This window comes from Strix uralensis, chromosome 3 (assembly GCF_047716275.1).
Source record: "Strix uralensis isolate ZFMK-TIS-50842 chromosome 3, bStrUra1, whole genome shotgun sequence".
Taxonomy (NCBI): domain Eukaryota; kingdom Metazoa; phylum Chordata; class Aves; order Strigiformes; family Strigidae; genus Strix; species Strix uralensis.
This window is the reverse complement of record NC_133974.1, coordinates 129410201-129554379: the sequence shown is the minus strand read 5'-3', so window position 1 is coordinate 129554379 and position 144179 is coordinate 129410201. Positions and strand designations below refer to the sequence as shown.

The window sequence follows — 144179 nt, the reverse complement described above, 5'->3', positions numbered from 1 at the left end:
AAATGTATCCTACAGGTCAGTGTTAGGCCAGCAGTGCTAAGACATCCTGCTCGGACAGAAGCAGGAGACGTGTTTTGATTTGTTCGGTCTTTTTTGGTGGTGTTGCTGGATGGCACAGTTCATTCTCTCTTAACTTGTTTGTAAAGCTCTTTGCCCTTGCGCTTTCTTGCACCCATTTTGCATCCACAGTTAAAGTACATGAAGCTGATACTTCCTTCAGTGTGCTGATTTGATCTTTATGGAGCCCATCGAATGAGCACACTGAAACCCAGCAATTTGAGTCGAGCTACTGTCCTGTACAAAAGACTAGCACTGAAGTAAATCATTGATGTGAGATCTGAAACCAAAAGAAAGTAAAAATCCCAAGGCCTTTTTTGCATAGCCTGGTTAATTTTGCAGTTACATAAGACCTGTGAGTATCGTGTAAACACTCTTCTCACCTTGAAAAGAAGTTTGCACCTGTTTCTCCTCATCTTGCAATTCATTTGGGTTTTTTCCCACCTTCTGCTTCTTTCCTCAACTGAGCACTTTTTCCTTTTCTTTGACACAGCATCTCTCCAGGCTTTTCTTCACATATAAAAAAAAAAAAATCTACAGAAATATAACAAAAAATATGAAAACCATCTGACTTGAAGATAGAGGCACCCAAAAACTTCATGCCAAGTTCCAGCTTTTTCAAGACAAATTACAAAAATGCTAAAAGCTTAGTAACTATAGCAGCACAAACAACACCACTACAATATGCCGCAACAGATTGTTCATATGTCACTATTTTTCCAAAGTTCCTTGGCAAACATTTCCATCAGTAAACAAGTCAAGTGAGAGAATTGTAAAACGGCCAGCAAAAAGCCTCAGTCTTCTCGGGCTAATGAAATCAAATTCTGGTACTTATCACTATTATTCTGTTGTTCAGCTCCTCTTCTTTCACCTGTGCTGACAGACTACAGTTGTCTCTGTTTCTGCCTTCACAACGAAGCTTTTGCCTGTTATGCCACCATCCTCTTTATGTTGTAAGTTTATCAAAGCAATGTCATGTCTAAATGTTGGGTCAGATTCTCACCTGGGGGGAAAACTTCCATAGATTCATTAACTTTGTCAGAAAGAAGACAAATTACATGAACTGGTACTGCATGTTACTTGCAACATGGTCCCCATCAATGGTACTGAAAAAACCGTTGATAATGCCAGTCCACTAACAGTTAGAGACAGATTGATAGTTCATTTTTTTCTCTATTGTCTATTCTGCTTTGCTGCTCAAAATGTCGGTAGTGTCAGAATTTATTGTTGAATGAAGTGTCTGGGGAATAGGCCAATTCATGCTATATATTAATGATGGGCAAATGCTAAAAGTTTTGGCATTCTTACTTGATTATTACTGAAATAATCTCTTGAATCTGCAAAATACATATTCCTACTGTACCAGCACCTATAGAATTGGAAAGTTGCTCTCTTGATGGAAAAAAGAACGTGATTGACTAACCTTTGAAACAGTCCTTCTGGGTGAAAAAGTGAGGGGGTTTCACCTGATGTTTATAATTACCTGTAATTTGAATGTTCCCAAAAGTTAAGTAAAATTAAGGGAGATTGAATTGCAACATTTGTCTCTTCATATATTGTAATAACTGGGAAAAGTTTCACCTTTACTGAAGCCAGTGGAAGCTTTGCCATGAGCTTCAGTATGGAATGAATTTAACTCACAACTCTTAATGCTTTCACTTTGTGCAAGAAAGGATGTCCTGGCTGTGCTTTGGCTTTGGTATTGGCTGCAGTTCCAAGCTGTAGGGATGGATGAAAAAAATAGTATGAGGAAAAGAAGTATTGAATCAAACACCCAATCTGATGAAAACAATAGAGATAACTGTAAATGTATCTTTTACTAATGAAAAAAAAAAAAAGGAGATATAACTGGCCACAGACCTAAAATGTTGTGTATGTATCCATAGCATGTATCTTTAATAATTAAAAAAATGTAATTAAAAACAAATTTCAAGATGATGGGGATCATACAGAAGAAAGGAAGGAGGAATGTTTTTTTCTGGGCAATTCAGAAGGTGAGCAAAGTCCTAGCAAATCAACTATGTTCAATTAAAATGCATAAGCAAGGTTTAGGACGGGGACTGGAGCACAATACCCCTTGCTCCCTCTTTCTGGCTTCATCAGTGCTGAATTCTTCTTTCATAGGAGAGGTGTAGCTGCTTGGGGAGGGGCAGTGAGCACCTGCAGAGCTGACTGCCAGGTGAGAAAGGCTTTTGGATTGGGGAGGGTTGCATCCCTCTTTCTCCCCATCCCAAGGAGAGCATTGAGTTTGTGTTCTGTTCCTTGGGCAAGTGCTGTAGTCTTATGTTTATACTGCAGTGTTAAAGAAATGGGCGGTGTTGCTGAGAAGCAGATCTCATTGTAAAGCCCAGCTTTAGTTTTTAAAGGGCATGGGGAATTGGATGTGCTCATGAACCATAATGTATATCAAGTCATATGTTAAAATGTATTTTATTCCCTTTCCTTAAAAATAACATTCCTTACTCTGGAGTTCACTTCAGCTGTGTCCCTTCCTTTGACTGCATTGCAGCTGGATTAAAAAAGGGAGGAGATTGCAGCATTTATTCTGTTGTTCCCACATGGCCTGCCACAGTCTTATATTGTAGCAGTAGCATAATCAAAAGAAATAATTAGGTCAAAGTCCTAGGCTGTCCCCTTGTTCCACTTTTTAGCATTTTAACACATTGATCACTTGCTTTTATGCCACCCATCTTTGACTTACCAAACATGATGGACTGCACAGCCAGGCCTTTTTATCAGAGCTTTCAGAAAGCTACATCCATACATCACCATCCCTGTTTATTTGTCTAAGTGCCCTTTCACAGTGCTCATTTCTCTCCATGCAGCATAGCAATGGCTATGGTGGATAAGTTTAACTATAGCTTACTTAACTGGTATCATGAATTAAGACTCCTGCCATCGCTAGCCTGAGTTAATTATGACAATATGAGCAACAGGATTTAAGTTTTATTTGAGGAGCCTACATGATTCACACACAAATCACTTAATGAAATAGTGTTAAACAGCATGGTTGGCCTTCTTTCCACCATTTATTCCTGTATAGCAAAGCAGTGAGTTCCCAACAGGCTTAAAAAGGCAAGCATACAATACAAACCCATTTGTGACCTTCCTGTTTATTTATTCTCAACAGTCAACAGGTGCCTCGTAGAGAATTCAGACTAATAAATGCAGAAAGACAAAACCAACAGCCTTACAATGGAATATGTCAGGGACAACTTCTAATCCTCTCTGTTTTCATAGCACTGCTTGTGTTGAAAAGATGAGAGGAAATAAAGAAAGGAAAAAAGGTGGGGGGATGGCAGGGAAACAAAGAGGTAAATCCTGAAAGAGTTAGTGCCCCAGAGAGCTGCATAATGATTAACGATTCTTTTTTCAAATACTAAACATTTCCTTCTCAGTACTGTATGACAATAGAATCATAACTTCATCAAAATTACTTTGAATAGTCTCATTAATGTCATATGGACTTGGTTTGTCCCTGCCACAAAGTTCGATAATATTTTCATACCCACTATTGAATGTGTGTTTAGCTTTGTCCTCCTCACTTGTACAACACATTCATACATATCAGATCATCTGCTTTTGTACTTGGATGTTCAACAATTCAATAAAAGGTTAACAATAAAGGGAGGTAAAAGGGAGGGGAAGCATAAGCTGAAAGTTTATTTTCAGTACAAGCTAACTAAACAATGGGAAGGAAAGGGTATTATATCATCTGTAGAAAGTAGCCTACTCCATCCAATTCTGGGCACAAAGGATATTTAGAAAGCACAGGCCTTAAATAAGACTTATTGAAGTACAATCTTGCCTTTGTTGTATAGAGTAGAGGCATTTTCTTCTAAAATAGCTGATTAACAGAAGCAGCTCCCTTAAGAATGACTGCACGGAGTATTCCTGTCAAGCCTCTACCTTGTACAAATATTTTTAATTAATAGATGCCTTCATCAAATAGAAGAAAAAATTAAGCGTTAATGCTCACCAGAGACCCTGCTATTAGAGTGATTATCTTAGGTTTAATTTCATTTGCAGATGCCGTTAATTTATTTTTAATAGATCTCTAATTTAGTTTTATCTATTTCTTGTTCACTTTTTGCAGATATTAGCAGGCTGCGCTTCCTTCAAAGCTCACCAGCTTTCCCCTCCCACCTCCTTCAGGCTCTCTACTCTCCACAGAATATGTTTGTGTTTAAATTAGCTGGACCACTGCAGGCTAAGATACCGATTAATCTTCAAATGTGGCACAAGATAGAAGTTAACGGCCTAGCTGAGGGACTTAAAGCAGGAAACAGTGTTACCGCTGCAAGTCATCTATTCTGTTTGGCAAAGCAGTAGTTGTGTCACACAGGAGCAGGCTGCCCTTGAAGTATCTTGCCTTCGAGTGAGTGGCAGTGGGTATTGTTGCACAGTATATAAACCTCCTTTTGTAAGCTTGCATTAACCACAGAATTGACTTGTACAACATTTGTACTTGGAGAGAGAGATGAACAGTGTCCTGTCTTTAACAAAGGATGCGTCAGTGCTGCAGCACAGAGGGGAGATACCAGAGTTGGTTTGTTGGAAAACTACATCAGCATGTTCAAAGTTTTCTGCTGCCGCAGCTCAGCTGCTTCTGCTTCATAGGGGTTTAAATTTCTGTGCAACTGTACTGAATGTGATGGCTCCCAGAGCAACATGTCTGATAGCTGCCCCATTAGCCTGAGCTCAGAAATCCCTCTCTCATGAGTCTTAGGCATGTGCCCATGCAGTTCAGTGCTTACAAGAGCACTCCATTATTACGCCCTGTTCCTACAAATATGGTGGTCAGGAAGGTAGGAGGTGGGGATAAATCTTCTTTATCCCATTTAGACCAAGACAAGAAGTCAAGGAATGGAAGGCTGCTTTGCTCTGTTTTTGATCTGGCAGCTCTGACACAGAGAGGTGGCATAACTTTTTTTCAGTCACACAGAAACTTTAAGGTAGAGCTAGGAGATGAATCTAAGTCTTCTGTGTCCTAGTCCAGGTCTGAGCTATGAACCTATCCATTGTTGTTTTATTATGTATGAGTGGTGTTTGCTAAAGAGCATTGCTATAGTCCAGTCAGCTCTGCTCCATTTTAGTCAATACGTACTTTATCACTGACTTTAGGAGTACACACTCAACCATCAGAAGCCAAGAAACTGCTAATTTTGTATTGATCTAGAGAATAACCTTCTCCAGCAGTGTCTCAGCTTCTAGCTGGGGATATCTCTAGATTTAATTTTAATCAGATCTCTTCTAAAAGGGATTAAAGGGTGCCAGTTGTGATGAGGAGCATGGCATTTCTACCTCCTGGAAAGATTTTTTTTTTTTTTTACCTCAGCAAGTTCATTTAACATGAACAATGCTTCTACAGGGATCATTTTGACTCTTACCATTCTTAGGCTGAATATGAACTAGCACCTCATAGATTCAAGGACCTGTGTCTCCTTGTCAGCCTCCTGACATAGTCAGGAAGCTGAGAATGTTCATTCATAAACTTTTCCAGTAAGTGGCTGGATGGAAAAAGATATTCATAGTAGTTTTTTAAAGACAGTTGCTGTTCTTTATTTCTATGATTGTTGTCTTTTGTCCATATCTTGACCTTAGCAACAAAATCCAAGGTCGTCAGTAGGGAAGATCAAATTATTTTAATAACACAGTGCTACCATCCCTCATTGTGTTTTATTGTCTAGCTTAATAACAAAGTTGTCAACAAACCTAAAACTATCCTAGTCCCTAGTCTGAAACTAGTCTGAAGATTATTTTATCAAGTTAAACTTGATAAAAATCGTAACAGGCCTCAGAATAAGGAGATTCTATGTTTGCAGGAGCAAAGTCCATGAGAGAACATGTCTTACATGAGAGAATATTTTTAGACATTGATCAGTGTATGTGGAAGTGAACTGAATGGTAGAAGAGCAGGATCCCATCTGATCAGCTCTGTTACATGCATGCTCTGTTAGAAGACTGGGAATAATTAATGTTTGTAGTGAATCTGTCATAGCCGTGAAGCATGTACTCCTCAAATCACAATTTCTTACTGCTCACAGTCTTAAATGAAAGAATTTCTAGTGAGGTTTTAATAATCACTTCACCTACCCGTTTATGAGACAATCCTCAAAGAAGGGGATGGCCCACATGCTCTTCATATGTACTGTTCAAATTGGAGGGTTAGGAAGCGCATGATAGCAAAAAAACCCCAAATATTAATGTAAAGCAAGGAGGAAATTATGATTATTGCCACCAACCTTGACATAATTGTAAAATTTTTTTGTCGTTTGTGTGATTTTTTTTTTCTTCCATACCGTTTTTCTTCCTTTTTTTTTGTTTCCAGTGTGTGAAAGTTGTTTTTATACCAACATCATTCTATAAGTTATGACTTGTTTAAAGATTTTTTAATGAACATACTTCAGTTAGAAAAATAGGATGTCATATCCAGCTGTATTTACAGTTGCTAATTCTGTTGTCCAGTGGTTCCTTTAGGGTAAATCTTTTTCTCTCCAGAAGAGTAGGAAAGCAGAGATCCAGAATGGTTCCCCTGTTTAAGGAAGGATAAGTGTTTTATGAAGCTAACCTAACCGGGTGTAGATCTGTGTGATCTTCCTGCACCTCTACAGACAGAGGGATAAACTGCAGATAAACTACTTTCCTGTGACAACAGTTACTAGAAGACATCTCTTTCACACAGACCCTCTTTGCTACCCAATTTCTGAAATAACCCATACAGTCTTCACCCATTTAGTATTGCTGAAGACCTACTGGGTTGTGGGCACCGTAAGACTCTTCCAAGACCATATTGTACCTAGGAACCGGATTCCTGTGATTTGCCAGTTAATCTGAAATAGCCAAGCGTTAAGTACATTTAAAGTAGAGAAAAATCTATTCATAGCAACCTAATATTATTGACACTCTTAAAATGAGCATAGAGGTAAGTGTGCATATATGTAGGCAAATCATAATTGCTTCTCTTGTACCTTTTAAATCACTTCCAGTGACAATGATCTGCTGAAGCTGCTACATCCTGACGAGGAGGTGAAGGAATGCAGTCTGCATATCATCCCCAACATCAAAAACTGTGAAGAATTTCCTAATAAGAAAGCTGATTCCTGGGCAGGGCTGTGAATGACTACAGAAACTCAAGAGCTGTGGAAGCGAGGAGCACTCTCATGAAGACTGTGCTATAGCATGAGAAGTTCTGTCCATATCTAGAAATACAGTGCTAGTCTGTTCACCTGGCAGATCAGCACGTCTCACTAGCTTCAACTCAGAAACATAGAAAGTAAAAATATTCTGAAGCAGGAGGGCATTTGGTAGAAGGGATGGAGACTTCAGGGAAAAATCGCAACAATGAAAGGTTTGATAGCTCCATTGTGAATGCATTAGCTGTAAATATGAAATGCAGTCTGCTTAGATGGAGCTATTGATAATGTCCACCAAAACTGTAATGAATAAGTACTCATATTGATAGCGGGCCTGGCATCATCACATGGTGCCGCTCTCGGTAGTGCACTTACAGGCAAGACTTGCAAAATGTCACTCTGCTCCACAGCCAAAGCCAGAAGTTATTTTTGACTGCTAGGGATTTTAAGTTTCATCTAGATGCCAAGGTAACCTTGGAGTGTGTTAAGGAGACCCGACTGTGATCATTCATCTGTGGGTGATAGCCTGCTTGTGATGAGACTGACTATCAATCACTGTATGAGCCAGATATGGAGATGGGTGTTAAGAGGTCGTGCAGCTTCAGTAGAACCCAGCAGTCTCGACAATTCCCAACATCTTGGCACTAGAAAACAGTCTTCTGTTCAAATAAAAAAAAAAAAAAAAAACAACCAACCAAGCCAAACAATAAAGTCATACAAGAAAGAAGCCTGCTGTAAGCAAGATAATGAGACCATGGATTTTAAGAGTTGTTGAGACTCGGAAAGGAGATCGGTTCTCAGCAAAGATTGTGTTGGTATTTTCTTTGTGAGTCCCCACTGTGCAAGGACTTATGTAAACCATAAAACTTTCCCTTAGACTATGAGCTGTGTCAACTACTGGACCAGGAACAATTTACCTGTGGCTGTTTCACTTCACAAATGTACTGTCTTTTAATATATTCTGCTGTCATAGAAATGTGGGCTAGATGTTTTTCCAGTAAAAACTTGGCCATTGATTTCTTTTTAGTGCTACACAAGAGTATTTGGCCATTGATTATTGCAGATGAAAAACCTGCTGTGCAGTATATGCTTTCAAAAAATACACACAGGCATCACAGTAAAGGCAAAATCATCTTCTCTCCATTTGCAGTAGAAATGTGAGTTCCATTTAGGGGAGCATAAGATTACAAAAATAGCTATGCTGGCTCAACCCAGGGGCTCATTTTCACTCTCCTGTTTCTAAATGTTGTTGCAGGATGAAGTGTCAGGGTGCATGGAATGAAGGGACCTCAGGAATATCATTACTGCAATTAGCGGCACATCACTGGTCTTCTGCCTGTTCTTGTTCACCAGCATGTGAATGTACTGCAAACATCAGACTACTTCTGAGTGACTGACCATCCTGGTGGGCTGTTGAGGTCCATATTCTTCACCATCGGCCCCACAATCTTTGGCAACTTGGGAAAATTGGACTCTGGTGAAAGACACCAGGCAAAGACATTTGGCAAAATCATCACCTGCCTCTTCCTCTCCTATTCTGGCCTCATCCACTGGCCTCATGTTCATGTTTGGCCTCTACAATATCAGAAAAGATCCCCTACCGAGAGAGAGGGGAAAAGGCAAGATGAGGAACTGATACCATGTGAACTCTCCCCAAAGTAAGTAACTAGATATTTTTTCCTGTTATGACAGAAAAAAAATGAAGCCTTTTACGTACTGCTTTATCATCATCATTCTCTTTCATCTGATAGCACAGTTTTTTAAGCCCAGCAACTGCATACTGAAGAATAGTGTGTTATGGTAAGTAACAGCAGAAATTTAATTTTCCTTTCTCTTTTGAAATTAGCAGTGTTTTTTCTTCCAAATGTATTTGTTGTTTAGAATGATTACCTGTAACATTGAGCTATGAATTCCTTTGGACATCTGTTCAGAGGAGGTAATAGTTTATTTGATTTGACATGCTAGTCATATGATAGTGTTTCTCTTCTCTTAAGGGCGGAGCCATAAAAATTTTAATCAGGATTCTAGTTTTTATCCTAGAATAGTGAATTTGAAACTATTTTTCTCTGGGGATTGGTTGTATTGTTTTCCACCAGAAATAATTATTTAAAAAAGAATGGTAATCTAAACAATCTCCTCTCTGAGAAAGACTAATTTGTGTAAAACATCATAAATAATTGAAAATGGGATTACAATCCCTAGCTGTTTTTCAGCTTTGGTCAAATAATCTGGACAAAACTATAAGCATTTTAATGACAAAATGCTACCATATTGTCCTATGTCCTTATTTTCCTCCCTGGGTTCTCTTCATAATGTTTGTGTTTCATATTGCATTATGTGTATTTCCTAAGGGGTTGAAAGCATGCTATTTTTTGACCCCAGCATATAAAGGAGTGCAAATTCTGTGAAGCTCCAAGAATGTGCTTCAAATCCAAAATATTGTTGCTTTTGGCTAAAGCATTTAGAATGGGGCAGGGAGGATTCTTCCACAAAGTTTCCTGTGGGCAGAGGGTGATGAAGAAGAAATGTTGGTATGTTTTCAAGTGACCACTACAGAAATATTTGTTGGTATGTGTCAGACATGCATGTTCTCTGTGGAACATCAACTACAAATGTGAATACAGGTAAAATTGAATTAAAACTCGTGCCCATGCAAATATCTGTAAGCAGTATGTTTCAGTTTGTCTTTGGCTCTTCTGTCCACTAGTCTGAACTAAATACTCTTTCAGATTGTGTTTATTATGTCTGTTGAACAATGGAGTTGTCCAGAATGCAGTCTAATTGATTTTAAATCCTAAAGAATAGGGGAGATTTTTATCTGACAATGGTGATTAATTGTAAATCTTTAAGTCCATTATGGACTAGAAGTGTTAAAAATTATTCTTGATGAACTATTGAACTGATTAATCTTTTCTTCCTTTTGTTCTGTTCCTGAACTGATTAGGTTTTCTATGAATGTGTTAATTGCTCAAAAATTCTTCCACCTCTTGTCAATAAAAAAAAGAATATTACAAACGTTTTTTATGAAATATCCCCTGCTACTATTTCTTTAAGAATCAGATATTTTTTCAGGCATTTGATTTGTCTGCTTAGGCAAGTCTTCCATTTCTACACTATGGTTAGATAATTTAGTCTGTTAAAATGAGAAAATAACCAAAAACATCTACCCCATAATGACTTGCAATATTCCTTTTCAGCATGGATAATTATTCACTGACTATTTGTGAAGTATTTAGGATTCATAAACATCTTCAGGGCTAAAAACATTTGTCATGCAGATACACATATGCAGTTAATAATAATAAGCCACAGATAATAACTGAATGAGCCGACAGTGCTTATGACAAAATTATTCACCATTTTTTGTGGTATTTAGCCAACTCTGCTTAGGATCTATAAATAACTGCTGACTTACAGATTCTAAAGGCCAGGTAGAACTGTTAGATCTTTTTTCTGATTTCCTAGGTAATGTAGATCAAGTACTCTTACTTAGTTATGCTGGACAATGATTATATCTGTGTGCACATTTATTGTTTTAATTCTTCTGAGTGTAGATAGATTGAAAAACTTGAAATAAAACTAGAAAAAAATCTGGTATAGTAAAAGATGAGGCCTAATGAGAAAAAAAAAAAAGATGTTTAGTATAGCAGTCTCATATTTAAACAGTGCAGTGGTCTTGTCACAGTTAAAATTTCCTCCATATACAAGGTGGAAGGGTTTAGGGAATTTCTTATTCCTTGCTTTTGCAAAATCGTGTAGAACCATGGTGGGAAATAGATTCCAGAGAGCAGTGACAGTTGTTTCTCTATAGCAAATGTGATTGTTAATGGAAAGAAATGCAAGACAGCCATCTGTTGGATTGCACAGCAACATGCTTGGTTTTCAGGTCCCAGTGTGGGCTGCCGGTCACCCAGAGAGGAACAAGTACAGTGCTCATTGCAAGGGCAGATGGTGTTTGTGGACAGTTTAAATTCAGGCTGAGCATAAGTCCACTAAAAAAGAAATGTACGCACATGAAAATGGGTCCTGGGAGTGCTGCAGACATCTGGGATGCAGGCAAGGCTTTGTCGTCAGCATGTTAGTGGTTGTACAGAGGATTTCTGCATCTTTTCACAAGTAACAATTCTGTACTGCAGGACCATGTGGCCAGCTGCCATCAAATATGATGGATTCAGCACTGATCCACTGCTTGGGGAGAGTAAACACACAGCTGATCTCAACATGCATGTCAGTGTAGAACAGAAGACTAGCTTGTCCCTGGACTTGTATGACACCTTCAGGTATATATTGCAAAGAAGGTACTAGTGAAGATCACAATCATATTTATCTTTAAAAAGTTGGGTTTAGTGTAAGGTTTGGATTAGATATCTTGGATTCTTATATTTTGTATATTATGATTGGCTTTTATTAAAAATCTTTTCCATCATATTGATCATTAAGTGATACAGTCAATAATTGGGTCTTTAGTTGTCCCAGATCTACTGATCCAGATTTATGATTTGATAAACTAGCCTAGTTGCGTGTCATTACCATTCATGCTGAGGGTCTGAGTCAGTATATTTTCTTTTCCATCTGAGATACTCGGCCAGGCTTCTTTTTTGAACTGATTTTGTACCTTGGATCTGGGGCCATTTAGGTAGGCTTAGTTCCCAATACTAAGGAGCCAACTTTAACACTCTGCTGTCGGTCTCCAGACCTTTTTAGTAGATAGAGACAAAATAGTGGATATACTGGCTCTCCCTCTTACCACAGTCTTCAGCGTAATGCTTGAGCACGTTTTCTGTCTTCCAGGTGACAATAACACAAAGGAGGACTCTTGATATGGTACCACAGTGCTGGGTGTTTGGACAGGGATTTTGTAAGCCTCTTGCACACTGCTGTTGACAGTAGCCATTACAGCTGCATGCTGATACTCAGGACTAAGCTCTGAATCACAGGGAATTCAATGGAAATGTTATCAGTGTTTTTATCTGGCACAAACTGTGCAATTTTCAAGAGCGCCCTGACTTGCTTTTTTTTTTTTTTTTTGTCCCTGCTGAGGCCAATTACGCTTAAAGGTAGAAAAAAATGAGCCAGTGTTGCAAAATCACACCCTACATGTTCCTCTGAGTACAAATAGATTGAATTTCAATTAAAAATTAGAGTGAAGTAAAAGGTCACTTGTTAATTCTAATGTGATTTAAAATGGGTCTAAATTAATTCTGTTTCTTTTGCTGTCTTTATGTTCTGTCACATGTTCTTTTGTAGGTCAGTGAAATCACAAGAATGGATAGCAGCAAGTGGTGGTAAAGGGGAGAGGGGCAAGGGTGTCTGAACCATAAGAAAGGTATCCAAATAACTGATTATCCTAAATAACGGAGCAGAAGGCCATACTGGTTGATCTGCACTAATGATTTGTTTGCTGCATTTTGTGGCAGACATCCATTGTGAATATTTGACACATGTGATTGCTTTGGTGGAGATATTCAAATTGTTTGCAAACACCGAGGATTTGACCGCTGCATTCCATGCGATAATCGTAAGTCTCTTTCTGAATTCCTGTGCTGGTTTTCTTTCTTTTCCTAGTAATTTGGCTTAGACTGTGACAGCTTCTGATTGTGTTGCGTTTACCCCATATGTTATCAGCAGCAGATTAATATTATGTTCTAAATAAGGTTCTGCTGATACCAAACTGATACAGCTGGAAGGACAAGCGTACCAGCAGGGGTAGGCCAGCTTGTTAACATCCCTACAGGTCTTAATGTGAGCCAAATACCTGCCACTCAGGTTGTAACTTTCTGAGAGTTTTAAAATTACATAGGCAGAATTTATTAAATACAAATTCTATACCTGCACACAGAGGATCAGAATTGCTCTTTGATATGACCATATACCCTTGACACGCAAAAATGTTCACAAAATGTATAGGAGGTAAATCTTGTGGTGTCAGTTCAAACTCAATGAATAATTCAATTGGAAAGACATTCCAGTCTCCGTACATGCAACTATTAGAATAGGGGTAATCCTCATGTCCCACTTGCTAATAAAGAGTCTTACCTGGACACAAGGCCCCTGAAAGGAGAGAAGAAAAAGGTTGTACAGTTTCAGGGGAGATGCCTGACAGATTGTGTGCTGTTTTTAAGAGAAGCTGGCCTTTCTGCTATGTAAGGTTTTATTCTTGCTTAGTCAGCAAATTGTAACAAAAAAGGTCTAGTCTCGTTCTGATTTTATGTTGTATTTAATATGAATTTCATTACTTTACCTCCGTTTTAATCTATAGAGTCTGGATTTTTCCCTTTAATTTAAATGACCCCATTTTGAAATTGCTGACTGCCGCTGTTTTGGGGGTTATTCACTTTCAGAAGCTCCTGGGGAAGGTGGACTGATCCCTAACCTCAGAGGAAGGTACATGTTTTATCCTGCATAAATAACTTACTTCTCAAATGCAATCTGGGGTTGGGATATGGGAATTGATGTATCAGTTTGTGTTGAAGGCAAGGGAAAGGTAAAGCAGCTTCAACAGAATAAGATCATAGCTACATCATATTTACTGAAAGCAAAAGAAAAACCCTCAGAAATTTGGGAGCAAAAACAAGCCATTTTTTTTTACTAGAACAGAATGGTTTCCCAGCAATTCTGAACATGTTTGATTCTGTTAATAATCTCCAAGCTCTGCCTTTGACCCCAAAACCAAAACAGAAGAAGGTGTTGCCTTCCTTGCTCAAGAGAAATGAGTTTGTTAGAGCAAGATAACAAATGTGGATTATGTCACTACAAATACCAAAGGGGAAGGTGACACTTGAGGTGCTTGCCTCTGGCTAAGTATGTAAGGCCAGTGCTATATTCTTACCTAGGCACAACCTTTCTGCTTACCTTACAGTAAATTAAAGTGACTACTTGTCTTCGCTATGGCTGAAGCAGCTCTTTTTTTTCTTTTTCTTTTTTTTTCATTTTAACCTGAGGGTAACTAATACACCTTAACTTTCCTGAGGTAAAACATAGCGAAGGCAAGACACTTCAGTTTACAAGATCAGTGCTATACATCTGCCTAAGGTTGACTTAGCTAAATTTATCTCACAGTAAAACTGAAGTACTCTGACATTGCTGTCTTTTTTTGTCTTTTTTTTTAAAAAAAAAACCTTACACAACCTTGTGTGTGCTAATTACCCTGCCTAAATCACAGTGCAGCTTGAGCAATGAATTAATTGTTTTAACTGCAGCATTCCTAGGTTATGCTAGTATGGAGATCACAATGCTGATTGTACAATACTTATCTTGAAAGTAATTTATGTTTTCCCATAGGCAAGGAATCTTCCTCCTTCTCCTGGTTCATTAGTCAATTGTGTATTTCAAATTGATTTACTCGTGTGTGGCATTCTGCTGTTCTCCTTACCAGATGTACCTGCTCAGATTTAGGTACTTCTAAAGTGCTTATCCAGCTGTGGGCTTCCTGTGCTGCTGTCACCTGCTCTCTGTCACTAAAGCAGGTGTAATTAATATAGGAACAGTATTTGATATCTCTGCACAATTTATCCTTCCACCTCAGAGTGACAGCCTGAGATTTTCTGACTTTGTTGCACTTAAATAGACAAACTCAATTTCCCATGATTCTTATTTAATTGTTTCTATTATCTGTTAAATACAAGTTAATAGGTCAGGATCCTGACTCTGTTCCTGTGCCACTCAACTTCTTCATTTCACTGTACAATGGCAAAAAGTCTGTATATCATCGTAAAAAAAACAAACAAACAAACAAACAAACTTTTTTCCATTCTCACTGCACCCAGAATTTCCTGACTATACTGTTAAAGAAATTATACTGGGTTATTTTAGGTGCTAACACTCTCAGTGTATTGTGCTTCCCTAACTTGAAAACATCTCTCACCTATTTTCCTAAAAGCTCATTTGTGTACCCGTTTCTCTCTTGACCTATCTCCTGACAACCCACATTCCAGTTAAGTTGCATTGAGTGTCCTGAAATGAGAGCCATAGTATTATAAAGAACTTTCTAGCTCATAGTCTCAGCTTATAATAGCACAAAGGTTGACCATAATTTTGAGATCAACAAAGTGCATGAAGCATTTCAGCTCATATACTCTTTTGTATTTCTAGAAATATATTTACCAACAAGATTCTTCTATCTCCTAAAGAGAGTGAAGAAGTTGATGTGTCCAATCCTTTCCAATATAGATTAGAAAAGCCGACTGCCTCACCAATCTGAAAAATCTTCTACTAAGTGTGAATTTAGTTTTACTTCCCCCACTTAATTGTAAAACTAACTTTATCTTCTTTTTTCAAAAAGTTTTAGGCATAGATTTGATCAGAGCCACTCTTGCAATGGCATTAATCTGTGCTAACAGTGGCGGTTTAGAAACCAAAATTCAAATGAGTGGAAGCTGGATTTAGCATAATGCTCTCAAACATAATCAAATTTTTGATAAATGGACCAATTTTCCTGCTAATTGTGTGATTATCCTAGGAAATGAACTGTGAATCGTACGTTCTGTAATATATTTGTGACACTTTGCTGTAAAGGTCATTCGATCAAGCAATTATTTAACCCACGATGTTTATTAATTTTTTAGATGGTACAAATTATTCTCAGTATTAAGGACACTCCAGTAATTGAAGACATATGCTTGAATTTCTAGTCTTAAATCACAATGCTTAACATTAACCCATCATCCAACTGGCACGATTCAAGCCAGAGCAGAAATTAAAACCAACAGAGATGATGTGTGTGTGTGTGTGTGTACGCTGTCTTTTAATGTCAAAGCATCTAGACATATATATGTTACCCACTGTATTCTTGGGACTCTTTAGTGTGCCGTTATTATTAAAGTAAGAAATGAAATGGATAGAATTTTGGATGTTGAAATGTCTTTATGTGAGAGCAGGCTATCGTTCAAAGGCTTACTAGCCACCAATGCTTGCTGCCTGTGCAGCAGCAGGTCTGCAGGTGCCACTCAGTCACCACTTTTCAGCAGTTCTCTGGCAAAAGGAATTGTGACTTGAGTCACTCGCGATATTCTTTTTATTCACTTGCAAATGAGTACTTTTCCTGTTGATTTTAGACTTCACCCTAGTGCTGTGCTGTACTAAGTCAGCTGTATTTTCTCACTCAATTTATAGCACATAATATGACCTGCCTCTCAAAAAAATCTAAATAGTGTAAGCTAAGAGCGTGTTCTTTCATAACCACTTTATACTTTCTTACATAAATTCACACCTGCTTGTATTTAAAGCTCACAAGTAGTGATATTTCAGCATGCTACAAAAGTCTCCAATACATCAGAGAAGCAAGGTTCTTGATTTTGCCAAAGCCCACTTCTCTGGAAGCGTAAAAAGCCTTGAAGAAAGTGGAAATAGGTGCAGAGAGGATGCTGTGACTTTGCTGGGAGTTTTTCCTTCAATGGCTGGGTTTTTTCTCAGTGACCACTTTAGGCTTAAAGTGCTTTTGAGTAGAAGTGCTTTATTCAGTATCAGGTTGCAGCTAGCTGTGACTGGCAAGAGCTTTTCAGAAGGATTCAGATGTTGTCTGGCAAGTTCAACCTTTCAAGTCCCTGTCTTCATATACAGTCAGATTGTGCAGTAATGAGGCTCCTCTAATTTAAACCAAAAACTGAAACAGTCTCTCAATGGCTTTGTGTTATCAACGAGAAGTTGGCATAAAACCCTCCTTATCCCTTCCCTGCAGAGGAGCTGAACTTCTGTAATTCAGGAAGGCTTTTGGCAATGTGTAGGATATCAGGGTTGCTGTGCCAAGACTGCTGCCTTTATATTTTCTTTGGAAAAATGTAGTTTCATCAAAATAATAATTTTTTGCAGGACTATTTCCATCCCAACTATACCATTGAAAGATATGTTTGTAAATGTTTCAAAAAAATCAATGAATTTATTTTGTTTGCATTTTCTTACTTTTGTCTTTATTCCCTTTATTTTGACAGATTATTCTGCTGTATTTTTAGGTTTAATATCAAATTATCAAAGGCATTTCAGAATTGCCAGTCTGTTTAGTATTTCAATTATGAATTTTTCTCCAAAGTAGGACAAAATAAAATTGTGAAAAGTCGGACTATCCAACACGATGGAAGTTCTGTAGCTGGTTTCATGTTCCCATCTGGGCTTTTGTACTCCAAGGACCTGATTCAGTGCCCACCAAAAGAAATGGGAATCTTTCTCTTGAATTGGATGACTTCGGGCTCAACTTTAAGATCAAAGAATTTTCAAACTTATGATAGAGGCCAAGAGGGTTTTTTTCTTTCTCTTTTAATTTTAAATATTCCTGGTGTTATCTTCTATGAAAATCCGACTGGCAGGAGGAAACGTGCACTGAACATCCCCATTTAACTCAAAAGGAGAAAGTGAGAGAGCTCCCAGTTTCTACACTGAATCCCATCTATGCCAGAGGATTAGTTTAGTGGAATCGGCTATGAACCATTACTTGGCTCCAATGCCTTATTACTGGATCTCTGCAAACAGTGTGATGTTGAATGTTCAAGAACAATGTTTTATAAATATTGGAGACTTTGGTGTAGATCGCTTTTTTTTTAAGGGATTGAACAGATTTCCTGAGACAGCCAGTATGTATTGGGGTGTTGAATATGGAGTTGAGATGGGGCGCAGAAGTGACACTGGTCACACGTCAGTATTCAAGTATGCTGCTTCAAGTGGTTCACTATTGGTCCTGAGCACTCTAACAAGTTTTTGATGCCACCAGAAGTACTTCAGGACAAGAGGCCAGCTCACCTCCTCTGTTACACTTGCGTGAACCTCTCTGCCTATTCAAGGTAACACAGGTAGCAGTGATAAGAGATTATCATATATGAAATGCTTCTCCCATCACACCCTCCTTATGCCCCATCCTGTGCTGTAATGGGCGCCTGCTGTTTCCTCAGCTCTGCCTTGCTCTGTGCAACACAGTGACCCAAGAGCAAATAAAGCCTCTCACTTCTCAGCCATTCAAGCTAAGCAAAGAGAATCAAGCCTCACTTTTAAATTCATATCTCATGTCACCCATGTCAGCAAATATGACTGGACATATAGAGGGAGCAGCTGGCACCTTCACAGAGCTGAAAGGAACTGTAAGCTGCTGACCAGCTGATTTTCTTGAAAACTTAGTGGTACACTGTTAAATGCAAAAGAAATTTCGATGATACACACTGTGTTCCACTTCTGCCATTGCACTTTTGTGAGATGTGATTCGTTTGGACTGACTCAAAATGCAGGTGGTTTCTTTTCTACAGCCTTTGGCAGATACTCAAGTTAGATGTTTGGTTTGCAGCTTCTTTCTGCAGACAGGGAAGCTAGGCACTTGCTCCTTTCATTCTCAAAGCTCTTTAATCAGGCTTTTGGGGCTAGTTTAGGCTATCTTCACAAGACCTGTGTGTTGGGTTTTTTTGTTCTTTTGTTGATTTTTTTTTTTTCTTTTTTTTTTTTTTACTAAAGCATGATCTTTCCATTTAAGAGGCTTAAAGTTATTGCTAATAAGACTCCTGGATAAAGCTCTAGAAATTCTCAGAGTTTGCCTCAGGGACAAACCCTTGGGAGAAAATCATGCCAGAATGAAGGTAGCTTCTGCCCCTGCCCCACCAACATTTTTGGTGGCCCAGGTGGGCCTATTCTGAAGATCAAAAGACAGTTTCTACCATATTGACAGTTATTTAAGTTCTTGTGCTTCTCCTAAATTAGCGGTGCTAGGAATCCGGTCTTATGTAGTGTATTGTGAATTCAGCAGCCATGAAAATTTTGACAGTAGTTTTTTCATGCTTCATGTGTTTTCTGCCCTATGATCAGAAACTCAGTTATAAAGAAAGAATAAGGTGGACAAGTGTTTTAGTAAAACCTTCTTGTGAAATTTCCAAAAAGCTGAAAGATAGAAAAACAGATATTCCATTGGGAATAACTTTTTTTTGCAAACACTGGGCTTGTATATATTTTCACCATGCTTTCAAAAGAAAATGATGATGCAAAGCAAAAATAATCCCAGGGCTCCCTTATAAATCATTTGGTTTCCATCTCAAAAGAGCTTTTTTTCTTGTCATGTCAATGTTATTTTAATTAAACACTGGAGCTCCTAAGGAAGCACAAATAATTGCAGGACTGTGTTTCATACACATTCACAGCCATCAGAGGTCAGTACAAGTTCATTCATCTGAGCAGTTTTAAGGTCCTTTATTCCTCCAGTTTTACATAAGAAGTTTTTGGTAAATATGAAAATGAGCCTTCATGTTTCTGACATCTTACTAGATAAGAATATTCTTCAGAACTGTAAAAAGCCAATGAACACAAAATATATGCTTACGCTAATATCTTGATGCCATATAGTGTGCCAGGAAAAGCTCCACTTCATGTTTGTTCTAGTTTTGGGAGTATAACTCGGCAATTGCTAAAGTGCTGGAATGAGTGGAATAACTATACTAGGTGCTCTTCCAGATTTTGGTTAATGCTTGTGCCTCGCTGAAATCTGTTTGACATTAATCCTACTCGTTATGAAGATTAAACTGCTAAGAGTAGGCACCAGGACAGCTACAGCAAAGAGCCTAGACCTTGCAATGTATTATTTCAGTGGCTCACTTAAGCCAAATATTAAAGGGCAACAGTGAAGAGCCCTCTAAAAAAAAAATCTAAATAGTCTTCAGTTAAAGAGAATGAAGTTTTGAGGGCTACATTCTGTGAATTTATAACTGATTTTACAATATATGATATTTATTTCAAAAAAACATTCTATAAACTGCTAAAAATGGAAAGTATAACAAAACTCTGAGGAATAGAAGGTTCAGGAAGTTCTGAACTTATTTTCCCAAACCAATACTTACTTCTGTATCCTTCTGCATCTGTTTCACTGAAAAATTTTCCTTAGAGGAAAATGAATAAAATTTTATTTGGCTGTAGTGTGGGAGAGTGAAAGACAGACAGTGAATCTAGTGGTTTAAGTCCCTGCTGCAGAAAAGGACTGAGAATCTCTGTTATGAATCTGGCAGAGAATGAATTTGAACTTCTGTCTCCCACTATAAAAATGGTCTATCAGTTATGGGATCTTCTTCCTCTGGAGACAAATTCAAAAGGTAAAAAAAAAAAAAGGTGACTAAAATGGGTTTAAGTGTTTAGGAAAAACTTTCAAAACAATTTTGGTTTTGACCCAAAACAAATATTGAAACATAGAAAAATTCTATGAAATATGATTTTAGTTCCCTGGACAGCAGAAATAGTAATGTGAACTGCTTCTTATCTGTAACTAAGCTATGAAAATAAAATTCAAGTGTAGAAGGTCAGTTGAAAATTAAAAATGCAATTTATTAACTTGGTTTTATTGGAAGAAACACTGAAACTCAGTCTCAGAGGATAATAAATATTACAAAATGCTGCATAACCAGAATTGCCAAGGCTTCAGGTTCAACATGGTTCTCACTATATTGGTTGTTTATCTTGAAGCCTAGTTCCCACAGCCATTTATCATCTGAAAATCTCAGCTTTCATTAAGATGCCATGTTGTTGCCTTTGTGCCTGTAGAGGAACACATGAAAATATAAAAAGCACTAACTCAAGTGTTCCTCTACTGTCACTAAAAAAAATAAATTTAAAAAAAGTATAAAGTTAATCTCAAAGTCCCATTGCTCCAGAAGCTAGGGCTACAGGAGAAAACATTAAATGCTGTTAGACTATTGATGAAACCGTGACATTGGGCAATGCTGAGTGTGGGAAGAGAATCCTCTCACAGTATTTAGCTCAAATGCAAGTACAGTAAATACATATCAGGAGTATCAGCTTTGAACTGACTAGGAAACGATCATAGTCCTGGTGAATGACTTAGAAAATCCCAGTATCTGATAAAAAGTACACCCTCCATCGGGATCAAACATCATCACGTATATTCTGAGGGGTCAAAGACTAAACAAGGCAGTAACCGGACTTCTGTTGCCACATCAGCTAGTGTTAACCCAAAAGTGTTTGCTTTTTACTGATGTTAGCTCAGTAATAATTAGCTATCTTGTACTATTCCAAGATAGCAAAGCAACTTGGATTTTATTGAAGATTCACATGGAGGGACAGAGGTACACAGTGAGGTCTTAGGAAGGCCATGACAACCCTGGAAAGAAGACTCACTAGAATCCAAACTGTAACCACATCGAATAATCATGATTTAAGAAATGTTATGAGAATGGTCAAGAATTCTGCTGTATCTTATAAACATTTATTCTCAGCCTTACCTTCACACTGGGAACAACTGTATTGATTTGATTGGAAATATTCAAAGTGTGTATGTAACTGTAGGAAGGCAGGGATGTTTGCAAGAAAAGCTTTGTCTGGTATTCTGAGAGAGACTAGTTAGATAAAAAGGCTTAATTCAAAGGTGTTCTGTGTTATCAAAAGGTCATGACAGGAAACAATGGTTTGAGTTCTTGTAAAGTCCACTGACAATGGACTGGAAAAGAGGAAATATGTGGATGATTTGCTTACTCTTCTATACTACCTGAAATCTGGGATTAATCTTTATCTTTAATTATGCTGCTTCCTGACATTAATTAAAGTATTGCCCTAAATGTCATGTGGAAGGTGGGTTTGGTCTGAAACTTGCCATGCTTGATGTCAGGGAGGATATCTAACTTTCTTATCAAGTTTCAGTAAGACACAGTGAATTAAGCTAGCAAGAATACAAACAATCTTAAACTAAGCCTGGCTAGACTCTGGTCTGAGTCTATCTGGTTGTAAATCTGAATCTAGACAGAGTGCCTAGAGTCAAGGGAGCTCTGTAGAGGCACATGTGTCTCTGAACATGAGCCAACGGTGTCTGAACATGAGCCAGCAGTGTGCCCAGGTGGCCAAGAAGGCCAATTGTATCCTGGCTTGCATCAGCAATAGCGTGGCCAGCAGGGACATGGAAGGGATCTTACCCCTGTACTCGGCACTGGTGAGGCCGCACCTCGATGACTGTGTTCAGTTTTGGGCCCCTCACTACAAAAAGGACATTGAATGACTCAAGTGTGTCCAGAGAAGGGCAACGAAGCTGGTGCAGGGTCTGGAGCACAGGTCTGATGGGGAGCGGCTGAGGGAACTGGGGGGGGGTTTAGTCTGGAGAAGAGGAGGCTGAGGGGAGACCTCATTGCCCTCTACAACTACCTGAAAGGAGGGTGCAGAGAGCTGGGGATGAGTCTCTTTAACCAACTAACAAGCAATAAGACAAGAGGGAATGGCCTCAAAGTTGGGCCAGGGAAGGTTTAGACTGGATATTAGGAAGTATTTCTTTACAGAACTGGTGGTTAGGCGTTGGAATGGGCTGCCCAGGGAGGTGGTGGTGTCCCCATCCCTGGAGGGGTTTAAGAGTCGGGTCGACATAGCGCTTAGGGACATGGTGTAGTTGGGAACTGTCAATGTTAGGTTAATGGTTGGACTGGATGATCTTCAAGGTCTTTTCCAACTTAGACGATTCTGTGTCATTTTAGGGAGAGGGCCATGACTCATCACAGGATTTTTTTTTCCCCCTCTAGATTTTGTTTTTACATAGAACCACTGATCTTGAGTGTGCATCTGTGTCTTTGTCTTAAACATCAACATCTGGACCGGGATAATCCTGAACATGTTGCTAAAGTATTACATTTTCCATTATTGAGGAATTCTGGTTAAATTAGAGAATTTTCTTGAGATATCCTTTGGTCAAACCCAGATCACTAATAGAGCACCAGGATATGGACTAGGAGAGCACCAAAGTGAGTAAAATTGTACATTAGATTCAAGATTAGTGGTGTCTCCTGTCCTCAGAGATCTAATGATAAAGATGTCACACTGTTTTAAAAGGGTTAAAATCAGTATCCGAATTTTAAAATTCTTACATCACAAGGAGTAGCGCATACTCTACTAATGCTGTTGATGTAAGTCAGTTGGTTCATAGCTCGATAGAAAATGGCCTCCAAAAAACAAGTGCTTCTGCCAGATCTGTTTAATGACTGCATAATAAGTATAATATATTATAAAAGAGTATATAAGTATAATATAAGTATAATATAAAAGAGGCAGACAGCTAGGGCAGCTGGCAGCTAGGGCAATAAAATGGCCATGTCTTAGTTGTCCCCATTACCAGAGCTAGAAATCTTAGGAGCTAAATTGGCTGGTAGAGCTGACAAGGGAAAGGTTGGAGTTTGAAGCGTGGCAGTTGCTGTGGGAGGGAAAGGAGGAGTGAGGCCTTCTTCCTCATATTTCTTTCGCAGAAGTACGATAGCAAACCTCAGTCTCCAGAATTTCTCCCAACAGTTCTCAGTCCCTGCCCCACCCCTTTTCTCTATACACCTGCTTTCAATTAAAATAGTCTATTAAACTTCCCTCCACCCTCAGTTCTCTCCTTCCCTATTGAGTATTCAGTTTTTGCCTATCTCAGAAGTCTTGAGTCACCTCCGTTCTATTTTTAGCTCACTTTCCTTCAGCAAAGAAAAGGAAGAGAAGGAAACCATATGCAAAGAAACTGCATTTAATGCTGCAGCAAATCTATGACATCAGCTGCTCTTTGCCAGCATAGTGAATAGCAGGTGAGGGAAAGATCTACTGAAGGTAAAAGACTTTAGCTAAGGTGAAAGTGCTGGAACTGAAGGACACGCACTAGTCTCAGAGCAAATTGTAGCTGGTCACTTAATAGCTTGAAATTTTAGCAATACTGAAAAAGCAGCACAAGACCTCTATCCTGGGGTACAGTCTCATGTATAGGAAAGGTTGCTCTGAAATCCACTGCAAGCAGTAGACTGCTAAATATAGCTGGAACAGCCACCTCCCAGGCTGAGGGATGAATGCACGTAGCTGGAGAGTGGAAAGAGGCCTGCCTAAAAGTACTCCAAGGCCTGACTTGCCTAGCCTTCTCCAGTGATATAAAATATGCTGCTTTGTTTGACACAGGAATTTGTTTCAAAAGAGAACTATAGAGACTGGAAAAAAGCAACACTTGATTCCATTTTTTTACTGAGGTCTGTCAAACTTATCTTGTGTAATATTAAAACTAGAGATTACATGGAATATAAAAACAAACGAACACCGTAGGAAAGAAGCTTTAGTTTTTCGGTGTCTTGGCATGACAGTTAAAGACTCCAATCATAAAATAGCTTCCTGTAAGAATATGAGTGTGTTTAACAAAAATCCTGTGACTGAAACGAATATATTGAAAAATAACCTGCTGGGTAACCTTCAGACCTTTCTGGGAAAAGTTCAGATGAATTTATTCTCTAATACGTGTACCAGCTTTGAGCTGAACTCTTGGAGTCCTAACTCCTGAAACATGGCAGTGTTTTTGGAATACCAGAGTGTGTTCCTAAAGCTTCTGTACCAAATGCAGGGTGTTTCAAACTTGTATACAAAATCTTAAATACAAATAATGCCAAGTAAGGTACAACAACATTTTATTTTGTTGACAAAATTATATAGTGCGATTAAATATAAGGCTTAAACCAACTTCAAAAAACTTCTGTCTCAGAACTTTGTGGATTTTAAAAATTCTTGGGATAACTTTGTAATGTTGCCCTTCCTGTGTTTGGGACCAATTTCTAGGATGAATTCTCACTCACCATTTCATCCTCCCATCTGAGCCTTGGTACCTCTTCAGAGCTCCATTGACTTCAGCGAGGCATGAAATTGAGAAAGAGTTGCAGCTAAATCTGCTTAAAACAGAATTGCAACTAAGCCTGCAGAGCCAGAAATGGAAAAAAACCTCTCAAAAGTCAAAAGAAATTCTGCACAAGTAAAAACAGAAGAAAATGGATCTGGAAAACCTTCTGAAAATTACAGTAAGTAGGTAAAGTGAGCAATAATTTGGTTTCTTCCATCTGTTTGACAGTGTAGGGTAAAAAAAGAAATAATGTCAACCATAATAAAGTATCATGAGGCAACTGAATGAAAAGATTTTAGTTTTTATGACAACCTAGCTACAAGCTCTTTACCATAATAACTGGTAATAAACATAGATATTTATTTTTTCTCTCTCTTGACCTGTATTTCCCTAAGACATAGGATGAACAGAACTGAAATGATGAATAACAAAACTATAGACAGTGACAACAGGAAATGAGACTACAGAGAGCCCATGTATGGAGTCACATTTAACACAGTAATCTAATTCTGTGTCACGTCTTGAAATGATTTGTTCACTGGCAATGGGGAAGGCAAATAATCTACTATATCGTGTCACTAAGTTTAGTAATGCTAATAAAAAGGTGTTGAAGCATAACTAATACTTGGATGAGTAGGGCTATTGACCTCACATAAAGTGCCTCATTGAATGAGTAGGAATTGCAAAATGGAGCCACATGTTAGATTAAAAAAAAGATTTTGGGTATTTTGCAATGCTTTTTTTTTTTTTTTACCTGGGTAGCATTGCTAGTTCTCAGCTGGACCTGTATAAATCTCATGCTTCCGGAAGAACCAAACCATTACATTACAAGAACAATGAGCAATAACCTTTAAGCTTTGTGTGAAATCACTTCTTAATTTCCTGTTCACAGACTGAAATTCCATCATTAAACATAGGTTAAACCTATGTCTTTTGGTTCAGTTTTATTAGTAATACTAAGGAGATTTGTCTTCCTGGTTAAGTATCATTTGTCTTAATGTTCCAGATGTTTGTAGCTAAGAATGACTTGTCTGGATTGATGTGGTGATGACACAGAGAAGGAACAGATGGCACAGAGCTGTCCTTGCTCTATTCATCACATCAACGACTGAAAACAATGACAATACCACACTGGCTCGTTCCAAATTGTGGAGCCCATCAAACAAATTAGCCTGAATGGCAGGAGGTCTCGGAAAAGTAAACTGAAACTTGCCTTGGACAGCTATAGAGGTTACATGGCTGTGGATCACACTGCTGGTGAAAGAGGTCAGTAGAAAAATGTCCAAAGAAAGAGATTTTGCTTCTACCTGGTGCTTGTAAAGTTCTTTCAGGCTTTCGCTTGGGTGAGTAGTTCTGTTGACTTCACTGGGTCTAGCTACATGAAGAAGTTTTTCATTTGAGGTGTAACAATTGCAGATTCAAGTTTATAATCAAATACTAGGTAAGACTGTAGTAATGACATTATACTTGTAAGTGGAAGAAGCTAGAGCAGAAGGGTATACTAGGCTTCCTTGTGCTTACTGCTGTATTTTTGCAGCAGGCTCTTAGTTACTGTACTGTTATTCTTTTTGTCTGGGTCCGACTTTCTGTATTACTGTTGGTTTTCTCTGACCATGACATTCCAGTCAGGTATTTTTTATTTTTGTATTGTAAATAGATAGGGACAGAACCATATCAACTGTGCAATTTGTAAGGTCTTAATCCTTGCAAGGAGATTAAAGTGTCAGGTGTCGCAAGCATCCTGGGGTTGGGTACAGATTCCTAACGAGATATGTGTACCATATATCAAAAATCCCAACAATTCCATTCCTAATGTTATACTTACAGCTGATTGACATCTGGATACACACAGAGAACAAGTTCTGGTAATATTGTTTAAGAAACCAGGGGACAGTATTATATGCTTATGGCTTGCAGCCCTTTTACCTGTTGTCTTATCATACATCATGAAAGAACAAGGAGATGCAGGATTTGTAACTGAAGAAAAGCAGATTTTGTTGTTCCATAAAAAAGGAAACTTGGGCTTTTTCTACCCAGGCCTGTGATACCGGTTGTTATAGAACACCAAATACAAGTTTTTGGTATAAGATATTTATTGGTGTGAGTCTTTATGAAGTTTCTTCTGTGCCTTGGTGGACACATTGTTTTTGTGAGGGGCATACTTATCATTTTGAAGGAATAGGAGTATTCATAGCAGTGTACTTAAAAAAAAAATAGTAAAATTACTTGCTTGCTAAATATAAAGTGAATAAAATTAACTGTTTTATCCGGATTGGAAAGTGAGATGTGGATAAAATCCAGTTGCCTCCTTTGCAAGTGATAAACTGTTTACCTGTTTTACTCTTGACTGCTCTAGCAGTGTTGAGGTTGTCTGGCAGACTATTTTGTACAGTGAGTGGAAAAAGGTGAACTTGTAGTTCTTGTGCTAAGGGTGTGAATAGTTCCCCAAATATGTAAGTTTGGGGATTTGAACCCAAGGTAATTTTTCATACCTTTTCCCTACAAGCAGAGTAGCTTGTTCTGTGCTTTCTTTTATTACCTAATGTGAGTTCCATATGTCCATCTGAAAAGATCTTGGAAAAATGTTTGCATCAGGTTCTTGTACACAAGAGTTAGCAGAATTCTTTGAAATGAAAAAGTCAGAAAAATTCCCTCTCCGCTGCAAAGCCTACAATAACACTTTGAGATTATTGCAGCAAAGCCTATGTTTCTAACTATGGTGATTTCAGGCTGTTAGAAATTAACTTTCTGTCAGAAGAGATTCCCAGCTTTCAATAGCAACAAAAGATTTTGCATTAGTACTTGAAAATATGACTCAAATGCATCTAAAAGTTTTGGAAAGGAGGATGTCTCAAATCATTATTATTTTAAACTTGTTTTATGATATTTCAATACCTGATATTCACTGTGCCCAGTAAATCATGAAAACAATGATAAAATGATTTTGTCATCTATATAATGACCAAAAATGGTAAAGCTAAGTAGGTATTTTGAGAGGAAAATGCAAATGTCACTGAATTTCCAGTAGATCAGTTATGATAATGGCAGACTGTTAATACAGAGTACATGTGGTCTGAGGATTTAAGTTTTATGGTAGAATAAACAAAAGGGAAAGAAAGAAGAATTTAGAAGCCTCATTTCTCAAGAGAAATGGACAAAATCAGAGGTTATATGCAAACTTCTTAGACCATGCAATAATATTATAATTTAATTTTCAGTTTATAGACACTAAAAAAACAAAGGGACTACAAATATAATGATAGTGACAGCAAAACAGCAGAGGACCTTAGTCTAAGTTTTAATAGGTCTAAATGGTCCAGACAAACACAGCTCTACAATATTAATTGACATTCAAAAATATCAGCAAGAATCACATGCCAAGAAGACACCCCAAACTACCAATCACGGTAACTGAGTTATCCTGAACCATCATGCTTTTCCTTCATAACATAATACATCTGATTAACCAGTAGAAACTTGGCTACCTGGAAGTCTAGTGTTGGTTTTTTTTCTACTCAAAACTTACAGCCTCCTTTGTTTCTATAACTGAGCTAATGCAGACTTAAGATTTTTAAGATGCGTACCACTGATTATAACCAGGAAAAAAAACAGAGACTATCTTATTAATTTTATCTAATCCTGGCCTGAATAGTAGATTTCATCACTAATGGCTCTGGAATATAAACTGAAGATTTGAAACGTGTGGTTTCCTTTTATAGTTCCAGAGTAACATCCAAAGTGATGTGTACATGCTGATACGTGAAGCTTTAGGTCTGGTTATAATATGCCAGTCTGTCATCTTTTACTAGTCTATAATTAATGATCCATGGATTTAATAATCTGAAGTGTTCTTCAGCAGTCCACGAAAACTTTGCTAGTTGCTGACACACTGTTGACAAAAGTTAGGATGAAAAAATCATTAGAAATTGAAGATGTCTGCTACAGCCAGTAACTTATTCATACTGCTGTTACTCCACTGACATATATTGACTTAAGTAATGTATTACTGTAGTGCAAGAGTAGAATGAGACTTCAGCTGTATTAGAGAAGGGAATGGCATCTGTGGATAGCAAGAAATATGTTGTATTTGTCTTTTTAACACCTACATATTAAAGTGGTAAAAGCAAAAATGACAGAAACAAAACACTTAAAGATCTTGCTGTCCAACAATCAGACGATCTGGCTTTCAGGCATATAATACTGTCCTGCATAACTCAAATTAGTAAAACAGTTGTGCTTGGTTCATGCATCTCCTCTTAGCCACTGTTTTTGCTCAGAGAAATGTACGTTACGGTTTCAGTACATTTCCCTGAACCACTGGAACACTAAGTGCATCCAGGGAGGGTTTAATAGAATTCAGTATTAAAATCAGAAATGTTATGCATACTGTGTTTAATTTGGGGTTTTTAGATGTACAGTGTGATTGAGGGTACTTGGGTTATCTGTGATGGTCTGGCAATTCCTGCGGTCCTGTCTGCTTTGATTTAATTTCATTAGTGCACACAACTAGTCCTGGTTGCACTGATACCAAACAGCAAAATTCTCTCTGTAGTTTATTCTGTTTTTCAAGAAAAGATAATTTCTTTCCAGTGTCATATAAGCACTTGGAGGTGTGATTGGAGCTTCATTACATTCCATGTGTAAAATGAGAGCCTTGTTCTGAAGAGCCTACAACAAATTTGAAACAAAAGACATAGAGCTGGTGGGAAGCCAAATTCAGAATATGTCTGAGCCAGGGGTGTGCAAGCAGCATAAATAGAGCATCTGCTCTAGTCAACAATGTTTGAGCTTCCCTTTGAAAACATGTATTTTCACGTAGGTGTGAGGAAGCTTTCTCTCCTTTCTCCTCAAAGTAAACAATTGGTAGAAATGTACCTACATTTAAATTAGTAGCACTTCATCCCTCTCTCAGCTGTGGTTTTACCAAAACTTCTTTTCTTTCACTGGCACTTCTCTTCACTCCCTTCAGTCAACAGTTTCTGAGATAAGAAGGGTCATTTGGTTTTAAAACAGTTTCTGATCCCTTCATGAACATAGTGTAATCAAGTTGTGAAACTGAATTCACCCCTGTCTTCATAGGAGTTATAAGCCTGAAGGAAAGTTTTTGGAAGTGTATGGAACTGCCAGCCTGGGTGGTCTAAGAAGTGTTCATACAGGGCACCTAGTTCTCCACATCTTTTTGATGGGTGTATTGATTTATGCCTGTGTCCTGTAGATTTCATGCTCTGAGCAGTTCAGTGACTTTACTCACATCAAAGTAAACCTTTGATTCCCATTAAATACTCATGTATAACACTGCTTTGCTGCTAGCCTGTGATCATAACTGGAAATCTCCTCCCTTCCTTATACCCATGCAAACATTTTTTATTAGTGCCATGCAATATGAATTCTCAAAATTTTCAGTGGCTACTCTGTGTTTGTTTGTGGTTTTTGTTTTTGTTTTTTTTTTTTTCTGAAGCCCACTGATGATTTTGTGGGCAAGAAGGATGGATGAAGGCCAAAAGCTCTTTGTGCATTACTGAGAGCCTATCCACAAAAATCTGTTGAAAGGAAGGAAAGAGCAAAACAATGGATTGTGATGATAAAGCAATACAGATGAAATTCAGATGGAAAATGTAAAAGATCAAGTCTCTGCCTGCTTCATGCTGTTTCCCAAGAGCTTCCCTTGGGCCATCCATCAAAGAAAGAACTGGAGAGGATTAATGAGGTGTGTCACATTTCAAAGGTGACACCTGTTCTGGACTGCCCAGAGCTGGATTTTGGGGGGCTTATAGACTTTTTTCCCCCCTTCTAGAGACATGGGATCAGATGTGGGGGAGGGGTAGAAAATGCCAACTGCTTGAAAAAATGTGGAATTTCGTATTTTCCTTGTGGAAGTGCTTTCTTCATGTACCTGTGTACATATGACTTCCCACAGAATCATGCTGTTGTGCCACTCCTTGATGTATGAGCCTGAAAGTAGGTTAGTAATGTCCCACCTCTGTGATTAAAAATCAACAAATCCATCGGGGCTGTGCTAAATAACAACCAATTTTCAAGGCCCATTTGGGGGGGGAAAAAAAAAACAAACAGTTTTTCGATGGAGTGTTGTAGCTTCATAGTGTACCAAATGAAATTTTCAATCTTTTGTAGACCCCTCAAATGTGTGAATCCATGTGTAAAGACTGCAAGTTTGCACAGTAGGCTTTCTTTCCTTAGGTACCTATATCCATGATTCCTAAGAAGTTCTTGCACCCTGGTAGTTCCTTGTGAACTACCAGAGTAAATTTTCCAAAAATATCTCTTAGGGAAAACCAATGCAGTTCAGAAGCCTGGAATAACATTTTGAGCTATGAAGCAACACTAACCCTTAAAGAGACCGCCACCTCTTTTAAGTTTTAGTTGCAGTCTGAGGTGTGGAGGAGGGACCTCTGCCAGCAGAATGTCAACTTCCATGTCCCTTAGGACAGGAGCCATGTTGAGGAAAACTCATCAAGACTTGATATGCACTTGTAGAGCAAAAGGTAAAGAAGTTTACATAAGTAAGGAAAAAAAGTTGCTTCCTAGCACACAGTAGTCATTTGTACATGCTGACAGGATAAAATTGCTAAACTGGTATTCTTGCTTCACCCAGAAAGGTTTCTATAACGAGCAATCAAATGACTGTATAAGGCTAATCTGTCTGTTCAACAGTTGGGTCCAACAACAGGCTGCAATGCAGGACTGTAAGCATGTCAGACTGCACCCTCCAAGTCCTTGCCTGCTCCCCTGGCTCTTGTTTCCTAGGGCTAGCTCAGCTTTCACAGCTGGACATGGCTTCTTGCACCTGTGCCAACACCTCTGGCTGTGCTTTTCCTGCCAGAGTGTGAGCATTTTACAGTGAATTTAAGGAAATTTGAAGTAGTACAAGACTACCTTGTTGGCAGGACCTTCCTGTTCTGGAGATCTCACAGCCTCTCTTCTAGAATTTCATATAACCCAACAAAGCTGTAAAACGTGCAAATTTTCCTTGGGATTGATCTTCCCAGCCACTGATATCTAATGTAACTCAGATTATATACCCTCCTCTACCTCACTGCTGGGGAGCGTGTTTGTGCCCTTCTCTCCTCTCCAGCCCCTGGACTCTGCAGATGATGCATGGACCTGCCAGAGTTGTACCTTGTCCTCTCTGTTGCAATGCTGGTTGCGTGCATCCGCCTATGCCATGGGTCTTGGTTCTGAGACACTCTAGGATTATTTCCCAACCAATTTCAAAGCATTTTGTATATCCTTCAAGGGACGGTTGTGCAAGGGGACTTGAGGGAACCCATCAGCACTTCTGTGCAGTTTTATGCCCAGGTATAGAGTCATATCCCTACTCATTCCCACATATTTATTGGCCAGATAGGGTTTAAAGAGCAAACATGGATTAAGGGTTTTTCCATGTGAACGTTTAGGAGTTTTAGCCTACAGCGAGTACTGATGAAGTCTAGATGAATCTGGAAAGACACCCAGGGAGATCACTGGCCAGCTGATAGCCTGGTACTTGCTGTTTCTTATGTTGCTTTGTTGTTATGGTGTCTCCCTATTTGTTCATTTATATTAGCCTCACTGGTGCTGCTATATCATAAGTCATTTACATACCTGAGACAGAAATTCTGTTAGCTATGTGTCCACTGGGATCCAAACATACTGGGATCCTAATCAGAGAATAAGTCATCAATGGTACACAGAGTTTATAAGGTGGACTTCCATTGTAAGAGAAGTGATTGGGAGAGCAAAATGCTTTTTAACTGTGTATTCCATTACCGGGGCATGCTCTGCAGCTATTTTTAAAATATTATTAGAACCATGACTTTTAACAAATAGAGTTAGGCTCCCAGTTTTTTCAGCTTCTGTTTGACACTAGTGTCTCTCCAGTGAAAATAAGCATGAAGTTAGTAGATGTCTTGGTGTAGATCCTTATTGTTTCATGTGGCATGTAAATTTGCATGTCATGAACTGAAATTATCAAGATCTTGCAACTAGATTGCAATACCATTTCACAACTATGCCGCAACTAACTGTTCTCTGGGATGAGCAGGAATCCTGTGGAAATCCTTCTGGCTTATGACATTACACTTTTCTGGGGATCAGCTCTCATGCTTTCTTGCACCATGTACTCTTTTTATTGGTAGGTAATCCAGTAGTGCTATTATAAATGGGGACCCTGTGGCCACTCTCATGACACTAAATGGTCTGACTGGGCCAAAAATCTCATAGAAGGTTAGATGGTTTTGCCCCCATTTCTTGAATGTGTCGGCCGAGGTCAACCTTTTAACCTATCCTGTGTAACAATGGTAGTGCATAGCAGAAAAGTTATTTTCCTCAAGAACTGAGAAACTGCTTAGACAAACCCCTACCCCTCCCTTTTCTCTCTGCTCTGTTGTTAAATCTCGGCTAATTAACTGTATATATTTTACTTCACTTTTGCTGTTCTTCAGCAATTTGTCTCAAAGCATCTACAAAGGTTTTAAACACTTTTATCCTAATTTCAAGAAGTGAGTCAGCAAACACCCAGTGGTGTTACCATGCTAATGGCATGTTAAAAAGGGACCCTGGGAATTTATTGGTGTCTCTTCTACAGATTTATAATAATTCTAGTGACATCTTACAAACTTTACCAGCATCTATGTAGAATAGTGTGTGTGGTCTGGTAGTAATCTTAGAAATTAACTATCTTCTTGCTAATATACGAAGAGCAACTTTGTCACTTCTGACCAGTACCTAAGCCACTAAAGAGAAGCACACATATAATCAAAGTAGGACTGGGGTCCGCTGCAGTTACATACACACAGTTCTTGTACAGTCAACATAACAATTTTTTTTCCTCTCACTTCCCAGAATGGTAAAAAGACAGGGTACTGCTGGTAGTGGTTTTGGTGTTGCAAAGTACACAATTATTGGGTCCTTCCTCCGGTGTCCAGGCAGCATAGACACTCATATTTTTGAGTACTAGATTTAGATGAAGCTAATTGGTAGCATGATAGATATGGATATAGAAGCCTGAGGAACAGATGGCTTTGAGATGGAGTTCTGAAGGTCACAATTCAACATTTTTTTTTACTGCAGGAGAAATACTTCATCCTGTTTACAGATCATCTGTGTGTATTTGGCCAGACTCATCTCTTCTATAAATCACTTGCTCTGAATGGAATCAGGGCAAGAATTATACTCAGCCCCTAATGGTGTTTGTTTTGTGAGCTCTGGCTTTCAGAGCATGGTTTAAAGAAATCTGAAAGGACACCTGTTCTCTGAGGTTTTTAAAATTGCTCAGTTAAATTCATATCTAAATGTAGTCTCTTTTTTTAAGTGCTGCTTGTTTGTGTTCTTAAATGTTAGAGATGTTGAAAACTAAAGTTAATATAGCATATTTAATTCACTATTTTATTCATATAAGGGCACTGGTATTTCATGGGCCTTGAAATAGGTAAGTGTAGACTTACACCTTGGGACCAGAGACAGAATTTGTATCATCTGAACTGTTACCTAATCAGAGATTCCAATCCCCCATAAACCTAACTGAAAAAAAAAATAAGACACATATGAGATGTTAATTATATCACTTTGTGCCCTGGAAGGTGCTCAGTCTGTTGGGAAGCATACCTGGCAGAGGTGCTAGCTGAGACACTGGAAGCTGTTAAGGGGAAGAACGCTACTATGGTAAGTTTTCTTGTCTTGTGTTTATCCCAACAGGGTCAAGATGATCAGCAACTGAGTGAGCAGACAGGATGTTGTACAGATGTTTGATTTGCTGTGACAATCAAGGAAACAATTCCCAAATGAAGAATGCTTCTTGGTGGGAGGGGGATGCCAGGTGCAGAGAGCATGCTCTACATTATTTTGTACTATTTATCATGGTACCATAGGTGATAGATATGCAGGGAATTATTACTGACCGTTCTTTCTGCCTATTTCTGGCTTGTCCTCATCTTAGTCTTTTTCTTGCAAATATGAACTCCTAGCCACTTATCATGACCAATAATTTATCACTACATATTCACAATTAATCTGTAATTGAGTTATCCTTACAAATGCCTTAATGAAGACTGAAAAATACTTTCATACAGAAATGCCTAGGAAAAACACCAAAAAGGTGAAACCTAGGAAATTTGAGTTCTGATGGTGAATCTGGTGTAACAGAAGCAAACATTTTGGTGGTTTACTGCTCTGTGTCATTTTAGTCAGTTAAGGGGATATCTTCTTGACCAAAACTACTACTGTCTTATTAATTGGAATATGTAAGTAAAAGGCTTCTTTCCAAGGATATAAAATCAAACCTAGAGATGGACTGCTTTTTCAGTTGTGCTACACTATAGTGTATCATGGAGGTTTTCTACAGATCTCAGTAGAAGTCTCTGCAGGCCACTGGGTGGTATGAAACGAGGTGAAATGCAGAAGGAAAGATACACAGATATTTCTTTTAAACACAGTTCAGTTTAAGTCTCTCCTGGGTAGGAACCAAAAGTTTTCCAACACATCGAAGATATCCCACTTTGCAGATCACTTCAAAGGAGAAAATACATTTTAGCAATTCAGTACATGTCTAAGACAAGTTTCCAAAACCAAGGCAATGTGTTTCCTTGTATATTTTCGCAGTGGTTCATTTAAGATTTAATCTTCTGCATTCCACATACTCAAGTTGTAGGCTGCTTTTTCTGTATATTGCATTTCATTGCCAAGATGACATAGTAATTTTTTCTAATTAAAAATCTCCAAATATTTTTATTCTCCGAGACTTTCATCCTTACTGTTTTCCAAAATAGATACTATAATACAGCTTTCCTTTAATCTGTCTCCATGCTAATTTTAATTATTTTGGGAGGAATTCTCTCAAATGCTGCCAGAGATGCTTATACTTCTATGTTTTGCCACTAAAATCTGAAACAGGAGAATTTGGTTCAGCAAAAGCAATATATGTATTTCCACAATCAATAAACTCTTGTCTTAAAAGCAAGGATGTATTTTAGTCCTGCTTAGTAGTTTCACATGTGATTAAAGCCTGACTTCTTTTAAAACTAAATTAATCAACTTTATAAAAGTCCATTTCCGATTAATTATAATAGCATGCCATTTATTCCATTACTGGCCAAACTGAGTTTAAAGGGACAGTTCACTCTAGTAAACACCTGTGCACGCATCTGTAGGATAGGGCCAAATATATTGTTTCTAGCTCTAGATAAAATTTCGTTTTAATACTAAAATGTTTTCCATTTCCTTGCAGCATTAATGGTGTGTCTATCATGTTACCTATATAAGAAGACATTAAAAACGAAAGAAAAAAAGTTGTTGTGTTCTACTCAGCGAAATACTACTTTTTGCCAGCCAATGTGCTCTTAGCAAGATGAACCATGTAATTGTAAAGATTACTCTGTTTAAATTTTCAAAACATTTTGTTACTCTACTCTAAATGGAGTGACGTAGCTCTATGTTGAGTGTAATCAGGAGAAAGAAACGTAATGTTCCTCACTGGGAGATATTTAAGAGGTAATATATCTTTAAGTGTCTCCGCCTCTGAATCCACCCACTCCTTGATAGCTGCAGCAGTCTTGTTGACTCATAGAAGCTGTGTTCATACAATAGCCAGCAATGAGCAGTATTTTTCAGAGATTTTAAGAGCACACCTTCTGCTATGTATTTCGCGTTCTAGCTTGCTGGGGCTGAAGGTGTATGAAAGAAACAGTTTTAAGTTTCTAAGATATTGCAAAAGATAGTTCCTCCTCTCATCCCGGAAAATCCTGACAGACCAGTTGGATACCTTTCAGGCCTTAACCAAGAACTTTATCTGCTCGTCCCACTGTCTTTTTACAGTAGAAAGACCTGAGACACCCTTAAGAACTGAGAATCTGACTAATTTAAACAGATGGCTAATCCCAGTGCTGTCTGCAATGGACATCTACATCATCATCATCATCAGAAACAGAATAACCTCTTAAAAAGTGGAATGTATAAGAAAAATGGAATTACTAAAGGAATGAAGGTAAGGTTCAATTGTTTACCCTAATTGCCTCAATATTGAAAACAAATAGGTAGTTGCAACATTACTTATTAAGCTAGATTTATGGCAGTCTTAGTCTTCATTGAACAGGTTGTATGGATTAGGCTTGTGTGTTAAATTTGATAGTCTTGGGACCAGAAGCTGCTTTTTTTCTGCCATCCTGAACTGCAGTGAGAGTTGTGAATGCTCATGCAACATACTGTTGGTCCCGTGGACTAACTAGGGTCTAGTTCATATCAAACACAACGAACACATGCACTCTGAAATGTAGTAGTTTCCTTCTAAAGCTTAACCGATGGTGGAATTGACTTTGCGATGTATTAATCACTAGTGGAAAGCTGTTTTATCACCTTAAAGTGTGTGTGGAGTGGTCTTTAAAGTGTGATTTATTGCTGTACAAGTATAACCAAAAAAATGTAGGCAGGAGAAGCAGTCTTTTCTTAATGTTTACATTACTGCAAGGTTGGTTTAACTGATGCCTGCACTTTACTGATGCCTGCTCTCCAGCCTTGTACTCCTTAAAATCCGAGTCAGTTTACTATTTTCTCAAGCTGTTCTTTTTGAAACTAGTGCTTCTCATTTATGTGAATGTTCTGTAGCACAGTCGGCATGTAACATCCTAAAGAATGAACCACAAAACCAAAGGTATGCTTTTGCCAAAAAAGCCCAAATCTTAAATATTGTCTGTCTGCAGTACCTGTTCTGACTGGGAACATACTGTCTTGAAACGTCATAACTCTGGATCTTGATGTGATAATTAGTAGAAAGTCTTGTATTGACTAGAAAAAGGCTGGCTTTACAGCGTGGTGTGACGGTGAGAGGGGGATGGAGAAGGTTGCTTTTGGAGCCTGAGAACTCACCTGACCATTCCTGTCGAAAGCTTTAGACAACAACTGTGGCGAGGTCTCCTCCGTTTTACAAATAAACTGCTATCTTATATCTTTCTCTAAATGGCGCTCTCACACGCCTAGCACACTAATGAAGGCACGCCCAGTGTCATGCTTAATGATTGTCTGGCTTTAGGTGTCTCCCTTGGTATGGGTGTTTCCCAATCCTTGGCTTGTGTAGGATGAGGAAAGCAAAAAAGCTTGTGCAATGATTGAAAAGGCCTTTCTCGGGATTTGCTTCCAGAAAGATAATCTAGCATCCTTTTATCTATCACATATATCTCCTCATCATTTTATGTGTTAGCTATTTGACACAACAATGCCTGAAATCTTTGCCTTCGGTTTGAGTGACAAATTCCAAGGACTAAGCCTTGCCATTCATTTATTGTTAACCTGCTGCAAACGACTGGTTTTTAAAGCAGTAGACTCCCAGGAGGGGATTAATTAGGATTTCCTCCTTAATAGGAAAGATATGGCTAGAGAAGTAAAGTAGAATATTACTGAGGGTGAGCAAAAAGGAAATAAAGATTGGCCTGAAAGGGGTGGCAAAGAGATGAAGGAAATGTTAGTAGATGTACCTGCTAGATTAGTGAAGTCTTACAAGAACCATATGGTTGGAGGAGAAGGGGTTTTACCCTGCCATGTGACATATGAAAGAAGCACTGCACCACTGGTAAATACCTTCCATGGCTGAGGAAGTGGTAAGGAAGTGAAACCTTAGAAAGTTCAGGAGGCTTATCAAAAGCACATTTGGTAAGTCGAGGTCTAGTGCTGTGTTCCGAATTACATGCCATTTCCCCTCTCTTCCTGCTTCAAACACGGATTGGGAAAGAAGGAAACAATAACAGACAAGAGTCTGTATGAACCAGGAATCTCATTCCTGGTAGGAATCTCCCCATTCCTGTCTGGTCTGTTTCCCCGCCCCAGCTGCCTCACCCTGTTCGGTACTTACGCTTTATCCTATTTTACAGGAACAGATACTGCTCCTTCCTACCTGATCTGTTTACATGACTTACTGCTGTAGGTGTGCGACTTCACGCAGTCTTCCAGTGTGTTTATATTTGCAACACCTCGCTGAGGTGTGCTTCCCACTTTACAGCTGGGATCTGAGGAGCAGGGAATATGGCAGCTGGGTGCACAAGGAAGCCTGTGCAGGAACCAGACCCAGGTTTGTCATGATTCCAGTCATCCTCCTCTTTTTCTCTTTCTCCACTTTGCCCCAATTTCCCCTAACACACACACGTATATGTACTTTACTGCCTATTCAGTAAATCAATTCACCATTAAACAACTTACATAGGAGGGGAAATACAGCGCTAGGATATTCAGAGGACGTGACTAATGATGCTGGTTCTAGCACTTGAGACTTGTGGCAGTTCTTGGGGTTAGTTACAGCTGTGTTACTTTGTAAGGAGGGAAGGAGGAGTGTTCTCGTCTGAGAGAGGCAACTGATGGTACAGAAGCTGCAGCAAGGGCATGGCACAGTGAAGGCTTCTAAACCGGGAATATGTAGCAATAGTTGCACACAATTGACTGACTGGAACGTCAGGCTTTGCAGAAATTAGCTCCATAAACCCTTTTTTTTCTAGGGAGCCCACAGGAAGCATTGGCTTCAGGAAATGCTGGCTTTGGAAACACTGCTTTTGAAAACAGTGGCTCAGCAACAATGTGTTTTGCATCTTAATGATTTAAGAACATTCTGCGTGTCTGTGTGTGCATGACAGAAATAGAGAAGCAATTCTGATACAGCAAAACCCCCAGGTTTCCAAAGAAAGGATTTTGTTCAATGCGTTGGGGGAGGTAATTAGGGATGATCAAATGTGGGGGAGTAGGGAGGCTCTCTTTGCTTCTAGCAATCTGTGGCATACCAAGGACGGGAAGGGAGGTAGCCAAGTGACAAAGCCACAGTGAAGCACCCTACCAGAAGAGAAGCTGTTGCTGCTTTGGGGTGGGACTGCTTGTTTGAATAGCTTCTGGGATTATTTTAAGTCTGAGTCGCTCAATTCTAGCTGATAGCACAGACTCCTGGACACCAGGCCTAACCACGTCCCCACAACCATGCTGCATCCTTGCATTCATTGGAAGTTGAGCCACAGTAAGACCTAAGCTTTGGGAGGTGGGTCATGGGCCATGTCTTCCACTTCATTAGTGCTTATAACACAGGCAGATGCTTTGTGTTCTTCCAGAACCTGTAGCATGGACTTGCCTTTATCCAAAGCACAATTCAATAGCTAACCTATTTGTTTATGTAACTGTAGTAGCCAGGAGAAGGTGTTTTCCTAGCAGTGGTTTCTTTTGCTGTTATATTGCTGTTGATTAGGTGTCAAATGTAGGGGACATTGGAATTTTAAAACAATAAATATGTTTGTCCAGTGGAAACTTCTTTTTTTCTAAAGTACACATGCAACATTTTATTTCTTTGATAGATCCCCTTGGATGCCTTAGAGAGCTTCCAAGACACTATAAAGCTGTTTGCAAATTCTTTTTTTTTTCTGTTCTGCACTGAGAATGGCAGTAGCTTGGAAGAAACTTGCAATGAACAAGACTACAGCCTTTTCCAGGGCTTTCAATCTCCTTTCTGAAAGCAAAAAAGAGCCCGGGATGAGATCAAACTCAGTAACATCTGCCCCACTTACTTGATAGCCCGAAAATATTATAGTCTCTGGCATTTAAGGGCTCTAAAATTTGGAAGCTGATTATATTTACCCTCTTCCCCGTGACATCTGGACCTCCTCCGAACTGTTCTACTCTGCTACTGATTCAGTACTTCAGCAGTTAGTTTCAGTCCCTTCCATGCTTTTGTCTCCTTTGCTTTTCTTCCTCTCGTTTCTACACTATAATGTCACTTACTCCCCAGTGAAGATCTTAAAGAAAACATTGATTGTTCAAAAAGAGAGTCATGCCGTGCAACTGGGAATTATTTTCTTGTATGTTGTAAATGCACCCTGTAATTTCTTTGTGCTTTGTCCTCTCACATATATAGATCACACTTACTTCATGTGCTTCTGCAGTAGTTCGTGTAACTGGGGCATTCTGGATGCAAACTCAATATAAATGTTAATAAGTCCCTCGGGGGAAAAAAAGTAAGCTAATTCCCACAATTAGAGTCATGAGATAAGGCGTATTAATAAGAGAAAGGAGGGAGCATTAAGGCTGATCCCATTATAGCCTTTTCAGGTGTTTGCAGCCTCAGCTGTACAACCAGAATCATTTTTTTTCCTGAAATACCTTCATTTTTTTGTGTTACTTTGGGTGAAAACAAACTGAAAGGGGACATCATTGGCCCCAGCTTGTTTCACTTGCAGCACCTAAGCCTTTTGGACTTGTTCCATTGTGTATGTATTAGTGGAAAGTGCAATCCCCATAAGCCCTCTGGATTTCATAGCTGTAGTGACAACAGGAAAATACTGAGAATGGGTTTCCAGTCAGAGTTCTCTACCAATCACTACACCTGTTGCTTCACCTGCACCACAGACATGACCTCCTCATCCTCAGTTCCTGGCTTCTCTTCTCCTTGGTTTCGAGCCCCAGAAATTTGTTGCTTTGTACCAGCACTCTTGGCTAATAATCACAGGCCTTGGATCCACACCCTTGTTTCTGTCATCTACCCTGCTATGTGATGAGCTCAATGCACTGGAAGCAGGAAATGTTGAAGACGTCTTTCTGCAAACTGAGATGCGACCAGTGTGTAGGCAGATGTAACAGTCAATGACTCTTGTAACAATGCTTTAAGTGTGTTGCATGAGACTTTACATGCAGGGCTAGAGATTTTTCACATAGCCCAATAAGTAAGTTTCCAGTAGGGCTGGAGTCACTACCCTGTTAACACCTGGAAATCTCTAAATTCGGGAAATTAAATTTTGGAAGTTTAAGCCCTGAGCATGTATTTATTTGCTTTGACTTGAAAGACCTAGTATGTCAGGTCTTTAAGGACAACCTCCTCTTAGCACAAGAACAGCTCATCCTTGTACTCATGAAAACAAGTAAATGTATCAGGAGGCTAGTTTAGCTAACCAGATAACCTATGATGGAGCTCCAGTGCAAAAAAGTGGTATCCAAGAGGTAGAAGTAGGAATGGGCTACAAAAGAAGAATTTTGGAGCGTTGCAGGGGCAAGTAGGGATGGTATTAGGAAAGCCAAAGCTCACCTGGAGTTGAATTTGCAAGGGACATCAAGGGAAGCAAGAAGAGCTTTTACTGCTACATTAGTAGTAAATAAATAAATGGGGAAAATGTGGCCCATTTCTGGATGGGGTGGGTGACTTAGTGACTGCAGATACAGGTAAGGCTGAGGTACTCCATGCTTTCTTTGCCTCATTTTTCCCCAACAAAGTCTTCCAAGCCTCTGTGTCGTCAAACTACCAGTAGTGGAAGAAGACTGAGTCATAGATCTCTTGAGAAATCTCAACCCAGGGTGCTGGCTGATGTCATAGTGCTATCACACACTATCATCTTTGAAAGGTCATGGATATCAAAGAAGATATTTGGTAACTTAAGAAAGGCAAATATTTCACAGGTAGATTTCTAGCGAAGGTTGTTTCTGCAAGCATAGAGAGGAAGGTGATTTGGAATAGCAGGCATGGATGTACAAAAGATAAAGGATGTTTGACTGACTGATTGTCTTTTATGATGAAGTAGCTAGATTTGTGAATGAGGGGAGAGTGATGAATGACATCTACCTTGACTTTAGCAATACTGTCCTCATAAGCTACTTGGGATATTACGGTCTCGATGGGTAGACTACTATATGGGTTAATAACTAGCTGGATCATTGGGCTCAAAGGGTAGTGGTTAATGGTTCATACTTTGCCTGGAGGCTAGAGAGGTTTCATATATGGGAAAAAAAAAAAATAAGGTGTAGATAACAGCACTGGGACATGTTGCTCTGGAGCCTCTATCATGGAGGCTTTAAGGATGCAGCTGGGCAAAACCCCTAGCACCCTGCTGGGAATTTGGTGTTGACCTGCCTTTGAACACAAGGATGAACCAGAGACCAGCTGAGGGCTGATTCAGTCTAAATGAGTCTGTGACCTTTTAGTGTAAGGAGGCAGCATTTCTCTGGTAAGAGTCAGCTGCAGTGATCTAAAAATGGACATAACTGATGTAGAACCCCAGTGGGGCTTCTGTGGGTAATTAGCTGGCAAGCAGCTTATTCTTGCTCAGTAGAGGTAATTAGTAAAAGAAAGCCATGAAGTGGCTAGTCCCATTGCCTGCCTACTTACATCCCTTCAGCATGGGAATTAATTACCTTTGCAAGCTGTAAGTGGAGTCTAGCTTTCAGAAACAAGTAAGGTAATGCGCGTTTCCTACTTGCTATGTCAGCAAGGGATGTAGCTGGCTGTGTTCCATTGCAGAAGCAAGTTCATTAATATAATGGGCAGAATGATAAGATAATGGCTGCTTTGGAACTGTCTAGGTCTCTGTGTGAGCTGGCACTGGCAGGATACAGGAACAACCACAAAGCCTACAGATGAAATGCAAAAAGTAAATTTATTTTCATTACCTCACCAACCAGGGGATCCCTGAAGCAGCACCCGGGCAGAGGCACACAAGCGGGGACACAGGTACCGCAGAGCTCAGTCCATGCTAGAGGGTCACCAAACCTGCTCTTTTCACCTGTATTTCAGGGATTTGCGCAGGTGTAGTTTACCACTGTGCTTTGCTCTTTCCCACAGCAGGGGAGGAATCTCAAGCATGTTCGATAGGGTGTCTCTAAGTCTCTCACAGGCCAATGTTATCAAAAGACAGATGTTGTACTTGTCCAACACACAAGGCTAGACAACAATTAATATGATATATGTGTTTTTCTACACCTCAGCTGTAGGTGACTTGAGCGTGTTTATAATCCTTCTTGTCAGTCTCCCCTTATTTTCCCACATTCCACCCCCTCGCTCAAGCGACCACTTCTGCTGGGGCTGGCAAAGCTGGAGGTGTCCATTTGGGCTTGCGGGGTTTAGGGCAGGGTAATTTAGAGGCACATAATAAACACATATAGAAAAAGGAATAAACACATCTCTATAGTAATGCTTTGAATCAGGTGTTCCACTCATCCTGTCAGGGAATTAAACCATTCAGCCAGCCAGGTACAACCAGTAGATTGTTTCATTTGATGCATTAAGTTGAATGTCGTCCGATTCATCAGTTATGTTAAAGCAACACATGCCGTCAAAATCGGAGCAGTGTTTATGGTGTCAAAGAAGGGGATGGTCCACCGCCAATCGATTTTGTAATGTTCCTTGGTGTACAGCCATTACCTACTTGGAAATAATAAGAATGAGGAACATTAATATCAAAAGTACTTAGCATAGCATAGTTCTGCAATACAGCTACTGGGGTTGGCACGCCAATGAAACACGTTGTCAAAAGATCTGCAGCTGTTAATCCTCTCTTAATACAAAAGGCAGATGAGTTAGTTAGAGACCAACCAAATCCGAGTATTTGTAAGTTGATCTTAGAAATGTATCCAGGGCATGTGTGTCTAGTACAAGACTACAAAGCACGACAAGCCAGCCTGTGATAAGGGAGGAAAAGAGGAGTGTCATCTCCTTCCAGTAATACATATGCTGTTGCTCCAGCTCCTTCAGCTAATATCACTCTGGGTTTGATAACCTCATGTGAGGTAATAGCCTTCACAGATTGAAGAGCTATGGCTTGCACTTTTTCAGATTGAACTTCAATTCAGCGTTGGGTTCATGACACCTATAACACTGTTCCTCTAGGTTAGGCACAGGTATTCACTGGAAATACCTGAAATACAAGAACTCAAGAATCTGATATCAACAGAGGATGTAAAATAAGAGAAGTTGGGATACAGAACCATATGGCGTTCTCAGGGGTTATTATATGAATCTTCATGTTTAGACTAATAGGTTGCGGTCCCACCACACAATCCGTCAGTGTAAACAATTCCATTTCCCCTGTAGTAAATGTTTTGGGAGAGATACCATCTGGAAGAATTTCAATCCTCACCATGTTTTGTAATGCGATCACAGGGTGTTTGATTATGATTATTTTGGCTATTTAACCAAAAACCTGCTTTAGTAAGATGTGATCTCCAGCATTGTAAAGTTTTAGTACTGGTTAGCTTTTTTAATTGTTCCTTCAACATCCCATTCATTCTTTCAATCAAGTTATTAGCTTGGGGATGGTAGGCAGTGTGGAATATCCAATCCATCCCTAATCCTTGAGCCCAATCTTGGACATTATGTCCAATAAAGTGTGTTCCTTTGGTCACATTGCATTTGGTGAGGAGGTCTGTATTGGTGAGTTGTTCTAATGCTTCAATTGTGTTATGTTGATTAGCATATTCAGTGGGTTTAGCAAAAAACAGTCCTGACACTGTATCCACAGTAGAGGATACATATCGCCACCCCCTTGACAGGGGCAGGGAGCCCCTGTAATCGACCTGCCAGGTATTCAAGGCCCACTGACCCTGTTTTATCTTTCCCTATGGCCTACATAATGCCCTTAAATATAGCTGCATACGAATAGTACAATTATGTGCACCTGCTTTATGAATATGTAATGGCTATTGAAAAGAAAGCATTAACAAAATCTATTGCCACCATCCAGGGTTGTAAATTTTTGCTGATTTTTTTCTATGAGTAACCATATCTGGTACCATAACTGCAAGGGGGAAGGTGAGTGACTTTATTCAACTCTCTACAGTCTACAGTCATTCTCCAAGTGCCGTCTGGTTTTCGAACAGGCCAAATAGGATTATTAAAAGCAGTTATGGTTTCCTTAACGATTCCCACTTGTTGAAGTGCCTGAATGGTTTGAGTAATTTCCTCCTCCCTCCTGGAATACGACATTGTTTTACAGTTACCACCTTGGCAGACACAGGCACCACAACAGGATCCTACTTCATGAATCCACAGAAGATGGTTATGGGTTGAATAGAAAATCCCGCCTGTGAAGTCCTGAAGCAGAAGTGACCATTTAAAGTTTCAACTGTTCATCCTGCCAACACATCAATACCCAAGATATAGTCTTTAATTGGGGCAATTAACACTGTTGTGGTAAATGAAGTGGCATTTCCTATTGTTAAGGTAACCTTAGCTCGGAGGCAGGGGTCGGATTTCCCCCAGTCCACAGATCTGTCATGTGGCTTCTTTACTATTAATATTGCTATGTAATACAGTAACCTCAGCTCCAGTATCCACCAGACCTAACACATGTAAAATCCCCCCAGACCGCCACTTTATAGTTAAAGGAACGTAGGGGTGTCTGTCCCCTTCACAGTAAGAGGCTACAGTGGCAGCAATTTTGGGGGACCTGTCAAACCTTCATTTCTGCTGTTTTGGCATTTGCCAGGTAATTCCTTGCCTTGAGGTGGCAGGCGGGGGTGGAGGGTGGGCGCAGAGTTGGTGGTGGGGCCAGGGGCCATTGGCTTTTTTGCGTAGGTGTTAACTCCTGCCATCAGTGAAACATTTCTGATGTTGTAATCCCATTTATTTCTGATCGTGGGACACCGGCCTGTACAAGATCATTCCACATTTGTTTCCTCATCACCCATGATGTAACTCCTTTCGGTTTTGCCAGCTTTCCTTTATTCACCACCCACACAGATGGTCCCAAAGTTATAGACCAATTTTCCCTCAAGGTATTTGCTAGAGTGCCTACATTACCCATCGCATTTGTGACTGCTGGTATAATCAAGGGTTTTAGTGAGGCAGGCACTCCTTTCAGAAGCTGCGTTTTGATACTTCTTGTTACTTGCTACCCTGTCCAGATTGAATTCTGTAATCAATGCATGAGCCACTGCTGTTATCAGAATGTTCCCAGGCACAGCAGAGTAAGAAGATAAGCAGTACAGCAAGCAGCGACAGCAAAAACCAGCCAATGAGTACTAGACTCTAATATAGAGTAAGACAAGCAAGGTCCATGGCAAGCACAGAAGCCTGCCAATTAATAACTAAACAGCAATACAACTATAAATTTGATCTAGCACCTTCCAATCAAATCTGTCATTATCTTGAATCCTTCACGCCCCGTGTTGGGTGCCAAGAAAGTGTCATGGTTTAACCCCGACCCGCAACTAAGCACCACACAGCCACTCGCTCACTCCTCCTCTCTGTTTATTAGGGGTATGAGCTATCAACCGTTCTTCAGTATCTTGCAGCCCACTGCAATGCTCTGTTTCAGTAGTAATTACTTCTTGCGCAATTGCCTTTGCATCTTGTAAAGTCCTGCCTTTCCTTTCCAATTTTCTCATTTTACTCTGTAATACAACAACTTCATGGTCAAGAGCTCTAAGATCAGTGACTAATAACCATCCCAATCTCCCCTCTAACTTGCAACAAGAATCTGATGCTGCTGTCCACGGCAATCCCCATATAGCTGTTTTAATTCTTTGGGGGGTAACCACCACACTGTCATCTGTTTCAGGCCATGCTTCTACCCCATGTAGCCAGGAAAGTGGCCATGGGGGTCCAGGGCTCAGTATTGGGCCATCCAAGAATATGGACAATCACTGTCGTGGCCTCCCCAGTCCCCAACTTTTTTGCCACTGTTCCTGGATCCTGCTGACTATGCCCAAAGTGTAAGCCAGTACAGGCAGAACACAGGAGCAACCACAAAGCCTACAGATGAAATGCAAAAAGTAAATTTATTTTCATTACCTCACCAACCAGGGGATCTCCGAAGCAGCACCCGGGCAGAGGCACACAAGCGGGGACACAGGCACCGCAGAGCTCAGTCCATGCTAGAGGGTCACCAAACCTGCTCTTTTCACCTCTATTTCAGGGATTTGCGCAGGTGTAGTTTACCACTGTGCTTTGATCTTTCCCACAGCAGGGGAGGAATCTCAAGCGTGTTCGAAAGGGTGTCTCTAAGTCTCTCACAGGCCAATGTTATCAAAAGACAGATGTTGTACTTGTCCAACACACAAGGCTAGACAACAATTAATATGATATATGTGTTTTTCTACACCTCAGCTGTAGGTGACTTGAGCGTGTTTATAATCCTTCTTGTCAGTCTCCCCTTATTTTCCCACAGTCTCTATAAAACCTGATTTTTCACCAGAATAATGGTTAACATCATGCTGCCTCTCACAGCTTGCTGTTTGCAAATGTGCAGTGGTGATTCAAATCCTGTTTTATAGGGTACTAGACGACCATAAAGACCCCTTAATTTATCATGATATGCAGGACTGTTTCTGCTTCCAACAAGACTTATGAACTCTCTTATGGATTATTATTTTTTAATTTCTTTTTAAAGAAAATTAACTTCTGTTGTGGCTAGGACTGTGGCATTAGCCAGCAAAACAGGAAATTAAATTTCCCTACAATGACCAGTGGCTCAGCCAGAGAATTCCTGCCATTCCTGGCAGCTAATTTTTCCACTTTTAGAAAGCAACCAAGTGGGAAATTTTGTGAGACTATTGTCTGAGAGAGTTGTCATTGTGGGATGGATGTTGAATTGGGAAGAAAAATTCATTTAAGGGGAAGAGGAGGAAGCAGGAACCAGCAGTTTTGTGTGCCAGACTGAAGAGGAGCTGGAATGTTTTGCACTTTAAGCTATATTAATTTAGCCAGATAGGTAGAGCATTCAGTGGGATACCTTTAGTATAAAACTGCAAGGTGAAGGAAGAGCTGAATTTCCAGGGCAGATACCTACCAGATATCTGCACCCATGTCTTCAGCGCAAACTAATGTTTAACCTGTTCTGTCCAGGTGACTTTCTGCCTCCTGAAGTGTTTTAAATTTCTGGGAGAACATTCAGTGTAGATGAAACTCAGCAAAGCCTTGTCTGTTCTTCTGATCATCTGTCATTTTGGAAATTACTTAGCTGTATACTTTCCTTTGTTCATTTGGCCAAGCATAGGCTTTGACATGTGCTCTGTCATTTCCCCCTCTTCCAAAAAAATCTCTTGCTTCCCCTCAGCCTACCAAGAAGTGAGAATTTATTCACTTAGCAACAGGAATATAGAAAGACAAATTTGTGGTGAGGAGCTGAGACTTGTAGTCATTTCAGCCAACACCATGCTGCTCTCTGGTCCCTCCAGGAAATTTCATTTGAGTTTCTGCTTCCCTGTCACTGCTGCTGATTCACATGGTCTGAAGAGCTGCCATACATCCCTCTCTGTGACTTGCATACAGCTATCTAAGACTTTAACCTGGCTAATCTTCTCACAGTTGCAAAGCTGTCAGCCTACACGTGGAATCACAGTGGTCATTTGTACATTCTTGAGCTTCTTGGGGCTGGTCTGCAAGAGAGTGCCTCACTCTGTCCCTGTATTTCAATTCCCTGTCCATTCCTCGTGTCTCCACAAAACTTCGTGTTTCTCTTCTGAAAGAAACATTTCTCCCTCCGTGGTTCCCAGGTTGCACTCCCTGAAGGTAAATGTAGCTGTGATCAGGCGTTTGTGTACACTGTTGTGGGGTTGATCTGTAAAGATCACCCAAGCCACTGCCTGGAGAAGGCAGGATACAGGTGTTTCCACCCAGTCCTAGCAGCCATGTGTCAGTGATTGTACTAATTTAGGTAGGAACTTTTGAGGCCAGGGAATATAACTCGAGAAATAAATTTAAGATCACCTGTGCTCGTCTGGTTGTACCTCCTTGTCAGCTGTTCCCTGAAAGAATCCCCGACCCGTGATCTGATCAAATATATCTCCTACTTGGGCCACGTGCTGATCAGCCTCAAAGTTTCCAGTGCTACACAGATACCCACAGCAAACAATGAAACAGTTCAAGGCCAATGAGCTTTTGTTGAAGGCATTTCATGGTCCAAGAAAGCATTTGAAAAATCAATATATTTTCCCAGCTTTTTAAGATCATATTCATGTAAGTTCCTGAGTTTGAGCTTTTGAACTTCCAGCAATGTCTTGTCTTCAGGCATGCTCAAAGGGAACATTTTACTTTGTCTCTGGCACAAAAATGTGTGTCTGCACATCTCTTGATGCCGTATCTTCTTTATAAGGCATTGGTCTCCTGTGCAATTTTTTCCTTGCATCATTGTTGCATAAACAGTTTTTTTTGTTTGCATATGTGGGTGGTAAGATTGTTTGGGAGGTTCTAGGAGGTACCAGGGTGTGTTAATCCCGAAGGGGGAAATCTTGGTTTTTTGTTGTTTTGTTTTGACCACAAAGGAAACAAACCCTTTTCAAACTGTTTTGATGCAATCTTCACCCCTTTTCCTCTCTTCTAATCACAATCCTTCACCTGTGGGCCATCATCCTCGGTTTCTTTTCACTTGCTCTAGATTATAAAAGAACCAATAGTGAGATTTTTATAAGCCTTTAACTATTGGATTGGTCCATCGGTGTGTGAACATATAAGGGGTCTTACAAAGTAGATTCTGCTTTCTGTGTGTGTATAGTCCAGTTTCATCCCCAGCTAAGAAATACAAAATTACTTTATCAAATCATCTAGGAAGAATCCCACATGGATGGAACTTGCTTATTAGTATTTTTGGCTTTCAGCACATTTGTTAACAGTTGAACTGTAAAGTTGAACTCAGAACCTTTGTTTCTAAAATCTAATTCATACCCATAACCAAGCAGGAACAAGTACAGATCCCAAACCAGAAATGAGCATTTGCCAAAATCTACACGTTTTAAAGAAAAAAGTTAACGCTGTTGGTTTTCATTCTGTGACAAGTATGCTGTTGGTATATGCTAAGTCTAATTGCTTGTTCTTAAAATCTACACACATTTTCAAGGGATAGAAAGCTTATCAATTCTGTAATCTGTCTTTATTTTCAGGTGTATATTAATGGAACTGGTATGTTGACATGCAGTAGTGTGGAATGTTGGCTATGCTGTGTGCATTAGTAAGACTTAGCAAAATAATTATGACTAAGTGTGTGTCCTGAGACAGGAGACATGTGCTTTGGGCGCTGAGGAGTAACTTTAATAAAATACAGTTTCACCTTGGGTTAAACCTTTTGTCCCAGGAGAGGTGTAATTTATTGCATCCCTGAAAAGGAATTAATTGGCCTCCTCACATCTCTTGCTCACCAGTGAAAGCTAAAGAAATAAAATTCTGTAAGAGATGACTATCTTTAACCAAAGATATACAGGATCAAGAAGGGCTGGAAGGAAGCTTTCCTTTTTTTTGTATGTCTATTGTGAGGATGGATAGCTAAGCAGGGTCGCCCCAAAGTCCTGGCCCTTGGGCATTGGTGCTTAGTGTAGAAATCTGGCAGAGGACTTGTTGTTACAGCAGCAGTTTTCAGCATGAAGTAACATCTACAAGATCCTTCCATCTCCCTCCATGTCCAATGTCTTCCCAAGCACACAGATTCACCTGTCCATTTTCAACAGGCTTTTCTCTGCACTTCAGAAGTGTCTTGGCTCTTCCTCAATTTCTGTCGTGACAAGAGAAATCTCTTCCCTTTATTGTCTTATTATATAAAGGAAGTCCTGTCATCACCACTTTGATTTGGTAAAGAAATCACTGTGGCTTTTGCATTAGAGATACGTCTCTGAAGGTTACGCAAGAGTTGAAGTCAACAGACTCTCTGCTAGTAATGAACAAGACAGCGTTACCAAGCATGACAGATCAAAAGTGGAGCTCTATCAGCTTCCATCTCACCCCCAACCCAAAGTATCAATTAATTGATGCTTTTGAAAACGTTGGTGTGAACTTCTTTATGCTTTCGGCACAGCATAATTAAATCAAGCAAATCAGAATGTAAAAATCAGCTTTACCCATCAATAGGTGGAAAATATTTTAAAATTTGCAGAGATGAGGTACTATTAGTAGTTTTTTATATCTGTGATTCAGTATAACTGGAGATCTTTTGAAAACTTGTCTCACATGTGGGCTGAGGATTACATGGGTTTATGTAAGTGAAGTGAAGCATATTTTTATTTGGTTTTGTCAGTATTACTATCAGACGCTTTAGCTTTTTTGACTGTTTCGGTATGTACCTGATGAGAAGCAAAGCATCATAATCCCGTGATTTTGTTAGAAAGATGTTAACATTTATAGGAAACAAAATTTCTTTCAATGACAAGTTATGCAGATTTTTAGAAGGTCAGGTAGGCATGCTTATTTTTATTCCCTGCTGAATGCTTTATAGGTGTCAAAAATGTATGTGGTTGGGAAGGGGAGTGTTGTAAGAGGGGGAAAAAACGCCAACACCCACAGAGTTTGTTCTTTCAGCATGGTGGCATTATACAGTCTCGGTTGGTTTTGGCCTCATTTCCTATAGAGACAAGACTTATTTAATGATACTATCTGTCTGTCAGCTCCTTAACAACTTGTGAACTGTTCAGCCATTTTCAGTCAGATTTGACAAAGGCATATCATCCACTCTTTCCTTAACATAGGCAGCTGGGCACAGGAGAAAGGCCCTGCACTTTCCCTGTTGAAAGAGAAGCTGCAGTGTCAACTCATTCCTCCAATATCCTGGAGAATCTGTAGTGGAAAGGAGATTTGATCTACCTCCCAAATAAGAAGGAAGTTTCTGTCAGTGTGTTGCTTTATTTGACACCAAAGTCAGTCAACATGAGACACACGTAGAAACCCAGAATTTCTTATTTCCAGAGTTCATAGTGCTCTGTTTACTTCTGCTCTAAGTCATTTCCACATGATGCGTATCTTCCCATGCATTTCTCTGGAATTTATTTAGTCTGTAAGTCTTCTGAGATAAAGACTTCATTTTCTGTCCTCTTCTTGCAAAATACTTGGTACACACAGGAGCAGTATCTATTAAATGTACCTTCACTCACAGGGATTTTCATCAAAGTCTTCCTACTTTTTCAAATGTCAGTGATTTGTTATCAGTATTGTGTAAAGCAGTTGACCTATCTCCTGTTCTACTTGCTTGCTAGTAAGTTAAGATAGAAAAGTGTATCTTGGTCTCATGTCTCATGGGACGTTTCTCCTCTACCAGTCTAGAGATGAAACTTGAGTTCAAGTTAAATGTTATACTTATTGTTTTGCAGTAATTCGATTCTAATTCAGTCATGAATCATTTCTTCACCTTTAGAGGAGACCGATCCAAAGGTGAGCAGATTGAGACTCATTATTGTCATCTGATTGGTGTTTACCCATTTCACAAAGGCTGCAAGGTTTCAGTTCACCTCCTGTTGAACTCAGCAACGGCATTCTAGTGGGAGCTGTATTTTGGGACATCAGCATAAAGACAGAAATGGAACGGATGCAAACCTCTCACTCTGTGACAAGTAGTTTCTGTAAGCTTGGGCTGAAGGTTGATGGTTAGGCATTTTAAAGAGCTTTGACTATTTCTTCCTTGAGATTTAGGAGATCATAATTAGAGGATTTTGTTTTTCAGAGCTACCCATAGAATAACTTGAATAGTGTGGAAAGCCTGTTAAAGAGCTTTTAGACAGATATCCCAAAAAGGCTTCTGCCTTAAAAATGTAGTCTAAAAGACTGGCAGAGGAAACTTTGAGGGTTCTTTAGTTTTCTTGTTATTTTGAGTGCTGTTTTGCTGGGGGAATCTATTCAAAATATCTTCACACCCTGACACTTCTCAGTAAGTAGCCACTATGGTTGGCTAACAATAATTTGTTTGCAGACTTCACTGTTTGCTGTGTGTTCCTATCTTCCTTTTTTCCAGCCCTGTACATCTTCCTGGCTTATGGCTAACATTTCAAGGCTACGTCTAGTCACTGTTGCACAGTGTGTTGCATTCTTCTCTGTGCCACATGGCCACTTAGCTGTGTGACCAAAAAGCCCGGCCATTTTCCACAGGACTCAGACAGGATTTGCAATGCGGTATTTCAGCAGAGGTGTGAAATGGGTATCGATCATGTGTAGGCAATCATATTTACCCACTGTGCCTTCTTGGCATAGGAAACAGCTTTAACTATGAGATCATGATGACAGAGTTACCAAGTCTGATGATAAATCTTCTGACACAATTTCTGGAAACTCATGGTAGAAGCAAAACAACCAGTATTACTTCCTGTGCTATTGGACAAAGAATTTTTTTCTTAACTTGAAACAACTGCTGGAGTCTTGTTTCTTTATTAGCCTCATTTAGCTGTGGTTAAAACAAGCAGACACACCTGCGCTCTATCTATTCACATGTTCTGGCAGATTAATGCAGAACTGAAAAGGAGTTTTTGATTTTGGGTTTTTTTTCAGCCCATATTGTTCAACATGTAAGATTTAGCAGAGCTTGTAAACAAGACTGTTTTAACAACTGAGTAGGTAAGAACATTGCCGTGAAACATTCTGTGTTTTGAAAAGAGAATTAAATTGCAAAAAAGGATATCTAAACTGCACACACATGTAAGACATTGGAAGGGAAGGATGCCCCTAAAGCTGCCAGATATAGGTCATTATGTATGGATACTGATCACTTTTGAAATAGGAAAATTAATTTTCAAGCTGCATAATATCTGATTTATCTAATATTGGCTAGTTTCACATATTCAGATTACTCATCAGCTAGATGCAAAGCCACGTATGTCATAAACCAAGCAGGTTACGCTTCTAAATAAAGTTTGGTTTAGGTCCCATTTTCACGTCTGTTATGAGAATAAGACATACCTGCCTGGCACAATTTCTAATTATTCAAGTGTCAAGGAGTCATAGCTGAAGTTTTGTGACTCCTCACTTTCAAGTGAAGGTCAGTAAAATCTGTATTAATCAATGAAAGGGACAAAGAGCTCTCTCACAAGTGGCAATTGGCCAGTCAGGGTGGAAATGGGGGAGTGAGATAAGGCAGTGGTTGAACTGGCCAGTCTGGCTTGCTTGGCTGTGTGGAGGAGCGAGCTGCAGCGGGCAGTGGTAGTGCTGGGGTGGGGTGAGGCAGAGCTGCCCGGGGGGGCCAAATGCGCTGTGAGAACTAGGCCAGGGGAGTGCCCAGCTGGCTGGGGGTGCCGGCGGGGCCGCAGGCTAGAGAGGGAAAGCCAGAAGGAGGTGAAAGGTGGATGGGTTGAGTCTGTGGCAGGTGATCTCAGCCAGGGTGAAGGCAAAGAACCAAGGGGAAGGAATGGTGCAAGAAGGGAAGGTGTAGATCTGTAAGCAGCTGCAGTCTCAAAGGAAGGGAGTTGATTTTGATTTTTATTCCTTCCTTTTTCTTCAAGTAGCAAAGAAATAGGACTGGCAAGCAGATAGCCACAGAAACATGAATTATTTCACAGACAGCATGTGTATTGAGTAGCACTTAGTACTCTGAAATAAAATACTTTAGAGCTGACTGAACATTTACTTAAAACAAAAGCAGCAGTGCTTGCCGTGGCTGCCACCACCAGTGTTTTATCATACTCCCATTAGGAGAATTCTAGCATAACCTTTTTTGTAACTGTTTGCAACACCCTTGTTCTGTTCATCTGGGCTACTAAGAGTGCTTTAATCCATTTTGTCATACATTCTTCAAGAATACACTTAAATTTTACAGTTTGCTTTCCAAATCCAAAATGGGCTGTAGTAGTTCTGGGGAAGTGTGGTCTCCTCTGCAGTATGTCTCTTAAGATAGCAGAAGTAGATTTGAGGGCTGTGTGGGGCTGAGATGGATCTTAGGAAATAAGGATAGAATTGCAGTTTTTTGTGTAGGAATGCAAGCCTTCCACATTATTTTACTGAGGTTTGTAACACAGGAAAAAGTTGGTAACACTTAGCTCTCATTCACTACAGAGACACAGGGACATATATGGAATTTCAAAATAAGTCAACTCTGCTTTGCAAACTAAGTGGTCAGAGTTTTGGAATGACTCCCACAGAAAATAAAAATCTTTCAAAATTCTGTGGTCTGTGATCCTTTCTCCTGGCAATGCAGGAATGCTCTTGTCAAATATTTTCCATTCCTGGCATGAATTTACTCCCCCAGAGGTTATGTTCTGCTTTAATGCAAATAATCTACATGGTGTGACGCACCTGAGTGAGCGTGCTTTAAAGATTTTACATTTCATTCCAGTCAAGACATAAGTGATAATCTGAACCTTAAGCATCATTATATCTTTATTTTCTCTACCTTCCTGTGTATCTTCACTTGCCACTGCACTGACAGTTGCATTTTCAGTTCTCTAGGCATGGTGTAGGACCCAATCTTACTACCTTGCTGTTCTCAAGTGATTTTGACATACAGTGGTTAGATCTAGCCAAGTCTACCTTTTCAGGCAATGTGTCTGTGGTAGAATCCCAGTTTGAATACTCTCCCGTTGTTCAGGGTTTTTACCTTCCGAAAAAACTTCTAATCTGTTTTGTTCGTTAACAAATAACAGAGGATACTGGATTTTACCCCTATGCTTTGGTTTATAGTGATTCTGTGAGAATGAAGCAGCAATGCATTTGGTAAGGCAAACCTGTAAATAAGCTACCTGAATACAGAATTTATGTTTTAGAGTATGTGACATGAAGTGATATAATCTCTCTTCACATTTTCTCCAACTCTTCTGAAATGCGTGTAATTTTTTTCTGGTACTTTTCAAGGTCCCTCAGGGAAACCAGTGCTTTTCACTGTACATTTCTATATCATTTCCACACAACTCCAATGGACATGGCTATACTGAGCACTTAGCTTAGTCTGAACTGCCTTAATCCTTCTTTCATTCAAAAGGAGAAACCTCTCATTTATTTCTCTTTTAACTTGACTTAAAGCTAAAGCTCACAGTACACTTTTGGGATTAGACGCTACAACTGGATGGGGATGTGAACTGCCATTTCTTTCTGTGTGGGTGTAGGCAAGACTCAAGCCAAACCACTGCTCAGATAGAACTGAGTCTGATTCCAGAGCCACTACCTCTTGCAGAGGTACTGCAGAGGTATCTCGATTTCATAAAGCTCAGTGTCAGGAAGCAGTTGACAAACCTGCCAGCTCCCATAAAAGCTGTGGGCCAGGAGCCCTTGCGTGTCACTGAGGCAAGACCTTGCCTTCAGGCACTGCAGAAATCGCCTGCCACATGGATTGATTTACTGCAAAATAAGGAGCGTAGCTTGGCAGCGGAGGGCATTCTGTGTGATCTCCTGCCAGCCTGGAGTGGAAGCATTGCTGGTTAAAGAGAAGAGTAAGAGACATCGTTGGAAACATCAGGTCCTCCCATAATTCAAGCAATTATTTAAACAGGTAACTCAAGCTAATTACATAGTTTAGCCTTTGCAGCTGACAGTTCTCTTTTTCTGGAAGCAAGACCCATCTTTTTTAGAAGTTTCTCTAGGGCCTTGTGCTGGTGCCCATAGCTGTGTATCCTGGGTACTGAGTTGCGTTTTCTTTGGAGCTCACAGTGCCTCAGCCATATTCCCTCAATGACCTTGGATTTTGCCTCATGAGTCCCTTTTGTTGGGCAGGTCTGCCTAAGTTTTGTTCTAAGAGCCTCCACTTTCTTCCTCCTGAGCAGAATGAAGAAAAAAAATTAACATGTAGGAACTGCAAATAGTGTTTTACTATACTTTTTATCTTCCAGCAGCTGCCATGCTCTAAAAGATTAGCTTTGATCCATGAAAATGAAGAAAAAAGGGCAGGGGGGAAGAGACAACCATGCTCTCCAGTATGAATTTGGTCCCCAAGTAGGGATATTCTTGAGTTATGATGGTTACTCTGCATGTCTCTCTTGTCATTCTTGATTTTGTATCAACTGATTTTTTACACAGGCTAAAGTTATTCCATTAGCCCATAAGGGACCTGTCAAGATGGGTGCATAAAATTTCTTAATTCATTTTAGGATGATTAATTTTCTGTATGAGAATGAGGGGAGTGCAGAGCTTCCTTCTCTATGGAATAGGAAAGCATATAAACCAAGGAGTTAATAGAGTATACTGGTATCATTTCAGAGTTCACTGTGAAGCATTATATCCCAAACATCTAAATATTCACCTACAGGTTAGACAGATTTTTGTGAGGAGTTTATGTGCACGAGACCTCAGGTAGTTGGGGTTTTTTTCCCCCACTGTAACTGAGCTTTATTAATTCTTTATCAACTGATTTGTACAATGGGATATGCTAGTAAGGTCATATTATTTTGCACGTGTGGACATTCCTCAGAAGTAAATGATGTTTTTCTCTTGCTAGATGATAGGATGTAAGTATGTAGTTCACCTTCTCAGAGTAGATACTGGATGAACTAAAGTTGTCAGAATAAATTTGAGACTTCTTTACACTGCAGTTGAGAGAGACACCTGCAACTTTTGTCATTGCTCGTTATTTGCCTCATTGCACAAATATATTTGTAGCAGCCATCATAGAAGGGCACAGCATTAATCTTATGTTTGGGTTTGTAATTTTTTTTCTCTTTTTTGCAGATGTGGAAAGGTAGAGGTGAAACGAGGTCTTCTGAAAAAGGTTTATTTATCTTCTATGTGAAGTTTTACTGTGACTTGCTTATAACGTATAACATTAAATAACTATTTTTTTCAGAAATATGAGACTGTTTTACTTTAAAATCTTTGCGTTTTAATGGGCTTTAAACCTACATTCCTTTCTGAGAGAGAGTGAGCCTTCCTTTTGCGTTTTGTTGACAACGGTCATATCTGAGAAATAAGATTGGTGTATAGGCATTTTCTGTCACTCCTGAAATGTGTCAGGTAGCTCAGGAGAGCGTATGGTTGATCAGAGCTTCAGCAGATCCCTTCTAGATGGTCCTGCCTAGTCTTTGCTTTGTCAGCTACTGTTGGTCTATCTTGGTATTTCCCAGATTTAGGAGTACAGGCACACATGTGTGAACAGAAGTGTTATCCTAATGGAAACGTCAGAGAAACATTATCATATCTCTCAGAGGAGACACACTGGAATGATACTATGTAAAGATGTTAATGAGATAGAGATAACAGGGGGTTTGTGTGGCCACAAAAGAAGGGAAAAAAAAGGTCTATACGGTCTTTGTTAGCCAGAACTTTGTTCACCAATTTGTAAAGTGTACTGAACAGATTTAAATTCTCCAAATACGTACAGTTGCCAAAAGCCAGTGTCATGTTAATTTTATTTTAATTTTAAACATAAACTCTGTATAGCTACTTCCTTCTTCCAGAATCCATGGTTTGCTTGCATTTCACACTGTGCCAAGCATGTAACAGCTTTTCTTTGGAGTATTCAGTCTTTTCTGTTCCATGTTTCATGTCATGGTGAGGTTTCTGAATGTAAGGTAAATGGGAAAAATAGGTAATAAGGCTTAAAAGTATTTTGAGTTTTCATTTAGACCATTTCTATACAACAAGGCAGGCTCAGTTTTATCCAGGGCTAGTTTTATGCTAGAATATCTTGAAGACTATTCTGGAGCCTATTAAACCATGCACTCTGGGGATTTTGTTAAGAGACTGACAGCACTGCTTTCTGATATCTTTTGCTAGACAATATTAGCTTTGACTGTAGATAAAACATTCCCAACAGAGCTTTGTTTATACCCATCTTAAACACCTCCATTGCTCTAGCTCCATGTTTAACTGTTTTTATCGGTAGAAAGTTCTTTCTAATGTCTGATTTAGATCAGCTTGGCTGTGATTTAAGGATGTTGATGCTTTCCAGAGCATAGATTATTCTCTTCCTCTTGCAGTTACCTTTTAAATGTTTGAAGACTGTTAGGCTGCCAGTCATTAGGGTTTTTTCTTCTCTTTAGACTAGACAATTCAAACTCTTTTATTCTTTCTTCATAACTTACTTGACGAGACTTTATGCTTCTCTTCCCAGCTGTCTCCATTTGGTTCACCTCTTCTTTCTCAAAAAGCATTGCCCAAAGCTGGATGGAGTACTTCAGCTGAGACCTGCATATTGCTTAGTAGCACTAGAGTGGTTTGTCCTTTTGCCCTTAACATTATTTTCTTAAGAAATGGCTGGTTTTTTTCTGATTCCTTTTAGCTTTAATATTGCTTCCTATAGAGTTGCCAGCTATTTCTGAGTACAGTTGTGCTCTCCTGAAATCTGTTATTCTGCTGTTCCATTTCCTGCTTTTCCTAAGTCCCTTGATTTCTACCATTTTATGATCAGTATAAATGAAAACTTTGACTTAAGATACCCTAATGACTACTTAAACTCCTTCCAAGGTGCAACAATATTTTGAGTATTGTTTTTTAATTTGCCCCACAGCTATATGGGAAGAAATAATATTGGAGGTAAGACAAAGGTTTGCAAAATGTCCACAACTGGTTTTTCTGTGAGCAATGGGGTCTAATGAAGCCTGATTTCATCTTGGTTTGTGTCCAGCATCTTCTACCACCCCAGAATATCCCTGCTTGCCTGCCACATTCTCACTTTCCAGATGGGCAAGAGACAGATGTGCTGAACCTTGTTCAGAGCTATGTAGGTGCTGGCTCGTGGGTCATTACGCTTGTGCTTATGTAATTCACTCCGAGAATGGTTAAAGAGGCATTTTATTGCTGTCTTTCCTTCAGCACATGGATTTGGATTTCTTCACGCTATCAAGGTCAGATGTTCCTGAAGCTTTCGGGAAAGTTCATGTCTTGAAGATCTCTTTTCTTCCATCAGATTTGATTGAAATTGATCTATGAGCTCAAAAGCTACTAGAGGGGTACTTGCAGACAGAGGGGTAACATGAAGGCATAAGCCATTGCTTTCTTAGAAAGCAGGTTAAAATTGTTCAAAAGCTAATTCAACTGACTTTCTGCTTCTTGCTATGCATTTGAAAAGGTGTCTTCCATTGCTGAACCAACAAAACACGCTTCAGTCACCCCTTTCCCTCGGTATTCTTGCACATGATTTCTGTTTCTTGAATTTCTGGTGTGCTTCTTTTTCCTAGTCCTTGTCTTTTCTGCCAAGAATCACAGCCTCTGGATGTTTGCCTCTAGGTAGATATGGATCTACTGATGAAAATTAGTACATGGTGGGGTGAGGACTTTCCTTTTTGTCTATATCTAGACTGCTATAAAACCTGAAGAGAGCATTTATTTAAGGGTGATTTTTGCAAACCTGATAGATACAAAAGGTTCAAATGAGAGAAAGCCAGCCATTCAGTGTTATGACCTACATAATTACTGGAAAAACTTATAAAGAGTTTTTTAATATATGATGTACTAAAAAACAATCATGTAATAATTTAATAATGCTCAATGAATATCATTACAATTAAGACATTAAGAAGTCATCAAGGCCCAGATCATCTTTTCCAGTTGTACAAGGCAGAAACTGAAATCAGTGGGAAAAGACAGCCTCTTACAGAACTGTTATATCACCTCTAGGATCCTAGAGGAGTCCACCTGTGAGTTCTTCACAAGTATAGAGGTGGGCATTACTTAATCATAACAGATTGAAACCACCTTTTTTTGATATTTTCCAAACAAAAAATAGCTAGAGAAGGATGTTGCTGTTTGTATAGAGTTTTAGGTGGGGGGAAAAAAATTCTAAAGTAATAGGTTGTCATCTGTTAAAATATATAGCATTTCTGCATTAGGGCACAAGTTGGTGAATCCAGGTTACTCTGTAAACTTTCTGGGGTTCTCGCAACATAATTTGAAGATAGGTGGGTTGCAGCCCTCGTCATGCTGTTAAATTGATCACATATGATTTGATCACATATGCCAGTTCTGATGCTGGCTTTGGCATAGTCCATCTGCCTTTAATTATGCCAGTGGCACTGCTGCCAAGTTGCTTAACTATTGTTTAAATGAATTCCTGTCTTCTTGCTTAAGACAGCTTCTCTTGTGTTTGAAGGTGTCAAGCTATTCATTTTCTCAACATTATTCCCACTGTGATGTGCTGTGAGACTATTGGCATGTTTACAGGATGGCTGTCTGCCTCATCTTCCTTGATTTCTTCTGTCCTAAAAACCTTTATGTTATACAATAAGTGAGTTTATCCTGAATATTTTTTTTTCCCTAGGGCTCTTTTTTCATGCTTAAGTCCTATGCTAGCTCAGATAAGGAGACCTTTTCTACCCAGATGGTCATTTTCCTACTGAGTTTTTAATTCCCCTACCTGTAAAACTAACAACACAAATCCTGACTGCTTCTTTCCCAGCTGTTCTTGAGAAATTCTGCTTTCCTCATCATTAAATTGGTAATTTTTTTTATTATGGTATTTCATATCTCCCTTTTTCCTCTCTGTCCATGGTATGCCAAGAGAGCTGTACTTAAATATAATTTAAAAGTAGTTGATTACCTTGGAAGAGGTAGCGTAAATCCAGCTAGGGCTCTGATCGCATTAACAAAATTGACAATGGTTTTCTCTGTTGTCACCTTTCTGAACTATGACACATTACTCCTTGCAATAATAGGAGTGTCTTGGAGGGCACACTGTTTCAACTTAACCTGTGCATAACTCTCAGAATGATTGGAATAATGCGAAATTATTCTAATGATAAACAACTTTCAGGTAGGAAGTGTGAATGCCGTAAATTACATTTGTGATCCTTTAACAAGGGACCTGATGTATTAAGACTTCATCAAAACTGGTGCTGTCATCTCAGGAGCCAACAATGGCCTGAGACCGTTTTTGAAGTTTTAACACATTAAGATTGAATCTTGTGATGTGTTTGGCATGATCCAGGAAAGTCCAGGGACACATCAATTCTGATAGGAGATAGGTGTCTCATTATTAAACTGTTTCCATTTGTCACCTGTGCAAAATCCTGTCCCTGTTTGCAGCTGTTGTACTGTATAATGGGAAAAGCTCTGGGATCCAAAGATGATTCAGTTATGCAAGTTAGTCCATAAGATCTGTCTGTTCACCTGTAACATTTTCCTCACAAGGGCATTTTGCAGGGAGAGCAATTTGATGCTAGTTAGAACATTTTCTGATGTTCTTTGCAAAGTCACTGAGTTGATCGATGGCTTCATGTAGATTTTAGCTCAGAATCCACAATGGGCAAAATCACTGACAGTCTGGTTAGATCATCTCAAGTATCTTTCCATTCAGTTACAGTCTTGATCCCAACAAATATTAGTTTCTTATCAAAAATGTGTATGAGATTCATAGAATGAATTTCTAAATGCTGAATCACTTCTGGAAGAAATCTCCTGTATTAGTAGATCATCACCAGTGATGTGCGAATCTGACAGCCTTTGAAGTGATACCACTTCATCATCATCTTTTTTGTTTGTTTATTTAGTCTTAAAGCCAAAGCCATAGGATTTGAATGATCAGGAGATATACTAATGTTGCCAGGCAGCGCAAATCTTGTAGCTTACTATGAGCTTTGGAAATAATAGCAAACACTTGCTGCAACTTGACGCCATGAACTATGGCAGGATTGCTGTAACCTAGGCGTTTGATCCAGTTCCTTTGTCTGATTCAACGTGCCTGTCTTTCTACTCTGTAATTGCTGTAAGGTTAGGAAATACCTTCTGGTGTTTGTAAGTGTCTCTCTGGGTAGTGAACTTCATTGTTTTGTCTCTAATAATTTGAAATTATTACGCTTCATCTTTGCCCTCATGCCTTCCTTGTTATGTTGAGTTGACTCCATTTAGAATTTTCTGGGAGTAATGACAGAGTCATAGCTGTATCAGGTGTACGTATTCCTTTTTCTTTCTAGTTTTTCTTGCTATTGCTTGCAATGTACAGGTGCAAAGCCATTGTGAGAAGAGTTTACTATGCAATTTTTTTTTTTTTCTCCCATGTACTGTTTGATTTAAGTGCCCTAGTTGGTGTTGGATAGTATCTGTTATGGTTTATATTGCAATTTCTGAAACCTACAGTTCAAAGTAGTGTTTTCTTAGATTTCTGTCCCCGTCATCACGTTGTGTTTTTGTGGTTTGCTACTGACATTTGTCCTGAGTCTGTGTGCATAACTCAGCTTCTGTGCTGTAAAGAGATGTATGTGGCTTTTCTTTTGACAAACACTGTAGTATGACCATTCTGAAATGTGCAGTTCTACTTGCTGGACTAAATTCATACTAGATGATCTACAGGTTTTGGGAAAATTGCACACAGTAGACAGTTTACTTAATAGTTGCAAATAAACATTCATTGATGCTGGAATGCACATTGCTTGTAGGGTGTGCAGGGCTAGAAATTCATATCCTGATATACCAGGATAAGAGACTTCATGAATTAATATAAATATTTGCATGAAAACTTACAAAACTAAGACAATGAAATGTGCACCTTCCGGGTACATCTTTATTCTAGTTTGGACCCCTTGCCAACTGCTGTCTCTAGACTTTTACCAACTTCTTTTCTTCCTAAACATTATTTATTAGTAAGTCTTCTGCATCCTTCCAACCTCCTATGTTACACTCAAAAGTATAATTTTAGCATCAGGGTAAGTGTTAGTCTGAAAATTACATAGGAAGAGTATTTTTTTCTTAGCTATATAACAATGTTTTCTATTTGACACTGTATTTCTAATGTGCTTGTCATTCACATCTGTATTTTCACAGTATTAGTGTCATAGTGTTGCAGGACTTGATTATTTTGTGCTGAAAGAATTTATTGTAAGGTCAATATGTTGGAGTTTCATTTGTGCTCAAGTGAAAAAATGATACAAGTCTGGAAGGTGAAGATCCTGTCTTTTCATACTTTTGTTGGTATTTGCCTGTAGTACGCTGTCATGAACCTGTACTGTCGTGGTTTGAGCCCAGAGGGAAACTGAGCACCACGCAGCCGTTCACTCACCCCTTCCATCCCAGCACTGGGAAGGAGAAAAATGAATCAAAAGGCTCAGGAATGGAGATAAGGACAAGGAAATGTTGCTCACCCATTATGATCACAGGTAAAAGACAGGCTCATTGGGGAAGAAAAAAATGGACATCACTTTAATTCAGAACACTAACAGCAGCAACACTTAACAGACAGAATGGGACAGTGAGAAGCATTACCATATCTTAAAACACCTCCCCCCACTCCTCCCTTCTTCCCAGGCTCCGTTTTGTTCCCGATATCTCTACCTCCTTCCCCAGTGGCACAGGGGCAGAGGATGGGGGGTGCAGACAGTCCTCCGCTTCTTCCTCCAAGGCAGGGTAAGCACTCTTCTGCATTCTTCCCCCTGCTCCACGTGGCGTCCCTCTCACGGGAGACCCTCCTCCACAAGCTCTCTCGGCTGTGAGTCCTCCCCACGGAATGCATTGTTCTTGAGATGCTCCGGCGTGGGTCACCTCCGTGTGCTGTAGTCTGAACTACAACAGCAGGGGCTGCTTCTTCCCACAGAGTCCCGGGGGTCCTCCACAGGTGAATCTCTGCTCCACCAGTAGCCTCCATGGGTGGCAGGGAGGGCAGCCCTGCTGTCTCACCACGGGATACAGGAGGGCTCTCTGCTCCGGCGTACCTCCTCCCTTTCCTCTTTCTTCCTTCCACTGACCTTGGTGTTTGCATAGATGTCCTTCTACGAACGCCTCCTCACAAGTCCCCACCCCCTCCCAGATTCCCCTTCTTAAATACGTTATCACAGAGGTGCGGCCACCATCGCTAATTGGCTCAGCCTTGGCCAGAGGCGGGTCCCACTTGGAGCCGGGGGAGCTTTTGAGAAACATCTCACAGGGGGCCACCGCTGTAGTCCCCTCCTCCACTACCAAAAACCCTGCCACACAAACCCAGCACAGTACAGAGAGGCTGCAAGTTTTTAGTCACTAATTAGATGACAGTTAATTGAAAAATCCAGAATCATTTCCTGCTGCATGTGAAAAATATGGTGATAGGACCCAATCTTCATACAAACCTCAAGCAGCAGGACAGAACAAGCGGCAAACTTTTCAGAGTTCCTGAGTTGTTAAATTCTAAATCTCTGGCAAGTTCAATAACACATGGGTTCCTAAGTTATTCTGAAGGTGTCTTATATTTCCCAAACCTTCTGGACAGTCTTGGAAATTTTACTCTTAGTCCTTATCGACTGCCTTGCTACCAGATATATATTTTTTCTTGAAACTTCAGCAGAAATCAATAATCATTCTAAACAAGGATTCTGCAGACACACAGTATTAAGAACTAAAGTTTTTTTGGCTTGGTTGCTATTTGTAGTTTGTGTTGTGTGAAGATTGTACTTTCTTGTGGCTTTGTCACGTTGCAAGAGGCTGTGACCTTCATTTTAGCACCTTCTAGACATACAAGTTTCACAACTATTTCCAATTTAAGTCTTGTCTGTATAGCTCAGTAAACTATGAATTCCCCATGAAACCATTTTGGTTTATGTTTTAGAAACTTGAGCCTGTAAGATCTGAAATGTGTTGTAACAGAAGAGAAACCACATACTTAAAGGATATCATTGCCAGTAACTGAAGAGATTTGTGAAGTAATCTCAATTTGTGTCAATGGAATATTCATTACAGGAAACTTCCGACTTTCATAATTTCAATTTCCTTTTTCTTTTTCTGGGGACTGCATAAAATCATTAAGAATCCCCCAGTGTCTAATGGATGCCTAGGTATGGTGGTTTGGGGATAATGTAATAATTATGGCAGTCAACTTGGTGGGTTTGCACAGAACCTGACAGTTTTATTCTTTGAGACCCAGCCTTCTGGTGACAATGATCCATAGAGGACAGAATTGCACACCAACCACTTCAAACTGTGACTATCCAGTGGCAATCTCTGACTGGGATTCAGCTGGATGCAGCTAAATGGAACCCCGTAGTACCCCATCTTCAGCTTCTGCTCCAGAGGTGTACAGGCCTCTATAGGTCCTGTCATCCCCACGTGGCTGTCTTACACATCCTAGGGACATCTACAGTCGTCTTACATTTAGGGTCTTCTCTCAGATGCTTTTCTTCTAATGTTAGGGAGGAAACATCTGTTTAGAACCAAACCATCTGCAAGCAATCCCATGTTGCTTCAGTGATTATCAGTCTGTTCTGCCATCAATTTTTAGCTATAGCAATGCACTGTCCTAATTTGCTCAGGATTTCAATGTCATCTTGAAATCTGGAAGATATTGAGCAAACGTGGCTGTCACTTGGTTCACAGTTTTCAACACCTATCTCTTCATATACATATCTGTCTGGAAAGCTTTATGTAGAGCAGTCAACTTGCATTGTTTTTTTTAATAGATTGTATGCAGCAACATGATAAAATCTGATCCAGAAACAGATTAAACATTCTTCTTAAGTTAAGGGAGAGTAAAATAAAGTTTCATCCACTTCTGGATCAGATTTTATTCCTAGTGGGGAACTTACATTTAAAGAGAAAGACTTTATTATTCTCCCAGTAGTTTTATTTCAAGAATATAGCTGTCTGCGCCTACTGTTGCTGTATTGGAAGTTGCCATAATAGCTAAAAAAAGATTTCATTCAGGAGAGGTTTCAAAAAGCACATTGGGATTTCTGGATTTCTTTAGAGTTTATGTTGCCTCTATAGGACAGATTTGCATGAAGTGTTGGGTCTCAGTTTCCTTGACACAACTCCACTCACACAAGTTTACTCCTAACTTACACCAGCGTAAGTGGTTACCTCTTAGCTAGTAAATTAATCAGGGCCAGCACACAGGTTTAGTCCTGTGACTGTGTCTGTGCTGTTCAATTCTTAGCTTTCCCCTTGGTACAAATCAGGCTCATGCCAACTAGCACTATGCAGGACCTAAATTCAGTGAAAAACTCACTCCTCACTTTAAGGGTAGTATGAACAAATATTTAAGTATTATTCATGCTATTGCATAGCTATCTTTTATTTTTATTTGCTAATGCAAATACCGTGTTTTGTAACTATTCCTTATAAAGGTGTTGCCAAGAGTGTGCTTAATAGATTTTGAGATTAGTTTACATTATTATTAGAGCAAGCTATTTTGATTAAGATTGTGTGTCCATTATGTTCAGTATTTAATACTGATGCCCATTCTAATAGCACTGTTAGATTTGTTGTGCGGGTTAATTTCTCCATTTTAAAAACGGAAGGCATTTAGGAGGGGTTTCTTCATTAGGGAAGAGTTTCAAAATAGTTTGGGTAACTACAGAATATGGGGATCTAAGAGGTATTACACTTAAAGCTGACACTACTGCATTGGCATCAGTCCTGTTAACTTCCTTGACATCAAAATCTTGCCCAGGAATTCTCTTGCTGTGAGTGTCTTACTGGAAGACAATTTGCAGCTGTGGTTTAAGGCCACTGCCAAATCTGTTGACATGGGTTCTCTATAACTATGTGCTACAGTGTTATAAGGCTGAGCTAGCAGTGTGGCCTTTGGTATCAAGAAAGTACAAGACAGCATGATCTGATAAGCTAAGCAGAGACTCAGCACACAGATTTTGCATATCCTGATTTTGCTTTTGGTTTCTGAGAAGCCAAAGAAAGCCTAGATTCGTCAAACTCCATGGCAAAACATCCATTCATTTTGAATTTCATCTACAGCTTTTCGACGTTGGGTGTCTTTATATTGCATGAGTAGATTCCTTCCATTTGTGCCTTGAAAGTATACTTACTCTGTGGCAGACTACTGAGAAACTATTTTGATTTGGAATGCCAGCACAATTTTTAAAACAAGTCAATAAAATGTGGATTAGCATATCACAAAGGGTATTTACTCAAGATTTTTAAAGGAAGGCAAGCATAAAATTGCTGAGTAACTCTGGACTGCTGCTTAGGTTGGCTTTTTTGCCAGAAAAATGGGGAGTTACAAATAAGATATGATTTTTAAAAAAGTGACCAGGAAGATGCCGGGAATGGATCTCTTATTGGACCTGTTCTCTCTCTCATTTTCATCAATGGTCTGGAAAAAGGAGTGAGAAGAAATAGGTGACAATATGTCACAAAATGTGTTGAAAATACGGAATTCTTCAGGGTAGTGAAAAATTAGCTCTGGACAACAAGCATTGCCAAAAGTTCTCCCTGGTAGTGTGTAATGCTGATAAAACAGTACATAAAATTGCCGGTCACTAAATAAAAAACAGTGAATGAACTGGAGGGATATATGATCCTAAGAATGCACAAATAGCAGTGTGCTCTAAATTAGGTATTTATTGCAACTGAAGAAGGATATATTGTAACCACGAGAAATATTTCTGAAACTGTGAACTGTGGCAAGAAGGCAAATAGAATGTAAACAATCTTTAAAAAAAAAGCAACAGAAAGCAAGACAAAGCATCATTTGCAGATGTATAAATCCATACTGTGCCCTCAAGTGTTGTATGCAATTCTAATTCCTTTCCTCTGCATCTCAAAAAGGTATTACTGAATTTGGCGTAATGAAGAGAAAGTTGAGCATTAAAATACAGATGTTTTTAAATCATTTTATCTTTTAAATCGGTGTAAAGACAAGGACTCTAGACTAGACTAGAATTAAACAGATTAAGATTCTTCAGCTTGGGAAGACGCAGGTGGAGAGGCAGAAATCATTTAAGTACAGAAAATTATGAGTTGTGTAATTGGTTGAATAGCAAAGTTGAACAGATAACAATGGTCAAAGTAAATTGTCAGATAAAATTATCAGGCAATTTTATAATAAATAAAGGAAATACTTTTTCTACAGATTAAATCAATTATCAAAATCCACAATTCATTCCCACAGTATTTGTGGGTTCAAAAATGATGAACAAATTCATAGTTATCCCCTGATGACTATTAAATGCGATAACACAATCTCAGGCTCATGAAATCTCAAAGCCACAAATGGCTGGAAGTTGGGCGTATATACTAAAAGAGTATCATTCTCTGGTTTTGTTTTTAGAATCTTTGCCTAATCATCTGCTTTTTAGGATGGCTACAGTTGAGGTATGGAGCTAGAAAATGTACTGTCTACTACAGGTGTTATTACAAATAATAATATACTTCTGAGTGTACAATTCAGCGAGTACCCAGTGTGTAACTAGTGATCTCTGAATCATTTCAGCCATTTGTAGGACATCTACTGTATTTGATTTTGGTGCCAGCAACACCTTAATTACATCTGTCTTCACTGTCTAGATGCTTTACATGCACAGTCTCCAATTCCACCTCTTCCTGCTCAAATAAAACTTTGTGATAACATGTAAAAAGTCAACAGTAATGTAATGCAAAATGGCAATTAACCATTCATCCACTGACCATTTAGACTGGCTGAAACTGTTGAACTTCCTCATGATGTTCAGTTGTTCACCTCTACCCCAGTGCTTGGCTTTGAAGTGCTGCACAAAAGCATCCACATCACCGCTCTCCAAAAGCAGCAAATCCACTTGTTTGGGTTATTCCAATACTGAGACTTTCTCTACTTTTTTTTTTTTTTTTTTTTTGATGGGATTCTAGGGATGGATGAAATGCTCTTTGTTTTCCTCACTTTGGTTTTTAGACAAGATGTATTTTTTGAAATTTGTTTTCCCAGCCTCATACTAACCTTGGGCTATTTGAAGACTCTTGGTTTTCATCATTCATAGACTGGAGAATATGGGTTACAGTCTGACTCCACATTCTTAGGACTTTACTACCATTGATGCCATTTACTACTAGCTGTTTGTATTAAGGATAGGAGGTGACAGTGGTTACATGTTTAAATTCATATGCTATACTGACTGCATAAAACAGCAGCAGCTGAAATGAGTTCCACAACAGAAAGGTTTTATTGTGGAACAAGAGTTTTGCAACGCAGGAGTCTGATATGAGCTTCCCTGTTCCTTTACCAATAAGATATATAACAACAAAGTGTTTCTTAATAAAATTGATAAACAGAATCATCATACTAATTCTCTCCTCTGGGCTCAGGTGCATTATCACATCATCACAGCTTGACAAGCTACAATGTTGAATTGCCATAGATGACCATAAGTATGCTCTTAGCCCATGGCAAATGTAAGGTAATGTGACTGAGCTTAATCCTTGATGAAATACTTACTTTATCTTGTCACTCTGTGCACACAGCTGTTGTGGCTCATCTGAAATATGACTTGACCATGTATTTAACTCCTCCTCATAAAATGTTTTTCATGGTAAATAGGTTGCCCTAAAAGAGCAATTAGCTTGAGGTGGGAGTGCATGTGTAGCATTGCTTCAAAGGTCTACCCTCACATGGTGAGAGCCAGCCCTGCATTCCTTCTCACTCACAGGGCAATAGGTCTTTCCAAAGTCTAAATGTGTTTCTGTTCAGCTCTACCAGCAATTTTTTTCCTTTTTGGATTTCCTTCAAAATCTTTATGTTCTATCTTCTGCCGAACATTATTTTTTTTTTTCTTTTCTCTCCCAAGAAAACTTTGTGAATCCAGGATTGGACAGCAAATTACTACTGAAATCGAAATCTTTTAAGGATAAAGTCATTTTAATGCAGTATGAAGATCAATAATTCTCTAGGTCTGACAAGCACGGTGAATTTGCAGTTGTTCTTAATATGATTATTCTATTTCAGCTTGCTGCATTACATAAATAGATAAACTACTTTTTTTTTGTTTCATCCATCCCACAGTCAGCAATGTATTAATGGTATTTCTTCATGTGTTAGTAGTCTTGCTTTATAACATGCTCCAGAAATGTGTGTCTTGTGTCTTTTTTTTTACAGAAGGCACTATTTTTTCTGGATTACATTTTGTTATTTTTGTATTGGCAGGTTGTCTGTTACCAGACTGTAACTGTAAATACCATCATATTTTGCAGAAATAAGGCTGTTACTTACCTTCCAAAGAATAATCTGATAAGCCTACTGAATATAAGTTGATTTGAGAAGACTGCAGCTGAAAAACTTAGCTTCTTTAATTTTAAAATGAAAATTTTAGAATATTTTCAAGACATAATATTTTGTTCACACATAGTTGTAAACTTCTAGAATTTGCTCACAATAGGGTCACTAATTCAACAAGCAGGATGTCTGTGTGTGTGTCTTTCCCCCCCCCCCCCTTTTTTTTTAAGAATCGTTAGAAGTATGGAAGAGGTCACTGAAAATATGGTTAGAAGCCTTTGTGAGATCAGAACAGAAGTAGATGGCTGGGGTCATAGCTGTTTTGGATAATTCCTCAGATTTGAAGGACATCATGGTAAAGGTGCCCTATTTTAGGCAGGATTTGTTGTATATAGGTTAGTTGCTGCAATGGGTTACACAAGACTTCCAGAAGCAGAGTCAGGCACAGTGTAGGTGAGTTTTTAATGCTGCCCTTCCCTTTTTATAGCTCTCTCTTGCAAGAACAGAGTATTGTGGTTTCCATTTAATCACCTTTGAAATAATTGTCCAATTACACAATAATATGTTGCCAATCTTTCATAAGTTTCACATGTTTCAAAATAGACAAGGGAGTGGTGTTGAAGACACCTGCGACTGAGGACATTGGTGGAGAGGAGAGAAAAGGGAAGATACTTGCTGTAGTCAGTAACAACTGCAGTTTTAAAGGCCCTCCTCTTCACGTATAGGTTGCATCAGCTGATACAGCGTGAGGTCTAAATGTCTGTCCTAATTTGTGTCCTATTAGAGAAGAAGATGTACCTCAAGGTCTAAGCTTTGATGAGATGAAATATATTAATCACAAGTTTCTGTTCTATATTTTCAGAAGAATGGCATATCAAATGGAACTCTCTACAAAAAAACATTTATTGAGCACTTTGAACAGGCACCAATGTATGTTGCTGTTCTTACTTTCCTGGGTTTTGGAGTGGGAACAATATTTGGCTACCTGCGAGATTTTATGAGAGCCTGGGGACTAGAAAAACGTAACGTTGCTACAGAGAGAGAACAACAAAAAGTATGTATGAAAAAGACATTATGTATCCACAGCTGAGTTGTCCCCTGCTTGCAAGTTATGTACAATAACCTACCAAAGTAACAAGGCAGACAACTTTTGTCTTAGAGAAGGATATTGCATAGGGATGAGAGTAATGACATGCACTAAAGTATGATTAAACACATGTGTATGAATATGTACCTAAATATATGTAAAATCATAATTTTCACCCTGAGAGATGTTCACCTTGTTCTAAGAGTGTCAGAATACTCTCAGCGAAATAGAATCTCAGTGTTTTAGGTCAAACCACAGAAAAAGAAAACTCAGAAATGCATTATTGTTAAACATATCATCTCTCCAAACCTCTTAAACCCCAATTTTTCTGTCCCTTCTGGCTATCTTACTTTCTCCTCCGTAGCAACAGGCAGTGCTGACATCTTTGTAATTGCTGACGTGTTTGCGAAACTGCTGGTTGCAGAGCGCTCGGGGATCATTGTCCCAGCACAGAGTGAATGTAGCCTGAATTCTTGTGAGTCCTGACTTAGAAATTTTTTCACTCTGCATAGTTCTGAGTGAAACTTGGACCTCAGCAAGATCAGTTGCCTTCTAACTTTGTTTAGATTTTGCTGTTGCTCCTCCTTCTCTGTGCAGTTTGAGCCATCATTTACAATAACACCTGGCATAATGGAGGAAAAATGCGAATAGTGTTACTGTTCTTCTTAAAAATAAAATTCCCTAAATTGTCTCCTGTTTTGGCTTTTCAAAGGTTCATGCACTACTTAATAAAATGCCATGGTGCAGTCTTTTTGTCAGTATTCTCAAGGAATATCCTTTTCAGTTCCCTTCATGATTTGGCCATTTGTTGAGCTATTTTGATTCCAGACACGCCAGTTAAATCTTCTGCCATCCACCATGGATTATGTGTCCATTTAACTCTCCAATTTCCCACATATGTAACTACATACCATGTTATTTTATCAGTTTATTGTACCTAGTGTCTAATATGGCTATATTGCTGTTTCATATAAAGCTTTGTTTAGATTCCATACCTTTCTTTTAATTTAATTTCCAAGTAAAATGCATAGATAGAAATTAATTGTCAACCAAACTAGTTGTCTTAACTGGCTGTTTGCATGTCCAGTCTAGGCCAATAATGCCCGGGCCAATTACATTGGACTAGCTTTAATCTAATGTACCCAGCATTTCATGAAATATGAGCTGTTTATCCTAGTTTCGCAATCTGCTCCACACATAGCAAAATGCTCAGTTTGAAGCATTTAGTTTCTCCAAGTGAAAGAATCGTGGATTCTTCCATTTCCAACTTGCCAAATATTGGACTGGAGAATTAGGCCAACTTGTTGACCATTTAAAAAAATTTTAAAAAACAAACCAAACGAAAAAAACTCCACCCCCTAAAAAACCAACACTGTATTTCAGGGGAATTAAAGATATTTGCTGATTGGAGTTGTTTGTGACATAGGAACATGTGGCTGTTATAGCTCTCTGTTTACTAATGAAGCAGTTTTTCCTTTTTAAGGGGAATGTCTTGGGTACAGAAGCAGATATTTTCCTAGCAACATAACCCTGTGCATGTTTTCAAACCAGGATTTTGTGCCACTTTATCAAGATTTTGAGAACTTTTACACCAGAAACCTCTATATGAGAATACGGGACAACTGGAATCGTCCAATTTGCAGTGTCCCAGGGCCACAGTTTGACCTCATGGAACGCGTTACAGATGATTACAACTGGACATTTAGGTGAGTCAGCTTACACTGTGCAGCTGTCAGCTTCATAAGAATATTCCTGATACCTCTGCAGAGCACAGATAGTTGCATCTAGTCCCTCTTACCTAGATCCTCGGCTAATCTACATCAACATATTTTTTCCTGAAATCAGTACCATGCTGACAATCTGTCCCCTTCCTTCTGAATATTGTTTGGAAATGCAGTGTGGAAGGGACTGAACTCTTATCACAAATGGGTTTTGTTTGGCTGTGTCAGCACAAGTAAGACTGCTTGTGCTTCATTTATAACAGACCTTTAGTCAGAATATTACAATGAAATTTGTTGTATCCCTTGGTTAGGATTTAAATCATAATTTCTTGCATTGCATGAATGTGGCTTCTTACATAGTGAGTCTTTGGCAGTGAGTTTTAAGCAGTTTACAGCTTAAAGGTTTCAGTGTACCACAACTGTTGCTGAGTTAAATAGATATGGAAATTCACCACATAGACAATATGTAGGTTGACTATTTTTCAGCTTATTGAGAATGTATCAGAGTGTTTCCCCCACCATTTTCCTCATGTTTAATTTCTCTGTGTGTGAGTGTGAACACTCATGACTTTCTGGAAGCTGTTGAAAATTCACTTGAAAAAATAGTGTCTCTAAGTTGTTCCCTATATAAATTCCTAGCTTTGTTTGTTTATTTACAGCTATAGAGGCACCATTTCAGCTAATACCAGTCTATTGCCATCTACAGCTTGGAATCATTCTGAGCAGGATGCAGTATTTAGTCAGGAAAATAGAAAGACTGGAAAAACTTTTAGGATGTTAAAGTATGAGGATTATAAATTCCCGAATAGGATTTTGACAGAAGAACAACATTTGGTGGGAAAATTTTTGGGGTTTTTCTTTTCTTTTTGTTTGGGGTTGGAGGGAAAGTTGCACTATTCTTTAAAATTTGCTTTAATTATAGGTTTACAGGAAGGACTATCAAGAATGTAATCAATATGGGTTCTTATAACTACCTCGGCTTTGCAGAAACGGATGTTAATGCTTTGAAAACTGTGACCATAGAGTTACAAAAATATGGGACAGGAATCTGCAGTACCAGACAGGAAATGGGTGAGTAAACAGCTAGATGGCCACCAAGGTTTCTGTAACTGTATGCTTTTTCTTACAGATATTTTAAAGGAATTGGATACTTAAAGAATTTTTGTCACATCAACAATTACTTATTTCACTGTTAAAAGTGATGCTGTGTTTTATTCATTATCACGTAAGGATTTTTTTAAAAGGAAAAATGTTGCTGATTTTTGGAAAAGCAAAACCAAATGTATCATATCGTGGCCTGGGATTTTTTAATGATGGAATTAACAGGCTTATTTTTTAATAGAAGTAAAATAAACGTTGAGACTTCAAGAATTGTTCTAGGGCAGTTTAATTGCATCACAGATTTGTATCAGTTACCACATACAGAGTGTTCTGATTAGTAAAATGAGCTTTTACATATTTTTTTTTTAATCCCATGTTCTAAGAATATGTTGTAATGTTTTTTGAGACATTAATGGGCACAACATAGAAATTACTAGTGTGCATCTAAGGAATAAATTCAGGAAGGCTCCATCTGACTTTTTTGTTTATATGTCCTTTATGATTTGTCTGCTTTTTTGGTTTGTAGGCTGTATGTAGTGTTATCTTCAATTGTATATTTTTACACAAAGCCTTGCATTCCTAGTGGTGCAATCAGCCTGCATTTCAGAGAAAACAATTCCCAGTCATAGAAATGCAAGGGGAGGTTTCTCTTCAGGCTTTATCTTTCTTGGGAGCTCTCAAAAGAAAAAAAAAAGGTAGGCTTCCCAGAATGAGAAGTCTTTCATAGACTTTTTTTTTTATCCAGCAACCTGAAAAATTTTGTATCTGTCAAAGCAAACTCTTTTCCTCCAGAAATCTTATGGAAAAAAAATATTGTATTTCATTTGTTGGTTTTTTTTGAAGTCTCATTTCCAGACAAATAATGCAAACCTTGTTGTCTGCTTCTTATCTTGTCATCGTGGTTTGATTTGCCAATAATAAATATGTCAGTAACGCCACTCAGAGAGGGTTTACAGATTGACCCTACTTTCCTTTTGTAGGTGACCCATCTGGTGACTGCAATATATTGTTTAACCTGAATTGCATGCTTGAAAGTGGTCACCATTACTAGTCATCTAAGGTACTGAAGGAACATTTCTCTGTGTCTTTTTCTCTTGGATTCTATTTTGTCTGAGAACATTTCAAGCTGTTTTCAGTACATCAAAGAATATGCCTTTATCTTTTGCAGAATTTTTTAGATGGAAGACTTGCATAACTTTAACTGATTCTCAAAAAAGAAAAAAAAACTTATTAAAAGATTGGTTCTGTCTTCAAATATTAAAAATCTTATTAATTAGTTTCATCTAGTCTGTTTTGAGAGTCAACGCATACAGAATTTTAGGACTTTCTCTTCATCTGAACTCCTATGCAGTACTCAAAGTTATCTCGACAGATTGAGCCAAGTTTTAGATTCAATCTAATTGCTTTCACAACAAATAGTCCCACGAACTTCATTCAGACTATACACAATGCAAGAATAAGCTACAGATAAAGAGCATTGTACAAGTCTTGTCAGTATCAGTATTTTAGGGAATGAATTTCGGAGAGCAGCTTGGACATCAAGACTTAATAAAATAGGAAAGCAGGGTGTTAAGACCTGACTTAGATGGTGTAGGTGAGCAGTTCTAGCATTTTGTCCTAGCCAGCTAACAGAGAGCCTCTGCTTGTGTAGTCAGTGGAGAGAGAGGTTGCTCCACAGAGCAATTCTGAGCAACGGTTTCTTCATTGACCCTGGCTCTGTTGGAGCCTGTCTACCGCCAAGAACTGTGTCAAGAACCTAAGGAAAATAACTTCTTATTAGTAGTGTGGATACCCTCTTTGCTTTTTCCTTTAACTTCTTGTGCTGCTCCAGCTCTGTTCTGGTTCACAGTTGAGCAGATTTGAAAAATGCTATCCCAGTTAAATATATATATACACACATATACTTCAAGAGACAGGTAGGGAAGTGTCTGTATGAAAGGTCTTACCTTTTTTAATTATCATTGGCCATCTTCATCTTAGACAAATAGAACAGAATGGTTTTGTTCCTGAGTAGATAACATTTCAAAACTTTTGTTTTTATTGTGTGGCTGAGCTAAAGTGGTTTGAAGTAAAAATGCAGTGAGCTGTAGGAACCAAAGCTGTAAATTGCCTGTGGGGTCCTAATCCAAGAGAGCACTTGAACATATTTCTAATTTCAAACTAATTGACTTTGAAAGTACTGTTCTGTTTATGTGCGTTTAAGTGTCTGGCATGTTCAGGGTTTTACCAAGATCTCTCTCAAAGCAGTGATAGGTCTCTCTTTTTGAGAAGGATCATTCTACTACTTTGAGAAGATTTCAGAGAGGGGGTAAAACAAAGAAGAAACAAATAAAATTAATGCAAGTGATGTTTGAAAGAATACATGATGGTAAAACTGTCTTTTGTGGTCTTCCGCCTAAACTCCTCCTCTGATAACTGTGCAGACTGGAGTGAGTATAAAATGCTGTCATAACAGAATGTTGTTGCAGGTAGTTTGTTCTCAGAATAAGTTAATATGGATTTTTTAATGTGGTTGTTTGTATTTTTACAAAACTGTGCTGTATTAAGGAAACTTAGTGAAGCTAAACCTTGCTAAACATAAAACAGTTATTCTACATTCCCAGAAAAGTAACTTAAGACTGTGTGTAAACAGTTCAAAAACTAACTTCAGTGAGAACCGTGAAGCCCTTCTTATGCTTCCTCTAAAATCATAATGCACATGCCGCTTGAACAGACATTCCCATTTAAGCACAAAAGCATAGGAAACTGATAAAAACAGTGGCTAGTCTTCCTAGACTTGTCCTCCGTAAGAAGTTTTAAGGCTTTTCACTCCATTTTTGATTCCATGCTCTTTTTAAGTTATAATAATAATAAATCACTTTCTTAGCATAACAGTGTCATTTAAGACACATTCCTGAGGCTTTTGTGGGACTTTCAATCTGAAAGAGAAATATTTTCCTTTTTTTAAGACCAAGCTAACTATTATCCCTTAGGAGCGAGATCTTGGGGTTATAAATGGTAGTTCTGTGAAAGCATTAGCTTATTGTTCAGTGGTCAGAAAGCAAATCAAATACTAGAAATCATTAGGAAGTGAACAGAAAGCCAACCATAGAACCTCAGTATGCTACTGCATAAAGCTGTGGTTTGCTGTCATCTTGAGTGCTCTGTGCAGTTCTGGTCAAAAACATTTAACAGAACTGGGAAGTGTCAGAAAAGGGCAACAAGGATCATTAAAAGCCCTCAAACCGCTTCTGGGTGAAGAACTATTGAGCTGTCTTCAGCTGTCAGAAATGCCTGTCATCTGGCTCAAAAAGAGCCTAAAGGGGAATATTATAGAAATCTTTGAAATTATGTGTGACATGGAAGAGTGGTCAGGGTTGGCTGTTCATTGTCTCTTCCACTACAGGATCTACAGGGCATTGTATGAAGTTGGTAGCAGGTTTCCATCTAAATACAGGAGGCAACTCTTCACATTGGAGGCTGCCAGACCCGAGGAACTCATTGAAAAGAAGGCTGCAGATACTAAAACTTTACACTCCCTTGCGTTGTAGGAGACACTGGCCACATACAGAGGAGACATCATTGATGGTTATTAGAAATACCAAAACTATTGTCTGATTCAGGTTGACCTTATACTGAAATTATTTAGAAGCTGGGATGCTACTATAAATATGTTTGTCCTGCTTTCATTCTTCCCCAGACATTGATACCAGACCACTGTTAGATGAAGGATTATGGGCAAAAGGGACCTTTTGTGTGGATCCTAATACTAGTTGTTTAACATTATTTTATGTAATTAGTTATTTAGTATTCATTTATGTTATTACTTATATGTCCATAACCATTGCTGTATAATCATTAATACTAGACCTGTGGACTAGCAAATCATTGTACAAATTTGTCTTGGATCAGAAACGTGCATATACTCATATTTTTATAAAGTTGGGCAGTGTTTACGATAGAGGTAGCATATAAGGAACTAATGAAGCAGTAACCTGGCTGTCTTCAGTGTTTCTGAGGACATCAAGACTAAAAAGACATTAAGGGAAGACACTTAAGAGATTAACAAGAGTTGCACATATGCTTGGGGCATGTCTTCTAAGAGCAGTAGCTTGTGTGAATGTGTGAAAGTGGTTGTTTGCAGATGGTAGGCAGAAGGCAAAAAACGCTGATACCATGATCTGCTTAGAGGTGAAAGACTTTTCAGTTCTGTGTGGTACATGGGATGGAAGTAGTCCCTGAAGGATCTTGGCAGCAAAAACTTAAGCATAAGAAAAATTCTTCAGAAAATTTCCGAGCACGTAGAGATGTAGAATGAGGACCCTGTTGGTCAGAGGGACAAGTTGGGAGGAACGATAGGACCATTCTGTACGTACCATGTCTGACAAAAGTGACCACAGGTGTAATTTAAATTAAAACAGTTTTGTCAGCAGCAGTCTCTCCTGCAGGTGCAAAAAAAGTAATTTTTTAAATTTCTTTGGCTAGTTAAGAAACCGATCAGAACATGGAAAAAGCAGGAAGTTTTGTTTTCCGGAAATAAACATTGGGTCTGAGACAACAATTCTTAAATGTTGCAGGATTTAAATAACTGGAAACCAGCTATTCAAGTAACTGGATTATTTGGAATGTTAGGGAATTTCATGTAAACTACCCCCAAAAAATCTCTATAATATGTTTTATTAATGTTTTATTTGTTCTAATCTTCCTCTCAAAAGTGTTTTCTTTTAGCTTAATAAAAATTCTAACAAGTAGGAATCTAAATAAATTTGAAATAGCATGTATTTCCTCTGTACAGTGAAAGGAATGACAACTTGAATGTGAAGTCCTTTTCCCATGCAAATCAATGTATTTTAATGGCTAGAATGGGACTTGCCTACTACTGGAGGCAGGCTGACAAACCTTTTGTCTGAGCCCATCCTGTCATTCTTTTTTTATAATCAACCTTTTCTAAGCAACATAACTTAAAATTATTAAGGGAGAAATATGCAAATGATTATTTAACACTGTTTGCTGATTGCAGATAATAATAAAATCAGTAATGTTACACATTTTTTAAGATAAGGCAGGTTATCGTGCCCTGAACTCTCCTTAGCTTAGCGCCAGGACGGTGACGGGGCTGTCACATGAGCAACTAGTAGTTCCACTGCTCTGTTTATCTAACTCACCATTATTCCGTATGGAGATGATCTACGTGAGTAACAGGAGCAAATGTATCATTAGTGCTACTTAAGCAGCCAAGCAGGATTCCTGCCTTCTGAAATCTTCTCCTGTGATTATGCCTTGGACCAAAAGACAAGATGGAGCCTGCACAGAACACTTGCAGGGTGATTCATTCTGGAGGGCATGGTTAGGAGGTTACCTTTTAACGCCTCAGTTGTAGGGTTTTTTGTTTGTTTGAGGATTTTTTTATATCTGATTGTGATCTGATTTCTAAAAAGCAGACCTGTTAACCTGTGCCAACGCTTAAGCTGCAAAAGTATCTCCATCCCCTTCACTTCCTTCTGTTAGGTTCTAAGGCCTAGTATGAATTTCTAGCAGCATTTCAAGAAAGTAAAAATAGTTATTTGGTCGTTCTTTCTTTCATACCACTTCAAAGCTTTAATTAGGGCCAGGGCTTGTTTTAAACTCAGTACTGTACAAACACAGAAATAAATGGTCCATTTTTCAGTTAGGAAAAGAGATAAAGAACTAAAGTTCACATAATTTACAATTTTCAAGTAAGAGCTTAAGGAGAAATACAGTCGTGTAAATAAGAATTAGTCTGTATATATATGTATTTCATAATCTTGGCTACTTTCTGATAGGATATGGTATAAATTAGGAAACAGTTCATGAGAGGAATTTTCCTTCCTTGTTATCTCCTATTAACATCATTTTCCTTTTTGCACCTACCCTTTCATAAATAACTGATCCAAATTATGATCAAAGGGTCAGGTTTGTTCCTGGTATTTCACCATTGCAGAAGTATGCTTTGCAAAGCATGATTAAGCTTCTGGCAGATGGAACTAAAGGCATCAGGAGTAACTAAGGGTTGTGTGACCTGTTTAAAACCTAAAATATCTCCAATATATAATGTTATCTATGTACATGCAAGTATTTAGACACTTAAGATACTGTTATCCAGGCTTTGGCATGAAGAGACTGGACTTAAACTGTAAATTTTAGCCTTGTGTTTTTATAAAGTAAAAAGACAAAGAAAACCGGAAGATCTAAATTAAACTGGAAATTTTGTTAAAATGAATATACTCTTTTCTGAAAATCAGTAAATTACACAGGTACATTATTATATCTATGACACCCACAGCATATTTGCGGTATGAAAGCCTGATCAGCTGGTAGCAACATTAAGGAAGCTTGAGCATTTCGTTTCTTTCAAATGCTTCCTCAAAACCCACTTGTTTTGGGCCTCTCTTATGAACATGCAGTGTTAAATGAGGCAACTACACAACATTACCACGTGCTTCAATCCCTCTCTCTTGCCAATATGTATCATCCTATAAGTTTAGGCTTTGCTTTTGTAGTGGGCTCTGCAGGACCGTGATACCACCTGCATCATCCATTCTTGTAGAATGGTGTAAATAAATAATACACTTTCTACATCGTCTGTTCCTTCATCCTTCTAGTAATAACTCACCCTATCTTGCTTTTGTAAAAGTGTGTATTGTTTCAGTAATATTATTTTTTTCATCTCTGACAAACATTGTTACTAGAGAGAGTTTGTGACCTTAAGTTTCAAACATGGCAGGGAAGTTTAGGTGTTTTGTTCTGTTCCCCGCCCTCCTGAGGATACCTCTGACAAACTTCATTTTCACAGAATAATGGTTCTTACTCACCTTGGTGAGTTGCATCAGTGATCCATAGGATCCCCAGTTGCTGTTCATATGTACAAGTGGCTTTTATGGGAATCTGTTCTTTTTCTTTCAACGACTTGTTCCATATATCAGTTTAATCCTCCTGCTTTTGTTTAACTTGAAGCAAGGAGGTTATTTTGCTCTCTTCTTTGGGTCTCAGAATTTCAGATGAAAGATCGTGTTAAAGGATACTGTTGCCAGTGTTGGCAGTTTAACCAGTACATTGCATTAGCACATAAGAACCTGAAAGTCTGTATTGGTCAGACTAACCAGTAGCATAAACCACCTTGTCCAAGCTGAAAGTGTCAAAGCTAAATAATGAACTGTGTGGATCATGGGAAGTGCATTTTCAAGCTTTTATCTGTGTAGTAGACTGACACTGACCCAGGAGCATGGATAAGCCTATGAAGGCCTGCCAAAGCACAGTGTACTTCGTGTTCCCTGTCCCCAGAGTGCAGTGGCAAGTTAATGGACGGAACTGGGTCATCAGATTTTGAAAAGGAGGAGATTTGCTTTGGAAAGTGTGGGAATTTGTGGAGGTGGCTAACATTGTGAAAGTCCACTTTTGATAAGATCTTCGCTTTTACTTTCCATAACACCTATATAATCCTGAAACACAGTAACACCTGCTGTACTCTGTTGCATACAACGGTTCAGCATGGGGTGAAAAACTTTCAGAAGAATGTATTCCATTTTGTCTCTGAAACATGCAGGTAGCTTTCTCTTTTCCTTTTTGTCTTAAATCTTTCCCAGTAGGATGGCATAAGTTATTTAGTTGTGTCCTCATTTCTCAGGTCAAACCAAGCTGTACTCAGCATAAAAATCAGAGTGGGTACAGCATGGGGAAAAATTCTAATGTCTATACGTACGGCAAGTATAGAAGGTATCTGTGTATACAGTGTATTAATAAAAATGTATCTAGTATATCACTTTTCATTCACCAGATCATGATGCTGGTCTGAATCCAGCACAATACAAGACACTTTAAGGGCCATGATAACCTGACTTGACACTGCTAAGGTATTTAATGAAGAGCAGTGTAATTACTGCCTTTCTTATGTACCTTGAGATGGAGCAGCTTGTGCCAGTGGAAGTACCTTTGGATCAAATTTGCATCTGTCTGGTAGTGCTGTTTATGCTTGTTGGGGTGGTTGGTATGACCAGCTGGGAATGCTAGTGGACAAGTCTCATTCCAGCAGAGCATATCTGACCCCTTCTATCCTCCAGTGGAGAGAAGTGATACAATTGGTGCAGTTTATACGGTGTCCAAAGACTGACATATACTGGAGAAATCTTCTGATATAATTAAATAATTGCATAACTTTATTTAATAAATACCCCTTTTACTTTAAACTTGGGAAAATGCAAGCTGGTGTGCTTTATCAGCTCTACTCAACATATATCTCCGTCACAAACCTCCCACTGTCAGTACTGAAGTGTATTGTATTGTTTCTGCAACACCTCAGCTACTACCTATAATGTTGCCCTTATAATTAAAGTAACTCAAAGCCAGGGCTCATTTTGCAAATCCTTGTCATTCAGGTTTTGGTTTTGCAAACCAAAGCCCCATTGATTCCAATTTGTATTCCAGGATTTGTAGGCAATAGTGATATACAGTATCATCTGCGTTCACTGTTAAGATTAGTAAATAATAAGTAGAAATTGGTCACTTTCAGAATGTCTCATTCTTCACCATCCCAAAATCAATAAAAATAGGTCAAAAATGTGCTGTTTCTTTCTGGTTCATCTAATAGATACTTGAACAGAATAATCTGTAGTGAGTCAAGCTTTCTCGTTTGTAAAAACAGAAAACATATGATGCAACCCCAAAAAGCAATTTAACTCCACCCGAGTAGTGTCAAATTTACCCCTGGAAGAGTCAGGGACAATTTTCTCATGCCTTAAAATGCCTGTCTTGCAAAGCACACTCAGCTTGTTTCCCATGCTTTCACAAACCTCTTTCTAATTCAAGCTGTGACCATAGTGTGGTTGGCTTCAAGCTTCCATTTCAGACTTCATCTTTTCTTTATGTGCCGATAGCTGTCAAGCGACAAAATAACATCTGCAGGGAACACTAGGGCAGCTGACCATGCTGGAACCCTCAGTTATCAATGGGTGCTGTAACCAGATGGAACACTAACTGGGCCCAAAACACAAAAAATAGAGAACTAACCATAGAAATACACCCTGAGACCTACTGGGCTTACAAGTTAAGATGTGGATTCTCACACACATCTCCAGTGAGCGGCTCAACTCTGAAACACTATGTGGTTTTGTATTTCAAGGAGCTTGGCTACTAAGTGGTGGCTGTGTGCAGAGCCAGCACATGTCCTTGTGTATCTCGGGATCTACAAAAGCAAAAAGTAGCCATCCTCAAAGAGCTTCACGCAGTCAGCGCACATCTACTGGAGGTTCTGCAGAGCCAAATTTTCTGCGTCGTGTTACCTAACTTATCGGAGCCCAGAGCTAGAGACAGCCCAGCTCAATGTACATCCAGTGTGATACAATGAGTGCAGAGACACTCTTGAGGCTCTGCAAGAGTTGGCTGAGGTCTAGCAGAACCCGGGCAGGATCTGTGCAAAATCACGACACCACTGATCTTTACTGTCCATGTAACCCAGGTTTTTCCAGAAACCACATGATCCTTACTCCTTATCTCCCTGGCTATTGGAGAGTTACCTGCCTGCATGATATTTTTCATGTTCTGTTTCCAAGTGAATATCATTCTCACTTTGGATATTTAATGAGAAAAAATAATAAAAACACTACCTCACTGTAATCAGCTGAGTTAATGTTGTTGCTGAAACTGTACTGCTGCCATTTTTATTTGATTCTTTTTTTTTTTTAAATGACCTTTCCTCCATGATGAAGGTAAGATCATCTTCCTGACTCATCATTCTTGTTGAGACACTCTAGCCAAGCTTCAGCTTTCCTTCATTCATCTGCCCATTGTCCATCACAGAGAATACAGATTTCTTGTTCCCATCAATTGTAATTCACTTTGCCTGTGTGATTGTGACATCAATTTGTGTAGCGCAAATGAGGTGAGGTATTCATTTCCCTATTTTTTTTCTTCTGTTCCCTGCTTACAGCCTCATTCATAGGGGAAACGCTCTGTCAGAATCCACAGGCCACTCTCTTTTCTTCCCCACAGATCATCCTGTAAGAGTCCCTTCTGCCTTGGTACCTGCAATGCACAGCCAGGCAACCAAAGACTAGAGAGCTGGCAAGTTGAGATGATTCATTACTGTTCAAAGTTATTTGTTATCTCAGTCTCTTAACACCACTCTTTTGTTTGTTGCCTTCTGTATTTTGTCATCCTCCATTGTGAGTTGGGAAAGATATTGCTTTTGTTGGATAGTTGGAGCACCTGATTTGTTTGGAGACTCCAGGCACTCATATTAGATAAGTAACATGTGATAAAGAAGACTCTCTAGTGTTGCCTTATCATTTATGTCTGACTGTTGAGAGGGAGGGAAGAGGAGAGTTATCATCAATTAAGGAGAGTGGCATAGCTTTTACCTTCCAAAGCAGAAAAAGACAGAGAACACCTTTTTTTGTCTATCCGTATAAAATCATAGCTAAGGATTTTGTACACATACATAGGCACCCAAGAAAAAATGGAAGAATTTTGTTGCCATCGGTTTTTGCTTTCACATCCAGAGAGAACTCAAGAATGCCTAAGTCCAACATTTCCTATAAAAAGGAGGTATTTTTGTCCTCATTGTAGGGGGAGAAAAATTACTTTTCAGAATAAACTTCATCAACAGTCGTTGTTATGGAAAAAGGAAACTTTTTTCCTAAAGCAAGTGCTTTGCTACCGTAACAGCAACAGTATTTGTTAGCATTAGTTATAGCTGGTTTACATCCTTGATTTTTCTTGCATTATCCCACATGCACAAGATACAAATGGAAAACCTTCATTAGAACTTCATGTCATATAGCTTAAAATGATGCACTTCTAGCCTGTTCTTTTTATGTTTTATGTCCTTACAATTAATAACTTCCACAATTTAATGAGATTTAAGATTCCCTGTGCTTATTTCTGCAGGCACCCTAGACAAACATGTAGAACTAGAGAAACTTGTGGCCAAGTTCCTTGGTGTGGAAGATGCTATGGTGTTTGGCATGGGCTTTGCAACTAACTCGATGAATATTCCAGCCCTTGTTGGGAAGGTGAGTACTTCCTTAAGGAACACATAGAACAATCATTTATTAATTGTTTTAACAACTATTGCAGTATTCTGGGGACACATTAAGTGGAAAGGCTTGATTGAGGAACAAAGCTTGATATCAGGAATGCATGAGTCATAAGGCTGATGACCTTGTGACCTTAAATATGCTCCTTCATCATTTTTTCTATGTCTGGATGTTGCTATCACACGTACCATACCTAACACCTATTTAAGAATGAGTGATATGGTTGTTTAGCCTCTCTTGACAAAGTTGCTTCTCTCTAAAAAGTAAGCAAATGTCGCATCCCATGTCTTAGGTGACGATGAAGTATTTGGACTACTTGCAGAGATATTGCCCAGCTACCTGTGGTGAAAAATGCTTAGGATATTTTTTACAACACTTTCAGAAAAGAGAAAGCACAGTGTTTAGCCTTTCTGATGAACAGATCTCCATCCAGCCCTGCAAAGCTGTGAGCAAAATGCAAGTCTAAAAATTGTGACCATATGACAAAAGTTGGGTTCTTATTTGGTGTTGAAGGGACTTCATCTCCAATTTGGGGTACCTAACACAAAGGCATGAAAATCCATCATCCTGTCAACACAACTCCTGACATAACAAGTAGATACACTGTGCTGTTAGCTGAGAAAGTGGGTAGCTCCTCTTTAGTTCATGCAAGTGTGAAACAGTATGAAGTGTGTCATGCAAGTGTGAAACAGTGTTTCCCTCTTGGTGGAGGTGGAATGAACTCACTGTGTAGTGTATGATCAAGATTTCTTCTAAAGCACTGGCGTAGAGGTGGAGTCACTTCTTCACTCACTATTGAAGATGAGTCCAGCTTTTGCAAGAGATTTCTAAAATACATGTGTACAAGGGTTGAGCAGGGAGAACTGCTTCAGCTGCCCAGAACACAAACTTCAGTCTGCAACGGTGCTGGAGAAGTTGTCCAGCAATTTCAAAGGGAACAGACACAGAGAATTAATAAAGGTAAATTTATGAAAATGCAGACATACATAACAGTGTAAGATACTTGTCCCTTGCTTAGCTATAAAATAATTTTGCCTCACTTAGCCGGCCTGTGTCAGAGGTGGGATATTTAGATATAAGTGGCACAAATAAAGATGTTACTTATATGTATTATATAGAATTTAACACTGTAGTATATATTAATATTATGTAGTATTATCATAAATTATATGTATTACAGATATTATGTAATTTCCCTATGTTGGGGAAATTTACTCCTAAATTTTCCTCTATAATTAAGCCTAGCAACCACATTTTCTTGTCAAGATGCATATACTCTATACTGTTAGTTCTGCATACCAGTCTTTAGGCAGATTTGTGCATCTCTCAATTTAGGCATAATCTGTGTTTCCAAAATAATTATTTACCTAACGTTGTATTGCCCTTTGGGTACTGAAACCACAGCACAAGATGTATGATAGAAAGCAGAGCTAAATAAGGTTTGCAGCTTGAATTTCAACTGTGAATCCTGGCTCCTGTTAATATAATAGACAAAGTTACTTCTCCTGCATTTCTCTCTTAGTTTCTAAAAAGAAAAAGAGTTTTCAGCTGAGTTGATTAATGAAAAATATACTACAGGTGAACTGTATATGCATTTACCAGAGAAAGACTCTGCCTAGTGCCTAGGCTCCACTCATACCTCAATAGAGATTTTTGAGGCATCAATCTGTCCTGATCTCATTTCTGCAGCTCAAAGTGCTGATGTCAGTCCAGCTTCAGTATCACTCCTCCTTACGTTACTGTTATGCAGCCTTAATCTATGGGGTGGTGACTGCATTTTCCTTATAGCACAAAATAGACTGTAGACAGGTGGTAGAGGAAGCAACATCACTTGATTTTACTATAAAGCAGTCAATCTCTACTAGGGTTACTCACTACTTTCCAGTTACAGGAAATATTTGGCCCCTTTGCACCACCTGGGAATGCCTGAGACTCTGATCCCACAGTTTCTGCCTGCCTTTGCAGTGCGTCCTGGCACCTTCAGAAAAGTGGCAGAAAATCCAGTTCATGTTTAATACTTACAGCTTAATTGGTGTAGTGCTATCTCACAAACACACGTGTATGCTGACACACACACGCACGCATGTCAACAGCCTCCAAATTCATGCAGATGCTTATTGTACTCCTTCTCCACAGGGCTGCCTCATTTTAAGTGATGAGTTGAACCACACTTCTCTCGTTCTTGGTGCGAGGCTTTCAGGTGCTACTATTAGAATCTTCAAGCATAATAGTGAGTATTGAAGTTGGAAATATTTAGAGACAGAGTTGTTCACACCTCAAAGGCAAGAACACTTCATATCAATGCTTACTTTGCTGTAAGTTCCCAGATAATACTTTTGTCCAGGCAGAAGGATTAACTGTTCAATATTATGAGTGATTTCTGAAGGGGAAAAATTAATACCGTAATCGTATAATTGCTATTGTGCATGATTTGGGTCACCAGGTTGGACCTTAATTTCAAAATCCAGAGTCTTAATCTTGTTGCTGTCTTTTTGACACACTGAATGACTGTGTGCTGTCATAAAGGTTTTATTTTTATTGTCACTATAGCCAAAATACTACAAACGTACTTACAAAAATGTACTCCATATTTCCTGCCTCTGTTTCTAGCAGGTTCAGTGCAACCAGTTACATTAATGTGGCATTACTTTGAAATGGTTACGCTGAATTCACAGGGGGCTATACCAAAGATGCAGGTGGTTATATCAAGAGCATCATCCCAAATATATTCTTTAAAGTATAATTTTAGTATAGAAATCACACATTAACTTTGCAATCATATAATTATTTTCTAAAATACTGATGCTTTTTAACTTCTATTTAGTTAATGCTGCTGTGGTTACTGTCAGAGACATTGTGGCTGGCTTTGATGACAAGAGCTTGTTCTTTTCCCATATTCCCAATTGCAATTCCCCTTTCCATCCCCACTGCTGCCACCAGGCAGTGATTGCAACAGAGGTTAAGAAGCTAGAGAAGTGGTGAGGAATGAGCAAAGAGTTCTGATCACCTTTTTTAATAGCTAACACAGTCCCTTCTCTTTATTAAGTGTTGTGTTCAGCCCTGAGGTGACCTGAAATGAATTATGCATATGCTATAAAAAGGCCTAAGGATCTGTTGGAATGAAAAGCACACTATAATTATAATATAAGGTGTTGTTATAATTAATATCTATTCATAATTTGGCCAAGAAGCAATTTCTGAGGATCATTCAATAATTAAAGATCGTCTGAACCTGAATGTTTGTACAGAAGTAATTATTCATGGATTAGCCTGTAGCATACCCCAACTTGGTTCACGTCCACAAATCTGGATATCCTAGGGATGGTTGCTATACCAGTCTTTTTTCAACTCTTCCTGGGTTTGTTCAATGCCTTATCCCATTCAGACTTAGGTTTGTTTCACATCTGGCAGGATGGCCTCTCACTATCCAAACCCAAATGTTCTCAGCCTCTCCACCCATCTATACTGCATGCAGCCCAGCTGGCTTGTGTTGTTTCCCACAGCATTTCAAAGAACATTCCAGTTTGAGGAGTGTATTACTCTCAACTGCTAGGGAAACAGTGGAGACATCATTTGGAGCTGTTGTTCTCGCTTTAAGGAATTTGGTCTCTAACCATCCCCCAGTATTTCATTTTGCTCACAGGAACCTGACACCTAACCAGCCTCTGCTTGAGCTTATCATAAATTTAGGTTGATGTTCTTTTGAATAATGTGTGAATCTGAAAAAAAAGTGACCTGTCCAAAAGTCACTAATCCAGCACTGGAAAATGTAGACAGTCCCTTTAAAGGGTCTCAGCAAACATCAGTGGAAGCCCATCCAAGTTTCTCTGGAAAAACTCATTACTTTCTAGATTAGAGATCTGATTTGCCAAAGTCCATCTTGTGTGCCATTTCTGAGACATCATCGTAACTTATTTTCAAAATGAACTGTGGAAACTTATGCAAATACTGTTTGGAATTTGAGTGTCAACTTTTGTCATCACAATTTTGTAGGCCTTGAGTCTAAATCTAAGTTGCATTTAGAGGACACTTTATGTGAAGAAGCTTCACACATTCATGCTCTCTCTCTCAGGCCCCTGTTAGTCTCTCAGTTCTGAGTTCCATGGTTAGAAAGTCCTTTCTTTAGAATATTTTCTTAATCAGACCCAGGAGTTACACATCACCAACAGCTTTTAAAATCACCTGTGCAGGAATGTAAATATGTGCCTTTTGCTTTAGAGAAAATAGGATGTGTACTGGGGGAAGATAGCAGTGGAAAGCGTAATCCAGCAGGACTGCCTTTGTAGGATGCACGGTTTCACCCAAAACCAGGTAGACAGCTTTGTTCTCTGCGGATCTGTCAGGGAGTAGTGTAATACAAGTCAGTACAGAAAATTAATTAAGGGCACACATAACCAAAACTTCCAGCTTGTGTTAGGAGGGGTCTTTTCAGTTGGGCAGGTGCTTCCTTGTTTTGTTAGATCAGAGCTGTGTTGCTTACAGTCCCAGATTATCCTTCTTGCTAATGTGTGGATATATAGCATATATACAGGCATGCACACGCATGCCCAAATTGTCAGAGTATGTCACTGCTGTCATACTTATGAACAGGGGAATTAAGCCATTATCCGTGTCATACTGCATGATGCAAAAGGAGGATTCCTTATGCTGTATTGGCCCTGTGGATGAATAGAAAACTTTGCACCTTGAGTTACTACTTGAAGATCTTTAATAAGCATTAATTTCAGCATCAGGTAGTAAAGCGTTTTGTCTTTTTAAAATCCTCCTCTGTATCCTAGTAGAAAAAGGCAATCCCCTCTGCCTCTTCTTTCCAAGAACAGGGGATTGACGTGTGTCATTTCATATCAGGAAATCAATGACCCTTTAAAGAGCTTGACCCTGGGCATCAACCAGAGGATGTTGCTGTGTCAAAGGCTTGGTTAGGGCCCTCTGATGAGCAGTTGGAACAGTTCTCCAGCAAGGTGCAGAAACAAAGAATAAATCTGAGTCCTATCCCAAAGAGGATTAGTGCTTAATGTACATTTCATTCTTACTCGTATGTACGAAGCCAAGTTGCGTGCTGGTGAGAGTTGGCTCATCTCCTCTGGAGCTATGCCAAGTTACACATACATACTGTTTGGCCCAGTATTGCTCTACACTAAAGATAATAAAAGAGATGCCAAGCGGCACCACCACTAGTGCCCGAGACATGCTTTCTGGGCAGGAGAATCAAAAATCAATTCAAATCAGGCAGTAGATTTTGAAGTTAACCTTTTGCTATTAGAATGCAGCTAGAGAAAGCAGACTTTTCTCCATGGTCCTTGTTGCTTACATCAGCCTCTTTTGGAATGCTGTGTAATACCCTTGATAAAACTGCCTAGAACATATTTACTTTGGCTCCAGCTTCCTTGGTTGCACATGTGTAGAAGAGATACTGGGAGAAGGGTGAGGTGTGAATGTTTGTTGCAGTTATTATAAATGGTTATCAAAATGAGGAGGAATAATTATGTAACAATTTAGTGAAGCAATGTTATATTTTCTGAACTAGCTACTTCCTTAATATTATACAAAAAACATGCAGAGGTGTGTGCTAGTAACCTCCCTTTCTAACAAGCTTGCCGTTGTAAACCTCTCTCCCCTCCTTTTTTACCCCCTGTTATGGAAAAACTATTTTTAAAATAAAAATTATAGGAAAATGTGTTCTACGATAAAAATAGTTCAGAAAAGGGAGTAAAACCTGCCATTTTAAACTTGCTACTGAGGTACATTCGTCTTTCAAAAGCTATGCTGTAGCTAACTCTGTAAAATTCTGTGTTGTTTCAAAGCATATAATCTGTAATACTGGATCTATTTGTCATTACACAAAAGTAAATAATTGTTCTTATTTCATTAGTAAGCCAAGAAGTAATCTCTACCTATTACCTTAATTATGTATAATATAATTGTTATTCTTACACAAGTTAATGAAATTCTATTTCATTAAGTGGGTAGCTGTCCTAGGCGTTACACTTTCCACAAAATATCTGAATGGTTTTCTAGAACAGATGAAATTGTTAGACCTGCCTGCTTCTCCTAAGTAAAATAAAAGGCACCTAGATGTTTCTCCTTTTTGACAAAAACATTGCACAGGTGTATGAGAAGGTTTTCAACCCATAAGGTGAATAATAGAACAAAAATGTGCTGTGGACCTATAAGTACATTTTTATTTGGACATAGGAATGTGCCCTGCATCCTGCCTGCCAGTGAACAATCCCTTCCTTGTAAACAGACAGGAATTTACAGGCCTGAGAGAATTGGCCTGGGCTGAGAGAAATGCACAGGCACACACCCACAGATCATCTATGTGAGAAAAATTTAGGAGAATACTCCATTTCAGCCCTATAACTAAAAACTACTGAACAGGGCATTCCCTTTCTGCGGGCTCTCGTTAGCACTATTGCTAGTCTTCACCCTGCCAAGGTCACGCAGTGTGCCATGGAGTATTTGGCTTTTAAGGGACTTTCTCTGTTCCAGGGACTTGTGAGTTTTTGTGGGTGCTAGCAGCAAAGCTCAGCTCCCTGGAGCCCCTGCTCCGAGGAATGGGTGTAGGGGGATTTTTTTTTTTTTTTTTTTTTTTTTAATTTTGGGACCTGAGCAGTCCTAAATTTATTCAGTACTGCTTTTAATGGGCTAAAATCATTCTGACCTGCCCATAAAGCACCTGTCTTTTGTCTCCCCTGCTGTGGTGTGAGCACCATTCAAGCTGCCATTCCCCAGGCAGTGACTTGTTTGGGGAGCTAGAGAAGAGCTGCAATTCTACACTTGAAATGCAGCCAGCAGCACGGTCCAACAGCTCGTATGCAGTGGGAGAAAGGTGGGAGGCTAAAACATCTCCCTGCCTCTGTGGCAGTAGCGGCCTTGCCTTGGTTAGTTTTGTGCCAGGACTCTGATGTTACCCTTACCAGGCCTGGGCTCCAGGGACTCTCTTCCACCCTCCCCACGTGGCCAGCATGGGGGTCCTTCAGCTATATGGGGACTACAGTCTTGGATGTTTTTATTTCCTGGCCCAGGGAGAGATTGACTTATCACCTGCTCTTTTTCATTTCTAAGAAAATCTTTTATTAATACCATATATTTTAAAGCACTTTTTCAGAACCTCTGACTTTTATCTTGGTTAAATATTAGCCAAAATGCCTTGACCCTTCCAATAAAACTTGAAAAGCAAACCCAAATAGCTAACCATTAATCAGCTTGTGATTTTATCAAGAGTTTTCTGTCACAGCAGTTCTGGGTCTTGTATTGGCATCAGGTGCAGCAGTTTTGGGTTTTATACGGCTATCAAGTGAAAGACTATTTCTGTTCGTTCAGTGGATGGATGAGTGTGTTACTCTAACTTCATCCAAGTGAATTCTGTTCGTATCAGCCTGTATAAGAAGGTGCTGTACAAGGCTTAGGATTTGTTTATTCCTTCTAATTCTACTACATTTTTCCCATATAGCATCAAACAACTCAATTGCAGTCACATTTTCAGGTTTAGATTTTCAACTGAAAATCTAAACAGCGTGAGCAGTCTGTGGGAATGTCGTGACTATGCACAGAAATCAGGCCATGTGGAAAAAAATTTTCCAGTTCTCTTCATTGCGAGGGCACATCAACATGCAATCGGAACAAGTGATACTACGAGGAGGGCAGGCAATTGCAAGGCACAACCAAGCACCTTGGTTAGATGAAAATCTGGCCTCTAATCTGGTGCTTGAATCCACATCTGAAATGGGAATCACAGTAGTGCATTCCTAGCTCCTCCTTACGCACCTTTTCAGAGTGTTGTGAAAGTAGTAAGGGGTTTTTTGGGTACTCACAAATCAGGTGGTTGATGACAGAAGTGTGTCATGCAGGTGTGAGCTGTTCAGGTTTCCATACAAAATATAGTTTCCTGCTTGGACAACTACTGTGAATTTATGTTAATCCAACTGGCATTTCTCAGTCTACTCAGTCAAATTAATGCTTTGGAGTTCAGATATGTGTGCCGTGAGGACACCTTAAAGAGAAAACACAGCTACCTGGAGAACTTGTAGTTAACACTGAAAGAACTTTTAGACAACAGAAGGCCCTTACCTTTCAGTGCAAATATATTCTCTAGCAAAAAAAGAAGGAAAGAAGAGAAAAAAGAAGTAGAAAACTGTAAGTGCATGTCTTTAAGCAAGCAAGCAAATAAAATAGGGGGGAAACAACAGAGATAAATGAACAGGTAAAAATAAGCAAAAATTCTCTTTGGTTGCAAAAAACCAGAGTTTGCAGTGGCTTAGTGCAAGATGGTTCCTTACTTTATTTATTTTTTTTCCAAAGGTGTTAGTGGCCCTTGAATTTAAGAAGGGAGGGCAGTGTTATAGCTATTTCAGAGCAGGATGAAAGGCACATTACCCACTAAGGTTTTGTCCTCCTTGAAGCCTCTGGCCACTATCAGAGACAAGATTATTGCACCAGATAGGTGGACCGCAGCCTAATCCAGTTTGGCATGTATTTCCCTGTGACACATACAGACGCTGCCACAGAGAGAAGACTGGAATATCCTGCTTCTAGCATGCTGTGTCTGCATTTGCCCTCTCTGATTGGAGAAAGTCATGTCTGACTTGCCAAGTGTAGAGGAAGCTTTCCTGAGTGAGTGCTCTTTACTTTCACAGAGATACATGTTTATCGAGGGGCAGGGAGGGGAGTCTCAGACTGTCACTGTGGCTGCAGTCATCACCACTCCCACCACCCCATTCCAAATGAAGATATTCAAAGCTGTGATTTCAGGGAAATGACTCTAGAGATGCTTTTACTGTTCAGAGCTGTGCCAGCAGCCAGGCACTTTTCAGACACTAGTTTTCACTAGAATGAAACCCACCTTCTACAGTCCTACAGTTACTGTTTGGATCAACAAAACCCTTTGTTGCTTTAGGGATCTGCAAGGAGGGACAGCATTGGAGGTAGCCACTTGAGTCACCCACAGAAGGCCAGTGACAAGGAAAGGTACCAGCAGGGGGTAGATCAAGAGAGGAGGAGGTGGATGCTGCAGCAGATGCACTGCAGCAGGGGAAAGGTGGTAGCATGAGAAGCTGAGAAGGGACAGGTAGCCACAAAGTCTGCATGAACTTGCATGAGGGTGCAAAATGGGAGAAACTGAAAATGAGAGTGGCAAACACAAGGTGAAGGAAAGAATGTGATAAGGGTAGTAGTAGCTTGTTTAATTAAAAATGATTCAGCTGACATCGTGCAGGAGATTTCCAGCCCACGCAGAGGAATGGTGATGACATCCCCGGCATTGCAATGTAAGGATGAGGGGTGGAGACGCCGAGTCTCCCTGTGAGGAGGCACTGAGCGTGCCTGGGAGAGGGCAGGGGCCCCTCCAGGAGCCTGGAGTCCCACCTGCACTGGAGGCAGCATGACACATGGCTTCCTGCCCAGGTCCAGGCTCCCTTCAACCCACTGGCAGTTTGTGCTGTTGGTATTTCTGTTGAAGTAACTCTGAAGGATCCCAAACAGGGATTACAAGTCTATATTCAATTCTAAAAAACCTAAGAGATGCACTGTCCCTGCTTAGGAGACTTTATCCTCCATATCTAGACAATATGCCATAGGTGGAAGGTGAGGCAAGGGTGGATTTGGTTGTGCTTTGACTAATTAATCAAGTGAAATTCTTAACACCACCTCCTGGGCTGGTGAATGGTTGTTAGCCATTACCGCTGGAAAGCTTGGGCTGGTGATGGTCAAACAAAGAAGGACAGTTATTTTCCCCGTAACTGGTTATTCAAGATGGACTTGTGCAACTCATCATCTCAATGTCTCAGTGTTTCATTTCACAGTCTAACTATATTTAATGAGCAAATAATTCGATATCAGAAAGTCACATGGGGTTGCACTGGCATTCAGTATATCCCACTTTGGAAAGTCTGAGCACAAGCATATAGGGAGCACTGCATCTTCACTTCGAATAACAGAAGCAGCCTTTTGGGGGGAAGATTAAAGGGAACAGATTTTCTCTTCATCCCAGTTTCCCCTTTCCAAATGAGGCATTACAAGCACAGAGTAAAAAAGGTCAATAAAATTCATTAGCACCTAAACAAATTATGTGTTGACTGTTACAGGCCTAAGAAGGGGTCACACATACATGTTTTCCAGAATGAGACATCAAAACCAAAGTAAGAAGCCCTGATCCTGCAAACAGACATGTCCTTAGCCTGTACTACAGCAGGACTGTGTCATGTGTAAAGACAGGCAAGCTCATCCCTTGGAGAGGTTCCCTATCTGTGGTCTTATGTTCCACGCTAGTTTCAACAGAGGAGTTATTCACATCCATGTATTTTTTAAACAGCTCTGTTAAAGTTATATACATTTCACTTCTCTATCCTGTCCTCTTTTTTTTTTTTTTCATGTGGATGTATGTTAAAATAACTGAATCTTCAAGACTTGCTTTTAGCCTGGAGGGATGAGCAAAGTGACTTTCCTGGAGTCTAGAACCAATCTGGACTGACACATAGAGAGAATACTGAATTGAAAGACCCTGGGTGATTCAGAGGGTTTCAAAGGTCCCGAAAGGATTTAGATGACAATGAAATAAATCAGTGGAGAAAAGGGGGCACCCAGATTTTACTTTGAGTGACTGAGTTTTCTGTCATCCTGGGGAATCTGTTAATGCTCAGAACGTAAGAGGATTTCTGAATATTATCTACTCAAAACAAAGGAGAAGGTGAGCAGTTCTCTTCTATGAAATATGCATGTGCTGCAAATGCTCAGCTGGTTTATAAATTCCCCTTTTAAAGCACCAAGGAACTTTTATTTCCTTGATTGCCATCTAGTGGAAACTGTGCTGTCTACATTGCATTCTTCATAATAGCATTTCCCTCTCAGAGCTCACTGAGCCGTGCAGATGATTGTACCATTGAAATAAGGGGCAACTTAATGCATGTTTTGTGCTTCGCAAATTATGGCAAGGTCTTGCTAGATCAAAAGATTACATGGTAAGGTGCAGAGTGGCAAAGTGTTTCTGAAAAATTTATCTTTCACCGACATCAGTAAACGGTACTAGCAAGAGGTGAGAGTATCAGGATGGAAGGGTTCACATCATAAACTCACCATCTCTCAGGTCACAGGTCATTCATGATGGACAGTTACCGTGCAAATGGCCTCGTGCCAGTCAGGCAGAAACCAAGCTATAGGTCAATATTAATATATCTAAGGTGTACTTTCTTCACTTGGGACAATTATATTTTAAAGATTAGCTTTGTACTATTTTAGAAGGTTATAATAACTGCATTAAGATGTATGGTTGAAACAGTGGGGTTATATCATGAAAAAATGCCATTGATTTTCTCAGCCCATAATTTGAGCTGATCTGTAGTGTTCCTTGGGGTATTACAAGTCTCTGTAAGATGTTCTTTGAAAAACATTTTTAAATGTAGATCCAGATTGCTAAAAAGTGCCAGAATAATTCATTCTGGAGAGTGTTCATTCATGTGGAGACACCAGAATGCTGGTTAGATTTTAATTCTGCATTGAGAGTCAGATTTGGTCTGACCCTTTTTCCTGTGATGGTTTTGCTTGTTTTTTCCATGGTTTTCAAAACTTTCCTTCAAGAATTGTATTAGATTATCCACACTCAGCCCTTGAGAAAGCAGCTAAGTTTCTAACATTTTTCCAGGCCTCCTTATGTCAAAGTCCCACCAGTGCCAAACATTTTGGCACCAAATTAGTGTATCCATGCCATGTGCTTGTACCCACTTGTCTCTCCCTCTCTCATCAGCAATCTTTCACTCACTTTCCTTCTTGAGAAGGACAAGATTTCTCTTACCACCATCCTGACATGCATCACACAGCCCGAACCAAACCTTTGCTGAAGCAGTGCATATTTTTCATGAGCTTATGGTGATGTTGGAAAGTGTCCTGGTTTCGGCTCGGATAGAGTTAATTTTTCTTCTTAGTAGCTAGAAGAGTGCTGTGTTTTGGATTCAGTATGGGATTTGATACGAGAAGAATGATGATAATATTCTGATGTCCTTAGTTGTTGCTAAGAAATCAAGGACTTTTCAACTTCCCACATCCTGCTAGTGCGCAGGTACACGAGAAGCTGGAAGGGAGAATAGCCAGAGCAACAGACCCAAATTGGCCAATGGAATATTCCATATCATACAACGTCATGCTCAGTAGATAGATGAGGGTTGGCCGGAAAGCTCTCTCTGTCTTCCGGGATTGCGGTTTCGACATTTTCTCCTCTCTGGGATCGCTAGCTGGGAACGGGCTGGGCATCGGTCAGCAGGTGGTGAGCAATCGCATTGTGCATTACTTGTTTATATATTATATTATTACAATTATTATTATCACTGTTATTATTTTTTTTATTTCATTTCAATTATTAAATTGTTTTTATCTCACCTACGTGTCTCCTTACCTTTATGTCTCCAATTCTCTCCCCCATCCCCTGGGGAGGGTGAGTGAGAAGCTTCGTGGTGTCTGGCTGCCAGCCAGGTTTAAACCACGACAGAAAGCAACCAAAAACTCACTATTCAGAAGCCTTGAGATACAAGTATCAGCAACCCATACAGAGAACTGCTGGCAGTTAGCCTCAGTACTTAAGCAAAGTGGTTCCCTTCTACCTTTAAATAAAATGTATGCCAAGAATTTCTAGAAGTTCCACAGATAAGGTGCATAACTGGAAGCTTTTTGTAACTGTCTTTGTCACTAGATTGCATTCAGGCCAATTAAATCATTGGCTCTTGCCTACTAATGAAGGAAGCTTATCTTCGGGACACATTTTCTTAATGTTGTCTTTTTCTGTATAGGCAAAAATAGTGCCCAGTGGAAAATCAAAAGTTTGTTAGAAAAATCCTTGTTAATGTTTTTCCTTCCTCCTTCTTCTTATTTTTAAATAAAGATATGCAGAGCCTTGAGAAGTTGTTGAGAGATGCAATAATATATGGGCAGCCTCGAAGCCACAGAGCATGGAGAAAAATTATCATCCTCGTGGAGGGCATTTACAGGTATGTTTGTGTTTTGGAATCGTGAGTACTCTTTATCATTTCTGAGGACAGAATGATATATTGAAGGAAGCGAACATTGACTCTAGGCATCTGAGAGAAATCTTAATGAGAGTGAAGGTTACAATAACATTCTGTGATCTTATAAATATGTTGATTTCCACTATGTCATCTAAGCCCTGGTGTAACTTGCTCCAGTTAGATCCTGGGCGTTGTTCTGAATGTTGATTTAGCAAATCACAGTGGAGTGGGAGATGTACTGTGAGAGCAAGACAGATCATCAGCTGGTGTATGTGATAAAATTCATGGAGCTATAGTAGGTGAGGAGTTTTACTAAGTGAGTAAGCTGAGTTGTCTGGAGTTATTTGTTATGCACGGGCAGATCAAAAGACAACTACGCAGAACTGCGTGCCCAGTTCTTACCCGGCTGCTGGAATCTAAAAACTCAACATAGGCCAAGTGATAACAGCACCTTTCTAGTAATTAATGCTGGATCTAATGGACTCGCACTTTAACAGGAAGAACAATTAAAAGACTGACTTTCAAAGAATTATATAGTGGAATTTCATGTAGCCCCAGTCCATGGAGGAATTTGAATGAGAGAAGTGCCTTTGAGAATACATCAGATAATATCAGCATCAATAACACCATGTAATTATAGAGCATCCTAGTCAGATAACTCCGATTCACTAGTGTGGTGCATCTTACACCCCACTAGAAAGACAAACCATCACTAGACTTGATCAGAAAAGTAGAAACACCAGCCAGGCTCACCATCCTGGGCTTCATCCTGGCCACCACTCAAGTCAGGAGAAGTTTGCTGAAGAGGCAGCCATGGGGCTGGTGGATGACATGGAGGGGGAGTCACTGGTGGGCAAGGAGCTGAAGCAGAGAGAGGTAGAGATCATGAAGAGAGGGAGAGGGCTGAAGAAGCAGGGATCTGAACAGCAAGAGGGTTTGCAGGGATCTAGGCAAGGCTACTGTAGCAATGATGAGAGGAGGGGGAGTCGGGGAAGGGTAGGTTTGGAAGTAACGACACCTGTACCAGAGAGAAGGGAACCAGAATTACTCGTTCATAGGATGTGACATGGTTTATAAAAGCAGCATTAAACTTTATATGTAGGGATCATATCATGTGTTGCTGAAATACAGCCAGTCTGGTTGGGCCCTTTTATTGAGAAATGCTAACACAGTTTTGCTGATTAACATTTTTCATAACGAATCTTTTACGATCTTATGTCATCACAACTTCATAGTTGTCAGTGCTTTCTTTTTACTTAACATTTTCCATCTGCAAAGAGAACAAATCAGTCCTTATCTAAACACCTGTCAGTCAGATTTGAAACAGGTCGGCAGCAGATCAGCTGATCCAAAGCAGGCTGAACATCTCCTTTCAACCAGAATAAACAGAGTAAAACTGCAAATAAACATAGCTTGGCACTACTAAAAGAAAGCTCAGATTTAAGGGCTTTGATCATGCAGAATTTAAGTGGACCACCAACATTTTACTGACAAATATTCCCATCGGTCACATGGCCTGCAGAAAATGCTCCAGCTGCTGAGCTTTGTTCACTTTTAAATCCTTTACCCTGGATATTGACCACTAGGGAGCAAGAAGGTAGACTGGTGACACAAAAGCATAGGTTGGTCTGAGCAGTGGGAGAAACCCACTGTCATATTTTTGCAACTACAGTAACTATATTTCCAGGTGTATATTTGATATACAGTTTTCTTTTCCTCTAGTTTTGCAGTTCATTTTCAAAGGAGATTTCATTTTCAAAAGTTCGAAGAACCTTCTGTTGGAATGCAAAATAAAAACCTGTTAAACCTCAGAGAACCTCACTAAAAATGAACCGTAAAGTTCCTTCAGCCCCATAAGGGCTAAATAATGTTAAGACCACTCATGCCCTGAGTGTCTATGCTTGTGAAAGGCATAAAGTAAAAGAAACACAAAGCTCAGCTCTCTAATAATCTCTCATTGGAAGCTAGCCCTAGCAGTAGCTAGGTTGGTTGGTTAGTTGTTTTCATAGTCTAAGCAGATCAGAAATTGAAGATTGTGGTTTGGTTGCAAAGCAAGTCTGCTCTGACTTGAGGGAGAATACCACCACACCCCACTGTGTTGTATCCCTGCCATCGCTGCCAGCCCGAAACACACGCAGCTGATCTGTCCCTACAGCACTGCTGGGAACAGACTCACAGGCCATGTAGTCTAATCCAGTAAGTAGCTAACAACATTTCATATGCAAAAGAAAAGCTGGAGAAAGAAATATTAGAAATACTCTTTCTGTGTGCATGTTCTTTCTTTTCTTGGCCCATGATTTTTGAAAGAGACTAAAATTTTCCAACTCCATATTGGCTAATGTTAGTTTTCCTGAAGATCTGCCAGATGCCAAATTAACATTCATCTAGAGAGTTTAAGAGAAGGTAGAGTGCTGTTAATGTATTCTTCTTACAATAGTTAATACTGCTTGCTTTTTTTTTTTTTTTTTGCCTTAAAGGACTTAAGTTATGCTTCAGGGACAACTAATACAGAATTTAAATAACTTGGTCAGAGCATTCTCCAAGTTAAAATATATTGACTTGCAAGTTTGGCTTGGCAAATTTTTACCAAAATGCTTTTTCCAGAGATGCAAAAGAAACACTAAGATTTCCTTCTTTAAAAAAATATTGTTATATAGGACACCATAGTCCAACCATAGTTGATAGTATGGAAAAAAAATTGCCTCCTATTTCCATTAGGAGTATGTTAAAGTGTTTACACTGTGCATAAGCCTGGACTTACCAGCTGGCAAAATTTGAAAAGGGTCATTGTTAGCCAACATGAGCGTTTCTGGAAATCAGACCTGTGTTTGAAACTATAGGCCGCAGATTTTGCATGCTTACAACTGAAGGCAGAATTGGCCCCTCAACTTGGGAAACACTTGAGCTACATGTCAAATAAATAGCAGTAAGTATATGTTTGTTTGCTTTTTAATGTCTCTATTGTTTTAAAAAGAAAAAAAAATCATCAGAAGTAAATGTAACTACTAGTGAAAGCTGGTTCTTAACTTGGACTAGCCTAAGAGCAAATATATTCCATTTGTGTTCCAAACTGAGAGAGACCATGAAGCCATCAATCTTCAGTACAGAAAGCATGAACAAGTTTTGGCAGTATCCAGGGCACAAGTTAAACTGACTTGCTAAATCATATTTCTATTATTTAAATTCCAGCTAATGTTTTCCTTGGCTTCTACCATTTCCAGTTCAGGATTAATCAGTTACTGTGTTCTTACATGGTTTGTAGTAGGCTTCTTCTCTCTTGCACACATATTTACCTAGGAGTCAGACAGGCCGAGGCCCAGGGCAGGAGTTATGTGGCACCAGAAACTGATCAAGCCAGATTGGTTTTCATTTGTTTTTTCCCTGCTTTTGATTTAATTTGGGTATTTTCCCCTCCAGCTAAGAAAATAGCTCTCTGATCAGTTAGATATTGTCCAGTGCCTTTTCATGTGCATTAGAAGTTCCTTGGGATTCAATGCCAATACCATGGGAAATTTATCAGGGTTATTTTTTATATCCTGGGATTAAGTGACTGGACTTCCAGAAAAGAATGGGGTAACATTTAATGTCTTTGGCCAGAGACCAGCATTAAACGTTAACATTTCTATCCTTTCAGTGTATGGGATTGTATTTGAGGGCAGGATTGGAAGGCTTCCTTAAAACTACTGCTCTAAACTACAAAACAGGGTTCGTTGTATGAATGTGCAAGATTTATGTATGAAAACAATACCCAAAGTAAACATTAAAATGGAATGCATACGTCTTGGGAGTAACAGGTCAGAAAAGGAGGGATTTTCCCAATTACAAGCTAGCCTGAAAGAGGAACAGATAAAGTTTTCAAATGTTGAAAGGATAGTGGTACTATAAGGCATGTTTAGAGACGTTGAATGATGCAGTTATGAAGAAGATAACAGGTTGAATATCGGTAAATTAATTTTCCTTACAGAAAAAAAAATTGAAACTGTGGTACCATAGTAGGATGTAGAAATCTCTTTTCCCAAGAAGTTTCAAAATAAACTGGACAAAAACCATCAGTATCCTGTCAGAAGCAAGCTTGTGTTCCAAGCGAAGGGACCAGCACAAGTGTGCACCTCCTGTCTCTCAAAGCACATGGCTCCACAATTCATCAGCTGCATCAGGAAGAATCTCAGTGGTTTGGTAGGGATTGAATCAAGCTTCAAAATTCCGTGATCCCAAAATTTTGGATTATCTCCTTACATCTTGAAGTAGATTCAAACTGAGTGTGTACTGAAGAAAGATTTTGTGTCTGCCCACCGAACAAGGGAAATGAGGGTCAGCTGCAATCTAGAAGTTTTACATCCCTGCCACCAAGCTCATAATTTTTGCTACAAGACAGGATGTAGTACCACGTAATGAGAATGTCTGGCCAGGGCAGAGCCAGCTTATGCTTGTCTCCATCCAGCTTTTCCGACGTGCCCTGTGTGCTTGAGCAGATCTGGAAACAGATCAATAGCTTTGTAAAAGTGACACAACCAGACTGAGACAGAACGATTACAGTTCTCTTCTGGCCCTCTGGTTCAAACTCAGTTGACATCAATATTTACTGACGGATTCAGTAAACTTTCCATTTGGGCTACCCAAGGGGTTACGTGAAGTGAGCTTTATCTTGGAGCAATTCTAAACAGAGCAGTGTTCATATCACAAACCATCTCCCAGCGTCAAAAGAGAGACCAAGAACAAAGTAGGCAGCAAAACAGCTCTCATCTCTGCCATCAGGAGGGCTGAGGCCTGTCTGAATGGCAGCACAGAAAATGTACACGAAACCAGCAGCGCTTTTTCTACTCCATGGACATTTCAAGGCCATGTTAGGATCTGTGCCAACTATTATAACATTTATGTCAGCTAGCATCTTTCAAGAGCAGTAAATCAACACTGAAATTGAATATAAGTGCCTTGTTTTCCTAAACAGCTTAGAGTTCAAAGGGAAATCTCCTACTCAGACAAGTAAGAAAAGTTTTCATTAAATCTTGTTAATGGTTAAATCTTGCAACAGTCACGTACCAGCTTTATGTAGTCTTGGATTCAGCAACAACTTTGCTTCCATTCCACACATATACAGCAAATCAAGCTCTGTATTTTTAATTCACTGTTTTTAATCTTGTCTTTTTGAAGATAAATGCTGTCTCTTCCATCTGAATCTCCATGAGCCAGTAACTCTAACGATATCCGTGTAAATGTGGAAAAACTATTGTTGTCCTTCTCTGCCTAGCTGGCCCAAGTATTGCTGGGAGATGGAGGGTGGGATGCCTATTCACTTCCCTCTGCAGAGGTGCTCCTTGGCACCACTCTCACTCTCTGACCATATAGCCAACCTGCAGGCTGACCAGACAGGCGCAGCCGAAAGCTGCCATCCCTAGCACGTACACGGCTGCATGCCCAAGCGCACCCAGTGTCTCAGTATAATTCTCAGCTGACAAACACTTTGACTCTGGGCTATGTGAGGACTGTGGGCTCTGCCTCCGTATTTATTAGGGAAGTACCTGTGGTGGTTCAAGTTGCTTCTCCCCCGCCTGCCAAGTGCCATTTGGGAAAAGTGAGAAAGCCCAGTCTTCAGAAGCTTGCAGTACAGAATCACAGAATCATCTCGGTTGGAAAAGACCTTGAAGATCACCTAGTCCAACCATTAGCCTAACATTGACGGTTCCCAACTCCACCAGATCCCTCAGCACTGGGTCAACCCGACTCTTAAACCCCTCCAGGGATGGGGACTCCACCACTGCCCTGGGAAGCCCATTCCAACGCCCAACAACCCCTTCTGGAAAGAAATACTTCCTAATATCCAGTCTAAACCTTCCCGGGCGCAACTTGAGGCCATTCCCTCTTGTCCTATCGCTTGTTCCTTGGTTCAAGAGACTCATCCCCAGCTCTCTGCACCCTCCTTTCAGGGAGTTGTAGAGGGCGATGAGGTCTTCCCTCAGCCTCCTCTTCTCCAGACTAAAAGCCCACCCTTCTCTGCTGCAAGAGATTGCAGTGCCGATAGACAGCCCCACAGCTGCCTCTTCTATGGCTGGGCAAGACAGAAGGGCAAGATTTGCTAGCAGTCACCTGACATCCAAATATATGCCTCCAGGCACACACAGCCAGGCCTGAACCTCCCTGTATGAACAGCACAGGCAACCCTTGTCCATGGCCGCTCCCCTGTGCTGTTCTTTCAAACTAATGGAGACTTGCCTATGGGCAGGTCTCCTTCAAAACTGGAGACCAAGCTGTTTCCGGTCTTACTCAGGAGACCAAAGGATGAAGAAGGACTAAAATTGTCAGAAATCTCCCAAGTGCTAAAAGCAATCCCGCTCCTTTTGTGGTTCCAAACTTACAGCTGCATAGTGCAGCTGGAGTGGCAATAAAACAATCTGTGAAAGCCACCGGTCCAGAATCTAAGAATTGCCCAAGAAGTTGTGTTGATTGCACTGCTCATTTGTACATGTTATTTGGGAACAAACTCGATGTTTCTGTTTACCTGAAGCTCTTGTAGCATTTGCAGTCAGATACACCTTAGCCACAGAGCACTGGTTTTCCTGGCATACAGTGCACTCGCCTTGTGTTTGATAGGAAGTATTTAGCATTTAAAGACCTGCTTACTACACCTAGTAGAAGAGAGCATGTTTCACTCATTATGAAATGAATACTGAGTCCATCTGAGCACATCCAAGCATAGCTGCGTTATCTCACAAAGGTTTTCAAGACATAACAGTCTTCACAGCAAGTTCAGTATATTTTCTTTTCCTGCATGGCTGTAAGAAAGGAAAAAGAAAAATAATGGAAACATTTTGCCTTTTGAGTGTTAGGTAGCAGGCTGCATTTCCTAAAAAGTACATACTGGGAGCAGTAATTGGCTAGAGTGGCTTTGAGCTCCCTATTCTAATCACCGATTCCATCCCCTCTGAAGACTGGAGCTGCTTAGAGTTATGGCACCATCTGTGCATTTCATGTGGCCTATCTCTTGGGTGTGTTAGACCCAGCTCCTCTGCACCGGAGTAATTTGCTCTAGAGCTGTTACCCCCAAATGTTGCCACAACAGCTGACGATGAAATAAGCAGGGACCAGACTGAATTATAGTGGTTACTTGTAATTCATTACAATACTTGTTTTGTAGTGAATTGTAACATGCTGCTTTGGGTGAGTATCTCCCCCTTGCGTTATACTTTCCTTCTCTTTTTTGGCATGTTGAAAATTTGGAAATGTTCAAAGACTTTTTGACTGGTTTTGATTGCTTGAATTCTAAAACTGTTTAACTGTTTTATACTAACCTGCAGATGGGAAAGAGTTGCAATTTTTCTTTGAACTGTAAGTTCAAATTGAGGTTCCAGAAGATCTTTCATGGAGTAAGGCAATTAATGCCTATATTTTCTGGCAGTATCTTAAAGAGAAAGAGAGTACAGGATTTGTTGTTCATCCACGATTCTCTCCATCCACAGCATGGAAGGGTCCATCGTGCGCCTGCCAGAGATAGTCTCCTTGAAGAAGAAATACAAAGCCTACCTCTACTTGGACGAAGCTCACAGCATCGGTGCGGTGGGAGCAACGGGCCGAGGAGTTGTGGAGTACTTCGGTATGAGTCCTGATGATGTTGACGTATTAATGGGAACGTTCACAAAGAGCTTTGGTGCAGCTGGAGGATACATAGCTGGCAAAAAGGTAAAAGGAAAACACGAACATTTTAACATCAAGGTGGGGGAAGTACCTTCTTTATCATGTATGATATAGTTCATCATCTTTTCGCATAGACTGCCTTACAGAAGCACTATTCTAAAGTTAGGGCCATTTTTGTCTGGATCGCAAATGCACATCAAACAGTCAGACTTTCTTATTTTTGTCTAATGTTCATATTATGTAATTTGCTTGGTTTGGGTATTTCTGTGCCACCCTGATGATTGTTGTTTGTCTTGGAAATGTTTAGACACGTTGTGGTTGGCTAAATATATTTCACTACATTAATTTGCATGCAGACTGCTTGTTACTTTGTTTCACATTTGTAAACAATTTGTGGAGCAATATTGAGAGATTAAAGCCACAGTTTCATCCACCGATAATAAAATTCCTAAACAGTTGGGGATTGTCATAGTTGCGTTTTTTAGGAGGATGGAGAAAGAGGGTCACTGAGGGCCTTTTGCAATAGTAAAATCCGTGTCCTCAGTTGCTCTGCGTACATTAATAAAACAACTTCTTGCCAACAACAGATGTCAACAAAAAGTAGAGCTGAGCTTGTTTTAACTGGGGCTATAGAAGAAGAGAAAGCATAATCAGCACCATTGTGAAATGTCATCAGTTTTGTTGCTTGACAGAGATATCAAGTGGTTGCTGATTATTTACCCTTTTCATATCCTGATGAATGTATTTTTAAGTAGTTTGCTGAATGAGTAGGAAGCCTGTTTAGACAGCCCATATGGTTGTTGTCAGGATAACATTAATAAGGGTAGCACTTGAGTAGAATAAAAGGACTATAAGAAAGTGTAAAGAGTATATTTCTTAATGTCTTTTTTGGTTTTGCCCCTGAAGATCTCAAAGCAGGCTATCATAATACATCAAGAATCAATTTTCTTTGTTTCCTTTGCTTCCTGAATTTGTATCTGAAGGTTTAACTCTTACCAAAGACAATGTGGCTAATGTAGGTATAAATTATGGAAAGCCTAGACCTGGGAAAAGCAGTCTGAAGTAATTCATCATTTAATCCTTGGAAGTTTTGTTAAACAAAAGTGGGTTGCTCTTTTCACGCCTGTGCGTATCACTAAGCTTTGCCTCAGGCTTCCGGGCCTTGGTAGCAGCTGCTCACCCAACACACTAAGCACACTTACATTCATTTCTGCAGCCAAAAACTCACTGTAGCACTGTTTATTCTGCGTCAGCTAGAGCACAGAAGCTTTCTCAGCTATTTGGTCAAACCCTTAGGTTTACAAGTGCAATACAGCAATGCATAGCCTGTATAAGGTTAGGTAAATCCTATCCTTAGCATTGGACTTACGGCATAGACTCATACAGCTTTTTTAGCAATAATTTGTGTTACTTTCAGGGTTTTTCTGGTGATATTTTTTATCAAAGGTAGTTTTCAAGCGGGCCTCATCCCTTTCTCACTATCATGCATTCAGCTTTTAGTGTGGTAACTGTACTCTGATACTTTGTACTGGGAGGTATAAGCTGTCATAACAATGATGGTCTTAATCAAGCGCTGAATTCCAACAGTGTCCCTGGATTCAGGCGAGTTACTGGTGCTTTAGACATGCCTACAGTGCAGCAATACTTCTTCTAGGAGCACAGATTGTTCTCTTAGTTATACAAGGAAATGTTAAAGTAACTATATCAACTCTAACATGATTGTCCCTGCCACACTGATGGGAAGTTTCAATTGAAAGAAATTTATATGTTAATAGCTAAAGATAGATCCTGGTAAGGTTGCTTTTCCTGGGTTACTTCTTGTGGCAGAGAAACTGTACTGATGTCATGTAGTCATGTAGGCTTTCCTTCATTCCCAGAGAGGAACTGAGCTGTGCTTTAAGTGCAGCTGTTCATTGGTCTTTAAATGATTTTGGCTCCTTTATAGTAAGTCTAAGCACAGAAGTAAACATTGTTCTATTCCAGACCTTTGTTTCAGCTGTAATTGCCCTACTTATATGGTAAAGTATTTACACCTGCCTGATGTTTCTTCAGGCCATGCATTAACAGCAGCAGCCAAGAAAGCAAACCAATAACTGGTGAAACGTCCTCTTCCTTTTGCGTGTTCTCACTCCTGCAGTAGTTAAGAGGGAGATCTGCTGTTTGGCCAGCTCAAAGCTCATTCATGCTTTGTTTTGCTTGTGTAAGGACCTTGTGGACTTTTTACGAACTCATTCTCACAGTGCTGTGTACGCCACATCTATGTGTCCACCCGTGGCAGAGCAAATCATCAGGGCCATGAAATGTCTCATGGGACAAGACGGGACAACACAAGGTAAGCCACCTTCTTTAACTTCAAATTTCAATTACTACCAGAGCATCCACTGCACACGTGCACACACAGAATGTCATCCAGCAGCAAAGTAGTTTGGTAATGCAATGCAAAGGAAATAATGCTTACTGTAAAATTAATATCCAAATCATCATACTTGTCAGTGCTGTCAACTCTTTCTTTTTCCACACCCATCCACATGCAGCAGGGATGGAAATATTCTGGAATTCTGGCGCTGTAGTTGCCAGCAACAAATAGAAGTATACAAATTGCCCTTTGAGTAGATTGTCTGACTTTGTAGGAGGAATTTATAAGGATAAACCTTCACTAATGGGCTAGATGCTGTCAGTTTAGCTTCTTTGTAAGTGTGAACCTTCAAAACAGCAAGCAACTTGAGCATGGCACAGAATTTCAAAACAGGTATTGTATGTTAGATGATAGTATGAGAAGACGATTATAATAATTCCTTCCTCACTCAAGCATTAATTATGGTGTCCTAAAGCTCATTTTGAAGTACATTTTCTCCCAAAAGAATTGACTGCTTGGTGTCTTTATGAAAAATTTGGTTTATTTATATTCCTTTCCTGAAGTTTCAGATGCAGCTGTCGTCCAATCCGCTGCCTAACACGCTTTCTATGCAACAAGCAACAAAATAGCTGTGACCTGTCTATCTGCTACTGTTTCAAAATGATACTGAGATGTATTCAATGTTATAGGTCTTAAATCCTAACTCAGAGTGGTGGTTTTTGAATTTGTATAGCTTTTCTCAGGAATGCCCAAGAATCACGTCATTGTGTAACAGGCAGTTGAAGATACAGGTTCTGCTCTGGATTACAATCTCTTTTATACCAGTCCAGCAGCACTGGGCTGTGCTATTTTCTCTTACCTTGCGTAGGACTAATGGAGTAATTCTGTATTAGCCCTCCCTGATAGATATGACACGGGTAAGGTGGGTATGGAAAGGAAAAAGGGTATACGAGAGCAGGTAAGATGCTGCTCTGCACTATTCTGTTGCAGTGCCCTAGAGGGCAGTTTCAAACCGTGATAGACACGAGGCTATTAAGACGTTTATCGCAGCCCTTCAGTTAGGCCAGAATTTACAAGACCTCAGCGTACAAAAGAAGGGATAAAGAATCCAGTCCCAATGCCAAATTCTGCTGAGTGCAATAATGAAGCGCAGCAAAACTCCAGCGCGGTGTGTGGACAGCGAGGAAATGATGCTTTTGCCATTTTGGCAAAGTCAGAGCGTAACAACTGTTTCCAACTTGAAATCTGAAAGGTCGAGGTTGCGTATGCTGATGTCTACATCCTGTTCAATATAAGAAACCGGCTCTGACATGTTTCTTCTACCTTGGGGATTGTGCGTGCAGCCTGTCCTGCTGTGCTGCTCCCTGTGCTGGCTATAGGGAGTGCTTGCCGTCAGAGGGCGGCCTTACCCTGAGCCTTCCCAGGATTTAGGCACTTAAGGCTCTCCTAGATGCTGCGTGTAAAATATTAAACACGCAGAGCATTTCCAAACCTTCAAAGCCTCTTAAAAATGATTGTCAGCTAGCGTGATTCTGCATGCAGTTCAGTGCAGGCTAATAGCAGAACTTGGTTCAAGACGGAGCCTTTTAAGATGTGCGTGTCTGACTGTCTAAGGGTTTGCAGCATTTTCTCTTCCAGTGTTCTTTAACGACACAGTGTTTGTATTTCTGCACAAAATAAGTGCTTATTAAGTCTTCTGCAAATCCTTTGTGAAATAAGTTAGTCGTCTGTCAGTTTTTTAAAATTTGTCTTGCAATATGAAATGCAAATGAATAGAAAAACAAATTAATAACTCGTACATCACAGCTTAGAGTATTGCACAAAGGCTAGCAAACTGGCTATGATGTGTAAAAATGTTTCTTGTCCTTCTGAGCCAGACTCATTATTTTAGTCTATTGGTTTTTCTTTCATGTGGGCCTCCCTTCATTAGGCTGTCTTGTGGACTACAAAAAAAAAACACAACCCAAAACACAGGAAAAAATGTTGTGCTGGACCACACTACAATGCTGCTTTGGCATTCAGACAGAGGAAGGTGGTGGCTCAGAAGGGAGGGGGGAACAGAAGGGAGAAAGCACTGTCTCTTAGATATTTTCATTTCCAAGGACAACAGCGGCCTTGGCTGAGTTCTTTTGGTCTGCTGTCATAGAAAACAGTGAATCCTGCATGTGAGCTGTCCTTGTGAGAGCATGAGCCATGTAGCAGAGACACCTGGCAGAGAAGTTTCAAATGACTGATTTGGTCATTTAAATTACTACTCTGAAAAACTGTATTCTATATTTTTTACTACTTCACACAGTCGTCTTTTATATTTTCCCAGAATGCTTTTACATTCCCTTCATTTTTTTGCTAGTTTTTCTCCACTGGTTTGTTAAGCAGCTGATCTAGAAAAGAGTAGCATAGGTTGAATTACATAGTGGGTAATGCCAGAGGCCAGAAATGCAGTGATGCTGCTGGTATTTATCCTGATGTGTATCCAAATGATTGATCTCCCATATTTTCTTCCTTTATTTTCGATTAGTAAGAATGTGGTTGGTTGGAAAAGGAATCAGGGTGTGCATTTCCAGGACAGGATCAGTATACTGCATACACAACTACAGGATATGAATAGGTGTTTATGGACACAGGGGGTACAGCTTCATTACAAGGAAGGAACAGGTTAGCACTTTAAAAATAATTCAATGAAACCTAAACTGTTTAGCTGGAAATTATCTACAACAGGTGTCTGTTTCAGGCTACAATTTTTTCATATCCACAAAAAAGGTTCGGTCCTTCCTCAGAAGAAGGCTAGATGTACATATGGGGGGGTTGATAATCTAGGAGGAAAAAAAAAAAAAGAGAAAAAAAACAATTTAAAAAAAATCCTTTTTCTCCTGAAGATCTTCAGTTTCTCCAGGTTTTTGGATGAAGATTTTGATTGTGACAGCCAAGTTTTTAATTTTTGCCGTGTCTATGAAATACCATCTGAGTCATGTGATGTTACAAGTCTCTAAAAAAATCTCTGCTTGAAAGGAACATTGACAAATCTCAAGATCCGCTGAGTGAAGGAGCATCATCCAGCTCAGTCTGGGGGGCCTGAACAGAGCATCCCCCCACCTGGAGCCTGGGCAGAAGACTGGGGCCCTGAGCACCTGTGTCCATCCTGCACTATCAGGCACTTAGGGAGTTGAGCCAGGAAGATTAAAGAGAGAAGAGACTCTGACAAGCAAAGGAAACACAACAGGGAATAGATAACAAGTGAGTGATAAGAATGGAGACTAGGACCAAAATGAGATGCTGAGAAGACAGGCTGGAGAGGCTGTGATCTGAAAGGGAACGAGAGGGAGAGGGACAAATATGTCTGCAAGAAACTACAGCGAACACATGACCCTCTAAACCACTGCTGGTACCTCAGACATTCTTTGTTCTTCTCTGGTCAGCAAACTGCTGTGGAAGTGTACTAGCAAGATGTGTACTTCCCTTCCTTTGCAGCAGGAGCCTCCAATTTGGATGGGGAAGTTCTCATTTTGAAAGCTTTGCACTGACATACGTAAAAAGATGTAAATGTAAATCTGTAAATGTAAAAAAAAAAAACAAAAACACAGAGGACATGGTATCTCCCACAGAAGCCATCTATATATAAATGTATGGGCATGTCCCATATCAATATCTGTGATAGTTGTGAGACATTAATGTCATGATAATATGACTAGGAGGATATTGCAGAGCTGTTGCAGTTTCCTTCTTTTGCTATGTTTTCTGCTGTGACTTGAGAAAATGAAGCACAAAAATATACTGAATTAGGAGAAGATAATAGTTCCCTCAAAACTGATATGCACAGTTGTTCCTGCCTGGGAGAGAGGAGTAGGTTGGGGTCAGTATGACCAAGTCCTCTGTTTCTTGAGTGACTTGTGTCAGAAGTCAGAGAATGACAACAAAAATTGCAAATGTATTTCCATTTTCATGTAAAATTATATTTTTAGTAGAGTACAAGCCCTGGTGTTTTTCAATGCCATGTTTTACAGGACTCTGAAAATTGACGGCTTGTAGAACAAGACACATTTATTCTTGGTAATATAATGTCATAGATACTATCATAGTTCCTATAATAGAGTTGTTCAAAAGTGTATGAACTTCTGGCAGCTGCATTTCCTTTAGTAATGTCATAAGGCAGCAAGTTCCACAGTTCAATTCATGTAGTCTATAAAAAAAAAATCATTTTATCCCTCTTAAGCCTTTGTGGCCTTTTCATCTCAAACGTGTCTCTCCTCATTTATTAGGAGATATGGGAAGCAGAAGTTCCCATGGCATTTACTCTTTATAATTCATAATGTAGATATTCCTTATATGTTCTCCTCGTGGCTTCTCATTACACCACTGGAGATACCTCAGGAAACTCAGCAGCTGCCTTAGTGGTTTTATCCCCATGATGAGACTGTAGTTGACTCAGAGTGTTTGGACCCTGCACAAATTTTCAAGTACACTTGCTTGCATGCAACACGGCCCCTCCAGCTGTGACCTCGAACCTTTTTTTTCCCTTTCTGCTTGAGAAGACCAAAAGCATATTTTTACACTTAAATTTGATAGGTAAAAAATAGAACCACTAGCAGACAGTTAAAACTGCTAGAAAATCTGAAGCAATTTTCTTGATGACTAATAATAGATTATAGTGGTGTAAAAAGCAAATTGCAGCATTTGCAAAGGCATCATTTTTCTGTTTAATGCATGGCAAACAATAATTCACCAACAGCAATCAGCATTTTTCATATGTTTTTATGGGATGCTGAAAAATTTAAAACCCTATCCTCAGGAATCTACTGTCCTTGTTATGTTAAAAGATAATTCCTGACGTTGTTTAGATAGAAAGTGTTTCTTTAAAATGTTAATTTACTTTGCCATATGTGTTGATTGGTTTATCTTTTTGCAACTGCTAGTTTTGATTTTTGTTTTTAACAGACTTTGAGTTCTTGCATTTGAGCTCATTCAGATTGTGAGAAGCTGCAGAACGCTGCTTTCTGTTTTGGCTTGGCATTAAAAAGATCTGGTTTTTAAAGGTTCCTTTTTAAAACATTTCCGTCTGCCTTATTTTTTTGTATAACTGGAGGACCAGCTTCTTAAAATGCTCAGTTTCCTACGTTTTCCACTGCTATCTGTGCTCAGCAATCTTTTGAAAACATTAGCTTTGCCTGTCAGGGCCCTCTGTAAATTCAAAAACCTTAGTCTCACATCACTAGAACCTGGCATAAAGCAGCACTGGTGCAAGGAAGGGCAGTCTTGCCCTCTTTTCTGCATTTCCCCCCTGCCTATGCCCTGATTCGTGCCCTTTTTCTTTACGCCAGCATTAGTGTTCATGCAGCCATACCATGAACTGAACCAGAGAACTGCTCTAGCTGAAAAATAACCGACCCTCCCACAAATGGTTAGCCTACGGCCAAACTGGTTCCCTGAGCCAATCTACCATACAGCTACATGAATCCTAGTGCCAGGACTTGAGCAGCTGGAGCCGAGAGGAACGATCCCTTTTGCAGCAAAATAAATCTGTACCAGACTGAACTGATCATGAAACTATAGCTGTAAGCTTTAATGCTGTAAGCTTTAATACTGCAAGCTACTTAGCGACAGACCCCTTGAACCTGCTCGAAACAGGTTGCAGAATCAGTCATACTGGGTTTAGATTTTACTGTTCCCTCTCAAATTCTCATTCTGCTGCTTCGTTCCGAGATGATTGCTTCTCTCAGGTCCTCATCAACCAGAATGCTTGAACTCTGACTTAATTTTAAGTTAATATTCCCAATGAGTATATGCTTACATTTAAAGCGTGTAAGCGAATTTGTTCCCTGTTTGCACAGCATTGACTTCATGACTAGGGCTCCCGGTCACTATGACGGTGAAGATGCTAATGATGATAATATGCTGTCACTATTATTATTTGTCTAAGCTGAACATCACAGATGTTCTCCCAGTAGTGGATGATGAAACGGAGCTAAATTCTGCCACCTTTACTCAAAATGAGTGAGACATGCTGTTTCAGTGGAGCCACCTGCCATGTGGTTCGCCTCCTAAAGGAAGCCAAATGTATCCATGGAGGGTCAGTTGATCTGAGCAAGCGGGGCCTTTGGAGTAACAGTGTTTGCAGTGATTTGCAAGAGCTCTGAGGATTGACCAAATTCTACCTCATTTGAAGTCACTTTTTCCACATTCAAAGTTAAACCCAGTGCTGTGGTCCTCTAGCAGACCCTACCCCTGGATAGGTGTCCCCTGTATTCACAAATAAGTATTAACTGCAGGCAGAGGAGGGATGTGATCAGACTTGGATGTGACTCATGGCCTGTCCCCAGCAACGAAAGCTACACTTTCCCCAGGGACAGCAACACGCAGCTCCATGACACAGCTGCCTTTTAAGGGTGTCTTTGCTGCTGCGATAGAGCGTGAGGATCCCTCCTCCATTCCAGATGCTGCTTGCCGCTGCCCAAGGAATCCAGCACTGTTATCAGCCTGAGGAGCACAAAGGAGAGAAGTGCCTTTTCTAACGGCGCTTAGATCGCTGGCATTTCAGAAACACCTAATGCGATACAGATGGAGCACGTTGCGCACTGGCTGGCTTTCAGCAGGGGGACTGACGGGCTTTGTGATTAATCACCTGTGCTGGGAGTAAATAAGGCTCAGCCAAGGCTGGCTGCTCTGTCCCCGCTTTTGTGCAGGACACTGAATGCTGACATTATATACCTGAATACAGATAAGGTGCTGGGTAGGCATAGCTGACTCGTTTGAGAAATAAGGTACAGATGACAGAATTTGTACAATTTTTCTCCTTTCTGCTTCAGCTGAAATTACCACTTTTTCTTCCCTTAATCTGCTCTGGAAAGTGTTTTGCAGCAGTTCACAGTTAAAATTGGACTGACTAAATAAGTCCTTAAGGGCTTATTTAGCAGCTGAATTAAGTTGAAATTACTAGGTTTCTAGTTGGCATTAGATTGTAGAAGAAAATGTCTTCACTTCTCCCCAGTTCATAGCAAAGTTATTTTTTTATAAAGACTTTTTATCTGAGAACATATTTCCTTTAGGCACCCCAATTTTATAGCATTCTATTTGTGATTTAATGCACATGGAGGTACATGTGTGTTACTCTTATAGTGGAACCAGAGGAAAAAATGAAAATCTGTCCATCTGCAACAGTTTAGTGGGGAAGAGCTATTGTTTTCCAAATTTTTTTTCAGCCTATGAAAGTTTGCTTTTTACTATCTAGTTGTTAGTAGAGGAGGGCAGGGAGTGGAGTTCTCCATCCAAGGAATACAGATTGAAGAGACACGCTGACACCAGTATGTAAAAGTTTGATTGTGTAACTAATTATCTAGAAAGACCCTATGAAACAACAGCTGGAGAAGATTAAAGCAGGTGGATTTGTGTCTTGAAGAGTCCACCGCATGCCAAAAAAAAAGCACAGTGTGGGATTATCTTTCCTGGAATGGGTTCAGGAAAATATCTCTCCTTCAATTAAAATACACCTGAGATCTTGATATGAAAGGCTACAGGTTGCTTATTCCTGTTTTCAATATACTGAGTCAGAATTTCCAAGGGTAGAAGCCTACAGGAAGAGTTCAAAGGTAGAATGTTTGTGCAGGAATTGAACGCAGACAGCTTCTCTGCTTATTAAAATCTTGCAGGAGTGAAAAGCAGATAGCTCTGGAAGAGGAAAACAAACTTTTGTTTCAGAGAGCTGATAGTTTTACTACCTCTTTCGCTGCCAGGATAAGGTCCTCAGCTGGCATAAATAGCAAAGCTCTATTGAAGTGCCTGGAGCTGTGCCAGGTAACACCCGCCTGAGATCAGGCCATCAGACATGCAGTCAGGATGCCTTCCTGCTGTCAAACTCCAGAGCACCTCCTCATGGACAGCAGGTCTGAAGCCATAGCCTGGCATGTGACAAAGCATCTACCAAGTCTGTCACTCTGAGTGGCTCCCTTAAAAAGCCTGTTGCTTCAAAGAAAGGATGAGCAAGCCACTATCTTTTATCATTTCTCTCCCTCTTGCCTTCTTTTCGTTTGTTTTTTTTTTTTCCTTAAACTAAACCATATTAATTTTGAGCTAAAAAGCCTTCTAAAAGCCTGCAGAAATTAATAAGCTAAAATTGGCAATAGGCGATAACGCGTGTCAAATAAAATTATAATCAGCATTCTTCCCAGAATTGCCAACACCTTAGAACTTTGCAGTAAACCAAGTATTTTTAAAGTGGTGCAACAAACATAAACTCTAAATTTGCCAGCAGTAGGTGGATTGCAGATGCAGTAAATCTGTTTTTGCTGCACCACCCAGGTAATTAATCCTGTATGTCAACAAAATCCCAGTAAACTGGCTGTGTATCACTGTATGTTCTAAGCAGCGTGAAGATAACTTGTGAAATTTAAGAATCCTTTATCCTTCAGTTTTCTCTCTTTTTGTCCCTTCTTAATTCAGCTAATAAAAAGATGTAGAGCTCTTTAATAAGGTCACGCTCAACCTTAGCTGAAAACTCTGGAGCATTACTGAGCTTAGTTTTAATTAGCTAAGGGTCAGTATTCCCTGTCCAGACTGTTTCCTCCAAACATATGCTGTGTTGTGGTTCACATGTTTTATGGAATATAACTATCTGGATATCCTGCATGCTGTGCTATAAGCTATTTGAATAGACTGTAAATCCTCAAGAATTTTGAAAACTAAGAATTTTTAAACAAAGGTACTTACTAAGGACCTGATCTTCTAATTGGTGCCATACAGGTAAATTCTTACACTCAAATAGATGCAGCTATGTAGTTTTAGCTCAAGGGTCCTACTCTGTGGTTTTTCGCTCAATAAATAATAAAGGATGCAAGATCACAGCCTCAAGAATCAAAGAAAATAGTTTTTAAATGCCGTGTCTTTGGTTAAACATACCACAGTGAATTTGGACTAAGATCTGATTCTAAACTGAATTCAATCACTCTTACACTGATTTAATCTGCAGTGTGGGGGAAAAATTGGGGCGATGAGACCAAAATAAATATTTTGCTCAGATCTGCCTTCTTATCTGACGTTGGAGGGTCCCATAAAGGAAGGAAAAAGAGCGTTGAAATACAGTTACAAACTTTAAGGGTTTTATTGCTCTTATCAGGACAGCATATAAGATGGCTGTGTATATGATGTGTGTATGTGGTCTTTGACCACAAAACTTAACATGAGAAAGGAAAGTGTTGACACTTGGTAAAGAAATAGGTTCCTCCCAGCCACCCACCCACAAATACAGTGTGTGTAGCAATCATCTCCTAATGTGCTTTTTTTCCCTCCAGATATATGTGAGTGCTCTGATCTTTTATTTGGCTCTTTAATGCATCCCTGCAAATGAAATTACTATTCTGGGATGTTGCTAAAACATTAAAGTGGCTCTTTTGCATCAGCACTGACTGGCTTGAACTAAGTTCCATAGGGAGTCTCGAAAGGGGATCCATCCCATCACAAACCGGTTGAGGATATAGATTTAGCAAGGAAAGCCTGGAAAAGGAAGAGGTGTTTGACTTTTGGGGGGTTGCCTGAAACTTGCCTTTCAGCTCTAATGTTTCCTGTGCTGGATTCCCCCTCTTGCTTTGGAGTCTAAATTTCCAGTACCTAAAATAAGTAGAGACAAACTGATCAACTCTGGGCCGGGCGCATCTGGTTTGATAAATACCGAACGGCCTGGAATCTTGCGTGGCTGACGCTTTGTTTCCAGCTTTGTGGTAAACAGCTGAATAGAAAGGAGAAGGCAGCAAGTCTTAAACTGCACTCGCCAAGAACATCTGCATTTATGAAAACTTTCCCTAATTGAAAATCTAGTAGTTTCAAATGCTGTAGACTGAGAGTTTGGAAACTAGCTCAGGGGCTGCTGAGATAGCAAGAAGCAACAGTGGTTTTGAGCCTCCAGTTCAGGTTACTCCCCCACCCTCCTTCTTGTAATTTAGCCATCCGGGAGGTGCTAATAACATCTTTACAAATTCTAACAAGGGGAAAAGTCTCCCTTTAGACTTCAGACACATTATTCTGTGGTTCTTCTCTAACTCCCTTTCCTTTCCATCTCCCCTGCCCCCATTTCTCCTCCTCCTCCTCAATATTTCCTCCTGGTTCTTTGAGATCTACTACAGCAAAAATATTTTTGGAAATACCACAGACTATTGTTTTTATTAGTGACTGGAAAGCTTTGTAGTAGGATGCTTTTGTGTTTCATTTGTTTTCCTTGCTCTGGCACAGCTGTTTTTGTTTTAGCAGCATTAGAGAGATGGTTAAACTATTTGTGGCCTTTTCTAACCCAGCAGATCTCTTCCACTGAATGCTTTAAACTGAATGACTGAAACTGTAACTAACAGGTTGTCTGTGTGGGCAGTTTTGTGCATAAAGTTACAAATGCACTGGTTTTACGAGATCTTTTAATTTGTTCAGCAAAACACTGATCACTGTGAAGCAAGTCCCAGTTTCCCTATAAATTTCCCAGCCAGAACATTGACAGAACCTTGACTCGGGAAGATACAGAACAGATGAAGCAATAGATCTTGTTCAAACCTATGTGCGCTCAGAAATGATTAATGGAAAAGAGGTTTATGTAGGTGCGGTGATCACCACCTTAGCCGAGGGGGAATAGGAAGAAAAGCCACAGCAGGTGGTGGGGCAGAATGTGGTCTGAGGACAAATCTGCCAAAGGTGGTATGGAGCAGCTACAAGTGCCTAACTGGCCACTGTGGTTACCAAGGAGGAAGATGGGAAATGAGGAAACAGGCATCCAGTCAGAGGAGGGTGACTGCAGAAAGCAGTGACTGAAGAATCAAGGGAACGAAAAGTAAAGTAAAATGAAAAAGAAAATGGAGAGTGAAAACGTAATACATCTGTGCAAAGGCACCTTAAAAGTAAAGGCAAAAAGAGGAAATGAGTGGTATTGGAGGCTTCAGTGTTCATGTCTGGTGACATAATGTAAGTGATATTGAAAGTATGGGCTGATGAATGGCAGGAAAATGAAAGTTAAGAGTGTAGCTGAGATGTGTCCTGCTAAATACCAGTCTTACCACATGTTCCCACCACCTCTGCTAGGCAGGCATAAGCAGCTGCGCAGCGATTAGGTTTAGAGAATCGATGTGTTTGACATTGGTTTGGCAGTTTTCTTTCTAGTGAGGTCAGGCAGATGATGGACCTGGCTTGATTCATTGTGTGGATCTGTGAACCTAGGACTGGTACTGGGGAGGCTGGGGGAAAGAGCAGCATGTGGGTATGGGGTAGGCAGCAGCATCCCTGTCAGCGCCTTACAGCATTGGAAGAGCAGTGCATATATCAGCTCACTGATGAAATATAATGCAGGTGGAGTGGGGAAAGGACTTCTCCCACCCACACTAATGTTGAGCATGGCTCTTCCCTTTTGTATGCAATGGATGGGGAAGCAATTGCACTTGTCAGAAACCAACTCCTTAGTGACACTGCAAAAGAAAAGGCTGAATTGACTTTTCAACCACATTTTTTCTCTGCTGTTCTCAGTCTTTTTTCTTCATTAAAAATAATTGTTTCCAACTCTCCTGTCAGTTTTGCTGGAGGACACATCAGTGGATTCATGACTGAATGAGGCCAGGGACAATGCAGAGAACAAAACTTGTGTCTGAAAGTCTTGGATGACTAAAGATTGTTGTCAGATGATGATATTGAGGTAATAATAGCAAGATAAGAGGACAGAGAAACTGAGCAGAACACCTCAAGGGATTACATATGTAGATGTATATTAGAGTAACTGGAGTTATGCTGAATGTTCGTAACAACCTGCCGATCAGACCTTGTTTATCTTGTTTAAACTTTAAACAAAGTTTATCCCATGCTTTTCCTCTGTCTAAAAAATTGCAACACGAGCATCAGTTTGAACTGACCCAAAATGCAGTATTTCCTACTTTAAATTTTATTACAGTCACAGAATAAAAACAAAACAAAACAACCATGTATGTGCAGAGCTAGCTAAGGTATAAGAGGACCCCTGTGGAATATTGTTAATGAGAAAAGATATGCATATACTGACATCGGTGTCAACATCTGTAGACATTAGTTTCCCTTTATAGTGAATTATGTTGAGAAAGAACATACTCTGTTTACACGTCCTGTATCCACAGAGACCTGTAACTACTTCTCTATAGGTGTATGTCACTCAGTAGGCTTTATTCAGTGCAATACAGTAAAGGGAATTGTTCACCTATGTACCCCCAGAAGACACACTGTTTCTGCCGATGGGAAGGCACCTCACAAGTACAGGAATATCAGTCATCTGTCCTACAATGCCATAATAATCAACATAGTTGCTCATTCCATGGTTTTCTCCTGAATCAAATAGCAACATACACATCTCAGCCAAACTTTTTTGAACTCTTACCCACAGCCCTGTTTCTTGCCTGTTACTGGACTCCGGTTATGATCTTTGCACTGACTGTTCTCCTGACTAACTCATTTCAGGGCTCCAAAGAGTGCGCCAGCTGGGGAAAAACACAAGATACTTCAGACGAAGACTGCATGAAATGGGCTTCATCATTTATGGCAATGATGATTCTCCTGTTGTCCCCTTACTCCTTTATATGCCTGGTAAGATAGGGTAAGTACTGAAAAAAAACCTGTTGGCAAAACAAACACTATTTAAGTGCATAGTTTGTTTGGTATACACTGTGAAAAATGTAGTTATGCGTGGTAGATGCTTCACAAGAGAAACATAGACTGTTAGGTGAATTCATCATTTAGTTATGTTCTATTTTCAGTTTGGCCCTAGACTTAATTTTGAGATGTTCCAGCATTCACAATTTTTACAATTTCTCTTATCCTTTTTTAACTTGGAATTTAACTCTGGAATAATACTTTGGATACCATTTTGAATTTGGATTTTTTTTTTTTAATTGTAATCATTAAAATAGATGCATTGCCTTTGATGTGTGAATCGTTTTGGATGGATGTTCTTTTTCCCCATCTGATCTTTGAACCATTTTTGCACGTTTTACCGTACAGTACCTATCAAGCAGCACTTGTGCACTGGCTTGAACATGCAGATCAGAAGTCAGTAGTAGCATAATGTAAGGGTTGAGCTGTAGGGAGTATTTGCAAGTAGCTTAGGGTGTCTGTGTGCTCTTGGTCTAGTACATACCACACCAAATGTTCCTAAACTGGCAGAGTAACTCTGAGAGCGGAGAAACCATCACACAGGTTGTTTAAATCCTGTTGATACACAGGAACCCAGCTCTCATACCTTCCAGAAGCCCAACTTCTTCCGTGCTTAGGGACTGTGAATGCCCACACATTTTGATTTACACTCAAAACCTTTCACTGACATAAATGAATCATGTCTGTTCTACAGTTCTCTCTCTGCCATCATACTTCTAGTATTTGACACCCACTTGGTTTCATGAGCTGTTAAGCAGCAAAGAATCTCAGTCCTACTGGTAAAATTTTGGCTCTTATTGAATTCAATGGGAATATTACCATCCACTTCAATTGAAGACAGGATTTTACCCATTGTTTTATTATACTTGAATGTTTTCTCTCTGTGGTCAGTTTATTGGAGATAATTTACTTTTGCTTTCTTTCTTCTTCTTCTCTCCTTAGGGCTTTTGCAAGACGCATGTTAGAAAAAAATATCGGGGTGGTTGTGGTCGGGTTTCCAGCTACTCCTATCACAGAATCCAGGGCTCGGTTTTGTGTGTCAGCTGCACATACACGGGAGATGTTAGACACGGTAAGCACAGCAGATGTCCTGCTGAAATTAACTTCAGATGCAAAGGAGGTTGGGAGAAGCTGTGTGTCTGTTATTTTGAATCTCAATAATTCATTTTTACATTTGTTTTTCTGACCTTGTCACTTGATCTTTAAAGGCATTTTAGCCTTATATATTTTATTTTTTAAATGAAATTAGGGGACAGTTAACTTGTTATGTTCTTCTATTTCTAATAGTGACCAAATCTGTCATCACTAATAAAGACCTACATGAAAAGCACAGAAAGACACAAGTTAAATGCTAGATCAAAACTATCAGAGTAGAAAACCTGAAATGATATGGAAATAATTGAGAGTCAAGTTTTCCATACCCTTATTTTCATTTTGTATTTCCAGGTGTTTCTTGAATTGCAGAAGTGTATGGGACAACAGTATTTGGAACTGTTTGATCCTAATGAAGTTTAATTGGTGCTGTCTGGCCTGTCTTAGTTCTGTATCTTTCTCTGATATCAGAAATATTGTTAAGAGTATGTTGAGACTTCTGTCGTAAACCTCCATTCCAGCGCAGTCAGAAATGTATTTAAAATGAAATTTTCCATCTCCCTTTCTTGCTGAAGGTGTTTTTGGCCTGGCTTGATATATGTTCTTCCATTCTCAGAATAAGCCAACTTAGAGGCATGAAACACAGAGGCTTAACAGTAAATTTCAGACTTTATTTTTCCTCTCTTTGCACAATGGTCAGAGCAAAAAACCTGTGAATATGGAAAACACTTGGGTAAAAGATGCCACTCCTTCATGCAGACAAGCACCAGTGCCTGCAGAGAGCCCCTGGTTCCCCATTTGCTTCCTGAGATTCATGTGGAGCTTGAAGCCAGAGCCCTGCCCGGCTGACCAGCTCCCACACCAGTGTAGATCCCTCTCAAACAACATTGAAAAATCTGCCTTGCATGTGTGCAGTGTAAAATTCCTGCTGCTCTTAAAGGTGCAGTAATTATTAATAAGGTATAATACCATAAAGATAATACTGAGTAGAACAGGGCATAGCTACATAGCTTTTGCTGTTTGACTGTGTAGGCTTTGGCTTATGTAACTAGTAATAGGCAATGACGTTGATCTGAAGATTAATCTCTTGAGGTTGCTGCTTTGATTTTCTTCCTCTCCCCCACCCCCAAATGTCAAGCCCATTCATTTTTGGGCCGTCATTGCATGTTCACTTCCTGCTACCTGCACATTGCTGCTTCCTAGTGCCGGTGAAGGTCTGAAACACTTCCCAGCCACCTTTCTTGAAGATGCTGTATTTTTGCCTTCGAAAGTGGGATCATTGCCCTAGTACTTGTGGCATTCTTTAAATGTCCTTACAATATGGGGGAATGGAAATGCCCTGAGTTTAATTACTTGCAGATGGAAAGTTTTTTGGACAAACGCTTTGTGAATATGCCTAAACCCAGGGTAACAACAGGTAACAAGCACAATGAAAACTTTTCCCGTTGGCAAAATTTGTTTTGAATCTCAGCCTGGAACTAAAAAGAGGAAAGATCCATGAAAGGGCAAGCTCCCAAGAATAACTTCCTTAATGACCTTGAAGCTATCTCTCTGCATAAACCATTACTAAATTACTCCTTTTTGTTCTTGAGCTCATTTTAGTGGCTTAACAGAAACAGGCTCAAAATCAAAATTGCTGTTTTCTTCTTTGATGCCAAAAGGTTGACTGCTCTTGAATGTGGATCAGATGCTGCAGAACACTGATCTGCTTCTCTATGGTGCAGAGTTCCCTGGGTACTTTTTGAATCTACTGGGAGCTGGGGACACAGCTCAGCAAATTGTATTACAATATTAATGCATTATTAATTATGCCTGTGATATTAATACAAGAAGATAATAGAATGCACTAAAAATATCTTAAACTCTTCAGACTATGATGTCTCTGATCAGCACTGTGAGCTGAGTCCCATCTAAGAAAATGCAGTGACAACTCCAGTCTTCAGGATCTATAGGGAAATATTGAAGTATTGCCTTACACATTCCTTTTGCATAAGCAAAGAAAACTTCATCTGGATTATTATCTCCCTGTGCTTTTAGAAAAAGGTCATTTTTTTTCATTTGTGCTCAATTGATGTACTTACTAATAAACCATATCTACTGAAGGAGTAAATTCTGTTCTCATAGATGCTATTGTACATCTGTGACAGCATTGACGTTCGCTATAGGAGAATGAAAGCAAAATTTGCCCATTTGCCCTTTAGAATTTCTTTAATTGATGCTTTTATAGTCTTCTTGCTCTGCTGTAACCTAAAGGCTACTAGAACTTCATTTCTTTTCCAAGAGAACTGACTCACTATAATGGTCTTGCAGGTTTTGAATGCCCTGGATGAATTGGGTGATTTTCTACATCTGAAATATTCCCGGTATTCCAAGTCATCTCATCCCGAACTGTATGAAGAAACTAGGCTTGAACTTGAAGATTAAGTTTTCCACCCATGAAGAGAACATTATGATGCTATGAAAGGGGGGAAAACCCGAAAACTAAAAAATACGAATGCATTTCTTCCCTTTTAAGGACAATTTTTGTTTCTCAGTTAATTGAAAGGAGGGGAAGCTCGGGTGTTGCATTTTATTGTATCAAATTCCTGTATTCAAGAGACTGAAATATTGATACACATTGCCTCCCCAGGGGATCTGTCTTCTTACGGTATTTTTGATGCAGAGTGAATGCATCCATTGATCGAGTTGCTAACGTACAGCTTTTCTTACGGCCCCTTTTTATGAAGAGGCTTCAGATAGTCTTAATTGTGACTGAAATAATAAAGTTTAAAAACGGAATGGATTCCAGTGTAATATGGTAATATAGCTGAGCATCATCAGCGAGATTGACTTTTATCTGTTAAAGAGCATAAATCAAGACATCGGTGTGGACTACTACAGTGGAATGAGCAGAAAGTAACCTGTTTGACTAAGTTGCCCTATCACGCATTTCTCTAAGGACAGAAAATGTTAGAAAAAAGCTAATGCTGGGAACAAGAAAAGTAGCCTGATCAGATTGTGTATTTCTGACAGCAGATTATGGGAAAGGGAAAACGCCTCCTCCCCTCCACAGACCCTTTCTCAACCATTTAAATACACTATAAGCTTTGTAATGTACAAAAATTTGGGCTTAGATGTAAACAGAAATGCTTTTCTGCTAACACATTTGACCCACAGCCTATCACATCTTATCACAACATAAGTTCTTCAGCACTCTTGCTGCCTTTTCGTGTAGCAGTAGTAAATAATTTTAATAACCATTTAACTTTCCCGTAAAAACCTTGATCAAAACAGTCAGATACTTGCAGTTCACAAACTGCAGATGACATTTATGGGCCCAGTCCTAAGTTTCTTGAACTACTTACGGGCTTAATAAATTCACTAACAAGTACATAATGCTGAAGCTGTTAGTTATACAGAATGTGAAGTTCAAGGTACCACAAGCAGTTCTGCCACCTGTTAAATTGAAAACTCTGCCATTTCTAAATGTGCTAAAGTCAACCACTTAATAATGTTTCTTGAAATACTCTTGTCTGGTTTATGCATGTCAGGGGTTATTCTAGACTTCTAGTTGCAGACTTTTTTGAGTGGTTTGTTTTTCAAATAACCGATTATGTCATCTGGGCAGGAAGATGTCCTTGTCCCCTTTGCCACTGCCCGAGTGACAAATGCTCAAAGATACTTGAAGGAATTGTTACAGCCAGTAGTTTCCCTGTAATGCCTGCAGCAGCATTATCAGGCTTATACGGGCTGAGCTGCTTGAAGGAGATTGGAGGCTTTTTCCCTTCTTTTTCAGCTTTGAAAAGCGGTTCTGCAGCTTTAAGAATGAACTCCAAACCGTTCCACGCTATCAAATGTCATTGTAAACACATCAGATGAGAGATGTTTAGCTTTCTGTTGCACAGATGTACCACACTTTCATGTTCTCTTGAAAGCTGTGGTGTAAACTTAACCCACAGCTGCAATATTAGATTTAAGAACAGAACAATTAAATTGCGGAGTACCAATTACACTATATTACTCCCTGCTTGTTAAAGCAGCTTTCAGGATATAACAAGGCTGATAGGTTATGAGGGCCCATTTTTTGCTGGATTTTTGTTGTTGTTGTTGTGCAAGTTAATAAAAATCCAGTGGTGCTATAACTTTAAGAATTGATTACAACACATTCCGTAATATCAAGTGTCGGCTTTAGGAAACATATATCAAGGGCTGGGGGAGGACTAAATGGTGTCATATGATTCTTCACTTTGGTAGACAGACTTGAAAAACATTGCAGAGGTTCAAGGGAGCTGTGTTTAAGAGCAAACTCACTGTATAAATATTAAAATACTCAAGCATGGGACAAGGAGAAATTAGGAAATGTGAACTTTGTCTTTGAGTAACCTGGCAATTTGTGATGTACAACTTTGTTACATGCAGGGTGAGTGCACTTACTGTGAAGGAGATGGGTTGAGAAATTTCTGCAACCTGTTCCTTGAGGAAAAGTACTGAATTTGATATATTGCGTTTTGATCTCTATTGCCGAACATCTGTGGCCAGATCCTCAGTTGACTTCTGACCTTCCATCTTGGGGTGTACAGCCATAGTTTATACTTCAGCAAACATTATTACACGTGCTGTTGCAGGCAACATGCTATTTCCCTCAAAGAGAGGCCTGAGATTGATTAAACTACAGAATGATCACTTTTTGTCCCCCTATAGGGGAATGTTTTCTGTCTAAATCTGAATTCTTCCTGCCCTCAGAACATTACTTTCTCTCATATTAAGGAGACAGGACAGCTATTTTTCAGAGACTGTCAGTTGATTTATTATATGCTCTCTTCTGATTTCTTCCATCCCTTACACATTAGCGAAAGTACAGGCTGCCTGTCCCTGGGCTTGGGGAACAGTTAGGGAGAAATCCCTGCTCCACTGGTGCAATAATAAAACTCCTAGGAACTTCAGACTTTTAGATTTTTCCCCATGAGACTCGGTTATGGTCTGGCACTGGCTTTTCCACCAGCATAATTTCAGTGGAGTTTTTTCAGATTTCCATCAATTTTAATAGATTTAGAGTTGATCAGCACTTGGAGACTCTATTTTAGCTAGTTTAAGAAAAAAACTTTTTGGAGTACTTATTAGGGATTAGCACATCTAGCAAAAGGATCACATACTTCCTAGAATTTACTCCATCTTCAGGCATGCATGTTCTTGGGAGATATAGTTCTCTATAATTGTTTTAGAAGGTTTTGAAGAACTGCCTTCAGTAAATAAATATGGCTCAAGTTATCATATTTTAATCCAGTGGAAATGTAAGTGTGAATATGCTAACTTTTTGTTGGCAAGCTGCAATTCCAGCATCTTGTTATCTTACATAAAATCTTGATTGACCTCCAGGCTATGGGAAGACTCAAGAGTTGTCTGTCTGATGGAGTATCTGAATTGTTTGCCCTTTCCTATACCTTTATCCCACCTCATCTTTTAGAAAGCCTTCATTCCCCGAGCTTATCGAGCTTGTCAAGGTGGTTCCTCCAACCACTTCTCCTGCCTCTTTATATTGTTCTTTCTGTTCTGCTACTGTCTGTCCTCTGGGTCTAGGGGAAAGTACACTGGCAGCTGCAGAGGACCTGAAGTATAATAGCTGCTTTTTAAGCATTGCCTCATTCTGCCTGCTTTTCCTGGTATCCTCATCAGCTCCTGCAGACTTTAATCTTTCCTTTTCAAATAAAAGTTTCCTACTGATGGTGCTAAGTTTCTAAGCTGAACTGAATATGAACTGCCCAAGCTGTTGAACCAAGAATGGGCTCAATCTGTCACTCGTGCAAGTGTAGATCAGGTTAAATCTTGCTTTGAAGTCAATACTCTTGGTTTAAAACTAGTGCAACCATGAGAGCAACCTGACAGTGTGAGGTGAGCTGCCTTCATTTATTTCAGAAGGGTTTGAATGCTGATATCTCTGGACTATTTCACAGCCACTGCTTTTCACAGGGGACCAAGATATGGAAGTGGATTTATTTAAGGTAGGTTTTCAATTTTCTTTTTTTTCTTTTTTTTCAAAATGTGTTTGGTTGAAGGTGCATTTCCTTGTCCTGCTGAGACAGAGAACAAAATAACGATGTAAGAAAAACAATCTACAATAAAGGTGTTTATGTACTTTCTAGCCTGCTTAGAAATCCAACAGATATTCTCTAATATATGATCTGCTTTTTATTTGTGCATAAAGTTTAATTGTTCTTCATATTAAAACACAGATCAGGAACAAATTTTAAAGAAACCACACTACCAGTTGAGAAGTGGCAGATGTCAGTCCAATATTGGCAGCTGAACATTTGAGCCTCCAGTTGCCTTCAAGAAAGGTATCTAAGTGTTTCCCTCATTTCCTCACATACCCAGTGTTGTTTGTGCTCTCTGCAGACCAGTCACAAGATAACAAGAATCTCACTCTATTCCCATAGTGAGACAGAGCTTCAGACCTGTCAGGATGGTCCCAAAACCACCACCCAAGTGACCACACAAAATAATAATTCACCACCATCAGAACAGAAGTCTGAGGTCTGAATCAGACTGGTTGCTCAGCAGTTACCGAAGAGGTGAGTGTGTGTCTTTCCACATACGTAGTATGTCACTGACAAGTGACATAAGGGAGCAATGATAAATCCGTTATCACATGCTGATCAAAGGAAAAGGGTAATGTAGAGGCAGAGGATCTGGAGAGTTGTGGTAGACCTGGAGATTTAGACTAGATCCAGTTGTGTGCAAAGAAATTTTTTGTGCAAGTGTTACCGTAGTTGTTAAATCTTTTTAACCAGCTGGGTGGAAAACTTGTTTTTTAATATCAAAATAGTGACCGTGAAGCAGGCAGAGAGAGATACTGAAGCCCATGTGTTACTCCAGTTTGTTTATGAAGAGAACACAGGGTAGATACGGTGCCATAGCAGATGGCCCTGATACTTGGTACTCTATTACGTTTCATAGATCCTTTCTGGAGAGTCACTTCTGCCAGATTCTGTGCCAAGGCCAACAAGTATTAACTGTTACCAGTATACCTGAGTTCAACAGCTTGTGCTGCAAGGATAACCAGGTTTGCAGTAATGCTTGAGCCACTGTGTACAGAGAATAGTGCTGATGCTGAAAATTGTTCAGAGATCGTTCCTAATGACAACTGTGCGCAGCATCGCTGATGATTGTGATGCCCTCATTGGGCATCACTGCTGGGATGTCACCGCTGGGAGTGGCTGTGGTATGGTGACAACTGCCTGTGCTGCTCTGCCAGGTGTAACTGATGTGGCTCCAGGACAGGCATGACAATCTGTCCTCTTCTTTGCAGATACAGAAGGACATGGCCCATAGGTCACTCCAGCAGATGAGTTTCTTTCTGGCAAATCAGCTCAACCAGAAGATGTAGCCATGAAAGCAGGACACTGTAGAAAGTCTAGAAAATCGGTTCGCACAAGTAAGTCAAGTACTTGCAGTAACAGAGAAATTTTGATATGTGTGAAATGGAGTAACGGTGCCAGATGGGATGGGCGAAACTTGCTTTTCTATCATCTCCATTGAAATTGTCTCAAAGAATTTGCTGTGAACGTGAGTTGACTCTAGTATCCTGTGAATGGGCCAAGTTATATGTATCCTCCAGTTCCTGGAGCATAGAACTGATCTCTCATGCCATGTCCAGAGAAGGGCAACGAAGCTGATGCAGGGTCTGGAGCACAGGTCTGATGGGGAGTGGCTGAGGGAACTGGGGGGGTTTAGTCTGGAGAAGTGGAGGCTGAGGGGAGACCTCATCGCCCTCTACAACTACCTGAAAGGAGGGTGCAGAGAACTGGGGATGAGTCTCTTGAACCAAGGAACAAGCGATAGGACAAGAGGGAATGGCCTCAAGCTGCACGAGGGCAGGGTTAGACTGGCTATTAGGAAGCATTTCTTTCCAGAAGGGGTTGTTGGGCATTGGAATGGGCTGCCCAGGGCAGGGGGGGAGTCCCCATCCCTGGAGGGGTTTAAGAGTCGGGCTGACCCAGCGCTGAGGGATCTGGTGGAGTTGGGAACGGTCAGTGTGAGGTTAATGGTTGGACTAGATGCTCTTCAAGGTCTTTTCCAACCGCGATGATTCTGTGATTCTGTGAAGTATAAAGTACCATCATGTCTGTTGCCTTTCTCTTCGGTAGCTCCATTTCCACTCCCAGCACAGCAAGCAGCAGGTCTATCTTACCAATTCAGAGCACAGCATAAAGCGGACAGCTAAGCTTTTTGGGGTCCAGTATGACCCTATATGGTCCGTGGCACTGCAGTGAGTAAATGTTTTTTGGCATAGGCTGGCTTTTGCTGTGCTGCAGATAGCCTCTTGTCTGAAGCGGTTTCCTCATCTGTTGACCTCTCCAGCAGCTGTTCTGGAATAGCACAGAAGTGATGAAATCAGTGGGGACATTTCAAAAGCATAGCTTCCCCTATGTGTTTCCTGGAGCTTGCTCTGACACAAGTATCCCGTGTGTGTCCTACTCTCCCCTTGTTGTTACCACACAAACCTCGTGATGACTTGGCTCTCTGCACTGCACAGAAACCGGTTTGTGCATTGCTGGGGATCCTACTTTCATGTGGGAGCTGCTTTTCAAAAAACCCTAACACCAAGGATGCAGCTACTCTCAGCCAGAGTGGTCAGAAGAGGCATGATATTTTTCATAGTTCCTGGACCACCTATTTACACTTTTGGCATTTCCCAGTGTGCAGAACATCCTGATACAAACTCTCTGACTCTCACTGCATACTCTAATACCCATATTTTTTAAATTGCTCAGCAAACCACTGTAACCTATGGACCAGAGCCCTAAACTGGATGCAAGACACCCAGTTCTGATCTGTCTCTGCTCTGCTAAGTAATTGCAGATGAGACACATTAGTGTTCCTTGCCTCATTTTTATCCCTCTGTAAAACTGTGATAGCGGTCCTGATTTATTTGTAAAGCACTGAATTGAACTGATGAGAAGAGCTACAAAAGAGCTAAGTGTTGTTATAATCTGAGTGATCTTTTAATTTCTACATCTCAGAACTTCTCCATTAATCCTGTAAAAGTCACGAGTACTCTGTTTACCAGACCTAGTGTATGAGACAGTACAGTGATGAAGACTAATTATAAATCATAGAAAAAATTTCTGGAAAACAGATTCTTTTAACATTTCCATTCTGTGCAGGCTTTGTTAGTGTCTTATTACAATGATGCCAGTTGGATTAGGAAGCATTTTAAAATGTGATTTTATCTTTTCAAAGATTTGTAGCCAAGTCTTTCCAGTTTGTTAAAATGTAATTAGTGTCCGCTTGTTAATATGATGTTCATTGATTTTTAAAGTACACAGACTTCAAAGCTAAAAATAAATAAATAAAAAGAGAGATAATTCAAACCAGAGTGGAACAGCTCGGACAGTTTTACTCTTTTGCCAGGATCCCAAAACTGTTGTGTTCAAACAATGCCACAGTTTGAGTGGAAATGTGAAGATTAAATCCAAACCCGGCGTGTCAGCTTTTTTGCAAACGACTATCCAGGATTTCAATAAAACATCCAACCACAACAGATCATGTTGCAGGGATTTTTATTGCTTAACAGCTTGTGATAGTCTCCTGTTTCTCTAACATGTATTATAAACCAATGCACCTAGCACCTAGTAAGTATCAGTGGAATTTTGGTACCTAATTCTGTTAGGCTCTTTTGAAGAATAATTTGAAATGGACAGAAGAGGAAAGGGTTCACAAAGATGATGGATGGTTTCAGAACTTCCCAGTTGCACAGCAGTGCGGTGTGGCACATGATGGAAGGTACATAAGTATGAAACATAACTTGACCACAGTCATGGAGAAAACGATGCAAGAGCTAAAGAGGCAAGTGGAGGTAACTTGAAATTCAGACAGGAATTCAAACGTGGGATTGAGGAATATTCTGAGGAGACAGCAGAAGCAACACGAGAGCACAATGACTTCTGAAGAAGGCGGCTCAGAGAACAAAAGGGTGGGAAGGGATATCCATGGGAGAACCCTACCCAAGTGCAAGAGAGAGGGTGAAATTTGCTAGTGCAGGAGATGTGAAGAGGAGCAACAAATTTGTTCAACTGGAGAAGGAAAACAATTCAGAGGCAAAGAAGAAAGGAAGGGAAACTACCCCCCAAAGACAAAATGACAAGACAGTGGAGACAGCCAGGATTGAGACTCCACAGGGGACAATGAAGGGGGAAAGAAAAGACAAGACGGATTTTCAGGCAAGCAGGAGAGAAGAGGAGATCCCACCACACCAGTATGACATGGGTGTCCATGACAGCAGACAGGTCCCTTGCTTGTTTAGAACAAGGGAGGAACAACGTGAAGCCAAAAAGCAGAGAGATGCCTTGTTCTTCCCTAACTAGGAATGTTAGATGTGAACCAGTGGCAAAGAAAATAAGGAAAGCTGATGGAAACAAGGATTGTCTTCTATTCAGGATAAATGATGCTGTGGAAACAGGTCAAGAACAACTCCAACAGAGAGAGGTCAATGCTTTAAGATACAGATGCTCTGGTAGTTTTTCCACAGAACTCTTCCAGTCCCAATGGAAAATGATATGGTAATACAAAGTGATATATTTTGTCAGAAATAGCTCTGTGAAATAAATTTGGGCATGTTTGATCACTGAGAGACAAACAGCTAAAACAGATTCTTCTCTGAGGGTGGTTTCCATTTGACCACTTGTGATACTGGCCTTCCAGGACTAGAATTGGCAACAGTGAGTAAAGCCAGCTTTCAAGTATAAAATAGGGAGAAACGGACACAAGAGCCCTGTCTGATTTTTTTTCATGCTGGGTTTTAACAGATGGAAAAAGAAATAATCTTGGTCGTGAATATAGCAAGGGACAATGGACCTCAAAAGAATAAAGGCACACTGACAGCAAATTATTCATTCTGTGCTGGTCCCAATATACGATGATATTTTTTTTCTAAAGGTTTTGAAATTGCCATTCACGCTATAATTGCAGATTTACTGTGTGATGCCATCCATAGTGAGCACAGAAGGAGGTCAGCTGTATGATAACATCTAAGCTTTGATTTCTGTATTGTATACAATATAAGTGTTCTGGTCTCTTTCTTTCCTTTGAAAATCAAGGGGCCACCTAAGTTTTAAAACGGCTTCATAGTCATGCCAGACAGTACTGACAGGAGATGTAGTCAGTGAAAACACTTTACTAAGTGGTTAAAAAGAAAGTGGAAAAGGATGGAGAGAAATCACTGAGTTCAGTATTGCCCAGTTGCGTTAGAAACTGCTGTTTGAACAATCTCCCGATCTGAGTCTTGTCAAGTCATCACATGAGGCTGCAGACATGTCTTGATTTAAGCCATTTCAGTAGTAAGCCTTCATTACCTTGGTTCACTTTGACTTAACCAAGAGTATAGATAAAAGCATCTCTGTAGACAGACAGTAGATAGAAGATTGTAAATAGAAGCAAAGTTTAGGCGATGGTAACTTTCAGAACAGGGATGATGCTGATGACCACGAGGGAGCAGCAACTGCTTTCTTTGATACTTCTGAAGCCATCAGGGATGTTGTCCATGGATTTGTCCATGGGTGCAGCACACTGAATGCATTTAAGTCATCTGCATAAGATTAAATCACCAGCAGCCAAAATAACAGTCAGTGAAGAGTGGAGAGCTCAGAAGTTTTGAATGTGGAGTCAGGATCTTGTCTAAGTCAAATTTTGTTTTAAAAATCATCTTAGGGATTTGCATCTCAGTGGCATCACTGGAGGGAGTCTTGGGGAAGAGGAGTTGGTAGGGAGAATGCTCTCGACCTGACTGGTTAAGTAATCCTCTCAATCTAAGAAATAAACTCAGATCCTATGGGTACAGGACAAGTGGCAAAGAAAAGCAATGCTGTGGTAAGAAAGCAGGGGTGGAAAGTGAGGACTGTGATGAAACGTCAACCTGAGAGAAATAGGGCAAAGATAATGAAAGCAAATCATAATGGGGCTGTTAGCCATAAAAAGGGAAGCAAAGAATTGAGTCTTGATGTAGTGAAGTTGGGAAATTTACTGCATATGGCAGCGGCAAAAAAAGTCAAAGATTTGGCTATGAATGTGCCCTGAGGTGCCCAACATGATGGCAGAGGTGTGATGCAGCATTGGCTGGGCTGCCCCTGAAATAGAACCTGCAGCTCTGAGATGTACAGAACAAATGAATGAGAAATAAAGAAAAACAAAAGACAATGTTCAATGTTGGAAAGACCTAAAATAATTAAGGGAAGAGGAGATAGCATGGATCCAAACACCCTAAAAATCACTGATACAGGGGAACCGAAGACCTATAAGGGTGATCAAGAGCTTACTTAGGCAACACACAATGAAAACTTGCCCATGGAAGAGAAGTTGTAAGGTGGGTCACAATCCGTCAGCAAAGGATTAGATAACGCACTCAAGGGAACAACACAGGGATAAAGTGATGCTAGGTGTAGGGGATTGGATTTGGGGACCCACAAGGCCCTGTCCAGCTTAATCATCTACGATTCCATGGAGACAGCAATGAAAGACCTGCATTGTTTCCCTGAGAACTAATTTCGTTAGGTATGGGCTTAGGTCACGTATTACAAATAGGTCTCTTTTATGTAGGATTCTAGTTTGGAGTTTGCAGTGATTGATGGATTCATTAAAACGTCATCACTGAAATGGACAAGAATTTTCTGTTTAAAAATAAATAAATGACGACAGAAACAGCAAAAGATCCTTCTGCTTTTCTTGTTGATTCTCCCTGCAGCTTAATATGGTTCAGGAGACTGCTTGGTGGGAGAGAGAGGAGACAGGATAAGAAAGGATTAGCAAGGGATATCAGCATTTCATTTAGATCTTTGGCTACCTGGTTGCTCTTAAATTCTACCTCCCAGTATCTTTCTCTTTATTTTTCTGAACGTCACATAAGCATCATTCTGGTGCCGAATAATATTTATACTGTGATTTCCCATTTGGTCTGGACAAAGCACTTGGCCAGATTCTCAGGTAGTTATAACTGAGCTTTATTGTACAGATGTAAGCAGAGTTGCACTTGAAGATCCAGTCCACTGGATTGATGCTTGTACAGCTGTGCTGTCTTTTTAAAGCCAAATTAGTCGGTATAGAAGGATTTTCTCCACAGAATTTGGCTGTCATCCTTGTGACAGTATGTTGTATTTTCAAGCAGATCCCATGGGCCAAATTAATTGTAGTATTCTACTGATGTCAGTCATGTTACCCCAAGTGTGAATTTGGCCCCATTGTTCTAAGGCTAATAGAGATTTTTTTTAATGAAAGTGGATCATAAAATATTCTCAGATTTTCATCTGGTTTTGCTTATAGTAATTATCCTTTCCTGGAGCTGAGTAGTAAAGAAAATATTCATATTCTCCAGTGTCTGGTATAAATTGCAGTGCTTGTTTGCTGCAGTCCAGGACACAAGCTACAGACAGAAATTGATGCACTGGCCCATGTGTGTATGGACAGAGTTAGCCACTTTCTCCACATGAGAAGCAGCACAGCAAAGGCTTTTAAAGTTCTCTAGTATCAGTGCTATACCAATGAAACACATTGATTTTCAGTGGCTTTTTATATTTCAGAAGGAAACTCTTCTGGCAACAAATGCATCAAGGGAACATTGATTTCCACCCTTTGTTATTAATGGAGACAAAAGACATGTTCTTTTTAACAGGTTTCCATTTTTTTGAAATAGTATCTGTAAGGCTTGCAGAACTAATACTGCAAGAGGGAGCCAGCATATTTTTGCTGACAGCTTGCACCCAGTTAGGTCAGAGGAGATGTGGGATGTGATTACAGTAAAATTAGCTGAACCAGGCAGTTATTACAGGTGGTTTCTGCTCCTCATCTGAATAACACACCTGAGGGAAAGCACGGTTGGGACTCCACTGCTATCATTTTGGAGAGAGAGGCTGGCTATCTCCGCCTGGGCACTGGTGCATTGCACTCACTGTGTATCACAGCCAGTGCTCCCCAATTTCTGTTGAGTGAATCTTTGCAGAAATGTCAAGAACCAGAGAGGTCTGGTTGAACTATTGTGTCACTGTTCAGCGCAATCTTTCCATTACAAATCTGAGGAGCATCAATGAAAAAGCTTAAGTGGATACAGGACATGTTCTGAAACACCATATAAGGAGTAGAAGGAACTTTACAGGGCATACACTTATTTAAAGCAAACCTTAAGGTGCAAAGTCTATAGCTGGAGCTCTCCATCCCTCTCTAAGCCACTGGAACTCCTCACATACTCTTGTTGACCAAACCTTTTGGTCAATTTTATATTGCCATGGAATAGTCACCAAACAGGAGTTCTCTTGGTTTACAAAAAGGCATCACACAGTTGAAGACTTTGACCTCCCTAATAAACGTTTAAAGAAATAGGTGTGAAAGTGAAGGATGTGGAGCTGGTACTGCCTCTCAAGCTTAGGAATCTGTCTTTGCAGGTGCATTTGAGGCTTCATCTGGGGAAACCAACCTTCAGAGTCCACAAGAGCTGAAAGAAACCATGGTGCAGAATGAGTTCTTTCTATCTGAGCTCAGTGGCCACTACCCTAATGCACTCCAGCAGGGTATCTGGCCCTCTGGATGTTTAGTGAAGAATAAAGACTGGTTCTACCTCTGTGGTGTTGAGAGTGGGAGTTATTCTTGAAAGAGAAATGCTGATATTGGATCAGCCCTAAAAGTAGTGGTGAAAACTATTCTGTTATTATGCAATTTTCTTTCTGTTGTGAGTAGGGGTGGAACAAAATGCACAGAGATTGACCCTGTGCCCATGTAAACAGTGTATCTGTGAAAACCATACTTCTTGATGAAAGGAAAATAATGTCCTAAGCAAACAGATATGATGTACCCTAACAAAACAGGCAAGAGGGATCTCTAACTCTGGCTATGACTTTTTTATTCACAAGAATGAGGGAAAGCAACTGAATCTATGTTTTCTGGAAATCTGTGGGGAGTCTCTTAAAGACAGATCATTAACCAAAGAGGTGTCTCTTGCTGGGTTTCTTCTAATTTGATATCAATGGTTTAAGTACCCTTTTTCCTCCAGAGTTAATGATCTGATTTCAGGTTTTAGTGTCAAAGACAGAATTTTCAGTAGAATAAATTTCTCTCTGGTGTATATAGGAGAAATGTCAACTGGACATAGTTGCATGTACTTCAGGGCACACTTCATGCTGTGCCTCAGAGCCGTATCTACTGACTACTGCTCCTTGGCGTCTAGAAACTCCCTTTCTTTGCCATCTGTTTATCTGTCAGGCCTTCAGAGAGCACCCTGTGATTTCTGTGCAACTCTACTGTCCTATTAGAATGGCACAGCCTTAATATACAGAAATGTGGAGGAGACAATTCATTTACTGTGGTAGGGAAATGCCAAAGACCATCTGTCTCTGAGCCTTTAAAATTAGGTTGAGAAAAAAATTAGAAAAACATGTCTGCTGTCAAGGACTGTCTCCTAGTGATGTCTCCATGCAGTGATGTTCTCCTGAAGGATGAATAGTTGTCTCCATTTTTAACAGGTGAGGTGATGTCCTGTTACCCTTAAAAATGGTTGAAGCTGGAGCAAAGCTTTCCTAGTGAAACTCGAAACCAGGTAGAACTGCCTACTTTAGGAGGTCTAATAAAATCCTGCAATTCAGGCCAGTTGTGCTGCCATTTGCAAGCTGGGGCGCAGGCTAGAGTGAATGCAGGAAATTACTGTAAGAGGTGGAAACCAGGCAGTGCTTGGTGATGCTGCATCATGCTGCTGCTGGAGTCGGCGCATCTCAGTAATTTGACATTGGAGATTTTAGATGGACATAAATTGCAGAAATTAAATGTAGTGCTAAGGGAGCTGAATACATCAGAATCAAAACCAGGACAGGTTAACTAATCCATAGAAACAAATATTATCCATTTCCATACTGATCTGGTTGAAAACAAGTGTAAAAATATTGCTTCCAAGCCTCAAGGCCAAGATTTTTTTTCTCTTGCTTATAGCAGTCTGTACTTTATATCAACATCTCTTGTGGACACCCTTACTTCATAAGGTACCAGGGAAATTCCAGAGAGCTAGAAGTGAACAAATGTTTCATTATTTTAGAAGGATGAAGGAGGTGACCCCCTTTTCCCAGCCTCCCCAAGTAAATATAGGCCAGTTAACCTGATGACAGTTCTGAGACAGCTGCAAGAAAATCAGATGCACAAAATAGTCAACACCTAGTTAAAGAGATGGTGACATAAATGACACCAGTCAGAGGAGTTTTATAATAAAAATGATGGTACAATATAGTTTTAAAATGTCTCTACCTAAAGTGTAGCACATATTAAATGAGTAAACTGATCTAAAAGAAGGGTATCAAGAGGGTATTTGTATCAAGGCTCTGCAATGATTTGTTCTTGCCCCCAGGCTATTCATTATTGTTATCAAGGATTTGAAAGAAAAAAAAATAAATTAGCTGTTGGAAAAGTTGCAGATATGCCATAGTGGTAAATAAACAAGACGGGTCCAGTCTGTGAGGCAAACTGCAACACTTGGTAAACTAGACTCCCCTGAACATGTGTTTTAAAACAGCAAAATGCAAGGTCATACATTTGAGAACAACAACTACAGATGACAGTTTACATCCTGGAAGCAGTGACTGTGAAAGCCTTGGCCCAGATACAGGCTGTGGGCTTTGTCAATAGATACAGGCAGACAGATTAAATCCAATCCCAGCCATTCTAAAATCTGTTTGTTAAATCTATATAATCAGTCATTCTCATTAGCCAGACTAGTTCTCAGCCACTGTGCAGACTTCAGTGAAATTTTGCTTGCTTGGGAAAATTTTTCCCCATTTTTCCATTAGTTGGAAAAAGGCAGAAAGTACCTGATCTTGAACTTGAAATTTAGTTGGTTCTTCTCCATCTGAAATGCCTTATTATCTGCAGTGAATATCCTGCATTTGTGAACATTGACAGTTATCACACCAATTACCTGACAAGGAGTCCAGTTGTAGGGCAGCTCTGCCAATTATGAGTGAAGAAACGAGGCCCTGTGGAAATCTGAGAGTTCAAAACATCGCTGAAGATCTGTTGGATAAATGGTGATGTTGGATTGGAAAGATCACTCTTGCATTCTTGAAGCTCATAAACCCTTCAAGACTGAGCAGTTCAGCTTGTTCTTCCTTTTACATAAGAAAGAATTTGTCAGGTATTCAAATGGGAAGAAATGCCAGGATTAACGTTATCTGTGCAAAGTAAAGTAATTTTCCTTGTGAGTGGGGATTATAGCTTCTCATTGCATGACTGCTGTTGATTTTTCCACGGGTCCCCTACCTTACTGATTTGCCATTTGCATTATTTTTAACACAGGCTCCTAAGTTCTACGTGACTTCTGAAAATGCAACATGAGCTGTAAATCACTGGGGTGCTCTTGGAGAACATCAACCCATTGAGTCATCACTGAGCAGGCAAGCTGCCAAAAATGAGCATCAGGTGGGGATATACCACTGGTAGGGAGCCAGAAGGGATTTCCTTATCCTCTTGGATTTCCCACCCTCCTCCATATAACACCAAGGAGGTATTTCAAAGTCTGAGTAGGATGGAGTGGGGAGAGAGAGGACTAGCAGTGATGGTAAACAGAGCTTCTTGAATGTGCCGCAGGGTGGGAATAGGCCACGTTACAATGATGGATGGTGGGAGGTTTGGTCTTCAGTCCATAAGCAGAGGGCTCAGCAGAAGCAGCCTAGCTGCTACGGTGCACTGTTAGGCCATTTCTATGGAGGTGCTTACTTGTGGCCTGCGGGCACAAACTTTGGTACAATTATTGGAAAAACTGTATTGTAAAGCTCCACAAAGAGGTAGCACACACGTACACACTTGTCCGTGTTCATCTGACTAGGAACGCTCCAAGATCATGTAATCTGGACATTTGTCTGATTGATGGTAAAGTGGTCACTCCCTGCCTCACTCCCTGCAGGGCTGCAGTCTTTGCATTATTCACTGGAAGTGGCATATTTTCCTCTCTGGAAAAGGCTTGTGGCTGGTGATTTACACCCTTTGCCAGACCACCCTAGTTAAAGATTCATGCCTTTCCAACACTGCTGAATAGCATCCCTTTTCTGTGCTTTTTGGTGAAGCTGGACTCCCTCTGTAAACCTAATGCTCCACATTCCTGCTGCACCCTTCCTTGCTTTCCGTGAGCTACAGCCTGTCCTTCCTGCTGGCCTGATTAGCACCAGCTAGCTCAAACCTGAATAACAGCACAGCATTTTTACTGAAAGGACCTCAAAGATCAACCAACCTCTCATAGCTCCTATGTATTGCAGTAAAGTAAAAACTGAGGTACAAGCTGGCAGAGCAGTATTAGTTAAAAAGCTCAGCACCAGAGCACAGTGCTTATATTTTGTGATGGTGACACATCCTTTCTTTTTTTTTTTTTTTTTGTTTTGTTTTTTTCTGTTTTGGACTTTTTGGATGAACTGTAATGTTAGCTGTTCTCTCAGAAGGTGGCATGTCACAAAGCCTAACTGCTCTTGCCTCTTCATGGTTCTTCAAATTGCAACTTTCTAGAAGATCTGAGCTATCCTCTTCTAAGCAATGTCCTAGCACAAGAAGTGATGGGGGCTTTTTTAATCAAAATGCCTCATGGTGCTCATTTTCTCAAACAAGTGGATTTGTCTTTCTAACGAAGTATGGCTGTGAGAGCCCTCCCTGTACAGGCCTTTTTAGTTTTGCTGTCTTCCAAGCTGCTTTGCCCTGCTACAACTCTTATGTTGCAAAGGCAGGAAGGCTCCTGGATTTCCTGTCTTTACCCGATGAACATCACTTAGCATCCAGCCAGAAGACTTGGTCAGGATGAAAACAATATTGAATTTTGCAGGTCTCATTTATTTAAGAGAGTAAAACGTCTTTCTTTTCAAAGTGCTTCTCTTTAGCTTTCATTTCCTGTGCACAGAGTAGCTTTGTCTTGAGTACAATAATTAAGTTGTTGACCTTCCTTAGAGGTCAAACATAGCTTCCCTCTAGAGAAAGATAAAAACAAGCAATAATAGATACTTTGACTAGTCTTAAGATACTTGGTCTGCATAGCTGTGATGTTGCTGTAATTTCTGCTGGATATTTTTCCCCGAGATAATTCAGGATGACATGCTGTTGATCCATTTATTTTGGTAAGTACACAGTATTTACTATAGTTGTCTTTTCCCCATACTTTATGAGAAAGAAAATTATTCCGTTGTAACTACATCAAAGAGCATGAGGTAGGATGCGTACGCTCTAATGAGAATGTTCCATGTGATTTTAACATGGCATTTTACTCTTTTTAATGATTTTTTTTCCTCTAATCTCCTGAGAAATTTTTTTTCAAGATCAAAGATAGTGGAGAAGCCCAGACATCTTCATGCATTATACAAGCCAAATTGCCATTCTTTTTATATTGCTCTCTTTTTTGTGTGTAAACATTTAAATTCTCCTCCTTTTAAAATGACCTGTTTCTGACTGTAATGTTTATTTAATTCTTGTTTACTTGTTTTTAAATATGACTGCTAATTGATATTAGTGTTCCTGATAGATCCATGTTCCACATAGTATATGAGATGATACCAGCAATTCAGTTCCTGGTGGCTGTGCCTGTGTGAGTAAGCAAGGCACCTGGATCATCTGATTAGTCTCAATAAGTATTAGCAGTGCGTTTGACTTCTTTTATATAGAAATTTGAGATCTTGTCCATGGCATGGAAATAGGGGTGGCACATTATCCTTTGCAAACTGGGCAAGAAATAGAAATCTTCACAGGTGGAAGAAAACCATTAATTCCAGCGATTTGGGGCTTTATTGTTGATTTGTGCAAATGGCAGTAGATGCTGGGTTTGTACAACATGCAGGAGGAAGGAAAAGCAAATGTAGGCATACCATCCCCCATACTGGAATAGGCTGGGCCAGCCTTAATACTTCTGAATTACTAAACCTTCTATTCTAAACCCTCATATTCCCTATACCCTTCTTATTCCCTCCAGAAACTTTCTCCAGGCCTTTAGAGTTCCTTTTTCTGGTGCAGACAGTAAAATGACGTCTGAAAGTGCAAGTATGTATGTAGCCATAAAAAAGCCCAAATGTACATGTACTCTTGGAAGCAAGAGAACTAACTCATATCACAGCTGAGACCATGCGCTCGCTCCATCTCTTGCTGTTGTGGCACTTCATAGCTATTAATACATGAGCAATCCCCTCCTTGTTCACCAAAACCCTTAAGTTCATCCTACTGTCCCATCATGGTGAATTAAAGTTAAATATGCCTTAATGAAAGGGGGGCTAAGTGGAAAAAGTCAGGCCTTTTTGTTCAGAAGCAAAAGAGCAATGCTGGTATCTAATTTTGGACCCCTGGGAAATGTCTTGATGCTGAAGTGGTCAGCACCATGTAAAAACTTAGCAAGAGACTGGTATTCTCCACTGCCAGCAGTCATTCAGACTTGTGTGGGCACCCCTCAAAACCCCTAAGTAGAAGCTATGGTTGCAGTTCTTTCAGCCATTTTAGGACTTTGTAGGTAAATGTGGTCCAGCGGCAGCAAAAGGCAGTTCTGTTTTTAATAAAGATTAAAAAATATTTTTGAATGACCCTCCTTGTTCCTTACTATTATACGGTATTAAAATATAAGAGCGCAGCCAAGGAGAATAGAAAACAAAGAGAAAAGCCTTTAAAAAAAATTCCACAATTTTATATCCTTTCCCTACTAACCCACCACAGAATTCAAGGGTGGGGGATTCGAGGGCTGAAAGAATCTTCATATGGTGCCAAAAATTCCCCACAGATCTCTCTGGTCCCTCCGCGTTTGGCTATTTAAAGCAAACACATTGTGTTTTAGATGCTAGTTTAGATCCATTTTCCATATGAGGAGGTGGGATGTAATTAATTAGCTGTTCTTTTGATTTCTAAGTATGACATGTACATTTCATAAGGGCATGTACTTTTGACAGAGGCTAGAAAAAGGAAATAAAGTACAAGTTGCACCACTTAAGTCTTCTGGGTACAAATGATGGATCAGCAGGGGATTATCGTGTATTTTATTGCTACCAATGCTGATTGAGTCATATGAGTGTTAATACAAACCTAGAAAAAAAAAAAAGTCTGGATGAAATCACAGTAAGAGAGTTTAAAGTATTTATTTTAGTCATAATTGCACTGTTTTTACATAACGTCTTTGATCTGTAGGTTGAAAAGAGGCAAAGCCAGTAGTCCACAGAAGTAACCAAAGATAAACTTCTCTGTAGAGTTTAAGAAAAGCAAGTCCGTAGTCAGAGATACACACATGGACATATACAGCAGGGAGGTGAAACCCAGACTCCAGCATGCCAAAAAATACAATTCATTGCCATTTCAGTTAATTAAGTCCCTGTTCTGGATTTCATAGTGACTGCATTTATTTTAACCTTTATGTGGATCATCTACTAGAGGAAATGCAATGTAACGAAGCAGTGATATAAAAATGAGGGAAAAACCTTTACACCTCCCATCCAGCACAGCAACAACAACAGAAAAACCTCACAAACTGGAAGGGCCAGCTAAGTCCTCCGGGCCCTTCATCAGCACACAGGTCTAGCTGCCCTCACTCCATGGCTCTGGTAGCCACCGATGGTCTTGGAGACCCCTCAGAGGGTCCCCTCCAGACTGGAAGCCGAATTTG

The 144179-nt window shown here is 39.8% G+C and overlaps 1 protein-coding gene across 1 annotated transcript; it reads left to right on the top strand.

Moving 5' to 3' along the window:
* Positions 1-25896: 25896 nt before the first annotated feature.
* SPTLC3 (serine palmitoyltransferase long chain base subunit 3) lies at positions 25897-125024 on the top strand. Its single transcript, XM_074864913.1, has 14 exons — positions 25897-26022; positions 34335-34416; positions 36565-36733; positions 71806-71997; positions 73582-73736; positions 74674-74822; positions 85734-85858; positions 88019-88112; positions 98751-98856; positions 106329-106548; positions 108709-108835; positions 121295-121430; positions 122429-122558; positions 124889-125024. Exons 3-14 carry the CDS (start codon positions 36617-36619, stop codon positions 125000-125002), a joined length of 1665 nt encoding a protein of 554 aa, XP_074721014.1. The 5' UTR covers positions 25897-26022; positions 34335-34416; positions 36565-36616; the 3' UTR covers positions 125003-125024.
* Positions 125025-144179: the final 19155 nt, after the last annotated feature.

Excerpts from the sequence above, each read along its gene's own strand:
- SPTLC3 (XM_074864913.1), top strand. The coding sequence starts at position 36,617 with ATGGCTAATCCCAGTGCTGTCTGCAATGGACATCTACATCATCATCAT. Across the intron at positions 106,549-108,708 it reads GATACATAGCTGGCAAAAAG|GACCTTGTGGACTTTTTACG; the intron begins GTAAAAGGAAAA and ends TGCTTGTGTAAG. Across the intron at positions 121,431-122,428 it reads TATATGCCTGGTAAGATAGG|GGCTTTTGCAAGACGCATGT; the intron begins GTAAGTACTGAA and ends TTCTCTCCTTAG.